The sequence below is a fragment of the Ranitomeya imitator genome, chromosome 2 (assembly GCF_032444005.1).
Source record: "Ranitomeya imitator isolate aRanImi1 chromosome 2, aRanImi1.pri, whole genome shotgun sequence".
NCBI lineage: Eukaryota > Metazoa > Chordata > Amphibia > Anura > Dendrobatidae > Ranitomeya > Ranitomeya imitator.
The window spans coordinates 527,047,531-527,191,709 of record NC_091283.1 but is presented as its reverse complement, the minus strand read 5'-3'; the positions used below and the strand labels follow the sequence as shown (position 1 = coordinate 527,191,709).

General features: G+C 44.4%; 1 protein-coding gene and 1 long non-coding RNA gene across 10 annotated transcripts; one reads left to right on the top strand and one right to left on the bottom strand.

The window, feature by feature from the left end:
- Nucleotides 1-40,273: 40,273 nt before the first annotated feature.
- LOC138667559 (uncharacterized) lies at nt 40,274-66,873 on the bottom strand. Its single transcript, XR_011318820.1, has 3 exons — nt 66,634-66,873; nt 43,339-43,438; nt 40,274-40,643 (listed from the first exon to the last, which is right to left on the bottom strand). It is a non-coding gene; the product is annotated as an uncharacterized lncRNA (long non-coding RNA).
- Nucleotides 66,874-67,009: 136 nt separating this feature from the next.
- LOC138664846 (protein NDRG3-like) lies at nt 67,010-127,824 on the top strand. Of its 9 annotated transcripts, none has more exons than XM_069751846.1 (18): nt 67,034-67,170; nt 91,149-91,221; nt 97,844-97,879; nt 101,956-102,071; nt 103,733-103,838; nt 109,830-109,950; nt 110,117-110,179; nt 110,605-110,665; nt 111,768-111,854; nt 112,150-112,206; nt 112,350-112,453; nt 114,799-114,861; nt 115,949-116,000; nt 116,178-116,225; nt 117,414-117,449; nt 123,491-123,542; nt 124,053-124,091; nt 124,801-127,824. In XM_069751846.1, the coding sequence occupies exons 5-18, from the start codon at nt 103,775-103,777 to the stop codon at nt 124,980-124,982; spliced, it is 1,029 nt and encodes a 342-aa protein (XP_069607947.1). In that variant the 5' UTR covers nt 67,034-67,170; nt 91,149-91,221; nt 97,844-97,879; nt 101,956-102,071; nt 103,733-103,774; the 3' UTR covers nt 124,983-127,824. The 9 variants fall into 9 exon arrangements, with proteins under 9 accessions (XP_069607943.1, XP_069607947.1, XP_069607948.1 ...); XM_069751845.1 differs by having other exon boundaries at nt 67,059-67,170; nt 91,128-91,221; XM_069751842.1 differs by lacking the exon at nt 101,956-102,071 and having other exon boundaries at nt 67,010-67,170.
- The last annotated feature ends 16,355 nt before the right edge of the window (nt 127,825-144,179 follow it).

Here is a 144,179-nt window from a genome sequence, read left to right as displayed (position 1 = left end):
GCTGCATATCTGCATATCACTGCACGGCCACCTCTATTCCTAGCATTGCCGGACACCAGTACAGCACCACCACTATGCCGAGTGCTGTAGGACAGCCCACCGCCACCACCATGACAACCGCTGCTCCTGTTTGGACCTCGTCCACTGACACCACGATGCAGCAGCAGGACCCTTGCATGGCCTTCCGCACCGCCTCCACCACGATGCAGCAGGACCCTGGCATGGCCTTCCGCTCTACAAGCGCTATGGACTCTGGCATGGCTGCACGCTCTACGAGCACTATGGACTCTGGCATGGCTGCACGCTCTACGAGCACTATGGGCTCCGGCACAGTGCAGCCAGACCCTGACAGGTCATCAACCACGACCATGCCACGACATATGAGCCCACCGAGGCTTACCAGAACCCAGCGATCCCAGAAAGGGAGAAAAAATAAAAAACAGCGTACTCTTAGTATTCCTCCCCCCTCACCTCCCAGTGTGTCTGTTATGTCAGGTTTGTCTCACCCTTCCAGTGCGTCTCAGGCCTCTCATGTGTCAAGCCCTATCCCCGAAATACCAGACCCCACAAGTTTCATTGCCCCTTCTCCTGCCACCCCTGCGTCGTCCACACTTAGCCAGACCTCACAGCTTCACACCCCCGTTTCCATCACTCTACCCCAAGCAGGCGCAGTTAAAGAAATATTTTTGTTGTTCAAAAATAAATACAAGTTTTTTGCCCCCAATTATGTTTGGTTAATTATGTCTTTCACCGCCGGCAACACACACCGTGCGCCAAATAAAACACTGCGCCGCACACTTTATTTTTTGGCCACATCATAGCTCCAGGAGTTAGCAAGTACAAGACTTTGTGTGTCTTTAAGAGAACCAGAGAATAACACACGGGAACCAAAGGAAAACAAGGGAACCCTTGCTGTTTACATTATGTCTGTAATGATTAATTGTCTCTAAACATTGCATTTGATTGTTCTATGAATAAAAATGTGCATTTATACTTTTTCAAAATGGAACTTATACTCCGTGTGCTATTCTCTGGTTCTCTTAATGCGTTGTTGGAGTGTCCTTGATAGTGATATGTGATCTCTTGTATGGTAATCTTTCTAACACAATACTACTAGTATGTGTGAGAGATCAAGAGTATTTTTGTCCATTGTGGGATGTTTTTAATATTTTTGTGTGTCTTTAGTATAGAGCTATGAGGTGGACCAAAAAATTTATACTTGTATTTTCTCCATAATCTCTTCATTCTGCTTAGTCTGTGACTAGTGTTAGAGACTGAAGAGAAAATGGTGGCAATACAATGCAAAACTATACTCTACAGGTCAGGTGTCCAAAAACTCATTAGTTGGGACGCATGACCTGTTGAGTAGAGAAGTGCATGGTATACAGTGGCGTAGGAAGAGGGGTGCGGGGGGGGCGGTCCGCCCCGGGCGGCACAATGCTGGGGGCGGCCGGCGCTGCAGGAAAAGAAGATAAAAAAAAATAAAAAAAAGACGCCCCTTTAAATCTTCGGGCGGCGCCGTCCGCCGCCACGACCAGGGCCAGCTCCCCCCACCCCCGGGTCCCGCCCCCGCCCCCGCCCCCGCCCCCCGCTCTAATACTCACCTCTCCTGGTTCCTGCGGCTTCAGCGTCCTCTGACTCTGCGACGTCTCAGAGCAGAGGGCGCGATGACGTCACTACTGTGCGCGCCGCTCTGCCTCTCTGTCCTGAGCGTCGCAGAGCCGGAGAGACGCTGACTGCACCGGACCTGCGCTGGGAACGGGAGAGGTGAGGATTTTACTTTTTTTTTTTTTTTCTTTATGTCTGACTGTCTGGGGCTGGGGCAATGCTGGAGACCATGGGGCAGATTGCTGGACACACTGGGGCAGTACTGGAGACCATGGGGCAGAATGCTGGACACACTGGGGCAATACAGGAGACCATGGGGCAGATTGCTGGACACACTGGGGCAATACAGGAGACTATGGGGCAGATTGCTGGACACACTGGGGCAATACAGGAGACCATGGGGCAGATTGCTGGACACACTGGGGCAATACAGGAGACCATGGGGCAGATTGCTGGACACACTGGGGCAATACAGGAGACTATGGGGCAGATTGCTGGACACACTGGGGCAATACTGGAGACCATGGGGCAGAATGCTGGACACACTGGGGCAATACTGGAGACCATGGGGCAGAATGCTGGACACACTGGGGCAATACTGGAGACCATGGGGCAGAATGCTGGACACACTGGGGCAATACTGGAGACCATGGGGCAGAATGCTGGACATACTGGGGCAATACTGGAGACCATGGGGCAGATTGCTGGACACACCGGGGCAATACTGGAGACCATGGGGCAGAATGCTGGACACACTGGGGCAATACAGGAGACCATGGGGCAGATTGCTGGACACACTGGGGCAATACTGGAGACCATGGGGCAGAATGCTGGACACACTGGGGCAGTACAGGAGACTATGGGGCAGAATGCTGGACACACTGAATACTGGAGACCATGGGGCAGATTTCAGGACACATTGAGGCAATGCTGGAGACCCTGGGGCAGACTTCTGGACATACTGGGGCAATACTGGAGACCATGGGGCAGATTGCTGGACACACCGGGGCAATACTGGAGACCCTGGGGCAGATTGCTGGACACACTGGGGCAATACTGGAGACCCTGGGGCAGATTTCTGGACACATTGAGGCAATGCTGGAGACCCTGGGGCAGACTTCTGGACACACTGGGGCAATGCTGGACACTGGGGCAGATTGCTGGACACACTGGGGGTAATATACTGGACACACTGGGGCAATGCTGGACACTGGGGGTAATATGCTGGACACACTGGGGCAGACTGCTGGATACACTGGGGAAAGGCTGGACACTGGGGCAGATTGCTGGACACACTGAGGGCAGATTGCTGGACACACTGGGGGTAATATGCTGGACATACTGGGGCAGATTGCTGGACACACTGGGGGTAATATGCTGGACACACTGGGGCAGATTGCTGGACAACATGGGGGTAATATGCTGGACACACTGGGGCAGATTGCTGGACAACATGGGGGTAATATGCTGGACACACTGGGGGCAGGACTTGAGGCATGGGCAGAATGTAGATACGGGGCATGATTGGAGACACGGGGCAGGATTGGATCATGGGGCAGGACGGATACGATGGAGGCTGGTGGGGCAGGATGGGGAGATCATATGGGGTAGAATGGATACTCATGAGGGCAGGATACGACAACATATGGCTGGAGCCAGGAATGAGATAAACGGGGTCAGGGTGGGGAATATTATTACCATAGGGGATAATTAAGGGATATTGTTACTGCAGTGATGTATTTATTTTATTTTTTGAGTATACTGTTTTAAATGGGGGGGCGGTCCTGTTACTGTGCAGAGTGACACTATCACCTTTTTTTCTTCATGTGGTGTAATGTAGAAGTTGTGAAAAATTAAGTAATGTGTTCTGCAAGCGGAGCTCGAGATAACTGTGTTATTTCCTGCAGAAATGAGTCCTGGCTGGAAGGAATGATGGCGGTCTGTGCTGGATGAAAGATGAAGGACTTCACCTAGAGACGTCACTGGTGAGTCAGTGTTACCTATACACTGACACTATACACTGTATACTATATAGAGGTCCTGTGTATAATGTCACCAGTGATCTCTGTATTACCTCTACACAGACACTGCATACTAAGTACAGATCTCCTGTGAATACTGGCACTTATGGTGATAGTATTGTGGGTTTTTTTTTATTACTGATCAGTATTGTAGTATTCAGTCACTATGTGGTGGTAATATGTGGTCTGGAAATGGTGTTGTGGTATTTGTCCCTTGTATGTAGTATTATTCGGTCACTATGTGGCCTGGTCATGGTGTGGTGGTATTAAGTCACAGGTGTGGCATGTGGGGGTGACACCATTAGGCCCAGTTTAAGTTCTACAAAACAGGAAAACCATTTTTGGTAACCTTTGTGTGTATTGAGCTGGGGGGGGGGGGGCGCCAAACTCGGGATCAGCCCCGGGCGGCAAAAGCTCTAGCTACGCCTCTGATGGTATAGCCTCCTTTTTCTCTTCTGTGTACATAATCTATTTCACAAAAACTGAAGGGACGATGGCGGTCATACACGGCATATCTATGCTCACCTGCACATGTGTCAGAAATAGTAAATTCATGAGGCTGTTATATGTGCATCATGAATTCGTTATTTCTGACACCTGACTTGATGAGTATAGATTTGTTTTGTATGACAGCCATTGTCTCTTCAGTCTGTGTCCAATGGATACTGCATAGCAGAACAGAATCAGGACGCAATAACGTCAACAACCTTATCACTAAAACAACATGGCTGCCGTCACACTAGCAGTATGTGGTCAGTATTTTATATTAGTATTTATAAGCCAAACAAGGAGTGGAAAAATTAGAGGAATATTATAATATTAGCATATCTAGCACCTCCACCTTTATCTCCCACTCCTGGTTTTGGATTACAAATACTGATAATAAATACAGACCAAATACTGCTAGTGTGAGGAAAACCTCGGTTTATAGAGGAAATACATATGAGACACGGTCAAGACTCCAAAAAACGTTTATTAACATGTAAGAAAATAACTGTTACAGATAAAATAACAACAGGACATTTACACAACATTGTCCTGCCATGAGACGTCCAATATCTGAATCAAAAAAGGCAGCAAATTGGTCCTGCATGTGGCCAACTTCAGCTGTTGACCGCAGTGGGTGATGCTGGTAATCTGGCAGTGGGTGTGCAACTGGTTCATCCAGTTCAATGTTGGGCCGCTCCTTAGCCATAATGTAATTGTGCAGAACCACACAGGCTTTGACCACCTCGTCGACTGTCTCCATTTTACGATTAATGGCTGATGCAAGAATGCACCATTTTGAGATTAGAATCCCAAAGGTACACTCTACAGTTCTTCGTGCCCTGGTCAGTCTGTAGTTAAAGATCCTTTTAGTGTGGTTCAAGTCCCGACTGGTATATGGCTTCAGTAGGTGTTCACACATCTGAAAGGCCTCATCCCCAACCATAACAAATGGCATCGGTGGACCTTGAGTGTTGGGGAGAAGTTGTGGCCGTGGAAAATTAAAATTTTTGCCATACACACGGCAGCCCATATCCGAGTTCTTGAAAGTCTGGGAATCGTTACCACGGCCAAAAGCTCCAATGTCCACGGCGATGAAGCGACAGTCCGCATCGGCTATTGCCATGAGCACAACAGAAAAATATTTTTTATAGTTGAAGTACTCTGATCCTGTTCTGGCTGGTTTGATAATGTGGATGTGCTTTCCATCCACCGCTCCCAAACAGTTGGGGAAATCACACACACTCTAGAATTTTTCCGCTATTCCAATCCACATGTCCAAGGTGGGTAGGGGTATAAACTCATCCCGGAGTACATTCCACAAAGCCCGGCAGGTATCCGCAACTATTCCCGACAGGGTGGATATTCCAAGTCGGTATTGGAAATGGAGGGATGATAAACTCTCTCCAGTTGCCAGAAATCTGGAAGAAAATAAATAATAAAGAAAAATTGCAATCAATTCTATTTATGGTGTGGTTATGCTAAAGACATAAAGGAAAAAAACAAACAAAAAAAAAACACATGTCCGAACACCCAAAATTAGCACTGGCATTGGTTTACATTACTTACGTACCTTAATGTAACCAGCAGACGTTCCTCTGGTGGAATCACTCTACAGAGCTGGGTGTCCTGTCTCCGTATGGCTCCTTGGACACGAGCAAGCAAATCCCGGAAAAAGTCTTGCGACATCCTTGTGTATTCCGGGAATTTGTCAGGGTTCTTATTAAGCTCGCCATACAGCGTGTGATAGGCTCCATGTCTCTCACGTAATTCAATAATGGGGTGTCTCCAAAAACGCCTACGCCGTCTCCTTCTCCATCTTTCGTGATTTCTATTTTGCTCCCAAGCAAACGCACAGGCAAGAAACAGCTTGATGCTTAAATCCAGGTTGAAATAAAAGCTCTCCATGCGAAGATCCATCATGACACAGGATACAGTAGCACACTGTTAAGATTTCAGCAGTCCTAGGGTCTATATATAGATATCCCATAATACACGCCCTCTGTAGTCCCATTGGCGGTGTCTGGTTATCTAGATTTTTCTCCTGTAAAATTTGTCACCATGCGCACAAAAAACGCAAATGCAGTTTTTTTAAACGCATGCTTTTGTATGCTTTTCAATGCTTTTTTTCCTCCACTTGCGGATGCGGACTAAACGCTGCGGATTCTAACGCAAATGTGAAACTAGCCTTACACAGCCGTCATCAGCTACCAACAGCAGAAATTGGAGCTTGCAAAGATTGCCGATTTTTAACACCTAAAATACTACTATCAATCTCTGACAGCAGCATATAAGGCACTTGATCCTCCTGGTATGTTAATTCAAGTTTTATAGGAAACTATGAACTTTAATACATAATGCAAAAGTGTAGTATTATTGTAGTATATAGAACAAGCAAAGAATCCAAATAAGTTAAATAAGTAAAATGTGCCCCCCCTTTAAAATCAAAACACTAAAAAATACAGTAAATCTGCATTCATAAAACATACAGTAAACGTAAAGCAAAAAAATACAAAAAAAGGCAAAATTACCAGAATTACTGTATTTCAGTCGGTGCATAGTCTCCCAAAAATACGCAATAAACAGTGACCAAAACATTGGGTATACCATAAATTAGTGTTGATAGAAACATCAGCTTCACATACCTAAAAACAAAACACTCACAAAGCTTCTTTAAAGGAAAAACATAAAAGTTACAGGTCTGACAGAATGGTTGCAAAAAGCAAATTCTGTTTTGTTTACAAATATCTTAAATTTGTTTTACTACCTAAATAAGAAAAACTGTATAAGTCTAGTATTGTCGTAATAATATTGATGTTTCCTTAGGTAGCGTTCACACAGACAATGCAGTTTTGGTCCAAACATGCAGTTTTTATTGCTCTCCACAGGTTATGCCATGTCCAGGAGCTAACGAAACAGAACAAACCCTGGCTACTCATACACGGCTGAGCTAGCCCCAGATCGGTCAAACAAAACAGTGATTATCCACATCAACCACTGATACTTGTGGTTCTCTGCATGGTGTCATTCAAAATGAGAACTTGTCCTGCAAAAAAATCAAGTTCGTATGACTATGTAGAAAAAAAAGTTTTGATTCCTGTGAGAAAGGGAGGAAAAAACTAAAAACATTGACTGGAAGGTCCTTAAAGATGATTTCAGGGAATTAGGCTGCAAGCTGAAAGCAAGGACCTCCAATGTAGTATTTTCCGAAATACTGCCTGTACCATGTGCCACGCTAGGAAGGCAATGGGAGATTAGGGAGGTTAATAAGTGGCTCAAGAATTGGTGTAGGAAGGAGGGGTTTGGGTTCCTGCAGAACTGGGCCGACTTCTCAGTTGGCTACAGGCTCTACGCTAGGGACAGGCTGCACCTCAGTGGGGAAGGTGCAGCTGTATTGGGGGAGAAAATGGCTAGAAGGTTGGAGGAGTGTTTAAACTAGGGATTGGGGGGGGGAAGGTATTCATTTTATAGGAGGGGAAGATAGTGCAGATAGAGACCTGGGCACAAATAAGGAAGATGGGGGTGGCGGTGGCATGGGGGGGTGGGGATAGAACAGTTAATAATTTAAGAAAGAATAGCGGTACAGTGAGATACATAAAGTGCATGTATACTAATGCCAGAAGCCTTGCCAACAAAATGGACAAATTAGAATTAATGTTGTTGGAGCATAATTATGACATGGTGGGGATATCTGAAACATGGCTGGATGAGAGCCATGACTGGGCTGTTAACTTGCAGGGTTATAGTCTGATCAGAAATGATTGAATGGATAGGCGAGGGGGAGGGGTGTGTCTATACGTAAAATCGTCCTTAAAGGGACACTGTCACCTGGATTTGGAGGGAACAATCTTCAGCCATGGAGGCGGGTTTTTGATTCACCCTTTCCTTACCCGCTGGCTGCATGCTGGCTCCAATATTGGATTGAAGTTCATTCTCTGTCCTCCATAGTACATGCAATCTTGCCTTGCTCAGGCGTGTACTATGGAGGACAGAGAATGAACTTCAATCCAATATTGCAGCCAGCATGCAGCCAGCGGGTAAGGAAAGGGTGAATCAAAAAACCCAAAACCCCGCCTCCATGGCTGAAGATTGTTCCCTCCAAATCCAGTTGACAGTGTCCCTTTAAAACCCATCCAGCGTGATAATATAGGTGAATCTAATGAAAATGTAGAGTCCCTGTGGGTGGAGATAAGGGGAGGGGGAAAAATAATAAATTACTGATACGGGTTTGTTATAAATCTCCAAAAATAATGGAAGCAATGGAGAATATCCTCGTAAAGCAAATAGATGAAGCTACGGCTCAAGGAGAAGTCATTATTATGGGGGACTTCAACTACCCTGAAATAGATTGGGGAACGGAAATCTGCAGTTCCAGCAAAGGTAATTGGTTTTTGACAACTATGAGAGACAATTACCTTTCACAACTGGTTCAGGACCCAACAAGAAGGGGGGCACTGCTAGACCTAATATTAACCAACAGGCCAGACCGCATATCAAATATAAGGGTTGGGGGTTACTTGGGAAATAGCGATCACAAAATAATTAGTTTTCATGTATCCTTTAATAAGATGTGTAGTAGAGGGGTTACACGGACACTAAACTTCAGGAAGGCAAATTTCCAACGGATGAGTGAGGATCTTGGTGCAATTAACTGGGACGATATCCTGAGACACAAGAATACACAAAGAAAATGGGAGACGTTTATTAGCATCCTGGATAGGACCTGTGCACAGTATATACCGTATTGGAATAAACATACTAGAAATAGGAGGAAACCAATATGGCTAAATAGAGCTGTAAGGGGCGCAATAAGTGACAAAAAGAAAGCATTTAGAGAATTAAAGGAAGTAGGTAGTGATGAGGCATTAAATAAATACAAAAAATTAAATAAATTCTGTAAAAAGCAAATCAAGGCAGCAAAGATTGAGACAGAGAGACTCATTGCCAGAGAGAGTAAAAATAATCCCAAAATATTCTTTAACAACGTAAATAGTAAGAAACTAAAAAATGATAGCTTTGGCCCCATTAAAAATAGTCTGGGTGAAATGGTGGATGAGGATGAGGAAATAGCCAATATGCTAAATGATTTTTTTTCATCAGTATTTACACAAGAAAATCCCATGGCAGACAAAATGACTAGTGATAAAAATTCCCCATTAAATGTCACCTGCTTATCCCAGCAGGAAGTATGTCGGCGTCTAAAAATCACTAAAATTGACAAATCTCTGGGCCCGGATGGAATACACCCCCGAATTCTGCAGGAATTAAGTACAGTCATTGATAGACCATTATTTTTAATCCTTAAAGACTCCATAATAGCAGGGTCTGTACCACAGGACTGGCGTGTAGCAAATGTGGTGCAAATATTCCAAAAGGGGACAAAAACTGAACTCGGAAATTATCGGCCAGTAAGCTTAACCTCTACTGTGGGTAAAATCCTGGAGGGCATTCTAAGGGATGCTATACTGGAGTATCTGAAGAGGAATAACCTCATGACCCAGTATCAGCACGGGTTTACTAGGGACCGTTCATGTCAGACTAATCTGATCAGCTTCTATGAAGAGGTAAGTTCCGGACTGGACCAAGGGAACCAAGTGGACGCAGTGTATATGGACTTTTCAACAGCTTTTGATACGGTGCCACACAAAAGGTTGATACATTAAATGAGAATAATGGGGATAGGGGAAAATATCTGTAAGTGGGTTAAGAGCTGGCTCAGGGATAGGAAACAAAGGGTGGTTATTAATGGAGCACACTCGGACTGGGTCGCGGTTAGCAGTGGGGTACCACAGGGGTCAGTATTGGGCCCTCTTCTTTTTAACATATTTATTAATGACCTTGTAGGGGGCATTCAGAGCAGAATTTCAATATTTGCAGATTACACTAAACACTGCAGGGTAATCAATACAGAGGAGGACAATTTTATATTACAGGATGATTTATGTAAACTAGAAGCTTGGGCTGATAAATGGCAAATGAGCTTTAATGGGGATAAATGTAAGGTCATGCACTTGGGAAGTAATAAGATGTGTAACTATGCGCTTAATTCTAAAACTCTGGGCAAAACCGTCAATGAAAAAGACCTGGGTGTATGGGTGGATGCCAAACTCACATTTAGTAGCCAGTGTCAGGCAGCTGCTACAAAGTCAAAGAAAATAATGGGATGCATTAAAAGAGGCATAGATGCTCATGAGGAGAATATAATTTTACCTCTATACAAGTCACTAGTTCAACCACACTTAGAATACTGTGCACAGTTCTGGTCTCCAGTGTATAAGAAAGACATAGCTGAACTGGAGCGGGTGCAGAGAAGAGCGACCAAGGTTATTAGAAGACTGGGGGGTCTGCAATACCAAGATAGGTTATTACACTTGGGGCTATTTAGTTTGGAAAAACGAAGACTAAGGGGTGATCTTATTTTAATGTATAAATATATGAGGGGACAGTACAAAGACCTTTCTGATGATCTTTTTAATCATAGACCTGAGATAGGGACAAGGGGGCATCCTCTACGTCTGGAGGAAAGAAGGTTTAGGCATAATAACTGACGGGGGTTCTTTACTGTAAGAGCAGTGAGACTATGGAACTCTCTGCCGTATGATGTTGTAATGAGTGATTCATTACTTAAATTTAAGAGGGGAATGGATGCCTTTCTTGAAAAGTATAATGTTACAGGGTATATATACTAGATTCCTTGTTAGGGTGTTGATCCAGGGAACTAGTCTGATTGCCGTATGTGGATTCGGGAAGGAAATTTTTTCCCCAAAGTGGACCTTACTATTTGCCACATGGTTTTTTTTGCCTTCCTCTGGATCAACATGTTAGGGCATGTTAGGTTAGGCTATGGGTTGAACTAGATGGACTTAAAGTCTTCCTTCAACCTTAATAACTATGTTACTATGTTACTATGTATGTAAGATAATCTCAGGCAGACTCTCCCAGTATCTGTAGAAAGATTTTCAGCACAATAAAGGAGGTCGAGAAAGCAAACAATGATGAAAGTGCATTGTTCGGACCTGGAATGGATGTAGGCTGCAGATTTGTGATGTCGCTTAGGGGTTCACTAAAGGCCATGATAGTCTGCATAGAGATTTCTTAGGCATAAATCCATTGTCCTGTACAGTCAACTCATGACAATGTACGGCATTACCACTAGGTGGCAGGATGGCTACGTACAATTGATCTTTTTCACCAAATATGATTGTATTTTCTTATTTCTTATTTATTATTATAGCATTATTTATTCCATGGCGCTTTACATGTGAAAAGTAGTATGCCTAATAAAAACGAGTTCAGTAATCTTAGGGTATGTGCACACGTCCGGATTTTTAGCGTTTTTTTTGCGGAATTTCGCTATAAAAACGCTATAATTCCGCATCAAAAACGCTAAAAATATGCATCCTATCATTTAGAATGCATTCCGGATTTTTTGTTCAGATGGATGCGTTTTTTACCGCAAAAAAAACGCATTCCGCAAAAAAAATGGACATGCTCATTCTTTTTGCGGATTTTTTGCGGATTTATAAGCCAAAATGACTTTCAAGAAAAAAAAAAAAAACGCAAAAATTCCGCAAAAAATCCGCGCAAAAAACGCGGAAAAAACACGAAAAATCCGCGCAGAAAAAAACGCGATTTTCTGCCAGAATTCTCCGGATTTTGTCAGGAAAAAAACCTGACGTGTGCACATACCCTTAAGCAATAAAAGTCAGGACAGGTACAGGAGGAGAGAGGCCTCACAATCTACAACCCCTGGCAAAATTATGGAATCACCGGCCTTGGAGGATGTTCATTAAGTTGTTTAACTTTGTAGAAAAAAAGCAGATCACAGACTTGGCACAAAACTAAAGCCATTTCAAATGCCAACTTTCTGGCTTTAATAAACACTAAAAGAAATCAAGAACAAAAAATGTGGTACTCAGTAATGGTTAGTTTTTTAACCAAGCATAGGGGAAAAGTTATGGAATCACTCAATTTTGAGGAAAAAATTATGTAATCATGAAAAACAAACAAACAAAAAAACACTCCAACACATCACTTGTAATTTGTTGCACCACCTCTGGCTTTTATTACAGCTTGCAGTCTCTGAGGCATGGACTTAATGAGTGTCTAAGGCTATGTGCACACGTTGCGGATTTTGCTGCAGATCCGCAGCGGACTGGCCACTGTGGATTCGGAGGAGTTTTCCATGCATTGTACAGTACCATGTAAATGTATGGAAAACGAAATCCACAGTGCACGTGCTGCGGAAAAAAACGCTCGGAAACGGTGCGATGTATTTTCCTCAGCATGTCAATTCTTTGTGGATTCCGCTGCGGTTTACACCGCAGGTGTAAAACCACAGGTGGAATCTGCAAAAAAAAACCCGCAGGAAATCCGGGGTAAATCTGCAGGTAATCCGCAGTGCGTTTTACCTGCGGATTTTGCAAAAAATGGTGCGGAAAAATCCGCACACGAATCCGCAACGTGTGCACATAGCCAAACAGTGCTCTTCATCAATCTGGCTCCAACTTTCTCTGATTGCTGTTGCCAGATCAGCTTTGCAGGTTGGAGCCTTGTCATGGACCATTTTCTTCAACTTCCACCAAAGATTTTCAATTGGATTGAGATCCGTACTATTTGCGGGCCATGACATTGACCTTATGTGTCTTTTTTCAAGGAATGTTTTCATAGTTTTTGCTCTATGGCAGGATGCATTATCATCTTGAAAAATGATTTCATCTTCTCCAAACATCCTTTCAATTGATGGAATAAGAAAAGTGTCCAAAATATCAACATAAACGTGTGAATTTATTGAAGATGTAATCTCCCCAATGCCTTTACCTGACATGCAGTCCCATATTATCAATGACTGAGGAAATTTGCATGTTCTCTTCAGGCAGTCATCTTTATAAATCTCATTGGAACGGCACCAAACAAAAGTTCCAGCATCATCACCTTGTCCGATGCAGATTCATGATTCATCACTGAATATGACTTGAATCGAGTCATCCACAATCCACGATTGCTTTCCCTTAGCCCATTGTAACCTTGTTTTTTCTGTTTAGGTGTTAATGATGGCTTTCGTTTATTTTTTCTGTATATAAATCCCATTTCCTTTAGGCGGTTTCTTACATTTCGGTCACAGACGTTGACTCCAGTTTCCACCCATTTGCTCCTCATTTGTTTTGTTGTGTTTTTCCTGTTTTGGAGACATATTGCTTTAAGTTTCTGGTCTTGATGCTTTGATGTCTTCCTTGGTCTACCAGTATGTTTGCCTTTAACAACCTTCCCATGTTGTTTGTGTCCAGATTTTAGACACAGCTGACTGTGAACAACCAACATCTTTTGCAACATTGCGTGATGATTTACCCTCTTTTAGGCCGGTGTCACACTACCGTGTTTTACGGACGTAAGAGAGGTGCTGAAAATACGGACTGCATACGGTACAATGCTTTTCTATGCCCCAGTTCCTATCAGCCGTATTTTACTGATCCGTATTATACGGTCTTCTACGGCCGTAAAAAAAATCACAGCATGCTGCGTTTGTCACCGTATTGCACAAAAAATACGCCAATGAAAGTCTGTGGGGGCCAGAAAAATACGGATTACACACGGACCAGCAGTGTGACTTGCGAGAAATCCGCAGCGGTGTTAGAGAGAAAAGCCGGCAATTCAGTGCGGTGTACAGTAAAATCACACTGACAGCTTACAATAGAATAGGTAGAATAAATGTGGACACATAGAATAGGTATATATATACACAGTGGGGCAAAAAAGTATTTAGTCAGTCAGCAATAGTGCAAGTTCCACCACTTAAAAAGATGAGATGCGTCTGTAATTTACATCATAGGTAGACCTCAACTATGGGAGACAAACTGAGAAAAAAAAATCCAGAAAATCACATTGTCTGTTTTTTTATCATTTTTTTTGCATATTATGGTGGAAAATAAGTATTTGGTCAGAAACAAAATTTCATCTCAATACTTTGTAATATATCCTTTGTTGGCAATGACAGAGGTCAAACGTTTTCTGTAAGTCTTCACAAGGTTGCCACACACTGTTGTTGGTATGTTGGCCCATTCCTCCATGCAGATCTCCTCTAGAGCAGTGATGTTTTTGGCTTTTCGCTTGGCAACATGGACTTTCAACTCCCTCCAAAGGTTTTCTATATCAATGAAAATTGATGTGTAAAATAAAGAATAAAAATAAAAAATATTGATATACTCACCCTCGGATGCGCCCTGGTTGTAACCGCTGCAACCGCCATGCTTCCGTTCCTAAGAATGAGCGCGTGAAGGACCTTCGATGACGTCGCGGCTTGTGATTGGTCGCGTGAGCGGTCACATGAGCGGTCACGCGACCAATCACAAGCATAACATAACATCATATCATGTCGGGTTTAGGAAGGAGATAGCAAAAGCCGGCAATTAAATTACCGGCTTTTAGGCTATCTCACGCTGGATGAAATATTAATATATATATATATGTGTGTCTGACTGACATATATATATATATATATGTATATATATGTATATATATATATATACTAGCTATTGAACCCGTTCTACGCCCGGATGGCGAGCATTTATATTGGTATATGGTCTCCATCCTGGTATGTGCTGCTCCCATCCTGCGTCCCCATCCTGCCATGTGCTGCACCCATCCTGCGCCCCCATCCTGTCATGTGTTGCACCCATCCTGCACCCCCGTTCTGTCATGTGCTGCCCTATTCTGTCATGTGCTGCTCCCATCCTGCGCCACCATTCTTTAATTTGCATCTCCCATCCATATGCCCCGTACACTGCTCCATAAAGGTTTATGGCCCCCATAAGATGCTCCATAGTATATGCCCCCATACACTGCTCCATAAAGGTTTATGGCCCCCATAAGATGCTCCATAGTGTATGCCCCCGTACACTGCTCCATTATGGTTTATGGCCCCATAAGATGCTCCATAGTGTATGCCCCCGTACACTGCTCCATTATGGTTTATGGCCCCATAAGATGCTCCATAGTATATGCCCCCGTACACTGCTCCATTATGGTTGATGGCCCCCATAAGATGCTCCATAGTATATGCCCCCGTACACTGCTCCATTATGGTTGATGGCCCCCATAAGATGCTCCATAGTATATGCCCCCATACACTGCTCCATTATGGTTGATGGCCCCCATAAGATGCTCCACAGTATATGCCCCCGTACAGTGCTCCATAAAGGTTTATGGCCCCCATAAGATGCTCCATAGTGTATGCCCCCGTACACTGCTCCATTATGGTTTATGGCCCCATAAGATGCTCCATAGTGTATGCCCCCATACACTGCTCCATTATGGTTTATGGCCCCCATAAGATGCTCCATAGTGTATGCCCCCAGCACACTGCTCCATTATGGTTGATGGCCCCCATAAGATGCTCCATAGTGTATGCCCCCGTACACTGCTCCATTATGGTTTATGGCCCCCATAAGATGCTCCATAGTGTATGCCCCCGTACACTGCTCCATTATGGTTGATGGCCCCCATAAGATGCTCCATAGTGTATGCCCCCGTACAGTGCTCCATAAAGGTTTATGGCCCCCATATGATGCTCCATAGTGTATGCCCCCGTACACTGCTCCATTATGGTTGATGGCCCCCATAAGATGCTCCATAGTGTATGCCCCCGTACAGTGCTCCATTATGGTTTATGACCCCCATAAGATGCTCCATAGTGTATGACCCCGTACACTGCTCCATTATGGTTTATGGCCCCCATAAGATGCTCCATAGTATATGCCCCCGTACACTGCTCCATTATGGTTTATGGCCCCCATAAGATGCTCCATAGTTTATGTCCCCGTACACTGCTCCATTATGGTTTATGGCCCCCATAAGATGCTCCATAGTGTATGCCCCCGTACACTGCTCCATTATGGTTGATGGCCCCCATAAGATGCTCCATAGTGTATGCCCCCGTACAGTGCTCCATTATGGTTTATGGCCCCCATAAGATGCTCCATAGTGTATGCCCCCGTACACTGCTCCATTATGGTTTATGGCCCCCATAAGATGCTCCATAGTATATGCCCCCGTACACTGTTCCATTATGGTTTATGGCCCCCATAAGATGCTCCATAGTGTATGCCCCCGTACACTGCTCCATTATGGTTTATGGCCCCCATAAGATGCTCCATAGTGTATGCCCCCGTACACTGCTCCATTATGGTTTATGGCCCCCATAAGATGCTCCATAGTGTATGCCCCCGTACACTGCTCCATTATGGTTTATGGCCCCCATAAGATGCTCCATAGTGTATGCCCCCGTACACTGCTCCATTATAGTTTATGGCCCCCATAAGATGCTCCATAGTATATGCCCCCGTACACTGCTCCATTATGGTTGATGGCCCTCATAAGATGCTCCATAGTATATGCCCCCGTACAGTGCTCCATAAAGGTTTATGGCCCCCATAAGATGCTCCATAGTGTATGCCCCCGTACACTGCTCCATTATGGTTTATGGCCCCATAAGATGCTCCATAGTGTATGGCCCCATACACTGCTCCATTATGGTTTATGGCCCCCATAAGATGCTCCATAGTGTATGCCCCCAGCACACTGCTCCTTTATGGTTGATGGCCCCATAAGATGCTCCATAGAGTATGCCCCCGTACACTGCTTCATCATGGTTTATGGCCCCCATAAGATGCTCCATAGTGTATGCCCCCGTACACTGCTCCATTATGGTTGATGGCCCCCATAAGATGTTCCATAGTGTATGCCCCCGTACACTGCTCCATTATGGTTGATGGCCCCCATAAGATGCTCCATAGTGTATGCCCCCGTACAGTGCTCCATTATGGTTTATGGCCCCCATAAGATGCTCCATAGTGTATGCCCCCGTACACTGCTCCATTATGGTTTATGGCCCCCATAAGATGCTCCATAGTATATGCCCCCGTACACTGCTCCATTATGGTTTATGGCCCCCATAAGATGCTCCATAGTGTATGCCCCCGTTCACTGCTCCATTATGGTTTATGGCCCCCATAAGATGCTCCATAGTGTATGCCCCCGTACACTGCTCCATTATGCTTGATGGCCCCCATAAGATGCTCCATAGTGTATGCCCCGTACAGTGCTCCATTATGGTTTATGGCCCCCATAAGATGCTCCATAGTGTATGCCCCCGTACACTGCTCCATTATGGTTTATGGCCCCCATAAGATGCTCCATAGTATATGCCCCCGTACACTGTTCCATTATGGTTTATGGCCCCCATAAGATGCTCCATAGTGTATGCCCCCGTACACTGCTCCATTATGGTTTATGGCCCCCATAAGATGCTCCATAGTGTATGCCCCCGTACACTGCTCCATTATGGTTTATGGCCCCCATAAGATGCTCCATAGTGTATGCCCCCGTACACTGCTCCATTATGGTTTATGGCCCCCATAAGATGCTCCATAGTGTATGCCCCCGTACACTGCTCCATTATGGTTGATGGCCCCCATAAGATGCTCCATAGTGTATGCCCCCGTACAGTGCTCCATTATGGTTTATGGCCCCCATAAGATGCTCCATAGTGTATGCCCCCGTACACTGCTCCATTATGGTTTATGGCCCCCATAAGATGCTCCATAGTATATGCCCCCGTACACTGCTCCATTATGGTTTATGGCCCCCATAAGATGCTCCATAGTGTATGCCCCCGTTCACTGCTCCATTATGGTTTATGGCCCCCATAAGATGCTCCATAGTGTATGCCCCCGTACACTGCTCCATTATGCTTGATGGCCCCCATAAGATGCTCCATAGTGTATGCCCCGTACAGTGCTCCATTATGGTTTATGGCCCCCATAAGATGCTCCATAGTGTATGCCACCGTACACTGCTCCATTATGGTTTATGGCCCCCATAAGATGCTCCATAGTATATGCCCCCGTACACTGTTCCATTATGGTTTATGGCCCCCATAAGATGCTCCATAGTGTATGCCCCCGTACACTGCTCCATTATGGTTTATGGCCCCCATAAGATGCTCCATAGTGTATGCCCCCGTACACTGCTCCATTATGGTTTATGGCCCCCATAAGATGCTCCATAGTGTATGCCCCCGTACACTGCTCCATTATGGTTTATGGCCCCCATAAGATGCTCCATAGTGTATGCCCCCGTACACTGCTCCATTATGGTTGATGGCCCCCATAAGATGCTCCATAGTGTATGCCCCCGTACAGTGCTCCATTATGGTTTATGGCCCCCATAAGATGCTCCATAGTGTATGCCCCCGTACACTGCTCCATTATGGTTTATGGCCCCCATAAGATGCTCCATAGTATATGCCCCCGTACACTGCTCCATTATGGTTTATGGCCCCCATAAGATGCTCCATAGTGTATGCCCCCGTACACTGCTCCATTATGGCTTATGGCCCCCATAAGATGCTCCATAGTGTATGCCCCCGTACACTGCTCCATTATGGTTTATGGCCCCCATAAGATGCTCCATAGTGTATGCCCCCGTATGCTGCTCCATTATGGTTTATGGCCCCATAAGACGCTCCAGTGTGTATGCCCCCATATGCTGCAGCGATATATAAAAAAAAAAAATACCATACTCACCTATCATCGCTGGGCGCCGAGTGCTGGGGGCCTGAGCAGGCGGGGACACCGGCGCGCTGTGGGGGTCAGGTGCCGGTATCGCCGCTAGCTCAGGCCCCCCAGCACTTGCTATATTCACCTGTCCCCCGTTCCAGCGCTGCGTCCGCTCCGTGTTCCGGCTCCTCTGGCTGTGACTGTTCAGTCAGAGGGCGGCCCCGGCGCGCATTAAGCGTGTTATCGCGCCCTCTGAACTGTGAACGTCACAGCAGAGGACCGGGACACGGAGCCGCACGCAGCGCTGGAACGGGGGACAGGTGAATATAATACTCACCCTCCTGGCGCGTCCACGGTCCCTGCCTCTCCGGTTGAGATCGCGGTGTGCTTTCAGTGTTTACGCATACTGCGATCTCCTGGGAGCGTCACTCTGTGGGGTCCAGACTGCGCCGGCGCTTGCGCAGTCTATAAAGGCTTTGGACAGAGTGATGCTCCCAGCGTTATATTATAGATATACTGTATATATATAGATGTATACATAGACAGTACATATGTTTTTATGTTTTTGGGAGCACATAGATCCATTGTATGTCCGTATGTCGGTTTTGCAAGCCTGCGAGAAGATCTCGCAGTACGGATGCCATACGGATTACATACGGAGGATGCCATGCGCAAAATACGCTGACACACCCTGCCTACGGAGGAGATACGGACCACTATTTTGGGGACTTTTCTGCGTATTACGGCCGTAAATTACGGACTGTATTTTTATACGCTGAGTGTGACGCCGGCCTTAAAGTTTGATAATCCTCTCCTTTGTTTCAATTGACATCTCTCCTGTTGGATCCATGATTCATGTCAATCCACTTGGTGCAACAGCTCTCCAAGGTGTGATCACTCCTTTTTAGATGCAGACTAATGAGCAGATCTTATTTGATGTAGGCGTTAGTTTTGGGAATGAAAATTTACAGGGTGGTTCCATAATTTTTTCCCTCATAATTGAGTGACTCCATCATTTTTCTCCTATGCTTGGTTAAAAAAAGTAACCATTACATTTTTTGTTCTTGATTTCTTTTAGGCCATGTTCACACCATCCTTTTTTTCATGCGGAATCGCCGCGATTTTCCCGCTGCGGGTCCGCAGCTGTTTTCCATGCAGGGTACATTACAATGTACCCTATGGAAAACAGGAACTGCTGTGCCCACATTGCGGAAAATCGCGAAAAAAGCCGCGCTGAATAGCCGCGGTAAAAAAGAAGTACCATGGCACTTCTTTTTGCGGAACTGCAGCGGTTCTGCACCCATAGACCTCCATTGTGAGGTCAAACCCGCAGTAAAACCCGCAGATGAAAAAAATATCTGCGGGTTTTCTGCGGTTTGTGGTGCAGAACCGCTGCAGTGTGGCTGCCCCCCCCCGTGCCCCAATCCCACCCCCCCATGCTCCGATGCCACCCCCCGTGCTCCGACGCCCCCCCCCCCCGTGCCCTCATCTCCCCCCCTTATACTTACCCGGCCTCCCGGTGTCCGTCCGGCCGTCTTCTCCCGTGGCGCCGCCATCTTGCAAAATGGCGGGCGCATGCACAGTGCGCCCGCCGAATCTGCCGGCCGGCAGATTCGTTCCAAAGTGCATTTTGATCACTGAGATATAACCTATCTCAGTGATCAAAATAAAAAAAATAGTAAATGACCCCCCCCTTTGTCACCCCCCCCCCCCTTTGTCACCCCCATAGGTAGGGACAATAAAAAAATTAAGAATTTTTTTTTTTCCACTAAGGTTAGAATAGGGTTAGGGTTAGGGTTAGGGGTAGGGTTAGGGTTAGGGGTAGGGTTAGGGGTAGGGTTAGGGTTAGGGGTAGGGTTAGGGGTAGGGTTAGGGTATTTTCAGCCATTTTAACCCTAAAAAACTTCCTAGAAAACACACAGACTCTGCATAGAAAAACGCATCAAAAAACGCATCAAAAAACGCATCAAAAAACGCATCAAAAAACGCACCAAAAAAGCACCAAAAAAAGGACCTGCGTTTTCTGCCAAGAGCTGCGGTTTTTAGTCCTGAAAAAAAAGGAGGGAAATCAGGAACGTGTGAACATAGCCTATGTGCTTCTTAAAGCCAGAAAGTTGCCATTTCTGTGATCTGCTTTTTTTCTACAAAATTAAACAACTGAGTGAACATCCTCCAAGGCCGGTGATTACATAATTTTTGCCAGGGGTTGTACAATATTTCATTACAGTTTTATTATTCACGCATCACAAATACGTTTGTCTTATAAACTTTCCAAATATATTATAAATTTCCCCTTCAGTACTAGTGTTGACAGGCAGCACACCCCATTACTAGAACCAGTGTACCTCCACAAAGAGCCATGTCCACATATTTATGTATGCCAACTGTCCTTAATTTGCCTCCAATGATCATGCAGGAACTGAACAGGAAAGAGCCTCTACTTTTTGTGCATGTTTACCTTGCAGTGTTGCACTTAACATGCACTATGTGTGTAACATGCAGAGTGTGTGGGTGTAATATGCAGCGTGCATGTGTGTAACAGTATTTGTAACATGTAGTGTGTAACATACAGTTTGTGAGCTTGGTCTGAGTGTGTGATAGATAGTATGTGGAACATACAATATGTGTGTAACATACAGTGTGTGTGGCATGGAGTATGCTTGTGTAGAGTGAAGTGTGGGTGTGAAGCTTAAAGTGTGCGTGTAACATACAGTGTGTATGTGTGTGTGTCATGGAGTATGTCTGTGTAGAATGAAGTGTGGGTGTGTAGCTTAAAGTGTGCATGTAACATACAGTGTGTATGTGTGTGTGTGTGGCATGGAGTATGTTTGTGTAGAATGAGGTGTAGGTGTGTAGCTTAAAGTGTGCATGTAACATACAGTGTGTGTGTGTGTGTGTGTGTGTGTGTGTGTGTGTGTGTGTGTGTGTGTGTGTGTGTGTGTGTGTGTGTGTCATGGAGTATGCCTGTGTAGAATGAGGTGTGGGTGTGTAGCTTAAAGAGTGTGTGTCACCCGCCAGGGCAGCGGGGTACTCAGTACCGGGTCTGGTCTTAAAGGGGATGTCACGGTGGCTGTGACCTGGTCCGTGGCCCTGGGCGCCCAATTAAAGGGAAAGATCTTTAAGGGGGGATTAGTGAATAAAGTCTATTGTTCGTGATGCCACCTGTGGTGTTCGGTCAGTGGGGACCGATGCTGCTTAAAGGGGTCCTCTGGGGTGATGGTATGCAGCAAGATGGTGACGCTTCCCACAGGTGAAGTGGGGTCCCCAGGGCTTCCCAAGTGCAGGGCACTGATGGTGTGGTTGATGGTATAGCAAAGAACGAGGACACAGGTTTGCAGTCTTTACCTGGTTTACTGATGGTAGTAGTAGTCCTCAGTCCAGGGTACCAAGTGCAGGGTAGCTGTGGTCCGGCCAGCTTGGAGGCAATAGGAGATCTCTTTCCCAGGGGAGGTCCGTAAGCCTTTCCTACTTGCGCTAATTTTGTTGATGAGGTCTGTTATGGCCGGCAATCAGGCAACACAGCGTGCAGTAATCAGCGCACATACAGAGATCTGGCAATAACCAAAAACAATAGGACGAGCTCTGAGACGTGGAATCTCTGTAGACTGCAGTACCTGATCTATCCTCACACAACTATAAGCAGCAGTGGATTGCGCCTATCACTACCTATGCAACTCGGCACTGCCTGAGGAGCTGACTAGCCTGAAGATAGAAATACAAGCCTGACTTACCTCAGAGAAATACCCCAAAGGAATAGGCAGCCCCCCACATATAATGACTGTTAGCAAGATGAAAAGACAAACGTAGGAATGAAATAGATTCAGCAAAGTGAGGCCCGATATTCTAGACAGAGCGAGGATAGCAAAGAGAACTATGCAGTCTACAAAAAACCCTAAAACGAAAACCACGCAAAGGGGCAAAAAGACCCACCGTGCCGAACTAACAGCACGGCGGTGCACCCCTTTGCTTCTCAGAGCTTCCAGCAAAAGTTAATAGCATGCTGGACAGAAAAAACAGAAAACAAACTAGAAGCACTTATCTAGCAGAGCAGCAGGCCCAAGGAAAGATGCAGTAGCTCAGATCCAACACTGGAACATTGACAAGGAGCAAGGAAGACAGACTCAGGTGGAGCTAAATAGCAAGGCAGCCAACGAGCTCACCAAAACACCTAAGGGAGGAAGCCCAGAGACTGCAATACCACTTGTGACCACAGAAGTGAACTCAGCCACAGAATTCACAACAGTACCCCCCCCTTGAGGAGGGGTCACCGAACCCTCACCAGAACCCCCAGGCCGACCAGGATGAGCCACATGAAAGGCACGAACAAGATCTGGGGCATGGACATCAGAGGCAAAAACCCAGGAATTATCTTCCTGAGCATAACCCTTCCATTTGACCAGATACTGGAGTTTCCGTCTAGAGACACGAGAATCCAAAATCTTCTCCACAATATACTCCAATTCCCCCTCCACCAAAACAGGGGCAGGAGGCTCCACAGATGGAACCATAGGTGCCACGTATCTCCTCAACAACGACCTATGGAATACATTATGTATGGAAAAGGAGTCTGGGAGGGTCAGACGAAAAGACACCGGATTGAGAATCTCAGAAATCCTATACGGACCAATAAAACGAGGTTTAAATTTAGGAGAGGAAACCTTCATAGGAATATGACGAGAAGATAACCAAACCAGATCCCCAACACGAAGTCGGGGTCCCACACGGCGTCTGCGATTAGCGAAAAGCTGAGCCTTCTCCTGGGACAAGGTCAAATTGTCCACTACCTGAGTCCAGATCTGCTGCAACCTGTCCACCACAGAATCCACACCAGGACAGTCCGAAGACTTAACCTGTCCTGAAGAGAAACGAGGATGGAACCCAGAATTGCAGAAAAATGGAGAGACCAAGGTAGCCGAGCTGGCCCGATTATTAAGGGCGAACTCAGCCAACGGCAAAAATGACACCCAATCATCCTGGTCAGCGGAAACAAAACATCTCAGATATGTTTCCAAGGTCTGATTGGTTCGTTCGGTCTGGCCATTAGTCTGAGGATGGAAGGCCGAGGAGAAAGATAGGTCAATGCCCATCCTACCACAAAAGGCTCGCCAGAACCTCGAGACAAACTGGGAACCTCTGTCAGAAACAATATTCTCAGGAATGCCATGTAAACGAACCACATGCTGGAAGAACAAAGGCACCAAATCAGAGGAGGAAGGCAATTTAACCAAGGGCACCAGATGGACCATTTTAGAAAAGCGATCACAGACCACCCAAATGACCGACATTTTTTGAGAAACGGGAAGGTCAGAAATGAAATCCATCGAAATATGTGTCCAAGGCCTCTTCGGGACCGGCAAGGGCAAAAGCAACCCACTGGCACGTGAACAGCAGGGCTTAGCCCTAGCACAAATTCCACAGGACTGCACAAAAGCACGCACATCCCGTGACAGAGATGGCCACCAGAAGGATCTAGCAACCAACTCCCTGGTACCAAAGATTCCTGGATGACCGGCCAGCACCGAACAATGAAGTTCAGAGATAACTTTACTAGTCCACCTATCAGGGACGAACAGTTTCTCGGCCGGACAACGATCAGGTTTATTAGCCTGAAATTTCTGCAACACTCTCCGCAAATCAGGGGAGATGGCAGACACAATGACTCCTTCCTTGAGGATACTCGCCGGCTCAAATAACCCCGGAGAGTCGGGCACAAAACTCCTAGACAGAGCATCCGCCTTCACATTTTTAGAGCCCGGAAGGTATGAAATCACAAAATCAAAACGAGCAAAAAATAACGACCAACGGGCCTGTCTAGGATTCAAGCGCTTGGCAGACTCAAGATAAGTAAGGTTCTTATGATCAGTCAATACCACCACGCGATGCTTAGCACCCTCAAGCCAATGACGCCACTCCTCGAATGCCCACTTCATGGCCAGCAACTCTCGGTTGCCCACATCATAATTACGCTCAGCAGCAGAAAATTTCCTGGAAAAGAAAGCACATGGTTTGAACACTGAGCAACCAGAACCTCTCTGTGACAAAACCGCCCCTGCACCAATCTCAGAAGCATCAACCTCGACCTGGAACGGAAGAGAAACATCAGGTTGACACAACACAGGGGCACAGCAAAAACGACGCTTCAACTCCTGAAAAGCTTCCACGGCAGCAGAAGACCAATTAACCAAATCAGCACCCTTCTTGGTCAAATCGGTCAATGGTCTGGCAATGCTAGAAAAATTACAGATGAAGCGACGATAAAAATTAGCAAAGCCCAGGAATTTCTGCAGACTTTTTAGAGATGTCGGCTGAGTCCAATCCTGGATGGCCTGAACCTTAACCGGATCCATCTCGATAGTAGAAGGGGAAAAGATGAACCCCAAAAATGAAACTTTCTGCACACCGAAGAGACACTTTGATCCCTTCACGAACAAGGAATTAGCACGCAGTACCTGGAAAACCATTCTGACTTGCTTCACATGAGACTCCCAATCATCTGAGAAGATCAAAATGTCATCCAAGTAAACAATCAAGAATTTATCCAGATACTCACGGAAAATGTCATGCATAAAAGACTGAAAAACAGATGGAGCATTGGCAAGTCCGAACGGCATCACCAGATACTCAAAATGACCCTCGGGCGTATTAAATGCCGTTTTCCATTCATCTCCCTGCCTGATTCTCACCAGATTATACGCACCACGAAGATCAATCTTAGTAAACCAACTAGCCCCCTTAATCCGAGCAAACAAGTCAGAAATCAATGGCAAGGGATACTGAAACTTAACAGTGATCTTATTAAGAAGGCGGTAATCAATACACGGTCTTAGCGAACCATCCTTCTTGGCTACAAAAAAGAACCCTGCTCCCAATGGTGACGACGATGGGCGAATATGTCCCTTCTCCAGGGACTCCTTCACATAACTGCGCATAGCGGTGTGTTCAGGTACGGACAAATTAAATAAACGACCCTTAGGGAATTTACTACCAGGAATTAAATCGATAGCACAATCACAATTCCTATGCGGAGGTAGGGCATCAGACTTGGACTCTTCAAATACATCCTGAAAGTCCGACAAGAACTCTGGGATGTCAGAAGGAATGGATGACGAAATAGACAAAAATGGAACATCACCATGTACTCCCTGACAACCCCAGCTGGTTACCGACATAGAGTTCCAATCCAATACTGGATTATGGGTTTGTAGCCATGGCAACCCCAACACGACCACATCATGCAAATTATGCAGTACCAGAAAGCGAATAACTTCCTGATGTGCAGGAGCCATGCACATGGTCAGCTGGGCCCAGTACTGAGGCTTATTCTTGGCCAAAGGTGTAGCATCAATTCCTCTCAACGGAATAGGACACCGCAAAGGCTCCAAGAAAAATCCACAACGTTTAGCATAATCCAAATCCATCAGATTCAGGGCAGCGCCTGAATCCACAAACGCCATGAGAGAATACGATGACAAAGAGCACATTAAGGTAATGGACAAAAGGAATTTGGACTGTACAGTACCAATAACGGCAGAGCTATCAAACCGCCTAGTGCGTTTAGGACAATTAGAAATAGCATGAGTAGAATCACCACAATAGAAACACAGCCTGTTCAGACGTCTGTGTTCTTGCCGTTCTACTTTAGTCATAGTCCTGTCGCACTGCATAGGCTCAGGTTTACTCTCAGACAATACCGCCAGATGGTGCACAGATTTACGCTCGCGCAAGCGACGACCGATCTGAATGACCAAGGACATAGACTCATTCAAACCAGCAGGCATAGGAAATCCCACCATTACATCCTTAAGAGCTTCAGAGAGACCCTTTCTGAACAAAGCCGCTAGTGCAGATTCATTCCACAGAGTGAGTACTGACCACTTCCTAAATTTCTGACAATATACTTCTACATCATCCTGACCCTGGCATAAAGCCAGCAGATTTTTCTCAGCCTGATCCACTGAATTAGGCTCATCGTAAAGCAATCCCAGCGCCTGGAAAAATGCATCAACATTACTCAATGCAGAATCTCCTGGTGCAAGAGAAAACGCCCAGTCCTGTGGGTCGCCGCGCAAAAAAGAAATAATAATCAAAACCTGTTGAATAGGATTACCAGAAGAATGAGGTTTCAAGGCCAAAAATAGCTTACAATTATTTCTGAAGCTCAGGAACTTAGTTCTGTCACCAAAAAACAAATCAGGAATCGGAATTCTTGGTTCTAGCATCGATTTCTGATCAATAGTATCTTGAATCTTTTGTACATTTACAACGAGATTATCCATTGAGGAGCACAGAGCCTGAATATCCATGTCCACAGCTGTGTCCTGAAGCACTCTAATGTCTAGGGGAAAAAAAAGACTGAAGACAGAGCTAAGAAAAAAAAATGATGTCAGGATTTCTTTTTTCCCTCTATTGGGAATCATTGGTGGGCTCCTTGTACTGTTATGGCCGGCAATCAGGCAACACAGCGTGCAGTAATCAGCGCACATACAGAGATCTGGCAATAACCAAAAACAATAGGATGAGCTCTGAGACGTGGAATCTCTGTAGACTGCAGTACCTGATCTATCCTCACACAACTATAAGCAGCAGTGGATTGCGCCTATCACTACCTATGCAACTCGGCACTGCCTGAGGAGCTGACTAGCCTGAAGATAGAAATACAAGCCTGACTTACCTCAGAGAAATACCCCAAAGGAATAGGCAGCCCCCCACATATAATGACTGTTAGCAAGATGAAAAGACAAACGTAGGAATGAAATAGATTCAGCAAAGTGAGGCCCGATATTCTAGACAGAGCGAGGATAGCAAAGAGAACTATGCAGTCTACAAAAAACCCTAAAACGAAAACCACGCAAAGGGGCAAAAAGACCCACCGTGCCGAACTAACAGCACGGCGGTGCACCCCTTTGCTTCTCAGAGCTTCCAGCAAAAGTTAATAGCAAGCTGGACAGAAAAAACAGAAAACAAACTAGAAGCACTTATCTAGCAGAGCAGCAGGCCCAAGGAAAGATGCAGTAGCTCAGATCCAACACTGGAACATTGACAAGGAGCAAGAAAGACAGACTCAGGTGGAGCTAAATAGCAAGGCAGCCAACGAGCTCACCAAAACACCTGAGGGAGGAAGCCCAGAGACTGCAATACCACTTGTGACCACAGAAGTGAACTCAGCCACAGAATTCACAACAGAGGTCCCTGCCTCTTGAAGCTTAGTTGCAAGTCCCCTCTCTCCTGTCCTAAGACAGATGTCTGTAAGATAGGCAGTGTGAGCCTGTTTATAGGGTCTCTATCATGACCCGGGCTCTCAGGTTACTGCTTCACCTCAGACTTGATGCAGGCAATTGACATTGAGTCCTATGCCCTCCGGTTCTGCCGTGCGTCCTGGAGAACAACACGACCTTGGGCTCCCAATACCCAGCTTCTGCGCTCTGGCTCATAGGGTGTCCTTCCGCTGTTCCCCTCCTGAGCCTCTTCCTCCTCTGTGCTTCTTCCCTCTAAACTCCTCCACAATTCAACTCCGCACGATATCTCTCTTTTCAGGGGTCGCAGCTCCCTCGTGGCTGCTCTGCCCCTACATCTGCTCCAGACATCCTTCTACTTTCCTCACTCCTCTCAGACTGACTAAGACTGACTGTCTCCCTCCACTGTCTCTCTCAGACTGGCCGGCTCCTCCTCCAGACCAGGATACATAAAATGTAAGGAAGCTCCCCTGAATCCGGGTCCTGAGCTCCCCCTCCTGGCCTAGATTCAGATGTGTTGAATGTGAGTGCCTTACCTGACAGAAAGAATCTCCCTTGCCTCCAAGCGTGACATCACCCTCCCCGAAAGGAAGGCAACATCACTGCAACAACCGGTTACCTGGGGTGTTGCATGTGCGTGTAACATACAGTGTGTATGTGTGTGTGTGTGTGTGTGGCATGGAGTATGTCTGTTTAGAATGAAGTGTGGGTGTGTAGCTTAAAGTTTGCATGTAACATACAGTGTGTATGTGTATGTGTGGTATGGTATATGTCTGTGTAGAATGAGGTGTGGGTGTGTAGCTTAAAGTGTGCATGTAACATACAGTGTGTATGTGTGTGTGTGTGTGTGGCATGGACTATGTCCGTGTAGAATGAAGTGTGGGTGTGTAGTTTAAAACTTGCATGTAACATACAGTGTGTATGTCTGTGTGGCATGGAGTATGTTTGGGTAGAATGAGGCGTGAGTGTGTAGCTTGAAGTATGCATGTAACATACAGTGTGTGTGTGTGTGTGTGTGTGTGTGTGTGTGTGTGTGTGTGTGTGTGTGTGTGTGTGTGTGTGTGTGTGTGTGTGTGATGGAGTATGTCTGTATGGGTGTGTAACTTAAAGACGGCGTGTAACATACAAGTGTGTGTAGCATAGAGTATGTGTAGCATCCACATTTAAAAATGCTGGCACCGCAGATGGGCATTTGTAAGTATAAACACAATGGCACTGGCAATCACCCAACACATGAGCAAAACGCTGGTTCATCAAGTGATTGGATTGTTTATGCTAACCATCATTCTTGGCAGCACATCACCCAGTGTAATAGGAATATGTGCTGCTGATAACATGACGCACTATAGGGACAGCACCATTATATTAGACAGCCAATCATTCTCCATCAGCCTGTGTAAAGAGGGTGGTAAACAAGCAGCAGAAAACTCTGAATATAGTACATTGGCGCTTGTTTAGTGTCTGAAGTTGGCTCATGTATATGCACTCCAATGTGGTGGTCACGTGATAACCGCTCAAACCAGCTAGTGGAGCCAAATCCTACTAATGTATACTCTACATGCTGTAGGTACACGGCAAGCTGCACTGCCTGACAAAAGTTAACCCTGGGGTGGAAACTCCCTTTAATTTCTACACTTTTTCTGCAGACATCATTCACAGTAAATTTGCTACAGATAGATTCTGCAGCTCTTATGACCAAACAAATCCCCCTCCTCCTTTCTTGCCATTTGCTAGATGTCCTAATTTTAAGCAGATTGCCACAGTGATAAATGCCCTTACACGTTGCCATGTGAACTACAGATGGTGTGATAAGCCTGTCCTACCATGCGAGATGGAGGGAGAAGGGACTGACTACTTTTCCCCCATACCTTTCCTTTTAGTTTTACCTCTAATATTACTGCTTCAATACACAAAAAACATAGTAAAGATTGTCTTGGCCATATACCATGGCAGCAGCGGCACCCTGAGAGTTAATGGATTCCTGGACTGCACACATACACCGGATTATCACTTTTCTCCTGTGACAATGACGTCATGCAATGAATTATGCATGTTGTTGGATCTAAACATGCTCACCTTATATGCGCTCAGTCACTAATCCATGTATACCGCTCAAATGTTCATGCCTGGCACTGTGCCATGCTGCCCCTTGATATTGTAGTCGATGGGCAACTCTTACTAGGGTTATGAATTAACACCTTGCGTAGCATTCATAGTGGGAATTATATAGAACTAGATGGTGGCCCGATTCTAACGCGTCGGGTATTCTAGAATAAGCATGTCCACGTAGTATATTGCCTAACCATGTAGTATATTGCCCAGCCACGTAGTATATTGCCCAGCCACACAGTATATTGCTCAGCCACACAGTATATTGCCCAGCCACATAGTATATTGCCCAGCCACATAGTATATTGCCCAGTGACGTAGTATACAGCACAGAGCCATGTAGTATATTGCCCAGCCACGTAGTACAGTATATTGCCCAGTCACATAGTATATTGCCCAGTGACGTGGTATACAGCACAGAGCCACGTAGTATACAGCACAGACACGTAGTATACAGCACTGACACGTAGTATATTGCCCAGTCACGTAGTATATTGCCCAGCCACGTAGTATATTGCCCAGTCACGTAGTATATTGCCCAGTTACGTAGTATATTGCCCAGTTACGTAGTATATTGCCCAGCCACATAGTATATTGCCCAGTCACGTAGTATACAGCACAGACACGTAGTATATTGCCCAGCTACGTAGTATATTGCCCAGCCACATAGTATATTGCCCAGCCACATAGTATATTGCCCAGCCACGTAGTATATTGCCCAGCCACATAGTATATTGCCCAGCCACGTAGTATATTGCCCAGTGACGTAGTATACAGCACAGAGCCACGTAGTATATTGCCCAGCCACGTAGTACAGTATATTTCCCAGTCACATAGTATATTGCCCAGTGACGTGGTATACAGCACAGAGCCACGTAGTATACAGCACAGACACGTAGTATACAGCACAGTCACGTAGTATATTGCCCAGCCACGTAGTATATTGCCCAGCCACATAGTATATTGCCCAGTCATGTAGTATACAGCACAGAGCCACGTAGTATATTGCCCAGCCACGTAGTATACAGCACTGACACGTAGTATATTGCCCAGTCACGTAGTATATTGCCCAGCCACGTAGTATATTGCCCAGTCACGTAGTATATTGCCCAGTTACGTAGTATATTGCCCAGTTACGTAGTATATTGCCCAGCCACATAGTATATTGCCCAGTCACATAGTATACAGCACAGACACGTAGTATATTGCCCAGCTACGTAGTGTATTGCCCAGCCACATAGTATATTGCCCAGCCACGTAGTATATTGCCCAGCCACATAGTATACAGCACAGAGCCACGTAGTATATTGCACAGACACGTAGTATACTGCCCAGTCACGTAGTATTTGCCCAGTTACATAGTATATTGCCCAGCCACGTAGTATACAGCACAGAGCCACGTAGTATATTGCCCAGCCACGTAGTATATTGCCCAGTCACGTAGTATACAGCACAGACACATAGTATATTGCCCAGTCATGTAGTATATTGCCCAGCCACGTAGTATATTGCCCAGTCACATAGTATACTGCCCAGTTACGTAGTATATTGCCCAGTTACGTAGTATATTGCCCAGCCACATAGTATATTGCCCAGCCACATAGTATATTGCCCAGTGACGTAGTATACAGCACAGAGCCACGTAGTATATTGCCCAGCCACGTAGTACAGTATATTGCCCAGTCACATAGTATATTGCCCAGTGACGTGGTATACAGCACAGAGCCACGTAGTATACAGCACAGACACGTAGTATACAGCACTGACACGTAGTATATTGCCCAGTCACGTAGTATATTGCCCAGCCACGTAGTATATTGCCCAGTCACGTAGTATATTGCCCAGTTACGTAGTATATTGCCCAGTTACGTAGTATATTGCCCAGCCACATAGTATATTGCCCAGTCACGTAGTATACAGCACAGACACGTAGTATATTGCCCAGCTACGTAGTATATTGCCCAGCCACATAGTATATTGCCCAGCCACATAGTATATTGCCCAGCCACGTAGTATATTGCCCAGCCACATAGTATATTGCCCAGCCACGTAGTATATTGCCCAGTGACGTAGTATACAGCACAGAGCCACGTAGTATATTGCCCAGCCACGTAGTACAGTATATTTCCCAGTCACATAGTATATTGCCCAGTGACGTGGTATACAGCACAGAGCCACGTAGTATACAGCACAGACACGTAGTATACAGCACAGTCACGTAGTATATTGCCCAGCCACGTAGTATATTGCCCAGCCACATAGTATATTGCCCAGTCATGTAGTATACAGCACAGAGCCACGTAGTATATTGCCCAGCCACGTAGTATACAGCACTGACACGTAGTATATTGCCCAGTCACGTAGTATATTGCCCAGCCACGTAGTATATTGCCCAGTCACGTAGTATATTGCCCAGTTACGTAGTATATTGCCCAGTTACGTAGTATATTACCCAGCCACATAGTATATTGCCCAGTCACGTAGTATACAGCACAGACACGTAGTATATTGCCCAGCTACGTAGTGTATTGCCCAGCCACATAGTATATTGCCCAGCCACGTAGTATATTGCCCAGCCACATAGTATACAGCACAGAGCCACGTAGTATATTGCACAGACACGTAGTATACTGCCCAGTCACGTAGTATTTGCCCAGTTACATAGTATATTGCCCAGCCACGTAGTATACAGCACAGAGCCACGTAGTATATTGCCCAGCCACGTAGTATATTGCCCAGTCACGTAGTATACAGCACAGACACATAGTATATTGCCCAGTCATGTAGTATATTGCCCAGCCACGTAGTATATTGCCCAGTCACATAGTATACTGCCCAGTTACGTAGTATATTGCCCAGTTACGTAGTATATTGCCCAGCCACATAGTATATTGCCCAGTCACATAGTATACAGCACAGACACTTAGTATATTGCCCAGCTACGTAGTATATTGCCCAGCCACATAGTATATTGCCCAGCCACATAGTATATTGCCCAGCCACATAGTATAGAGCACAGAGCCACATAGTATATTGCACAGACACGTATTATACTGCCCAGTCATGTAGTATATTGCCCAGTCACATAGTATATTGCCCAGCCACGTAGTATTTACACAAGAAAATCCCATGGCAGACAAAATGTCTAGTGATAAAAATTCCCAATTAAATGTCACCTGCTTAACCCAGCAGGAAGTGCGGCGGCGTCTAAAAATCACTAAAATTGACAAATCTCCGGGCCCGGATGGGATACACCCTCGAGTACTGCAGGAATTAAGTACAGTCATTGATAGACCATTATTTTTAATCTTTAAAGACTCCATAATAACAGGGTCTGTGCCACAGGACTGGCGTATAGCAAATGTGGTGCCAATATTCAAAAAGGGAACAAAAACTGAACTCGGAAACTATAGGCCAGTAAGCTTAACCTCTACTGTGGGTAAAATCCTGGAGGGCATTCTAAGGGACGCTATACTGGAGTATCTGAAGAGGAATAACCTCATGACCCAGTATCAGCACGGGTTTACTAGGGACCGTTCATGTCAGACTAATTTGATCAGTTTCTATGAAGAGGTAAGTTCCGGATTGGACCAAGGGAACCCAGTGGATGTAGTGTATATGGACTTTTCAAAAGCTTTTGATACAGTGCCACACAAAAGGTTGATACATAAAATGAGAATAATGGGGATAGGGGAAAATATGTGCAAGTGGGTTGAGAGCTGGCTCAGGGATAGGAAACAAAGGGTGGTTATTAATGGAGCACACTCGGACTGGGTAGCGGTTAGCAGTGGGGTACCACAGGGGTCAGTATTGGGCCCTCTTCTTTTTAACATATTTATTAATGACCTTGTAGGGGGCATTCAGAGTAGAATTTCAATATTTGCAGATGACACTAAACTCTGCAGGGTAATCAATACAGAGGAGGACAATTTTATATTACAGGATGATTTATGTAAACTAGAAGCTTGGGCTGATAAATGGCAAATGAGCTTTAATGGGGATAAATGTAAGGTCATGCACTTGGGTAGAAGTAATAAGATGTATAATTATGTGCTTAATTCTAAAACTCTGGGCAAAACCGTCAATGAAAAAGACCTGGGTGTATGGGTGGATGACAAACTTAAATTCAGTGGCCAGTGTCAGGCAGCTGCTACAAAGGCAAATAAAATAATGGGATGCATTAAAAGAGGCATAGATGCTCATGAGGAGAATATAATTTTACCTCTATACAAGTCACTAGTTCGACCACACTTAGAATACTGTGCACAGTTCTGGTCTCCGGTGTATAAGAAAGACATAGCTGAACTGGAGCGGGTGCAGAGAAGAGCGACCAAGGTTATTAGAGGACTGGGGGGTCTGCAATACCAAGATAGGTTATTACACTTGGGGCTATTTAGTTTGGAAAAACGAAGACTAAGGGGTGATCTCATTTTAATGTATAAATATATGAGGGGACAGTACAAAGACCTTTCTGATGATCTTTTTAATCATAGACCTGAAACAGGGACAAGGGGGCATCCTCTGCGGTTGGAGGAAAAAAGGTTTAAGCATAATAACAGACACGGATTCTTTACTGTAAGAGCAGTGAGACTATGGAACTCTCTGCCGTGTGATGTTGTAATGAGTGATTCATTACTTAAATTTAAGAGGGGACTGGATACCTTTCTGGAAAAGTATGATGTTACAGGGTATATACACTAGATTCCTTGATAGGGCGTTGATCCAGGGAACTAGTCTGATTGCCGTATGTGGAGTCGGGAAGGAATTTTTTTCCCCAATGTGGAGCTTACTCTTTGCACATGGGGTTTTTTTGCCTTCCTCTGGATCAACATGTTAGGGCATGTTAGGTTAGGCTATGGGTTGAACTAGATGGACATATAGTCTTCCTTCAACCTTAATAACTATGTAACTATGTAACTATATTGCCCAGTCACGTAGTATATTGCCCAGTTATGTAGTATATTGCCAAGTTACGTAGTATATTGCCCAGCTACATAGTATATTACCCAGCCACATAGTATATTGCCCAGCCACATAGTATAGAGCACAGAGCCACGTAGTATATTGCACAGACACGTAGTATACTGCCCAGTCACGTAGTATATTGCCCAGCCACATAGTATATTGCCCAGTCACGTAGTATACAGCACAGACACGTAGTATATTGCCCAGTCACGTAGTATATTGCCCAGCCACATAGTATATTGCCCAGCCACATAGTATACAGCACAGAGCCACGTAGTATACAGCACAGACACGTAGTATACAGCACAGAGCCACATAGTATACAGCACAGACACGTAGCATACTGCCCAGTCATGTAGCTACCCTCCGGTCAGCGCTCACACAGGGTTAATGGCAGCGTTGACCGCGGTGTAACGCATTCGGTTAACGCTGCTATTAACCCTGTGTGACCTACTTTTTACTATTCATGCTGCCTATGCAGCATGAATACTAAAAATATCTAATGTTAAAAATAATAAAAAAAAAAAGTTACATACTCACCATCCAGAGCACCCGGATCGAAGTGGCCGGTTACCGATGCTCCTCGCGACGCCCCGGTGACTGCTCCATGCATTGCGGTCTCGCGAGATGATGACGTGCGGTCTCACGAGACCGCTACGTCATCATCTCGCGACACCGCAATGCACTCTTCAGACCGGAGCGTGCGAGGAGCGTCGGTAACCGGCCACTTCGATCCGGAGGCTCCGGATGGTGAGTATGTAACTATTTTTTTTATTTTTTTTAAGTTGGTCACACAGGGTTAATAGCAGCGTTAACCGAGTGCGTTACACCACAGTCAACCGGAGGGGAGTATGCGGACGCCGGGCACTGACTGCGGGGAGTAAGGAGCCGCCATTTTCTTCCGGACTGTGCCCATCGCTGATTGGTCATGGCTGTTTTGCCACGACCAATCAGCGACTTGGACTTCCATTACAGACAGAGGCCGCGACCAATGAATATCCGTGACAGACAGAAGGACAGACAGACGGAAGTGACCCTTAGACAATTATATGGTAGATGTTTGAGCAGGTAGTGAAATCGAGAGTTGGATTTTCTGGGGATCTACAGGGCAAACCTGCCTGTTTATATGTGCTGTGGATATACACTACTTTCTATCAGAATACCCCCAATCATCCTGAATCTGTCATGAAATTCTCCTACTCCTGCACTGATTAAAAGCACTTCATCTTCATATTAAATGGCGTAAGTTTCTTTTAGCAGTGCAGGGGTTAATCTGCTCAGCTGAGAGCTCCTGGAGTGTTAATGCTGTTAGCCACTCCCCTCTCCAATATTATCTGGGTCCTGGCTAGCACTCATTGTCAGAGCAGGCTTATGCTACATGGCTGAAGGCTGTTGGTGGTTGTTATTTGAGAAGGCGTTTGGTAGATTTATCAGTGACTGTTAGGTTTTGAATGTATGATAATTCCCTTTCTTCTCTTACTTTCATTTAACCCCATCCTCCCCTCACCGATGCATTCCTCTGTTGTCTGTGTGAGTATATTTTTGTTTGGTATTTTTCATTATCCCTGTTCGAATTACCAAGATAGTCTGGTTGGTGCATCACAGTACACTACTAGTTCCTCTTCCCTAGGTGGGGAAGGGTACAGACTGAGAGCAGATGAAGGAGCTAAGGCAAGGTACATGGCACCGGCGTCTTCACCATCAAAAGCAATCTGGGGAAAAGGGCTAGCTACGGCGCCCCTAGGAGTAGAGACAGGGAAGGAGAACCTGGACACCCAACAACAGATTTGTGACACTAGCACTCCAATTCATAATGCAAAATTGAAAAAGGTGGATCTTCTTGAGCTAAAATGAAATTTCTTACAGCTGCGAGTGGTGACGTCAATAAGTTTACCGCAGTTCATAGGCCAGCTTGCACAGAACTTAAAGTGAGAACCGCTGCGTGTAACCAGTGGTAACATTAATGATGTCACCACTCGTCATTAAAGCTGCATTCTCGCGCTAAACTGAGTGTGTTCTGGCTAGCGTGGCAAGCGGTCGTATTACTGATGTCACCACTCACCAAACCATCCAGAGGTAGCAGAGTTGGGGATCGTCGTGGGACATCAGCATTACAGATTATAGACAGTGATGATTTCTTAGCTTTTTAATTTTTAGCTTTGGTTAATAAATGGGTAAAAGAGGGATATTTTAAGGGGGTGTTTTTTTTTCAATGAAAGGACTTTTTTTCTGTGTGCGTATTTACTAACTTTGACTATGGGGTTAGTAATGGGGATCTCTTCATTACTAACCCCTAGACTTGATGTCAACTGGCAAAAAACAGCTGACATCAACCCCAAAACTATTACCCCACTTGCCAACGCACCAGGGCAAGTGGGAAAAGCCAAGGCTAAGCACCAGATTTGGCGCATCTAATGGATGCACCATTTATGGGGCGGCTGAGGGCTGATGCTCTTTGTCTGGGAAGGGGTCAATATTCATGGACCCTTCTCAGCCTATTAATATCAGCTGTTTGCTTAGCCTTTTCTGGTTAGTAATATGGGGGGGGGGGCTCTACATCATTTTTTGGGGGGTCCCTCTTTTTACTTACCAGTAAAGGCAAAGCAGACAGTTGTAAGTGGAGCGCTCCCCCCCCCGTGTAGGGCAATGGGGTACTCGGTACCGGGCCCTTCTGTTCTCAGTGGAGATGTCACGGTGGCTGACCCGGTCCGTGGCCCTAGGGGACGTCCGTTGATGAAATTCGGGGAAAGGTCTTTAAAGGGATAATGTTTGTGACGCCACCTGTGGTATTCGGTCAGGGTGACCGATGCTGCTTAGGGGTCCGCTGGGGTGATGTTATGGCAGCTAGATGGTATACCTTCCCACAGGTGAAGTATGTCCCCAGGGCTTCCCAGAGTGTGGATAGTGGATGGTGGCTGATGTAAGGCGCAGTGAATAAAGAGGACACAAGGTTGCAGTCTCTTTACCTTTACTGAAGGCTTCAGCATCCACAGTCCAGGGTCGGGACCACAGGGCAGGCAGAGTCCGGCAGGTCTGAAGGCAAATCCAGAGTCCCCTTATCCAGGTGGAATTCAATAGCCTTCCTCTAGCGCCTGGGCGTTGTAGTACCTCCCTGCTGAGCAACTCGGTAAGGTCCTCACAACTATTGTAGATGTTAAGTCTCTTCTCTCTGTCCCCCTTACAGATAGGACAAGCCTGTATGACTGGTGGCCTGAGGCTTTTTACAGGGACCCTAGTGACGCCCCGGCCCTCACAATTTGCCACCCTACCTCCTGGGTAAATGGTCGAGCAGCTAACGTGGAATTAACTGTCCTGCCAGTCTCTGAAGTAACGGCATAGAGCTCTTTACTCCCTCGGTGTTCTGGCTACCGGTTATGCGCTTCAGAAAGAGACAGCCTGCTTCTAGCTGGTCTCCCTCTGATGTTTCACTTCTGTTGCTATGACTTCGTTGCTCACTCACTGCAACACACTTCCTTTCGTGTCCTTTCCTAGGATGCTGCCGCATGGGATGCAGGCGCAGCTCCATGTACCCTCGTCCTCCTCAGACCGCAGTCTGGATCTGACTGAAGATCACTCCAGCCAGCTCGACCTGGAGACTTTTCCTTGTCGGTCCCCAGCCAGGAACTCTCTAACTTCCTCCCCATCCCACCAGTTTTACCCAAGTGTGAGGAGTGCCCTAATAGATAAAAGCATGGCTCCCGCTGGTGGACTGGAGTCTGAAGTGTGTGTGTAGTGGTTGTGATACCTGGACAGAAGATCTCCTTTATTGCCTTCAGATGTAACATCACTCCCCCTGGTGGAAGAATAACATTACAGCAACGAACCAGGACTCTGGGGCGCTGCATAAGTTGTTAGTAATAGGCTGGGAATATTTATGGCTATTGACACTTTCCCAGAAATAACAGCCCTCGGATGTCAGCTTTCCTTTAGCTGTAGTGATGAGCGAATATACTCACTACTCAGCAAATCCCCACATGTATTCAGGCTGTCTAGCAGCCGCAAATCATGCAGCTTCAGAGACGGAAACAAAATCTCTGAGCACATCCAAATACTCGGAGATAACCTGAGCATGCTCGGGAAATCTTGAGTAACGAGCATACTCGCTCATCACTATTTAGATGGTATGAAACTTTTTTATTTAACGTGAACCTGTCAGCAGAATGGCGCCGTTATACTGATTAAAATGATACCTTGGTTGTTGAAATTCATCTTGTGGTTGTTGTTTAATCTTTATTTGCAGTTTTCAGTTAGAAATTCTTGTGATTTGGGGCAAGTCTGTGGGTGGGGCTTTATGTGGTGCTCTTCTTACAAATTCATCCTTATGGGCTTACGACTGCCCCCTACTTTACATACTACATAGAATATTATTTGAAGAAAAAAAACATTTATCAGGCAGACGCCGGCAGCAGGGCCTGTGCTGCAGCATGATACGATGGATAATGTGTATGGAATCATTTTATTGATTTAGTCATATAAGATCTTTGATCTGCAGTAAACTGACTGAGCTTAACTGCGGTGCTTTTTTCTCACTGTGCTGAGGTCCACGCAATTCAGCCCGGCTGGGAACACAGCCTCGGTGACCGCAGGTAACTCCATAATGTCACCGCTAATCACTGATGCTGTGCTCACAGCAGATCATTCATCAGTGGTTCTCAGCCTGGTTGGTCACTTCTTGGCACCGTCCAAGTTGAAAACTATTAATCCCCAGAGATGGATTACGGCATTGGAGAGAACGTTGGACAGGTGAGGGATATGGTTTTTTTTTATTTTTGTTTTATTAATGGAGACGAGGGCTTCAATGGAATGGGCATTAGGTCTCACGGACGTGGTTTGTGGAACCACTGTGCCAAGGACTGTGGAGAGCCTGGAGGGGTGTGACTGAGTGAACACCTGACTGTTCACTAGAGCCTCTGATGGTGAGGTTAGACTTGGCTCCCGATGAACGCCAGGTGCCACTCCAGGACAGACCAACGGACAAGCAGCAGCTGGACCCAGAGGACAGTCTGGAGGGAGCAGCTGGCAGAGTTTGTATTAGAATGCATCAGACAGCGTTCGCATCAGAGTGCGGCAGGCAGCGTTTGTATCAGATTGCGGCAGGCAGTGTTTGTATCAGAGTGCAGCAGACAGTGTTTGTATCAAAGTGCACCAGGCAGAGTTTGTATCAGAGTGCAGCAGGCAGGGTCTGCAATAGAGTGCAGCAGGGAGGCTCTGCAGTCGAGTGAAGCAGTCAGGATCTGCAGTCGAGTGCAGCAGGCAGGATGTAACGAATGGAAGCGGAGGCATAGATGTTGCTGTGTACATTCGTTTATTGCTATTTTAGAGGAACCATTGGACCATTGTCTGGGGGGCTCCGAAGGGGGCGTGACTATGCGAGCCCCAGACACCTGTAGTAAGACCCCTCGAACAGGATCAGATTGAAATGTCCAAGGGACGCAGGTGCGAACACCAGTTAGACCCCTGGCACATGGAAGCTATCCCAGCAGAACAGGTGGACTGGCAGAGATAGCAGGTGGTGTTGAACTTGACAGACGGCAAACCGCAGAGCGAGACGGATCTGACACAGGCAGTAGTGACGTCGTCCTGGGTGACGGATGGTTGAGCGGGACGGGACTGGCACTGGCAGTACGGGAAACGTTTCGGGAGACCGAGTGACGTACAGCAGGACTCTGAGAAGACAAACAGTATTAGCGGGGTAATGGCAGGTCACTAGCGGTACACAGACAGAATGCAGGTACAATAGTACAGGAACCGGAAACTAGCAACAGGAAACACTTGTTGCTCCAGTGCCCCCTCAATGGCAGAGGGGTCAGAAATAACACTCGCTATCACACCATTGGTTAGGAGCATATTTGAAAAATGCGCGCTGTCTCTTTAAGAGACCGGGTGCGCACGCACATGACTTCAGCGTCAAGCCAGGAGACCTGCTGTCTACGCGCCAGAAAGCAGTAGAGGAACCAGAGACCGAAGCCGGGCAGCAGACTGAGAGTGGGAACCCCAACTGGGACCCTGCAGAGGTACCGATGTTACATAGGACCTGCAGTTGAGTGCAGCAGGCAAAGTCTGTATTAGAGTGCAGCAAGCAGGGTCTGCAGCTGAGTGCAGTGGGGACTGGTATACAACCTTAAACAACGTAGACTGCAAAACAGAGTCATTGGCTGGGGAGGAAATAGCAAGTGCATGCGCTGGCCTGTTGTGAATTCAGCTTTTTGGCTCCCTCCGGTGGTTGTAGAGGGTAATGCAGTTGTGCCTGGACTGCAGGAGTGGACAGGTGTATCTACTAATTGCAAAACTGACTGGGGTATATAGTTTTGCAGGATCCTTTAGTCAGTGCCAGTTGTCCATTGTTCTGGAAGGCTTCACTTCCCTGCTGGTCTCTCCAGTTTACTGTGCTTTTCTACAAAGATAAGTCCTGGCTTTGTTTTTGCTGTCCACCTGCAGTGGACTTTATAGTTCTGTGCATTTTCATGTTTTTGTTTTCTCCAGCTTAGTCTGTGAAGGATTTTTTGCAGCCTAGATATTTCTCTGGAGATGCAGATATACACCCCATGTCTTTAGTCAGATGTGGTGATCCGTATTTTCTGCGGTGGATATTTTCTACTGTTTTTATACTGACCGCATAGTTCTCTGTTCTATTCTTTCTTTTTAGCCAGTATGGCCTCCTATGCTAAAATCTGATTTCATATCTGCGTATGTTATTTCCCTCTCTTCTCACAGTCAATATTTGTGGGGGCTATCTATTCTTTGGGGATTTTCTCTGAGGCAAGATAGGTTTCCTGTTTCTGTCTTTAGGAGTAGTTAGATCTTAGGCTGTGCCGAGGGGTCTAGGGAGAGTTAGGTACCCCCCACGGCTACTTCTAGTTGCGCTGCTAGGTTCAGGGTTTGCGGTCAGTACAGGGACCACCTTCTCCAGAGTCCGTCTCATGCTGCTCCTAGGCCACCAGATCATAACACTGGCCCTTTAAGAGGGCAGGAGGGCATGCACGCGCGCCCTAAGGACATGGCTAGAGGACTGTCTGGAAGCATGCCAAGCATGGGGAAGGAAAGAACTGTCTGCAGCATGGGTGAGTGAAGAGACACGCCGGCGACCCTGCCTGTCAGAGCAGGGATCTGACGTGGTGCTAACATTAGGTGAGTATAACCATGTTTGTTATTATTAAATAAAAATGGAAAAGTATCTTTTCCTTTGATTTCAAATAAAGGGCTTTATACTTGCTATGTCTTTATTTACAATACAACTATAGGATTAGTAATGCATAGGTGTCTTATAGATGCCCCTCTATTACTAAGCTGTGGGCTTGATGTCACCAGACAATACAAAAGTAACATCAATCCCACAAATATGACCCCACTAGCCACCGCTACAGGACAAGTAGAAAGAGAAGGACAAAGCGCCAGAATTGGTTCAACTAATAAAATGTACCTTTTTCGAGGTGGCTATTTTTAGGCTGGCGTAGGTCAATATCCATTGCTCCTTACCAGCCTGAGAATACCAACCCACAGCTGTCTGTTTTGTGAAGGCTGGTTGTCAAAAATGGGGGGACCCCACTCCAGTTTTTTTAAATTATTATTTAAATAATTGAAAAAAATATTTGGGGACCCCTCTATTCTTGATAACCAGCCCTGCTAACGCTGACAGCTGATGGTTGTAGCCCCCAGCTGTCATGTTGGCCTGGCTGGTTATCAGAAATACAGGGGAACCCATGCTGGATTTTTTATTTATTTATAGCGCAGGCAGCAGCTGAAGAATGCACCCATCATCCGCCCCGTGCTTTTACTGTTATTAGCGGCAGCAGATGTAGGCTGATGGCGGTTATAGTTCAATCAGCTGCCGCCTGCTCTCACTGTTATCACTTGAATATAACTCTCATCATTCTCCCCTGATCGCTGGCAGAGCAGGGGAGAATGATGCGAGCCATCTTCAGCACCTAGCGCCGGTGAACAGCGCTAATTGTACCACTGCTTCTCACGTGTGGTAGTGATGTGGCACACGGCTGCCACACGAGTGCCACAAGTATTACACACACGGACATGGATATCTCCGCGACTGTTTTTTCCGATACAGGTAATATCAGGACGTGTGAATCCGGCATAAAGCTGCTAATTTCTAGGCCCTTTTCCATGCCCAATGTGGCAAAATCGAAGACTACACCAAGATACACTCCGGGGAGAACAAGCACCAGCAATTTGGCAAGTCAGCTTTTATTGTACCAATAATATCCGCCAATTTTATTATATTGAGATAATTTCCCCCATCATGCATCGCCAATACTGCTGGACGGCCCCTGAAATTATTACTAGCCATTGCCTGAGGTAACACCTGAATCCATTGCAAATTCTGAATAAAAGCTAAACTGCATCCACCTGATTATGCCTGAAATTTATGCCCTCCGGAAAACATTACGCTCTCTTCTTTATAATATATAACAATGTCCCAAGATCCATATTTGTGGAGTCGGCGAATCTGAAAAGATATAACCAAAAGACACCCCATAAATTTAAATACTACGGTATATAACATTCAAACTTACAAGTCCAGCCTAATATGAGCGAAAACAAGAAAACTTCCTTCTGCCCAACTGCTTAATTGCTTCCTTGCTTACCCCCAAATCGCAAGACTCCATTCCAGCACCAATCAAAAATGAATGTGTCCCAAACTCTGATGCATCCATGCCGACAACACCCAAATATAATTTTATTACAGATTTAAACTGATGGCGCATTAATGAAAAAATGGATTTATGCACAAAAACCGAGGAACAGAAAGGTAAATTAACATAAAAAATCTTTTACATGCTTGAACTAGGCGAAACAGACCCCACAAATTTTTAACCCTTCGCCAAAAACCCTTACCACTTTGATACGATTTTGACTTATACACACAAACTTTTACCCCCTTTAACCCCTTAGTGACAGAGCCAATTTGGTACTTAATGACCGAGCCAATTTTTACAATTCTGACCACTTTATGAGGTTATAACTCTGGAACGCTTTAACGGATCCCGCTGATTCTGAGATTGTTTTTTCGTGACATATTGTACTTCATGTTAGTGGTAACATTTCTTCGATATTACTTGCGATTATTTATGAAAAAAACGGAAATATGGCGAAAATGTTTAAAAGTTTGCAATTTTCAAACTTTGTATTTTTATGCCCTTAAATCAGAGAGATATGTCACAAAAAATAGTTAATAAATAACATTTCCCACATGTCTACTTTACATCAGCACAATTTTGGAAACAAATTTTTTTTTTGTTAGGGAGTTATAAGGGTTAAAAGTTGACCAGCAATTTCTCATTTTTACAACACCATTTTTTTTTAGGGACCACATCACATTTGAAGTAATTTTGAGGGGTCTATATGATAGAAAATAACAAAGTGTGACACCATTCTAAAAACTACACCCCTCAAGGTTCTCAAAACCACATTCAAGAAGTTTATTAACCCTTTACGTGCTTCACAGGAACTGAAACAATGTGGAAGGAAAAAATGAACATTTAACTTTTTTTTGCAAACATCTTAATTCAGAACCATTTTTTTTATTTTCACGTGTAAAAACAGAAATGTAACCATAAATTTTGTTATGCAATTTCTCCTGAATACGCCAATACCCCATATGTGGGGGTAAACCACTGTTTGGGCGCACCACAGAGCTTGGAACTGAAGGAGCGCCGTTTGACTTTTTCAATGCAGAATTGGCTGGAATTGAGATCGGACGCCATGTCACGTTTAGAGAGCCCCTGATGTACCTAAACAGTGGAAACTCCCCACAAGTGACACCATTTTGGAAACTAGACCCCTTAAGGAACTTATCTAGATGTGTGGTGAGCACTTTGAACCCCCAAGTGCTTCACGGAAGTTTATAACGTAGAGCCGTGAAAATAAAAAATCGCTTTTGTTTACACAAAAATGATCTTTTCACCCACAAATTCTTATTTTCACAAGGGTAACAGGAGAAATTAGACCACAAAAGTTGTTGTGCAATTTCTCCTGAATACGTCGATACCCCATATGTGAGGGTAAACCACTGTTTGGGCGCACCGTAGAGCTTGGAAGGGAAGGAGTGCCGTTTTACTTTTTCAATGCAGAATTGGCTGGAATTGAGATTGGACGCCATGTCGCGTTTGCAGAGCCCCTGGTGTGCCTATACAGTGGAAACCCCCCACAAGTGACACCATTTTGGAAACTAGACCCCTTAAGAAACTTATCTAGATGTGTGGTGAGCACTTTGAACCCCCATGTGCTTCACAGAAATTTATAACGTAGAGCCGTGAAAATAAAAAAATCGCATTTTTTCTACAAAAATGATCTTTTTGCCCCCAAATTTTTATTTTCACAAGGGTAACAGGAGAAATTAGACCACAAAAGTTGTTGTGCAATTTCTCCTGAGTACGTCGATACCCAATATGTGGGGGTAAACCACTGTTTGGGCGCACCGCAGAGCTTGGAAGAGAAGGAGTGCCATTTTACTTTTTCAATGTAAAATTGGCTGGAATTGAGATTGGACGCCATGTCGCGTTTGGAGAGCCCCTGATGTGCCTAAACAGTGGAAACCCCCCACAAGTGACACCATTTTGGAAACTAGACCCCTTAAGGAACTTATCTAGATGTGTGGTGAGAACTTTGAATGCCCAAGTGCTTCACAGAAGTTTAGAATGCAGAGTCGTGAAAATAAAAAATATTTTTTTTTCCAGAAAAAAGATTTTTTAGCCCCCAAGTTTTTATTTTTACAAGGGTAACAGGAGAAATTGGACTGCAATAGTTGTTGTCCAATTTATCCCGAGTACGCTGATGCACCATATGTGGGGGTAAACCACTGTTTGGGCACACGGCAGAGCTCGGAAGGGAAGGAGCGCCGTTTTGGAATGCAGACTTTGATAGAATGGACTGTGGGCGTTATGTTGCGATTGCAGAGCCCCTGATGTACCTAAACAGTGGAAACCCCCCACAAGTGACCCCATTTTGGAAACTAGACCCCCCAAGGAACTTATCTAGATGTGTGTTGAGAACTTTGAATGCCCAAGTGCTTCACAGAAGTTTAGAATGCAGAGTCGTGAAAATAAAAAATATTTTTTTTTCCACAAAAAAGATATTGTAGCCCAAGTTTTTATTTTCACAAGGGTAACAGGAGAAATTGGACTACTAAAGTTGTTTTTCAATTTATCCTGAGTACGCTGATGCCCCATATGTGGGGGTAAACCACTGTTTGGGCGCACGGCAGAGCTCGGAAGGGAAGGAGCGCCGTTTTGGAATGCAGACTTAGATAGAATGGCCTGTGGGCGTTATGTTGCATTTGCAGAGCCCCTGATGTACCTAAACAGTAGTAACCCCCCACAAGTGACCCCGTTTTGGAAACTAGACCCCCAAGGAACTTATATAGATGTGTGGTGAGAACTTTGAATGCCCAAGTGTTTCACAGAAGTTTATAATGCAGAGTCATAAAAATAAAAAATATTTTTTCCACAAAAAAGATTTTGTAGCCCCCAAGTTTTTATTTTCACAAGGGTAACAGGAGAAATTGGACCCCAGAAGTTGTTGTCCAATTTATCCCGAGTACGCTGATGCCCCATATGTGGGGGTAACCCACTGTTTGGGCGCACGGCAGAGCTCAGAAGGGAGGAAGCACCATTTGACTTTTTGAGCGCAAAATTGGCTGTCGTGTTTGGAGACCCCCTGATGTACCTAATCAGTGGAAACCCCCCAATTCTAGCTCCAACCCTAACCCCAACACACCCCTAACCCTAATCCCAACCCGATCCATAATCCTAATCACTAACCCTAACGATAATCACAACCCTTACCCCAAAACAACCCTAATGTCAACCCTAACCATAGCCCTAATCAAAACCCTAAATCCAACACACCCCTAATCCTAATCTCAACCCTAACCTCAAACCTAACCCTAATCCCAATACACCCCTAATCACAACCCTAACCTTAACCCTAATCCCAAACCTAACCCTAATCCCAAGCGTAACCCTAATGCCAACCCTAACCCTAATCCAAACCCTAACCCTAATCCCAACTCTAACCCTAACTTTAGCCCCAACCCTAGCCGTAACTTTAGCCCCAACCCTAACCCTAAGGCTACTTTCACACTTGCGTCGTTTGGCATCCGTCGCAATCCGTCGTTTTGGACAAGAAACGGATCCTGCAAATGTACCCGCAGGATGCGTTTTTTGCCCATAGACTTGTATTGCCGACGGATCGTGACGGATGGCCACACGTCGCATCCGTCGTGCACTGGATCAGTGTTTTGGCGGACCGTCAGCACAAAAAAACGTTCAATGTAACTTTTTTTGTATGTCGCATCCGCCATTTCTGACCGCGCATGCGTGGCCGTAACTCCGCCCCCTCCTCCCCAGGACATAGATTGGGCAGCGGATGTGTTGAAAAACTACATCCGCTGCCCACGTTGTGCACAATTTTCACAACGTGCGTTGGTATGTCGGGCCGATGCATTGTGACGGCCCCGTACCGACCTAAGTGTGAAAGAAGCCTAACCCTAAATTTAGCGCCAACCCTAACCCTAAATTTAGCCCCAACCCTAACCCTAAATTTAGCCCCAACCCTAACCCTAAATTTAGCCCTAACCCTAGCCCTAACCCTAATCCTAGCCCTAACCCTAGCCCTAACCCTAGCCCTAACCCTAATTTTAGCCCCAACTGCTCTTCTCCTGCCGGCCGGCAGATGGAGACAGATGGCGGGCGCACTGCGCATGCGCCCGCCATTTTCTTTTCCCCGGCGGCCAAGAGGAGCAGCAGGAGGACCCAGGGACACCGGTGAGTATGATAGGGTCCCCGAATCCCCCTATTTCTCTGTCCTCTGATGTGCGATCACATCAGAGGACAGAGAATTACACTTTGCTTTTTTTTTTTTTTGCGATCGCCGGTAAACAGTTAATTACCGGCGATCGCAAAACAGGGGTCGGTAAAACCGACCCCAAAGATTCTCCCAGGGCCGGCCGGCGGGCGCACTGCGCATGCGCCCGCCATTTTGAAGATGGCGGCGCCCATCGGGAGCCACGAGGAGCATCGGGGGACACAGGTGAGTATCGGGGGGCGATCGGGGACCCCTTTTCTCTGTCCTCTGATGTGCGATCACATCGGAGGACAGAGAAATTAAAAATAAATCGCGTTTTTTTTTTTTTGCGATCGCCGGTAAACGGTTAATTACCGGCGATCGCAAATGCGGGGTCGGTACAAACCCCCCCGAATCATGTTCTCTGGGGTCTCGGCTACCGCCGGCAGCCGAGACCCCGGAGAAAATCTGACTCTGGGAGGCGCTATTCACTTTTTCCACAGCGCCGTTAATTAACGGCGCTGTGGTTTAAGTACCCTTAGCGGCCGCCGTTAAAAGGCGTATCGGCGGTCGCTAAGGGGTTAACTAATAATTTGTTGGTAAACTCTAGACCGCCGACCTGTTTTGCACTAGGTCCAACTAATTCACTGATGCGTAATCAGTGGCGTAGGAAAGGGGGTGCGGGGGGGGCGTTCCGCCCCGGGCGGCACAATGCGGGGGGCGGCCGGCACTGCAGGAGAAGAAGAAGAAGAAAAAAAAAAAGACGCCCCCTTAAATCTTCAGGTGGCGCCGTCCGCCGCCACGACCAGGGCCAGCTCCCCCCACCACCGGGCCCCGCCCCCCGCTCTAATACTCACCTCTCCTGGTTCCTGCGGCTTCAGCGTCCCCTGACTCTGCGACGTCTCAGGGCAGAGGGCGCGATGACGTCACTACTGTGCGCGCCGCTCTGCCTCTCTGTCCTGAGCGTCGCAGAGCCGGAGAGACGCTGGCTGGCTGCACCGGACCTGCGCTAGGAACGGGAGAGGTGAGGATTTTACTTTTTTTTTTTTCTTTATGTCTGACTGTCTGGGGCTGGGACAATGCTGGACACACTGGGGCAATACTGGAGACCATGGGGCAGATTGCTGGACACACTGGGGCAGTACTGGAGACCATGGGGCAGAATGCTGGACACACTGGGGCAGTACAGGAGACTATGGGGCAGATTGCTGGACACACTGGGGCAATACAGGAGACCATGGGGCAGATTGCTGGACACACTGGGGCAATACAGGAGACTATGGGGCAGATTGCTGGACACACTGGGGCAATACTGGAGACCATGGGGCAGAATGCTGGACACACTGGGGCAATACAGGAGACCATGTGGCAGAATTCTGGACACACTGGGGCAATACAGGAGACCATGGGGCAGATTGCTGGACACACTGGGGCAATACAGGAGACCATGGGGCAGATTGCTGGACACACTGGGGCAATACAGGAGACTATGGGGCAGATTGCTGGGCAATACTGGAGACCATGGGGCAGAATGCTGGACACACTGGGGCAATACTGGAGACAATGGGGCAGAATGCTGGACACACTGGGGCAGTATAGGAGACTATGGGGCAGATTGCTGGACACACTGAATACTGGAGACCATGGGGCAGATTTCAGGACACATTGAGGCAATGCTGGAGACCCTGGGGCAGACTTCTGGACATACTGGGGCAATACTGGAGACCATGGGGCAGATTGCTGGACACACCGGGGCAATACTGGAGACCATGGGGCAGATTGCTGGACACACCGGGGCAATACTGGAGACCATGCGGCAGAATGCTGGACACACTGGGGCAATACAGGAGACCATGGGGCAGATTGCTGGACACACTGGGGCAATACTGGAGACCCTGGGGCAGATTTCTGGACACATTGAGGCAATGCTGGAGACCCTGGGGCAGACTTCTGGACACACTGGGGCAATGCTGAACACTGGGGCAGATTGCTGGACACACTGGGGGTAATATGCTGGACACACTGGGGCAAAGCTGGACACACTGGGGAAAGGCTGGACACTGGGGCAGATTGCTGGACACAATGGGGGTAATATGCTGGACACACTGGGGCAGACTGCTGGACACACTGGGGAAAGGCTGGACACTGGGGCAGATTGCTGGACACACTGGGGGCAGTGCTGGACATACTGGGGCAGATTGCTGGACACACTGGGGGTAATATGCTGGACACACTGGGGCAGATTGCTGGACAACATGGGGGTAATATGCTGGACACACTGGGGCAGATTGCTGGACAACATGGGGGTAATATGCTGGACACACTGGGGGCAGGACTTGAGGCATGGGCAGAATGTAGATACGGGGCATGATTGGAGACACGGGGCAGGATTGGATCATGGGGCAGGACGGATACGATGGAGGCTGGTGGGGCAGGATGGGGAGATCATATGGGGTAGAATGGATACTCATGAGGGCAGGATGCGAGAACATATGGCTGGAGCCAGGAATGAGATAAACGGGGCCAGGGTGGGGAATAGTGTTACCATAGGGGATAATTAAGGGACATTATTACTGCAGTGATGTATTTATTTTATTTTTTGAGTATACTGTTTTAAATGGGGGGCAGGCCTGTTACTGTGCAGAGTGACACTATATCACCTTTTTTTCTTCATGTGATGTAATGTAGAAGTTGTGAAAAATTAAGTAATGTGTTCTGCAAGCGGAGCTCGAGATAACTGTGTTATTTCCTGCAGAAACGAGTCCTGGCTGGAAGGAATGATGGCGGTCTGTGCTGGATGAAAGATGAAGGACTTCACCTAGAGACGTCACTGGTGAGTCAGTGTTACCTATACACTGACACTATACACTGTATACTATATAGAGGTCCTGTGTATAATGTCACCAGTGATCTCTGTATTACCTCTACACAGACACTGCATACTAAGTACAGATCTCCTGTGAATACTGGCACTTATGGTGATAGTATTGTGGTTTTTTTTTTATTACTGATCAGTATTGTAGTATTCAGTCACTATGTGGTGGTAATATGTGGTCTGGAAATGGTGCGGTGGTATTTGTCCCTTGTATGTAGTATTATTCGGTCACTATGTGGCCTGGTCATGGTGTGGTGGTATTAAGTCACAGGTGTGGCATGTGGGGGTGACACCATTAGGCCCAGTTTAAGTTCTACAAAACAGGAAAACCATTTTTGGTAACCTTTGTGTGTATTGAGCCGGGGGGGGGGGGGGGGCGCCAAACTCGGGAACAGCCCCGGGCGGCAAAAGCTCTAGCTACGCCTCTGTGCGTAATGCTGCAAAAAAGGAGAAAAACACACACCGAAAAGTCTCAAAGGTGCTCCTAGCTACTCTAGCCATGCATACGCCGTGACAAACTGCTCCCCGCGCGTGCGCACTGAAGTTGTGTGTGGTACCCAGCTTCAGTGACTGTGCAGCCAGAGCCGCTCATCATGCTGCAAGCATGGGGAGCCGCTCGTCACGGTGCATGTGTAGCTCCCCGATCGATACACTGCGCAAGCGTGGGATTTTTCAAAGCATATTTGAGTGATGTCGGCATAACTCCTGGAACAACATTCAAATTGTGTGGGCGGTGACAGCCATGACTGAATGAAATGAAGAACACCCCTATGACTAAATGAGCAGGTATGATCAAACTACAGTGGGGAAAAAAGTATTTAGTCAGCCACCAATTGTGCAAGTTCTCCCACTTAAAAAGATGAGAGAGGCCTGTAATTGACATCATAGGTAGACCACAACTATGAGAGTCAAAATGAGAAAACAAATCCAGAAAATCACCTTGCCTGATTTGGCAAGATTTATTTTGCAAATTATGGTGGAAATAAGTATTCGGACACCTAAAAACATGCAATATTTCTGGCTCTCACACACCTGTAACTTCTTCTTTAAGAGGCTCCTCTGTCCTCCACTCACTACCTGTAGTAATGACACCTGTTTGAACTTATCAGTATAAAAGAAACCTGTCCACAACCTCAAACAGTCACACTCCAAAATTGTAGCCCTGCACCAGGCTGGGAAGACTGGATCTGCAATAGGCAAGCAGCTTGGTGTGATGAAATCAACTGTGGGAGCAATAATAATAACATGGAAGACATACAAGACCACTGATAATCTCCCTCGATCTGAGGGTCTATGCAAGATCTCACCCCATGGGGTCAAAATGATCACAAGAATGGTGAGCAAAAATCCCAGAACCACACGGGGTGACCTAGCGAATGACCTGCATAGAGCTGGGACCACCGTAACAAAGGCTACCATCAGTAACACACTACGCCGCCAGGGACTCAGATCCTGAAGTGCCAGAAGTGTCCCCCTGCTAAAGCCAGTACATGTCCGGGCCTGTCTGAAGTTTGCTAGAGAGCATTTGGATTATCCAGAAGAGTATTAGGAAAATGACATATGGTCTGATGAAACCAAAGTAGAACTGTTTGGTAGAAACAAAACCAGGGTGGATAAAAATCAATGTTTTTTTAAAAAACATCAAAAAAATCAAATTTTTTTTATTTAAATCGGATTTTTTTTATTTAAATCGGATTTTTTTCAATAAACTGCTTTTTGAGGAAAATATTTTACCATCCAAAGGTTCTTCCATCATGAGATAAAGCTGAGTTGTTTAACTCAGTAGAATAAAGGTTGTATATGTGTAACATTCACAATGCCATGCTCCTCCAGAGGTTTCTGTAGGATTAGTTGGCAGTTTCTCTCCTATATTATCACAGACGCTCGCTTTACTTACGCAGTTCTCAAAACTGAATTTGACTCCGCAGAGGTCCCAGCCTCTTCTTCACGGCAAAAATGTTACAACATGAACAGAGTTGAGAAAAAGACCTTAATCCTATTGTTCTACAAACCAATGAATACAGAATCAACCCCTTCAGTGCCAAGTCCAAGAAGTTAGACAATATGTTTCTGATTGTTTGGAGTGGAATAGATCTGCACAACACAAGAAGAATGTGAATCTAAGTGTGAGGAGGAGGAAGGGCAAGCAGACAAGAAAATGAAAGTGAAACTTTGAGCACAATACTGCAGCATAGCCACAGACAGACAAGTCTGGATCTGTTTGTGTGTACGATCTGAGGTTTATTACATTCTTTCCTTATAATGGCAGCAGGCCGTAAAAGAGACCCAGTTTGGGAATATTTTAATGAAGCTCCTTCGCCTATCGGTAAGGCAGGCATGCGTGCAAAATGCAAACGATGCAACAAAGAGATGCAAGGCCTGGTGGCGCGAATGAGGCAACATCATGAGAAGTGCGGTGATGAAGATGACCAAAGAAACACTTCTGAACAGGCAGGATCTTCAGGTTGGTAAACATTTTTATTGAATCCTATTTCTAAAGACTGAACTGTCATGTGTGAGAAAAATTATATTTCTTATTATTACTGCATGTTACTGTCATTTGGTACAGTTATGAAGAAAAACAAATATTCCTTTTGGGGCAGGGGCAGTGATGTGTTGTGTACAATAAGCAGAAATTGTATAAATAATAAAATAACAGCATTGACTTTTTTTGTTTAGGGGAATTCATGGATTCTGGAAACTATCCACCTCCAAGATCACCATCATCCTGTTCTACAGTTTCAGAGTTATCCATCCAGGATAGTGCTTCATTAGCAGCAGCAGCATCATCAGACACCACAGCCACATATCACCATCACCCAAAAGGAAGAAAAAACCTTTACCTCCTGGAACCACCATAGATAGGTTTGTGATAAGAACTAGCAGATTAGAAAAAAAGTTGATTGATGAAAAAATTGCCCAGTTTATTTATGCAACGAACTCTTCTTTCCGTCTGACTGAGAACCCACATTTCATTAATATGGTTCAGTCACTGAGACCAGGATACAGTCCACCCAGCAGTGCAGTGAAACTGCTGGATCAAGTGTATGACAGAGAAATGGAGCAATGTGCAACAGCTCTGGAGGGTAAAATTGTTAACCTAAGTATTGATGGGTGGAGTAATGTCCACAATGATCCTATTGTATGTGCTTGTATAACAACAGAAGAAGGTAAAGTTGCAAAAACAACTGATACGTCAGGAAATGCACACACAGCAGAATACTTACAAGAAGTGGCAGTAAAAGCTATAACAACATGTGAACAAAAATTCAAATGTCTAGTACGCAGTTTGGTCACTGACAATGCTGCAAACGTATCCAAGATGAGAAGAGATTTAGAAGAGCAGGGAGGGAATACAAAGCTGCTAATAACATATGGTTGCAGTGCTCATTTGCTGCACCTCTTAGCCAAAGACTTAAGTGTTCCAGAAATAAAGGCTAATGTTGTTGAAATTGCTAAATACTTCCGTAATAATCATTTTGCTGCAGCAGCTCTGAAAAGGATGGGTGGAAGCAAGCTAACGCTCCCACAAGATGTTAGATGGAACTCTATGGTGGACTGTTTTGAGCAGTATATCAAAAACTGGCCTATTCTGATGACACTTTGTGAAGAAAATCGAGATAAAATAGATGGCACTGTCACGGCCAAAATCCTCAACATTGGGCTTAAGAGAAATGTTGAACATATGCTGAGCTTCCTGAAACCCAAGCTTTAAACAAAATACAGAAAAATAGCTGTTTTATTGCGGATGCTGTTGAAATTTGGAAGGAACTGAGTGAACACTTAAAAACAGAACTACACATGGACAGAATTAAATTACAAGCAGTAAACAAACGAATGGGACAAGCACTGACTCCAGCTCATTTTTTGGCAAATATTGTCAATATCCAATATCAGGGTCAAAACCTAAGTGCTGAGGAAGAGGAGTTAGCTATGACATGGGTATCCAGCAATCATCCATCTTTAATGCCAACTATAATAAACTTCAGAGCTAAGGGGGAACCATTCAAGAAATATATGTTTGCTGAAGTTATTTTAAGGAAGGTCACACCAGTAAACTGGTGGAAGTCACTTAAGCGCTTGGATTTAGAGACTGTTCAAGTAATGATTTCACTTTTAACAGCAGTAGCTTCTTCTGCAGGCGTTGAAAGAATATTCTCTTCCTTTGGACTCATTCATTCTAAATTGAGAAATCGGTTGGGACCCAATAAAGCAGGAAAGCTTGTTTTTCTTTTCCAGATTATGAATAGGAACAAAGAAGAAGATGATGATGAAGATGACGACAAGTGAGCTACAGAGGACAGCAGGGACAGTAGTATTTAAGTTTTTCATGTGTCGGCTGGGCTGACAGTCTAAGTTTCTTAGAATATATATATATTTTGTTTAGCCAAATTAGTTAACAAACATGGATGTTTGTTTAAGCAAATAACTTATGCTGTAATGTTGTTATTGTTTCAGTTGAATAAATCTATTTAAATTGTTATTAAGGTCAGGATTATTTTTCTCCTTCCTAAGTACAACAGAACAGTGGTGTCCAAATATGAATGATTAACCCATTAAACTGGGGAGAAAAAAGTAATATAAAAAGTGATTCTAAAAATCTTCATCTACTTGCATGTTAAAGTAGCAGGAACTAGTTTAGGTAGAAACTTTGATTTAAATCACTGATTTAAATCAAGCCTTACTGACTAGTGATTTAAATCGTGATTTAAATCAGTTAGATTTAAATCAAATCCACCCTGAACAAAACACATCGTGTTTGGAGGAGACAGAATGCTGAGTTGCATCCAAAGAACACCATACCTACTGTGAAGTGGCAACATCATGCTTTGGAGTTGTTTCTCTGCAAACAGACCAGGATGACTGATCCATGTACATGAAAGAATGAATGGGGCCATGTATCGTGAGATTTTGAGTGCAAACCTCCTTCCATCAGTAAGGGGATTGAAAATGAACCATGGATGGGTCTTTCAGCATGATAATGATCCCAAGCACACCGTTAGGGCAACGAAGGAGTGGCTTTGTAAGAAGCATATGAAGGTCCTGGAGTGGCATAGCCAGTCTCCAGATCTCAACCCCACAGAAAACCTTTGGATGGAGTTAAAAGTCCATGCTGCCCAGCGACAGGCCCAAAACTTCACTGCTCTAGAGGAGATCTGCATGGAGGAATGGGCCAACTTACCACCAACAGTGTGTGCCAACCTTGTGTAGACTTACAGGAAATGTTTGACCTCTGTCATTGCCAACAAAGAATATATCACAAAATATTGAGATAAAATTTTGTTAATGACCAAATATATATAGGCTGAACTGGATGGACAAATGTCTTTTTTCGGCCTTACTAACTATGTTACTATGTTACTATGTTACAAATACCGTATATACTCGAGTATAAGCAGACCCGAGTATTAGCCGATGCAAGTAATTTTGCCATGAAATACTGGGGTAAGCTCGAGTATAAGCCGGGTATGCATTGTCCCCTCATCCCCATCCTGGTATGCATGGCTTCCTCATCCTTGTCATTGTATGCATGGCTCCCTTGTCCCTGTCATTGTATGCATGGCTATTTATCCCTTATTCTTGTATGCATAATTCCTGTTAAAAAAAAATCCTATTTATCTGCCTGCGCGCCCTCAGTGGCAATGCATCTCGTTTGTTCCGGCGCCACCAGCTGTCTTCCGGCCGAGCGATCTCGTGGCCCGATCATTAAGGTAATGAATATGCACTCCACACAACTGTCCATTCATGAGGTTATAACTCTGGAAAGCTTCAACAGATCCTGGTGATTCTGGCATTATTTTCTCGTGACATATTGTACTTCATGACTGTGGTAAAATTTCTTTGATATGACTTGCGTTTATTTATGAAAAAAAAACAAATTTGGCAAAAATCTTGAAAATTTCACAATTTTCCAACTTTGAATTTTCATGCCCTTAAATCACACAGACAGGGCCGGACTGGCCATTTGGCAATTCTGGCAAATGCCAGAAGGGCCTGTCTGTTCGTGGGCTGCCTTGTCTGTTACGTTGTTAACAGAATTGGTGTTCTCAAGATACACATGCTGTTAAGAATTGTGACGGAGCTCAAAGTCGCTGACCCCGTCGCTTACCCCAGCAGCCATGGGTATCATTAGAAATATTGGTCTTGTGGAAAAGCTTCCTTTCCTCCTTCCAATGTATTATTAGTACTATATCCCATCTGGTGCTTGGGGACGGGGACAACATGGGCCTGTGTGATTTCCAATGCCAGGACTGAATTTTGGCCCCAGTCTGTACCTGCACACAGATATGTCACACAAAATACTTAATAAGTAACATTTCCCACATGTCTACTTTACATCAGCACAATTTTGGAACCAAAATTTTTTTTGTTTGTAAGTTCTAAGGGTTAAAAGTTGACAAGCGATTTCTCATTTTTACACCACCATTTGTTTTTAGGGACCACATCACATTTGAAGTCACGTTGAGGAGTCTATATGATAGAAACTAAAAACTGCACCCCTCAAGGTGCTCAAAACCACATTCATGAAGTTTAATAACCCTTCAGGTGCTTCACAGTAATTTTTGGAATGTTTTTTTCAAAAAAATAAACATTTAACTTTATTTCACAAAAAATTTAATTCAGATTCATTTTGTTTTACTTTTACCAAGGGCAACAGGAGAAATTGGACCCCAAAAGTTGTTGTACAATTTGTCCTGAGTACGCTGATACCCCATATGTGGGGGTAAACCACTGGTTGGGCGCATGGCAGAGCTCGGAAGGGAAGGAGCGCCGTTTGACTTTTCAATGCAAAATTGGCTGGAATTGAGATGAGGGAGGGGGGGGGGACGTGGTTTGCCGGAGGAAGGGAGCAGACGTGTTCTATAGGAGCTCCTGCTAATTCCCCTAAAAAAGCTTTTAAAAGCGTACTAAAAAGTGGATTTTTGGACTCTCGGGGCATTTTTAACACGCCAGTAACCAAATATGCTCGGAAGGGTCCTGATCCCACAAAGAATGACCCTACATGGAGCCGGAGAGAGGATTAACAGCAAACGGAGGGACTCAGACAAGGTCTGTAGCTACAAAGCCCGGTCCTCCCCGCGCCCAATACAACCCGAAGCTGCAGGGAGCACCGCTGCACCAAGAGACCCTGATCGGCGAGGCGCATGCCCCTGCCGCGGCTTCGGAACAGACCCGCAGCGCCAAGGACAAAGGCCAGTTTGAAGCGGCGACTCAGACTCAGCACATCGGGAGCAGACTGGGAAGCAAGATGGCGCCCGCCCCATCACAGCTGAGGCACAGCGCTCCGGAGTTTGTGCCGAGGCTGCGGGCGGCTGACGAGACACGGCAACAAAACACGGCAGAGAGGTAATGCGCTGCTGCAGCGGGACTGGCCCGGGGAGCTTCACGCCGGTAAGAATGCGGGAGCCAGCTATTGAACTTTCCCGGAGGCAGGAGATTGCAGGGGGAAGGGAAAAATGGCGGCGGCTGCTGGTCATGACACTCTGCAGGGGGATGGGGACGCTCCTGCACATTGGAGAAGCTGTGGAGACCGGAGCAGGATACCCACCCCGGCAAATGCTCAGCACATTAATAAATTAAAGGCCTACAGCATACCCACACCGATGAGGAATAAAAAAGAAGGCTGTGCTACCATCCAGCTCACACCTGATGCGTTGAGTACTACACCACTCCAACACCGCAACGGTATGCAGCAGCCCCATACACTTCAAAAGAGGTGTGCCACCTCTAAATCCCATAATAGAAGCCTGAAATTCACAGGGAACATACAGGAGGACAAGACCTATGGGGATCCACCAGACAAAAGACAATATAACGAAATTTCTGGAGATGACAACTACAATTGTAAAGAGACACAGCCAATTGCAGATATAGGGTCTCCTGCTGAGCCCTATGAAAAGCCTCAAACTTACTCTACAACAGGGGATGATGTCACCTTTACCCCTCCTGATAATTCCCACCGCCCTTAAGAGTTTAACCCCGATGACCTCCTAAAACCTCTATTAGCCTCACACAAGGAATGGATGGAATCTGTCAGGGAAATGTCTAGGAATTTTGTTTGGGATATTAAAAAGGGGTTGGCCCCTACTATGGAAGATGGAAATGCCATGGAGGATCATTCAGAGCTAGTGATTTCGTGCCAGGTCTCACACCCTGGTCCTGACGTCCTCTCCGTCTCTGGCGGGGAGATGGGGAGTGTCTACTCGGAGGATTTCTCAGATGTGACAGAGTCCTCTTCTCTTGGGGGGAGTGAGTTTTCATATGGGGGAGAGTCTTCCAGTTCCTTTTCTTCACACTCTTATTCAGAGGAATCTAACGGTTTCCGAAAATCCAACTCCCAGGGATCCCTCTCACAGCACTCAATCGCAGAGAACCCTAATTCGAGGCAAATTTCTACGGAGTCTGAGATACACCCCAATAACCCATTTATAATGGATAACATCCCCGCTTCTAAAAATTCTCCATCTGTCGGATTTATGATTAAAATATGCAAGGCCTTTCTATCATCAGCGAACATCTCAGGAGGGGGTTTTGGCACTGATTATAATTTGACATCTGACCTCGAAACAACGGCCTCAGAGGCATTTATCAAAAAGTTACTAACAGACACCTTGTCAGCCATTGTGAAAACCCCCAAACCTATTCCTACTAAGGCCCATGAATTTTCTTCACTCCCTTCAAAAACAACTGACAAAACAAACAAAAATTTCATAACCCCACTTCCAAAGGATGCCAAAAACACGTCTTTATCCTCAGACTCCCTGGAGAAGATAAAAAACGATATCCTCTTATTTAGGGAAGACCTAAACAAATATGAAGATTTTAAAAGAAAAAATAACTTAAAAATCAGAGGAATTCCGGAGTCGGTTCAACCCTCCCAATTAAAAAGCTATATCTCCACTATGATATCCGATCTGTTACCCAATTCCAAAGTGGCAAACCTGGTTGAGAGGACATTCAGAATTCCAAGACCACCATCTCTCCCTCCAGATATTGCAAGAGACGTTAGAGTATCCTTTTACCCTGGGTGGGTAAGGAATGATCTTCTGGCCCTGACAAGAAATTCAAAAACCCTCGCGTCTCCATATGACAATATACTGTAACTCTGTTCAAAGATTTGTCTAAAGCCACAATTCAAAAAAGGAAATCATTCCATCGCATTACTAGAGAACTACTACGCGCAGGAATCCCCTATTATTGGTCTCAGACCTCCACCATACAAATTATATACGCGTCCAAACTAACAATCATCACATCTCCGGACGAAGGAATCGTCTTTTTGAGAAAAATCGGAATACTTTCCTCATCGGCTTCTCACAACCACTCATTTTTACCCCCAACATATCCTACTTGACTGAAAAGCCTCTAGGAAAAACTCACTACGTGGACCGGGGTACTACTTAACCATATGTCCCATGTGGTCTTCTCATCTTGGATTACAAACAGAGCAGTCTTTTTCTCTTTTTGAAGCAATAGATAAACCTTACTCCACTTGATAATGTTTTAAATGAACCGAACATTCTGCCCACATAGTCTCAGGGTCACCCAGGGGTGTTCCCGGACACGACAAGCTACCTTATATCATATATTCTGCTTAAAGTCTGAGGGTCATCTGGAGATGACCCGGACATGACAGGTCTTCGTATTCTATTATTTTCTCTACTGGTAACCTCATATAGCTTCAGATGTTTACTTAAGCGAATCTGCATGTAGCATTATTTATGTCAATTTCATAGCCTACTATGATACTTCATGTCAAGCAAATTTACATGCATATCCTACTATGTCACTTCAGGCAGCTTCGGAGAGGAGCTAATCAAGTTTATATGTAGCATTATCTATGCGAAGTCATACCTCTCTTCATTTTGTTCCATTATGTTTATACTAAAGTATTATATGATCGCCTGTCTCCCCTATTGCTATAGCGATAGGGATTTATTTTTCCCACCGTCATATCCCACCCTTTCCCCTCCGTCCCCTCCTTGCCTAACCTTCCCGGTTAAAAGTTAAAATCCCAATAAAAATGTTTGGAAAAAGGAAATGAGATAAGACGTCATGTCGCGTTTGGAGAGCCCCTGATGTGCGTAAACAGTGGAAACCCTCCATTAGTGACACCATTTTGGAAAGTAGACCCCCTAAGGAACTTATCTAGATGTGTGGTGAGCACTTTGAACCCCCAAGTGCTTCACAGAAGTTTATACTGTAGAGCCAAAAAAATAAAAAATCATATTTTTTCCGCAAAAATGATTTTTAGCCCCCAGTTTTGTATTTTCCCAAGGGTAACAGGAGAAATTGTACCCGAAACGTTGTTGTACAATTTGTCCTGAGTATACTGATACCCCATATGTGGGGGGAACCACCGTTTGGGCGCATGGCAGAGCTCAGAAGGGAAGGAGCACCGTTTTGGAATGCAGACTTAGATGGATTGGTCTGTGGGCGTCATGTTGCGTTTGCAGAGCCCCTGATGTGCCTAAACAGTAGAAACTCCCTACAAGTGACCCCATTTTGGAAACTAGACCCCCCAAGGAACTTATCTAGATGAGTTGTGAGAACTTTGAACCTCCAAATGTTTCACTAAAGTTTATAACGCAGAGCCGTGAAAAATAAAAAATATTTTTTTTTCCCACAAAAATGAATTATTAGCCCAATTTTTATTTTCTCAAGGGTAACAGGAGAAATTGGACTGCAATTGTTGTCCAATTTGTCCTGAGTACGCTGATACCCTATACGTGGGGGTAAACCACTGTTTGGGAGCACGGCAGAGCTCGGAAGCGAAGGAGCACCATTTTACTTTTTCAACGCAGGATTGGCTGGAATTAAGATCGGACGCCATGTCACGTTTGGAGAGCCCCTGATGTGCCTAAACAGTGGAAATCCCCCAAATCTAATTCCAACCTTAACCTGAACACGCCCCTAACCCTAATCCCAACCCTAACCATAACCCTAACCACACCCCTAACCCTGACACACCCCTAACCCTAATCTCAACCCTAATCCCAACCGTAAATGTAATCCAAACCCTAACCCCATCTCTAGCCCCAACCCCAACTTTAGCACCAACCCTAACCCTAACTTTAGCTGCAACCCTAACCCTAACTTTAGCCCCAACCCTAACTTTAGCCCCAACCTTAATCCTAACTTTATCCCCAACCCTAACCCTAACTTTGGCCCAAACCCTAACTTTAGCACCAACTCTAACCCTAACTTTAGCACCAACCCTAACCCTAACTTTAGCCCCAACCCTAACTTTAGCCCTAACCCTAAGGCTATGTGCACACGTTCAGTTTTTTTCGCCTTTTTTTCGCGTTTTTTTTGCGCTAAAAACGCTATAAAAACTCATTAAAAACGTATACATTATGCATCCTATCATTTAGAATGCATTCTGCATGTTTTGTGCACATGGATGCGTTTTTTTCCACGAAAAAAACGCATTGCGGTAAAAAAATGAGCATGTTCATTATTTTTGCGGATTTTCTGCATTTTTCCCGCAATTCTATGCATTTGGGAAAAAACGCAGAAAAAACGCACCAAAAACGCGTGAAAAACACGTGAAAAACGTGGTAAAATCGCGGTAAAAACGCATGCGCATTTCTGGCAGAAATGTCCGGTTTTTGTCAGGAAAATTTCTGCAAGAAATCCTGACGTGTGCACATACCCTAATGGGAAAATGTAATGAAATACATTTTTTTTATTTTATTATTTTTCCCTAACTAAGGGGGTGATAAAGGGGGGTTTGATTTACTATTTATGACGAGTTTTTATAGCGGGTTTTTGTTTGGCAGCTGTCACACACTAAAAGACGTTTTTATTGCAAAAAATAGTTTTTGCATCACTACATTTTGAGAGCTATAATTTTTCTATATTCTGGTCCACAGAGTCATGTGAGGTCTTGTTTTTTGCGGGACGAGTTGATGTTTTTATTGGTAACATTTTCGGGCACATGACATTTTTTGATCGCTTTTTATAATGATTTTTGTGAGGCAGAATGAGCAAAAACCAGCAATTCATGAATTTCTTTTGGGTGGGGCATTTATAACATTTCGCTTGTGGTAAAATTGATAAAGCAGTTTTATTCTTCGGGTCAGTACCATTACAGCGATACCTCATTTATATCTTTTTTTATGTTTTGGTGCTTTTATACAATGAAAACTATTTTATATAAAAAATAATTGTTTTTGCATCGCTTTATTCTGAGGGCTTCTTGAAGACGCATATACGCAAAATGCGCGTCAAGGGGTTTCAGCAGGAGGACCTACACTTTATCTAGCTATTATGGGTGAGTTCTAAGCAGCCTAAGGGGTACCTGTGACTTTGGGGGGCTTGCCCTGTGGGACAGAATCTATTTATTAGTAGCCCCTTTTACTTGCACCCACTACTATTGTGATAGTCATATATATTGAGGCCATTGAGGCTTTGTGTTTATACACCCCCTAGCGCTTTGACTACTTTCACTATTTGGTCCACCTGCTGTACCAGCAGGTTTCTACACTTGTCCCTCCTTTCTCTGCTAAAATTATTTTGCTAAACTTTACATGTATGTAATTTTGTTCAATAAATGATTGCTTGGTTTTTATGCTACCTATTGGTGTTCATTGTACTCTATGGTGCTCTGTGTTTTCTTTATTCTGAGGGCTATAACTTTAATTTTTTTTCTGATGACGATGTTTTGTCGTTTTTTTTTTGCGGGACAAGATGACGTTTTCAGTGATACCATGTTTATTTATATCCGTCTTTTTGATCACGTGTTATTCCACTTTTTGTTCGGCGGTGTGATGATAAAGCATTGTTTTTTGCCTCGTTTTTTATTTATTTTTTTACGATGTTCACTGAAGGGGTTAACTAGTGGGACAGTATTTGTTTGGCAGCTGTCACACACTAAAAGACGTTTTTTATTGCAAAAAAATAGTTTTTGCATCACCACATTTTGAGAGCTATTATTTTTCCATATTTTAGCCCACAGAGCCATGTGAGGTCTTGTTTTTTGCGGGACGAGTTGTCGTTTTTATTGGTAACATTTTCGGGCACATGACATTTTTTGATCGCTTTTTATAACGATTTTTGGGAGGCAGAATGAACAAAAACCAGCAATTCATGAATTTCTTTTGGGTGGGGCATTTATAACATTCCGCTTGTGGTAAAATTGATAAAGCAGTTTTATTCTTCGGGTCAGTACGATTACAGCGATACCTCATTTATATCATTTTTTTATGTTTTGGTGCTTTTATACAATAAAAACTATTTTATATAAAAAATATTTGTTTTTGCATCGCTTTATTCTGAGGGTTTCTTGAAGACACATATACCCGAAACGCGCGTCAAGGGGTTTCAGCAGGACCTACACTTTATCCAGCTATTATGAATGAGTTCTATGCAGCCTTAAGGGTACCTGTGACTTTGAGGGGCTTGCCCTGTGGGACAGACTCTATTTATTAGTAGCCCCTTTAACTTGTACCCACTACTATTGTGATAGTCATATATATTGAGGCTATGTGTTTATACACCCCCTAGCGCTTTGACTACTTTCACTATTTGGTCCACCTGCTGTACCAGCAGGTTTCTACACTTGTCCCTCTTTTCTCTGCTCAAATTATTTGGCTAAACTTTATATGATCTTTTTGATCATGTGTTATTCCACTTTTTGTTCGGCGGTATGATGATAAAGCATTGTTTTTTGCCTCGTTTTTTTTTTTTACGGTGTTCACTGAAGGGGTTAACTAGAGGGACAGTTTTGTAGGTTGGGTCGTTATGGACGCGGTGATACTAAATATGTGTACTTTTATTTTTTTTTTTACTTACATAAAGAAATGTACTTTTTTGGAAAAATATTTTTCTTTATTTAGAAATTCTTAAAAAAATATTTTTACACGTTAATAATTTTTAAAAAAACTTTTTTACATTGTCCCAGGGTGGGACATCACTGTATAAAGTCAGATCGCTGATCTGACACTTTGCACAGCACTGTGTCATATCAGTGATCTGACAGGCAGTGTAGGAGGCTTTTCAGCGCCTGCTCTCAGCAGGCACTGACAAGCCACCTCCCTGCAAGACCCGGAAGGACCCCGCGGCCATCTTGGATCCGGGGGCCTGCAGGGAGGAGACCCTCAGAACAACACAATCACATCGCGTTGTTCTGAGGGTCTCAGGGAAACAAGCAGGGAGCCCCCTCCCTGCGCGATGCTTCCCTATACCACCAGAACGCTGCAATCTTGTTTGATCACAGTGTTCCGGGGGTTAAAGTGCCGGAAGTGGTCTGTGACGGCTCCTGGCACATAGTGTCGAGTGTAGCCAATAAGGGGGAGATTTTTATTTTGTAGTTTGGTTCGGATACTGCAGAAAACAAAAAAAGACAGTATTTCTGCAATGTGTGAACACTTACAGGCACAAAAAAGCCAGATGTTGTATAATGAAGCTACTTAAAGATGAGAAAGTTCTGGCGGCTCCGACTTTGAATGAATGAACAAAAACTAAATCCATAGGTCTGAATTAGAGATGAACAGGACGCACAGTTGATGTCACACTGCCCGGACTAATCAAAAGCCATGCCGGGGATGCTTACATGGGCCCCAAATTCCCTTGGCCTGGCTGCGTCCCTGTCCCTTGCCAAGCTGTGTGCCTGTCTCTTGGCCAGGCTGCTTTTCTCTGTCTCTTGGCCTGGGTGTCCCCCCTGTCTCTTGTCAAGGCTGTTGCCCCCATCCCTTGGCCAGGCGGCCCGCTCCTGTCACTTGGCCTGGCTTCCCTCCCCTGTCCCTTGGCCAGGCTGCCTGCCTCTGTCTCTTGGCCTGGATGTCAACCCTGTCTCTTGTCTCGGCTGGTCCCCCTATGCCTTGGCTCGGCCGCCCGCTGCTGTCACTTGGCCTGGCTGCCCTCCCCTGTCCCTTGGCCAGGCCGCTTGCCTGTCTCTTGGCCTGGCTGGCCCCCCGCTCTTGTCACTTGGCCTGGCTGCCCTCCTCTGTCCCTTGGCCTTGCTGCGTCCCTGTCCCTTGGCCTGGCTGTCCCCTGTCTCTTGGCCTGGCTGCCCACTCCTGTCACTTGGCCTCCCTGTACCCTGTCTTTTGTCCAGGCTGTCCCCCCTGTCTCTTGTCCTGGCTGGCCCCCCTATCCCTTGGCCCGGCTGCCCGCTCCTGTCACTTGGTCTGGCTGCCCGCTGCTGTCACTTGGCCTGGCTGCCCGCTCCTGTAACTTGGCCTCTCTGCCCTCCGCTGTCCCTTGGCCTGGCTGTCCCCCGTCTCTTGTCCAGGCTGTCTGCCCTGTCTCTTGTCCTGGCTGGCCCCCCTATCCCTTGGCCCGGCTGCCGACTCCTGTCTGTTAGCCTCCCTGCCCTCCGCTGTCTCTGGTCCAGGCTGTCTGCCCTGTCACTTGGCCTGGCTGCCCGCTCCTGTAACTTGGCCTCTCTGCCCTCCGCTGTCCCTTGGCCTGGCTGTCCCGTCTCTTGTCCAGGCTGTCGGCCCTGTCTCTTGTCCTGGCTGGCCCCCCTATCCCTTGGCCCGGCTGCCGACTCCTGTCAGTTAGCCTCCCTGCCCTCCGCTGTCTCTGGTCCAGGCTGTCTGCCCTGTCACTTGGCCTGGCTGCCCGCTGCTGTCACTTGGTCTGGCTGCCCGCTCCTGTAACTTGGCCTCTCTGCCCTCCGCTGTCCCTTGGCCTGGCTGTCCCCCGTCTCTTGTCCAGGCTGTCTGCCCTGTCTCTTGTCCTGGCTGGCCCCCCTATCCCTTGGCCCGGCTGCTGGTTCCTGTCAGTTAGCCTCCCTGCCCTCCGCTGTCTCTTGTCCAGGCTGTCCGCCCTGTCACTTGGCCTGGGTGCCCGCTGCTGTCACTTGGCCTGGCTGCCCCTGTCCCTTGCCTGTTAGGCAATCCCTGCATGTTTTGCGGTGGTCAAACAGCCGCAACACATGCAACAGCGGCGACTAGAGCATTTTATTCGAGCACGTGGAAGTCACTATTAGCACCCGAGCATGCTCGCTCATAACTACCTAAAATAGCCCTCACCTCAGACATCTCCTGCTGGGGGAGAAAGAAAAGGTAAATGGGTGTGGATTGCGGTGTAGCCAGAATTTGCAGAGGCCTGCCACAACATCTGTCCCTCTCACTGGTCTTCAGGAGTTGGGATGTCTGCCTCCCCTCGGGGTGCCAGAGATGCCTCTGCTATTACTGTATCTGCACATGGCGGGCTCGTCTGCAGCGAGTGACGAGGCAGAGGACATGACAGCAGTCCCTGGTGACAGAGGGGATGAGGTGCCACTGTGACCACTGACCAGCCCCTCCCCCACCCTATCATACAGAGGACTCTGTGCGGGAACACATGGAAATGACTACAGCGTCCTGCCCACCAATCACCGCCGCGCTCTCAGAGCCCAGAGAGGCTGTCACAGGCGGCCAATAGGAGGCCACGTACCATGAGGGTTTAAAGCCGCGCACAGGGCGGCGCTGTGTTCTGTCAGTCCCGGGGTCACAGCTGGCGGTCCGGCGGCGAGGAGAAGCAGCGAGGGCGGAGAGCTCGTATATCGGCGGTGTCTGCAGGAGCTGGTGAGCGGCATTGCTGGGCGGCGGTGGGGAGGGAACAGGTGTGCGCCGCTCTGGGGCTGCCGGCGACATGAGCACAACAGGTAGGTCCTGTACCCGGTGCTGCAGGCAGGGCACCATGTATGTGATGGCTGGCTCATGTATCGCCATTATTAACCCTTCCTCCTAGATGTGCAGATAAGGCACTGCCCATATAACCGGGCTGTGGCCCCTCATCTGATGATGAGCACTGCTGCTCTGGGATTATTCCTCCCATCATCCTCCTTGTCTGCGATCAGTTGACCATAAACCAATCCTTTCTTTAGATCTGATCCTTATAGGCTGTTCTCTGCATCCCTGGCAATCCATGGGGACACCTATAGCATGACCTCTCCCTGCGGACTCCAGGGTAATCTGCAGAGCATGGCGCCTCGTCACATGTGGGCACAGCTGGAGGCTGATGTCTGCTGCCACCTGTCACATAGGTGGCTCTTCTCCCTCCTTTCTAGATGGAGACAGTCGTGTACTCTGCTTAGTAGTAAGGTGAAGTATAGACTAGACCGCATGGCTCCAAGGTCAGTGTGGTGATGGGCGTTGTAGGTCTGGAGGTGTATATCTGACTTACAACCTGTGCCCTCGGCTCCATGCCCATGCGATCACGGCCTGCTTGATAGCTGAACTCCGGCTCGCAGCCGGGAGCTTTGCCTGCACTGCCCTGGGCTGTTTTTCCCCCTAAATCATAGGTGGGGAACCCCAGGGCCATTTACGGCCCTCGATGACCTTTTATCAGGCCCCCCGAGCAGATTCTCAGGGTCCGCATTCTTGGGCAGGGAGGTGTATTTTGATTACAACCAGCTCATTCATTTCCTCTTGCTCTGTTAGCACACACGCAGTGTTCACTACTGAACACTGAAGGGCATGCAATGAAAGATTATTACGTCCTGACACCAGTGCCAGCATCAAGGTGCACTTTGTGTGCAGAGTTTGTACGGCCCCCGCAGGATGGTATAAATATCCAAATGGCCACCCCTGCCCTAAATAATGGGATAAATATCGATGGTAAAATTTAGGAGGCTGGTCGGTGCCCCTGCAAAGTGTTTGCGAGGGCCCGATTGTCATCATGATGACCCCTTGGTGTGCCAGCTACTGCAAGCCTGTTAGACCTTGCTGAGTATAGTGTAAGAGGCTACTGTCGGTGCAGCACTGACTGATATAAAGCAATGCATTATACCAGCGATCGGTGTGAGATCTTCGTCTCATAGAAGAACTAAACGAGAAAATAAAAATATTATATAAAAATAAAACCAAAAACCCCAAAATGATAAAGAAATATTGTACCCATAAATATGTATTTCTATGTAAAAAATAAAGTACACATTTGGTATCACCACATCTGCAATGACCTGTCATTCTAGTTAACCCCTTCAGTCAATGCTGAAAAAATATACGTTTTCATTATCCCACTGTGGATTTAATGCAAAATTACTATGGTTTTTGTGCAGCTTCCACCTGCTGTTTTACACCTGCGGATTTCTATTGTGGAGCAGGTGTAAATCGATGCGGAATCCGCACAAAGAATTGACATGCTGCGGAATAAACACAGCACTTCTGCACGTTTTTTTTCCGCAGCATGTGCACTGCAGATTTTGTTTTCTATAGGTTTACATGCTACTGTAAACTCATGGAAAAGTGCTACGAATCCGCAGTGGATTCATCTGAATCACGTCACTTGGAAATTTAGATGTAAACCCTGATAAAAGTACTCGCTGACAGCGTAGAATAAGGCTATGTGCACACATTGTGGATTTGACTGTGGAATTTTCTGTGCAGATTCTGCATGTCTTGGCAGAAAACACAGGTCAGAATCTGCGGTTTGTTTTTGTGGATTTTGTACGGATTTCTTCCTTTTTTACCCCTGCAGATTTCTATTATGGATTGGGTGCAGAAAAGCAGGAGATCCGCAAAAAAAAATTCACATGATGCTTTTTTTAATCTGCGTTTTCCATGCGTATTTTTCCACACCATTAGCACAGCTTTATTTTGCCATTGATTTACATTGTACTGAAAATCACCTGCGATCTGCAGCGTTTCTGCGCTGAAAAAACGCTGCGGGATCCGCAGGAAATCTGCAACGTGTGCACATAGCCTTAATGTGTGCCAATCCTCACTGCGATATTTGGGAGACAGAATTAACAAATCAACAGCAGGTCACAAATTTTTTTTTTTTTTGGGGTGGGGGGGGGGGGGGAGGGATAAATGTGATCCAAAATGTTCTCAATAAAGACTTAGATTACTGGTAACACAAGTGAAATTGCTCCTCGACTCTATGGAAACCTTGGAAGAGAAAATAAAATATATATTGGATATGCAGGATCAGCACCCTTAAGCCCTGTGGACTCGATGAAATTACTGAGATTTTATTAGTTTTTTTTTTTTTCTATTTATGTTCTCTGTACAGTCGCTCCATATGGTCACAAATCAACTTTCGTATGTATTTTAATACCCTTCTGATTGTCATTTTAATTTACACTTTAATTATCCCCATTTTTAATTCTATATATCACAATGTGTCATATCCCAAATAATGACGCTGCACATGGTCTATCATTCAAATTATCTTTTTCCCTTCCCCCATGACGTCACACCTGAGAGGGGATCCGCCCAGCCAGGACAGGAAACCCCACTGAAAATAAAAGGGCGGTACCTCTCCCTCGCTTCAGTTGGGTTTCCTGTCCTGACAGGGACCCTCTTACTGAACACGGCGGTTCACTTACCCAGGTCCCGTCCCGGCGTGGAAGAACAGGCAGCGCCTGTGCGTCGGGTTCGGGGGTCTGGAAGCGCCGTCCGCAGGTCCTCCGGGTCTCTGCGTCCGAGCGGGCGTTGAGCAGCGTGGTCAGAGGGCTGGTTTCCCTTCCATGGCTGCCATGCCGCCCTCCCCTCTCTGTCGGCGTCCAGGTGCGGTGGCCGCTTCCGGGTCGCTCGTCTGACGTCACGCGCAAGGCACGCTGGAAATGGGCGTGCCCGCGTGACGTCGGGGGCGGGCGCCGGATCCAAGATGGCGGCGCCCATGATGAGAACGCCGGCCGGTGAAAGGGAACTCCGGCGGCACGGCAGAGAGTGGGAGGGGGTTAATTTGGGCACCGAAGGAGGCGGGGAGTGCAGTGGTCCCCCCATAAAAGGGGGTTAGACCACAGAAGACGCGCTCATGTCCATAAACTTCACCATGGAAGTAGGACAGCAGGAGCAGCAGCAGCCGCCTTCACAGCAGCAGCAAATGGAGCTCTCACCAGATGCCTTGCCGAGGCACCAGCATACCAGGAGCAGCCGCTCAAGTGGTAGGAACAGCAGTCGTTCTGTCCGGCAGGATTCGTCGGTGTCCAGGAGGGACGCTTCACGTGCATCTGTCCAGCCTCAAAAATCGGTACCCTTGATTGTCGGTAGTGGTGAGTGATCTATGTGAATGTCACCCTTATGGTAACAGCGTCCATTTTTGTCTGTTTTGATCACTAGGGGTCCAGGAAAGCGGTTGGTAAAACAAAGAACCGAGAGTGTGCCCTTTGTAGAAACCCGCTTGCAGTTCAGTGGCAGAAGGATCTCTGTGCTGACTGCATTACTAAAACCATACAAGAAGAGACCCCTAATTTTGCCACTAGCCTAAAAGCCATAATACAGGCTGAAATAAAGGACTCCTTGAAATTGGCCCTTAGCGAACCAAGAAGGAGAAGCCGTAAGGCGTCCACAGACTCAGATGCCTCTCAGAGACAGGGGAGTCATAAAATATCCCGGTCTCCCTCTACCTCCTCGGCCTCTGTCCAGTCTTCAGATTCCTCCTCGGACAGTGATTCAGGAGGTCGTCCATGTTTCCCAACTGAGGACGTAGATAAATTGGTTAAAGCAGTTAGATCTGCAATGGGGCTTAAAGAGGAGAAGACACCTAGGTCTCTAGAAGATGTCATGTTTGGTGGCCTAGAAGAGAAAAGGAAACGCACATTTCCGGTTAATGCAAAAATAAAAGCATTAATTGACAAAGAGTGGAAAAAGCTCGAAAAAATGGGTTCCTTGCCCTCTTCATCCAAAAGGAGATATCCTTTTGAGGATAAAGACTCCGAGTCCTGGGAGAAAATCCCTAAGATTGACGGGGCAGTAGCCAAATGTTTAAAAAGATCATCCCTTCCGTTAGAGGACTCTGGTGTTCTCAAAGACCCGCTTGATAAAAAAGCAGATAGTTTCCTGAGACACATCTGGGAAGCCTCAGCGGGGGGCCTTAAGCCAGCGATTGCGGGAACATGTACGGCCCGTGCCCTAATGGTCTGGCTACAACAGATAGAAGATCAGCTGAAAAACAAAGTACCCAGAACTGACATCCTTGCAAATATTTCTTTGCTACAAGGAGCAGCAGCTTTTTTGGCAGACTCTTCTGCGGATTCCGCAAGACTAACCGCAAGAGCCGCAGGTTTGTCCAACGTGGCAAGAAGAGCCCTTTGGCTCAAAGGCTGCCCGGGGGATTTGCCATCTAAACACAAACTGTGTTCTATTCCGTGTGACGGCCAACTTCTCTTCGGGAAAAAACTTGAAGACATCCTGGAACATGCAGGAGATAAAAAGGTTTTTCCCAACATCCCTAAAGATCCTAAAAAACCTTTTTTTCGGAGGAGAAGATATAATAGAGGTCGCCCCCCAGGGGAGAGAAAAAATTGGGACTTTAGAGATAAAAGAGGATAGGGCTATATGTTTAAAGGGCCCTCCACATCGGCAAAAAAATCCCCCCAATGACATTACGCCAGAAGTGGGAGGAAGACTCTCCCTCTTCTTTCTGGCCTGGATAAATATCTCCCCCAGTATCTGGGTCACGAACATCATCAGAGACGGCCTAAAAATAAAATTCGTCTGTCCTCCCAGACAAAACTTCATAATAACTCCCCGACGGAAGCCTCAGCAGGAACAATCTGCCCTAGAAACCGAGATCTTGGGACTTGTCCACAAAAAGGTTCTTCAGGAAGTCCCGGTTCAGGAAGAGGGAGACGGGTTTTACTCCCCCCTCTTCTTGATCCAAAAACCAGATGGTTCTTGGAGAACTATTATAAATCTAAGGAAGCTCAACCAATCCATAGAGAACTACACTTTCAAGATGGAGTCTATAAACACGACCATAAAACTTCTCTTCCAGCACTGCTTCATGGCAGTAATAGACTTAAAGGATGCTTACTACCATATACCAATACATCAGGAATATCGGAAATACTTGAGGGTAGCTCTCTATATTCAAAATCAGGTAAAGCATTTTCAATATACAGCTCTTCCATTCGGCCTGTCTACAGCCCCCAGAGTTTTCACCAAAGTGATGGTGGAAGTGATGTCATACCTCCGGTCCCGGGATGTAGTAATTGTCCCATATCTGGACGATTTCCTGGTAATAGGGAGGTCAGAGTCCCACTGCACTCATCAAAGATCAGTGGTAACATCAACTCTAATGGAGCTGGGTTGGATAATAAACATCCCCAAATCCAGACTACTGCCAGTAAAAATACAGTCCTTCCTGGGGTTAATACTGGACTCCGAGCGTCAGCTCTGCCTCCTTCCACAAAACAAAGTGGACAAGATAATAAACCTGACCAGTACAGCAATACGTCCACCCGCAATGACTCTCAGAAAGGCGATGTCCCTTCTAGGCTCGTTAACATCGTGTATACCGGCAGTAGAATGGGCACAATTCCACCTAAGACATCTACAGTGGGAAGTTCTCTCAGCTCAAAGACTGTTAAGAGGGCATTTAGAAGGAAATCTATGTCTCTCCCTGAGCGTAAGGGATTCCCTAGCTTGGTGGACTGTAGAACACCACCTGACAAAGGGGGTCCGGTGGAAAAATCCGGTCATAGACATCATCACGACCGACGCAAGCGGTACAAGTTGGGGAGCTCATCTGAGATCTCACTCTGTACAAGGTACCTGGTCCATACGAGAAAAAAACTATGGATCAAACAAAAAAGAGCTATGGGCAGTGGAGAAAGCCCTAAGACATTTTCTCCCTTTACTCCAGGGTCGCCATACTCGAATCCTAACAGACAATCGAGCAGTGGTGGCGTATGTCAGTCATCATGGGGGAACAAGGTCCAAAGGCCTCATGAATGCGTCAAAACTCCTCTTCCAACTGGCGGAACAACACCTGTTATCTCTGTCGGCACTACACATCAGGGGCATAGAAAACACTCAAGCAGACTTCCTGAGTCGCAGAGGCTTAAGACAGGGGGAATGGTCCTTAAACCCCCAGATATTTCAGCAAATAGTCCAAGCCTGGGGCTCACCAGAAATAGACTTGTTTGCCAATTCTCACAACAAAAAAGTCAGAAAGTTCTGCTCCTTAAATCCAAAAGAACATCCCTTCGCAGTAGATGCCCTAATAATACCTTGGAAGTTTTCTCTAGCCTATGCATTCCCCCCGATAGTGATGATCCCAGCTGTGATCCGGAAGATCAGAGAGGATCAGGCGAAAATTATCCTCATAGCTCCATTTTGGCCAAGGAGACCATGGTTCTCCCTTCTAAGGCAGATGTCAGTAACAGATCCATGGATTTTGCCAGAAATTCCGGACCTACTAACCCAGGGCCCTGTAACCCACTCTCAGGTGAAGGGCTTCCATCTGGCAGCCTGGAATTTGAGAGGGCGTTACTAAGTCACCATGGATTCTCACCAGGATTAATCTCCACCCTGTTGAAAAGCAGAAAACCCATAACTTCTAGAATCTATGGTAGGACATGGAAAAAATTTCTTGACTTCCTGGGTGAACCATTGGGGGAGGTGGGTCCTATCCTAGAATTTCTGCAAGCAGGATTACATCTTGGGTTAGCAACCAGCACCCTTAAAGTTCAGGTTTCAGCTTTGGGGGCCCTGTATAACTGTAATCTTGCCTCAAATAGATGGGTTTCACGATTCATAAAATCTTGCAGTAGATCTCGGCCGGTCATTATCCCAAAAATCCCTCCTTGGACGCTAAATTTGGTCTTAGAAGCTCTAACTAAACACCCTTTCGAGCCCTTACAGGAGTTATCACCTAAGTTACTTACCCTACGTGCCGATGTTAAGGCTACTAGAAGAACTGTTTTAAGGGTAAGTGATTTGCAAGCCCTGTCAATATCCCCTCCTTATACTCAGGTTTTTGACAGGATCGTTCTAAGACCAGACCCGGCCTATCTCCCCAAGGTGGTTCAAAAGTTCCATAGGAGTCAAGAGATTACCTTACCATCTTTCTGTAGTAATCCTAGAAATCCAGGGGAACAAAAGTTCCACATGCTAATGTGAGAAGATCTATGTTACAATACATATCTATGACTAGTCAGTGGAGGAAAGACCAAACCCTATTCATAGCCTTTCAGGGTAGCAAAAGAGGGTGTGGGGTAGCTAAAAGTACTATTGCTAGATGGATTAGGGAGGCCATTAGCTTATCCTACTCTGCGGGTGGCACTCCGGTTCCTGAAGGCATCAAGGCTCACTCTACCAGAGCCATGGCTACCTCCTGGGTGGAAAAGGCTGAGGTATCAATTGATCAAATTTGCAAGGCTGCTACCTGGTCCTCACCCTCAACTTTTTTCAAGCACTACCGGCTAGACCTTTCCTCCTCTGCTGACCTAACCTTTGGTAGAAGGGTACTCCAAGCGGTGGTCCCTCCCTAAGGTTTCATTCTACAAAAGTCTCTCAGGTGTGCCGTCATGGGGGAAGGGAAAACACCAGGGTTACTTACTGGTAACAGGTTTTTCCGGAACCCATGACGGCACCTGTATATTCCCCCCCCTTTATCACCTTTTCGGTGTGCACTATTGTTTTGGGTGCTTTTTTAGTTAATATGATGTGGTGTTGGATTGCCATGTGTACTAACCAGGGGGGCCTCTCATGCTCTGAAAACCAACTGAAGCGAGGGAGAGGTACCGCCCTTTTATTTTCAGTAGGGTTTCCTGTCCTGGCTGGGCGGAACCCCTCTCTCAGGTGTGCCGTCATGGGTTCCAGAAAAACCTGTTACCAGTAAGTAACCCTGGTGTATCCTCTCAAACTTACCGTAATTTAATTTTCTTGATTTTACACTATTCCTTCAATATTTTTCTTCTCATGATTTCATATTTATGCAACTTTTAATCCCCAATTTGCTGTCCCCCTCTTCAGCCTTTTTTTTTTTTTTTTTTTGCTTTTTCATCTTGTCCTTGTCTACCTAGGTGGCCCCTCTGTTTAACCCCTTAATGACAGCCAATACGTCTTTTAACTGACCTGAGATATAAGAGAATAGCCTCCCAATACAGGTGACAATCCAGCAGCTGTCGGCTCTACACTATAGCTGTCAACTTGCTGTATCAGCCATGGTCAGTGCTTGCATCTTCCAAATCTGTTTAACTCCTTAGATGCTGCTTTCAATAGTGACTACATCATTATAAATGGTTAACAGAGTGTGGGGGCTTCCTCCTAATCCCAATTGGTGCCCTCAGATCATGATTTTGTGGTCCTGATGTTTGCGATTGGCAATCCATGACCAAATAGCGGCCTTAGAGTCTGACGGCTGTTGTAATCTGTTCAGAAGTTAGAGACATTTAGGTGGTAAAAATACATTGTCAATTCTGTCATGTCACTTTGCATTAATTCCTGAAAAGCAACTGAAGGGTTAATAAACTACCTGACTGCAGTTTTCAATATGTCAGGGGGTGCTGTTTTTAAACTGGATTCACTTTAGGGGGTTTCCTAATGAGACCCCTAAAGGCACTTCAAACCTGGATAAGTCCCTAAAAAATAAATTTTGTAAATTTCCTTGAAAAAATGAAAAATTGCTGCTACATTTTTAAATCTCCTAAAATTCTAGCAAAATAAAAGAACATTTTATGAGTGGTGCTGATGTAAAGCCGACATATGGGAAATGTTGTTAATGTTTTGCTGTGGCATGACTTATCTGGATTAAAGGGATAATCATTCAAAGTTTGAAAATTGATAATTTTTTAACATTTTTCCCAAATTTCTGATATTTTTTTTATAAATACACACAAAATATATCGATCTAAATTTACCATTATCATAAAGTATAATGTGTCACGAAAAAACAATATCAAAATCACTGGGATTTATTGAAGCGTTCCAGAGTTACCACATAAAATGACACTGGTCAGATTTAAAAAATTTGGCTCCATCACTAAGGGGTTAAAGGGAAGGTACTGCGTTTGTAGATCATTAATAAATCACTGTAATGTAGCATAACCTGCTGCTATAACCAAGTTTTAAATGCATGTGAAACAGATTACGTGTGTAATGAGTTTAAAGGCACTGGGGGCTGTCATCTTGGTTTCACAGCAGTTCAATTTTACGGCACCCCATGGAGATGGGGTCAGCGCTGGTCTATTATCTCCTATCTCTAACATTGTAGCTGCTTTAGCAGTGAGCTGTAGGTGTGACTGGCCGCCATTTTATAATAGCCCAGTGCTATCTGCTGAGCTCCACTTACTTTCTATCGCAGGAGAGAAGCACTCACTGGAACCGGAGGATGGGGAGTGCGGGTGATTTATCTCCATGCTCCTCTGTACTCCAGGCACTGCACGTCCTGGGCAGACATCCTCTGCTCTCACACGCTGCCCTCGCTCCCTGTGTGCTTCTCCTGCTCTGTCTCCTCACACACAGACCCTGTGATCTCTGGTAAGCTGCATTCACAGCCTGCCTCTCTCTCTGCCATACAATGTATCTCTCCCCTCCCTCCACAATGCCTGGCCATTCTCTGCAGACCTGGATCTCCTCCTTCTTATGTTACTGAGGGAGGGGTCACAGACAGCTCTGCTCAGATAATGCTGCTCCATACATGTCTACACTTTTCCTCCAGTCCACCATGCTGCTGAGCCCACTGTGTTCTGCTTTTTTGTAAACTCTGTAGCTGTGTTTCTGATGCAGTAACTGCTGGTGATAGCAGATCACAGGGCAATCGCACACAAAATGGCTCTGCCCTGTGATGCTGCTCTTCATTCTGCCCAAGGGATATTAGACCACCCAAAAGGGGAGGGAAATGGTGATGTCAGCAGTTACTGCCCCAATTTTCCAGCTAACAGTAAAGCTAGTAAGTCTTACTATAGCTGCTTGAGGTCTAAAACGGAAAATCTTCCCCCTAGTGGTCAATATATATATTTGTAAGGACATATATAATATTTTTCATATAGAAATGTTTGCAAACAGTGCAAACATTGCATTAATACATTTTATTTACTATTTTAAGCTTAATTTCACAAAAAAAACCTACAAATTAAAACTGGTGGCACCTTCCCTTTAAAGTCCTACCACTGGTTCTTATTCACGGGCTCATCCTGGGTTAATAATTTCATTTCTCTTCCACAGCTTTCTCTTCAACACTTTTTATTCATCTAATTATATTATCAGTTATGTTTAGTTCCTTTTTCTGTATTGCCTTACTCTCATCTACCTATGTAACTCGTCCGTTAAATGTTGCTGTTCTGACTTCTATTCACAGGCCCATCCCAGGTTCTAATCCCAATTATTCTTCTCAACAGATTGTCCTTTAAGTGTTATCATTTATATGTATAATTCCCTTCTTTCCTCTTCTTTCCCTTATCTGCCTGGGTGGCGGCTTCTCTGTTAAATGTTCTCTCTGGCTCCTATTCACTGACCCATCCTGGGTTCTTATCCCACTTCTCCTACATCTGTGTCTTTTGACCTCTATTCATCGGTTTACATTTTATCAAAAGGAATTGTGTGGGGGTTTTTTTTTCTTTTTTTTTTTTTAATCAATTGGTAATTGCCAGTTGACCTGACCTCCCCTACCTTTTTTACCTATTGGTTTGTGTTCCTGTGGGTGTTCCCTATGTGATTTTCATCCATTTTGGGCGTATAAAAACCCATCTCTGATCATGTTTTGCACATTTGTTTGTTTTCACTTGAAAGAGCTGTTGAAACACTGACTAAAAAGCCATTTAGGGTATTGGCGCACTCAAGAGAAATTGCTTAACAAATGGAACCATTCACTTTCTCCTATTATCCCTGTGGAAAATTAAACACTTGGGGTCAAACTAACATTTTAGTGTAAAAAACGAATTTTCCATGTGCTCAGCTCAATGTTATGACACTCCTGAGGCTTACAAATGCTCAACATATCCCTGATCAGTTCCTCAAAAGGTATAGTTTCCAAAATGGAGTCCCTTGTGGGGTAATTCCACTATTTAGGTATGTCAGGGGCTCTAGTCCAAAAAGTCAAATGATTCTCCTTCCCCCTCCAAGCCCTGCCGTGCACCCAAACTGTAGTTTTTCAACACATATGGGGTATCTTCATACTTCAGAGGAATTGAACAAATTGTAAGGTCCATTTTCTTACCTTTGTGAAATTGAAAACTTTAGGGTAATATTTGTGGGGGAAAGTGGTTGTTTTTTTTTTTTTTTTTACACGGCTCAATGTTGTAATATTTTAAGTGTCTGTAGGTTAAAGGTGCTCATCACACATCTAGAGAAGTTCCTTAAGTGGTGTAGGTTCCAAAATGGGCTCACTTGTGGGGGTTTCCACTGTGGTTCTGCAAAAAACATGGGGTCCTCTATCGATTCCAGCCAATTTTGTATTACAGAAGTCAATTGGCACTCCTTTCCTAATGAGCTGTGCCAAGTGCCTGAACAGTAGTTTTCCACCACATGTGGAATATCTGCATACTCTGGAGAAACTGCAAAACAGACTGTATTGTCCATTTTTCCCCTGTTACACTTGTGAAAATGCTAAAGTAATTTTTTTTGTGGGGGGGGGTGTGGATGTTTGCGTTTTTTTAATTTCACATTGCTTTAGTTCCTTTTTAGAACCTGAAGGAGTCTTTAACTTCTTGAATGTGGTTGAGGGGTACAGTCTCTAAAATTGTCAATTTGGGGTATTTTATGACACTTGAGCTCCTCAAAGTTACTGTTTTTCACCAATCTAGGGTTTTCTGAAGCCTGAGCTGTCAATCCACGGGTGGGGTGTGGAGTAGATGGGAACAGTCATTATATTCAATGTGACACTTGGTCTAGACAGGCACAGTTAAAGGGACACTGTCACCTGAATTTGGAGGGAACAATCTTCAGCCATGGAGGTGGGGTTTTTGGGTGTTTGATTCACCCTTTCCTTACCCGCTGGCTGCAATATTGGATTGAAGTTCATTCTCTGTCCTCCGTAGTACATGCCTGCACAAGGCAATCTTGCCTTGTGCAGGCGTGTACTATGGAGGACAGAGAATGAACTTCAATCAAAAAAAAAAAAAATGGTGGATCTCTCCAGATGGATTCCCCACATGTTTGATATAGTGACAGATTAGGCTGGAGCTGTAATTGCTACATGCAACCTATGTAAAGGTTGGCACTGTTCTTGCAACTAAGGTCTTGTACAGGATTGACAATAAAGCTTGCCTTAGTTTACCTCTATAACAGAGTAACTTTAAGTTGTTGTCAAACATGTAAAGCTGGGGTGAGGAACCTTATGTCTTCTGCCAAGGGCCATTTGGGATGTTAAAACAATGTTTTGGGGCCTGTACAAATTGTGCGCTCTCTGCCCACAAAGTAAGTCTTGATACTTGCACTGATGTCAGGACGTAATCTTTTGCTGCATGTGCCTCCAGTGTTTAGTACTGAACACTGCATGCTTGGAGCAAGAAGAAATTAAAAAGCAAGTGGCCATCAAAACACATCTGCCCGTGCCCAAGCACTATAGTCCCCAGGATTCTGTCCAGGGGATGGAGAAAAGGCAATCGCAGGCGGTAAATGGCCTTGGGTTCCCTACCCCTTATGTTGGACACACACTAAATTTGCTCACTTATGCCATCACTCTGTAACATGGGAGTAACCCCCTTTTTAATGGTTTATTCAGGGTTTTAATATATTTGGCATCCAAAATAAGTTTCTATTCTTGACATCAAAGATGAGTATAGAAAGGATGTGGGAAAAGTTGAAGTTTGAGCAATTCTGAAGGTCTCTCGGTTCTGGCTATAAAACTGCAAGCAAGGACCATGCCAGGTGCCTTACTATAATCTGCACCAGGAATTGCTGTAAATGCAGCTCTTAGTTGAAATGTGCCCCCTAAATCTTCAGGTTGTTTCACTTTGGCTCTCGTCCATGCAGCGATCAATTGCTCTGGAACGGGAAGGCCTCCCAGTGAGCCAGAAATGTCAGCCCACCGCTCCCAGTCCTTGTGCTCATACTTGGACAGTGTCCGGCCTTTGTTTGTGTAGATTGTACATTCCAGCCTTTTGTGTGATTAGAGCTGACTTATTGGGAGATGTATATTAGGGGATACATTAAACAAGTTCAAAGGACAATTGGAATAGTTGTCTATAAACAATCTGGCTGCTATTTTTTCCTAAAAAGACCTATAAGGAAGAAAGCCTACCTGTTTTCACGAGTCTCCACCATTTGTTTCAACTCTGTCCCACTCCTATTTTTCAAGGGCTTTAAATTTATCATTCCACTGACTTATAAAGGCTCATGGGTTTTTTGCTTAGCAGGCTGACATGGTGGTTATGTATGTGCAATTCTGTCCATTCACTGGCCTTTTTAGCCCAGCACCCTTGGAATAAAAGGCCAGAATTAGCCGCAGTCTTGTAAATGGGAGCAGATGCTCTCATACGTTTCCTTCATGTTCTACAAACAATCATGCAGGGCACTGGAATGCAAATTCTCTTCAGAGGAAGGGTACTAGAACTATTGTGCCATACATTAGAAATCCCCAAATTTAATGTTTACCCTTCTGAATTGTAAGATTGCTACTTCCAGTAGATGGCACTGGGGTTCAAATCCTCTTGGTCTCCATAGAATTAACTGCTGCTCTGGGATCAAATGTCTTCTGAATTGCATCCAGTGAGTGTAAAGCACTGTGAGTCCTTAAGGGAGGATGTAGCCTTGCACAGGATGAAATTTGTTGGGACACTTGCATACATCACCTCCAATGATTCAGTCCTTAGTTCCCTTGGCGAGACCTAATTTACACAATTATTCTTCATCCATAGGATGGGGAATAACTTATTGCTTGAACCCTCAGTGATCCTGAGACCGTGGCTCTGTCAATAGCATATCTAATCAATGGGGGATAGGACCCTGATTCCTGTCTTTGGTTGTTAGACTGTAAGTATCATGGCTCTGTCCTGGAGAGGTCTCCTTAAGGGACGTTTAGGTGTTATGTCTCCTTTATACAGGGAGTAGAGCCCATTGTAACCTATAAGCCTTCATTATTTTCCTTTTGTTTCAGCAGTCTTTTCTTCTTGATTGCTCTTGGATCTCTGCAGTCCTAGCTCTGTGCCTACCTGGTCTTTTGTTCTCGGGTGTATTTATAAAACCTTAATGAAGGCATCTAATCCGAGGTGTAAATATAACCTGAAATCTTGCAAATTACTTAAAAAGACTTTACAGCTGTGCAATCATTTTTCATTATCACTCCAATTAATGGAGCTGCTGGCTGCTTTTCCACATGTAATGTATATTCATGAATGTACTCATCTCTGCCCCTTGTCTGCCATGTAAAACTTGCTAGAATACATCTGTTCAGCTAAATTGCACTGCTCAAAGTTGTACCTGGTAAATTAGAATTAAAGACCTATTCCATTCATACAGATGATGTGGTTAACCTTCTTTAGTCAGTTTTTGGTGTTCACAGAATGTGGCATAGATGTTTAGCTGTTTTGGGTCCCATCTGTAGGACCCAAAACAGTGGTCTGCTTAGGCTACTTTCACACTAGCGTCGGAATCTCCCCGTCGCAATGCGTCGGGCAGAGCGTTTGACCCACTGCACAACGGGTGCAGCGGATGCATTTCTCAGGCGCATCCGCTGCCCCATTGTGAGGTGGGGGCGGAGTTCCGGCTGCACATGCGCGGTCGGAAAAAGCGGTCAGTCAGGAGCAAAAAAACTTTAAATGTAACGTTTTTTGCTCCTGGCGGTCCGCCACAACACGGTGCAACCGTCGCACGACGGTTGCGACGTGTGGCAAAGCGTCGCAATGCGTCGCTAATGTTAATCTATGGGGCAAAAACTCATCCTGCAAATAACTTTGCAGGATGCGTTTTTTTTTGCCATAAACGACACATTGCGATGTCTGGCAAAAAAATGCCAGTGTGAAAGTAGCCGAAGTTGTGTGTTTTTTTTTTTTTTTTCTCTTTTTGTTGTGACTAACCTGGAGGACCTCTGATGCTCTGTAAACCAAACTGATGCAGGGGAGAGGTACCGCCCTTTTATCCTGTAGGTTTCCTGTCCCCGAAGGGTGGATCCCCTCTCTGGTAGTGCTGTCATGGGCTCTGAGAAACACCGTTATCGGTGAGTAACTACGCTTTTCAGCACCACTGGTCTGGTACTGGCTTCAGTGCTCACATGGTTCTGGGATCCCTGCAAGTTGACAAGGGGCTGCAGAGCATGTGCGGGCTTCTCAGGAGGATGTGACATGTAGTGCAGGCAACCAGAAGCACAACTTGTCAACTGATGGGCACGTGCTGATGGGAACAAGCAAAGGAGGAATATTAATCTGGTTTTACGGGCTCCAATATCTCGGTTGATAAACCTTCAGTTATGTAATGTACAGATAAGTCACATCAGGTGCCAGTGTGTGGAGCTGGCTAGGAGCCCACATAACTGGCAGATACTAGCTGTGCTATGTATCAGTCACCTGCTGCTAACAGCAGAGACCTAAGCTGGCTTGGATTGCTGCTGTTTAATCCCTTAGATGTGTCTGATGGAAGCAAAAGTGGCACTCCAATTTGGCACCCATCAGCATTCCTTCCCTCCCATCCTTGATAGATGGCAGCAAGCCACAGTTCAATTTTTTTTTTTTCCGTTATTTTGCTTCTGAATTTGGGCCGCTCCTCCTTTCTCACATTCAGGCTGCCGTCACACTATTAGTATGTGGTCAGTATTTTACATCAGTATTTGTAAGCCAAAGCCAGGAGTGGAACAAATAGAGGAAAAGTGTAATAGAAACATATGCGCCACTTCTGTATTTATCACCCACTCCTGGTTTTGGCTTACAAATACTGATGTAAAATACTGACCAAATACTGCTAGTGTGACGGCAGCCTTAAATTTAAAACTTTTCAATCTTTGTATTGTTGGATCTATAAAACTCATAAACTAACTTATTGTAAGTGTCTTAGAGCACAAAAAATCCACTCCAGAGTTTTTTTTTCTACTACAACTGCAATCATGTGCCCTTAAAATGGTTCAAAAAACCTATAGCTTCGTACAATGTCCTATTGACTGGAAAGTTACAGGCCAAATTAAATGCTGACTTATATATAATATAATATATTCCACCATTTATGAAAGCTACCCTATTTAATAAGATGAGGTCTGTAATTGACATTGTAGGTAGACAACAACTGAGTCAAAATGAGAAACCAAATCCAGAAAATCACCTTGTCTGATTTGGCAAGATTTATTTAGCAAATTATGGTGGAAAATATGTATTTGGTCATTAACAAAAGTTCACCTCAGTATTTTGTTAATTTTTTGGCAATGACAGGTCAAATGTTTTCTGTAAGTCTTCACAAAGTTGGCACGCACTGTTGGTGGTATATTGGCCCATTCCTCCATGCGGATCTCCTCTAGAGCAGTAATATTTTGGGCCTGTTGCTGGGCAACACGGACTTTCACCTCCCTTCAAAGGTTTTCTATAGGGTTGAGATCTGGAGACTGGCTAGGTCACTCCAGGACCTTCATATGCTTCTCACAAAGCCACTCCTTTGTTGCCCTGGCGGTGTGCTTGGGATCATTATAATGCTGAAAGACCCATCCACGTTTCCTCTTCATTGCCGTTGCTGATGGAAGGAGGTTTGAACTCAAAATCTCACGATACATGGCCCCATTTATTCTTTCATGTACACAGATCAGTTGTCCTGGTCGCTTTGCAGAGAAATAGCCCCAAAGTGTGATGTTGCCACCTCCCATGCTTTAAGGTAGGTATGGTGTTCTTTGGATCCAACTCGGCATTCAGTCGTCTCCAAACACGACGAGCTTTGTTTCTACCAAACAGTTCTACTTTGATTTCATCAGACCATAGGACATTCTCCCAATACTCTTCTGGACAATCCAAATGCTCTCTAGCAAACTACAGATTGGCCCGGACATGTACTGGCTTATGAAGGGGAACACATCTGGCACTGCAGTATCTGAGTACCTGGCAGCGTACTGTTACTGATGATGGCCTTTGTTACGGTGGTCCCAGCTCTATTCAGGTCATTTACTAGATTCTCTCTCCACCCCCCCTCCCCCTGTGTGGTTCTTGGATTTTTGCTCCCCGTTCTTGTGATTATTTTGGCCCCACGGGGTGAGATCTTGCATGGAGCCGCAGATTGAGGGAGATTCAGTGGTCTTGTATGTCTTCTATTTTCTTATTATAGTTCCCACAGTTGATTTAATCACACAAAGCTTCCTGCTTATTGCAGATTCAGTCTTCCCAGCCTGGTGCAGGGCTACAATTTTGTTTCTGGTGTCAAGTTCTCTTGCAAAGAAGCCGACTTGGTAAGACTGTCAGCTGAGACAACAAATCTCCTTTTGGAGGAGGAAAAAAAAATTGTCTAAATATTTTGCCTTGCCATGAAGGTGTTAAAGTAATCTTGCCATACTGCTAAGAGGCTGAGCCTCCATGTTAACTTGGCATGGTGGGTATGGAACTACATGTCTTTACTGGAGATGAGTGAATTTGATCAGGTCCCTGCTTATTCTTTACCATACTTCCGTATGTTCAGTAATCTTTTGCTTTTTGAGACTTTCCTATTTAGGCTTTAGTTTGCCGATGCCTAAAGTGTAACAATCGTATGAGCCTTGAGACAATCGCAGTTGATGTGAAGTGCAACATTTCTTCTAGACTTTTTATAAAATAATGTTAATGATTTTAAGGAAGGAACATAATGAATCTTCGCAGATGGAGCACAATTAGCTCCGATTCCCATGGCTAGTTTCCATGGTGAAGGCAAAGGGAAGAAACCTGTGTGGTTTCAGTACTTGTCGCCTTCAATCTCCTAAGCTTTCTTCAGTTCTCAAAGAAATCAGCAATTAGGAACAGCTAAACATTAACATGATGTTGTACTTTTGTTGGAATCTGTTACAATACAGAAGTTGTGCTCCCCACCCCTTGATTTGTGTATGGTGGCTGTTCATGTAAGATTTGATGGATTTATAGTACTGTAATCCTCTGGCTTGTCTGGTACTTGCAGATCATGCTAACATTGGTATTTACCATCTTAAAGTTTCTAGAACGTTTTAAGACTCGGAAAGTGATGTATAATGACCTGACACACTCTGGACACCCCAGGTCCTGGCACAGGTGTCCTTTGCATTGCAGGGTAAATTATAGTGGGGATGTCCACAACTAGATGTAAGGGTAACTTATTTTAAATGGGGTTTTTGGTGGGGGAGCCACAGCACTACACTGGTGCACAACTGTACCCCTCCATGCCTCTGTTTTGTTTATTTTGTCGATTTCATGGACACTGGCATCATATATTGAGTCTAGTGTTTCCAGAGGATCACTCCATTTGTTCACGGCTTTACCATATGTATGCCCTCTTGCAGTGCTTCATTGGAACTTAATAAGCTGTGATGTGACTGATTTACTGCCTGCTTAATACCTGACATTGACTCTGTATGGCTAAACAATCTGTGGCATAGATTACTAGGGCTACATGTGCAACAAGTCTCTGCAGACCCACAGACCTCCTTGGAAGTCAGCCAAGTCTATAGACAACCATGCTGTAGGTGCTACAAGCGCAAAACAGAAGACAGTCAGTTACACTTCTGAATGCATGAGGAACATCCAATACTCTTGTATTTGCTATTTTATTACGTGCTGACACTAAAGATTTACTGAACAAGGTGTAGCATGACCTGCTTCTATCCGCTCATCTCAGTAGATACTAGTATTAAATGCACTTCCAAGATGGATGCCATAAATGGAGACTTGGATCCACATGACTTCTCTACGCCAAAACTGTACAAGATGGCCCTGGCAGGAAGTGTCTGACACTACTTATATTAAGAAGTAATTTAACTAGTGACATTGCAGATAGAATTGGCTGAAAGTAACAAGAAATGATTAAGAAAAAATGTCAGGTATGGTCTCTGGTGTATACTGACTTTCAGATCATAGTGTAGCCGATGACTGGACAGTTGTTATAAAGCAACTTCAGCAGCAGCTATAAAAGGCACCATATAAAAGTGAGGACCGACATCTGGTCTTGGTCTGTATCTGGGGGAAAGTGCTTCCTTCTCCTGTACACCAGGCCAGTCATGGCTGTCGGCAGTGAATCTAGTTCATGTGTAGGGACTTCTGCACAACTATACAATGTCTACTTGTTACATGTCCTCCTGAGGACTCTTGTCATTGTACTATACATACTGTATGTCCTTTCTTTATATAGAAGGTGACATAAATCTTTCATGAGCATGCCCTTTCCTTGCCCAGGGGAGTGTAGGATGCTTGCTCACTAATGGCTGATTCAGGCCCAGTCCTTTGGTCATAGTGCAGTGCTCCTTCCTTCATAAAACGATCTGTGTTCATCCCCCTAAATATGGAGGGCCTATAAACACAAACTATGGTCTTTTACATATGTCCAGATCTATAAATCGGACTGCTTTCGAGCTGAGCACTAACCCAATTATTCAACGAACTGTCTTTGTAAAGAAAATAACAGAGATATATATATATATATATATATATATATATATATATATATATATATATATATATATATATATATATATATACTACTTTTTTCTGACTTTTACATTCTTCAATCTGTACGTGAGAAGAAAAACAGAAGACATACAAGCACAAAATTTTGTTTCCAGTTCATAAACATTCTGTTTTTTTTTTTTTTTTTGTTTTGTATTTTTTGCTGAACTTGTGTCTTGGGTTTCTAAATACTCCTCCTTAAAGGTGTCGGCTATGGCATTACTATTGATGACCTATCCTAAGGTCCTCAATATTTGGTCAGTGGCAGTTGTGATCCAGGACAGTCACTGGTTAGCTTTTATTGCCTCTGGCAGTAGATTTTTGGTGACAACTGCCCAGCTCTGGTGAGTATTTGCAGCTTCACTCCTAGTCAGTAATAAGCTATTGTTCTATTCAACAGAAGTATTGAAAGAAACACTTGCATATAATGGCGCTGCAGGCTTTCCTGTAGTTGAGGAAAAGGGTATAGATACCAGTTATGAAGGAGGCAGAAAGGACGAGTCCTTGGCCTGTATGGATCCTTACAAAGAGTCTGTAGACAAATAATGGAAAGACTTTAATATTTCAAGTAAAAGAAGTCAAGCCAATATGTTTCATGTCTGTGTTCTGTAAAATCTTTTAGGCTATGTGCACACGTTCAGGATTTATTGCAGAAACTTACTGAGAAAATCCTGAGATTTTCTGCAAGAAATCTGCATGCTTTTTTTGCACGTTTTTACTGCCATTTTGGTGCTTTTTTTTTTTTTTTTTTGCGGACTTTTCTGGACATTTCCCAATGCATTATATAGTGGGAAATCCGCGAAAAATCTGCAAAATTAATGAACATGCTGCGTTTTTTACCGCGATGCATTTATTTTGCGGAAAAAAAGCATTGTGTGCACAAAAATTGCGGAATTCATTAAAAATGATGGGATGCATAATGTATGCTGTTTTTTTTGCTTTTTTTAATCGGGAAAAAACGCAAAAAAAACCCCCAAAAAATCAGCAACGTGTGCACACTGCCTTAATCTGAGGCTGGGTGGTACATGAATTGTATCCAGTTAACAATGACACAAGAGTCCTTGGAGACTGCACTAATAAAGTACTATTTTAGGTTTTGCCTCAAGTCGTGGATGACTGCTCAGTATATGTTCCGGAAATCTTTACTTCTCCACCAGTGTAATGTTTCTTAGAAGTGATCTATTAACATTCCAGCATCTACATTCATAATGTAGTCCGTTCATTCCAGCATGTACATGCATAACCTAGTCGGTTAATGATTACTCACAGCGCAAGCCTCCTAGTCCCCCTATTCTTGCTGAGTGCATTAGATTGTCAGTGACTCAAGGAGTTTGACCAGGGCTGACTGCAGTCTCTGCACATGGCTATCAGAAAGCTGAGGGCTGTGGCCATGGAGCTGCTGCAAAACTAAGTTTAAGAAACTTGTATGGCTCTTGGTAACAAAAGATTTTGTTTATCGATTACATCCTGATGATCCTGCTTTCCTACTGCCACCACTAGAGGGTCCCTGAAAGTTTATATATTGAGCTCAATGATCATCTTTACCACGGATTCCCCTAGTGGTAGTATAGGCACCCTAAAGGTGTGTTTTTTTGCTTTGTTTTTTTTGTTTTTTTTTCCTTATAAAGCACCACTTCAGTAGGTTTTGTTTTCAGTGCTTGGGCGGAAGCGCAAATTAATGTTCCCTGCCACTAGTGTTACACTTGCCACTTGCTGTCTTATGCTCCTTCTGGGGTCACTCTAGTCCTGATCCTGAATCTTGTGACTGCACCTTCTGATTAGAGGTTACAGAACCTCATTGTTGCGCTCATAAACTTGGGCTATCTGCACACGGTCAGTAAACTGTGGTTTGGACGCTGTGTACTTGTGCATTGTCCAACCTGCAGCAGCCAGATGTTTCAGCATAGTGAATGGGATTTCAAGAACTCCCATGCTCATTATGCGTCCAGATGTCCGTGGATCACCTGTGGAGATCATCATGCTGTGCGTCTTTCCAGAACGTAGCATGTCTATTTATCTTGTGGAGACACTAGCCTCCAAGATAAATGTCGCCCATAGAATGTATTGGACACAGTGATTCTGCAATGTTCAATGAACACATGTGGATTCACCTGCGTTCAATGGACTGTAGCACTTTGGATGTAGCAGACCTGCTGCTGCTGCTTCTGGATTGTGTGCACCCAGCCTTACACTGACCTCCAGCTCGCCCAGCAAGCACTGGAGATCTGGCAGGTCACAACCTGCAGAAGACTGGATCAGCGCTAATAACTAGTGTTGAGCGATACCTTCCGATTTCCGGAAATATTGGATCGGATCGATACCCCAAAAATATCGTATCGCCGATTCCGATACCGGACACCATTGCAAGTCAATGGGACACAAATATCGGAATCAAAATAAACCCTTTCTTTCCTTGTACATCCAGTTCGGGGGGAGGGAGAGTGGGCAGAGACTGTGCATGTCTGTGTGTTGTGTGTGCAGGTGGGCGGGGTCTGTCTGTGTGCAGGCATCGTCCGATGGGACTGAAAGTCCCATCTGGCAATGCCTGATACAATAACAGTGATTGACACATTAGCCAATGATGGGACAGTAGTAGTCCCATCATCCGGCTGTGTTGAATGTAAAAAACAAAAAAAAACACCATCCATCCATCATACCTACAGACTACCTACCTACATTAATTCTACCTACATTACATACTCACCATCACTTGTCACTTTGATCCCCGAAGCCAGTGTCATCTGTAAAAAATACTAAAATAGCAAACAACCAATATACTTCCTGATCCGCAGAAATCTACGAGTGTCCCACGACGATCTCCCGTGGAGAATGGCAGCATCAGCTGATGCGACCCTTCTCTACGGGCTCCAGGAATACAATGACGGGTGGAAGGTATCCTTCTGCACTGTATTCCTCTGCCGCTGTAAAAAAAATAGTCCCTAGTCTCACTTATGGCATTGCTGTGTGAGAAAGTTCCCACGCAACTTTTGCCATAAAGTGAGATCAGTCAATTATAGTAACCTCTCAGTGATGCACTGCAGGAGCAATTGTCTCCTATCACTGTCACTGAGGGTCCTATAAAGCAATGACATCACCCAATGTCACTGTTCTATAGGAGAGATCGTCGTGGGACACTCGTTATTAATTGGACTACGGCTGACTGGTAGTGTACGGTTTATTTTAAGTTTTCTGCATGCGCTGAAGTATGGTTAAATTAAGAATATTAAAATACTTTTCTGGCTGTGTCTTTTATTTTAACCTTCACTACTGTAGGATTAATAATGGATAGGCGTCTTATTGTTGCCTCTCCATTAACCCAGCTTAATGTCACCTTACAATAGCAAGGTGACATTAACCCCTTATTACCCCATATCCCACCGCTACATAGGAGTGGGAAGAGAGGGTCTAAGTGCCGGAATTGGCACATCTTACAGATGCGCCATTTCTGGGGCAGCTGCAGATTGGTATTTGTAGCTGGGGGGGGGGGGCAATATCCATGGCCCCTCTCTAGGCTATGAATATTAGCCCGCAGCTGTATGTGTAGCCTTGCTGGCTATAAAATATAGGGGGACCCCACGTCACTTTTTGGGGTCCCCCTATTTTAATAGCCAGTAAAGGCTACGCATACAGCTGCGGGCTGATATTCATAGCCTGGGAGGGGCCACGGGTATTACCCCCTTCCCAGGCTACAAATATTGGCCCCGGCCGCCAGCTTTCCCCCTCTGGCACACGCAGTCTCCGCCCACGCACCGCCCACACTCCATTATAGCGCATCATGTGTGACATAATTTCAGCAGCCAATCACAGCCATGCCATTAGTTAACATGCCTAACAGGATGTGCCCACACTTCTTAGGATCCTCAACTGGCTCATTGCACTATAGGAACTTCCGATTCCGGTATCCGATATTGCAAAAGTATCGGAACTCGGTATTGGCCGATATTCGCTGTATCGGAATGCTCAACACTACTAACAGAAGTGTGTTTTGGTGAGTATAATACTAGCGGCAGGGAAATTACATTGGCGATACCACTCCATCGGTATGAAAACAAAGATGAAGTGGTGCTTTAGCTGACTATACAGGTATATGAAGAAATTAATCAGTCTTGTGGGGCAGTTTAATGGGGGCAATAATGGTGGGATTTTCTAATTTCTACTAATGGGCCACTGGTTGGAAAATATGAATTTCCTGGCATCCACTGGTGTATGCTGCTGGTAGACCACATACTGACTACCTGGGATAGAGAAGTCTAGATGTTGAGTGAGCCCTAATCTTGTAATGATTTTTCCTTGTAACAGGAGTCTTCTGCTTGTCTTCAGTTACTGAACTTTAAAAATGGATGAACTGCAAGATGTCCAGCTGACGGAGATAAAGCCTCTCCTTACAGACAAGGTAGGAGAAGCCAGGCCTTTTATCTAGTCTTGTGCCATGTCCACCTTCACAACACTTGTTTTATCCGGTGTCTAAAATGGGTGGACAAGCAGCTTTGTAAGTTGTCTATAATGGTGATCTATTCTGTAGTGCTATTCTTTCCATCTGGAAGATTTAAGGTGCTTGCACCAGAAATCTGGCATAAACACATTAAATTGCAATGTTTTTGGTCAACTTGTCAGTTTTTGCGTAAAAATCAACTTTTGGCATTGCTACGCCAGCATGTACTTGGCATGTATGGGGTGTGGTCACGCCCGCCAGTCAAATAATCCTCATTTATGCCACTAAAGTGAGCCCAACTTCTGGCGATGGTGCCCACTGGGTCTTGGATGTGTTGGTTAATCAGGCTAGTGTACTCCAGGGAGCGTTTCATGAAGACTGGCACGTGCTTTTATTGAATTTGATGGTTGGACGAGACCATGCTATGTCCTGTCCCTGATACACCTATACTGGCTAGGGCTGGTGTGCCAAAATGTTGTGACTTAAGGTGTTTAAAACCAGATTTGTTGTATGCTCCTCAATGAATTGCCCCCAGACTGTTTATTACCTGTTGCCATGTAGAGACTCGGGTCTACATAGGAGCTGTGGACACATGAAGATTTTTATGGAAAGGAGTTCCTTCTCGTACATACTGATTTCTTCCGTACCAAGGACAGTCTTTTTTTTTTTTTTTTTCTCCCTTGTGCAGGTTTGGTCATGGCACGCCGGACTGAACAAGCACAGTTTTGTTCATATTGATCATTGCTCGCTGTACATCAGGGCATCTAGTGTTCTTCTTTGTCCTCTGCTCTGCCTCCTCCCTTCCCTTATAATGTGCTGAGCCTTGCTGTGGCTGTCCGCACATTGGCACTGTCTTCTTCTCTCTGGAGCTCGCAGACTCTGCGCCACCTGCAGACTGATTTCAGCAGCCATCTGAAACTGTGTTTCTTGGGCACTCTGTTCAGTGATCTTCCTGCTGATGAAGAGAAAAATATCCTGTCTTGTCGTGTACATGCAAATAGCGCTTTTTTTGGAGAGGAAGAAGACTAGAACTCTAGAGGCACATATTGGAAGCGGCAATCCGAAGTCCATTTTGATTACTAGTTCCAATAGGTGACATTGACTTTTAGAATTGCCACTTCCAATAGGTCCAGCAAATAGGGTCCTATCTGAGCAACAATATAGAAAGATATGCATGTGGTTTGTCCTGATGAAAGTTACATACTTCAAAATGCGTTAACTAATAAAACTACCTGAAATTGGATTGGCTTCTTTTCCCTTAGCAGTGCAGAATAACACATCGGTTTCTCCGGTTTGATGTTTCCACTAGATTTCTTGCCCTCTTCCTCTCTGAAGAGGCAGTTTGCATATTTAATTTCCCAGAGGAGCATGCACGGCATAGAAGTGTCCTGACTCTGACATGCCCGGCCTGGCTTGTCACTCTGCAGGAGGAGGAACGTTGCCCCTTTGTTGCCCCTTTGTTGCAGTGTATATTCACTTGGCCTTTAGAGACAGGGGCTCTAGTGCCACCTACTGGAGGTAGCAATTCTATGTCAGTATTGACTCTTGACAAGTCTTGCCACATGATGGTAAAATAAAACCCAGAAACATTGTAAATTGAGTTTCTGGTTTGGCTTCTTTTGCCCAAATAGGAGAAAAAAGCAGAAATGGCTGTCTGAGGCCAGTGATAGGATGTCTAAGGGGTTGTCCACTACTAGCACAACCCCTTCTTAATTTAAATGTTCAGCCCTGATAAAATAATAAAGCTTATACTCTCCTCCAGTGTCGGCGCTCTTCCAGGGGCTGTGATGCAGTGTTGTGACATGTGATGCCAACCCCAATCAGCGCTGGAGACCCTTTCTCTGCCTTCAAACAAACTGAACATGAAGAGGAAGCCAGGGATCGGCTCACCCCGGACTTCGCCTTCAGACAAACTGAACATGAAGGGGGAGACTTTCCACCGCATCGCAGCCCCGGGACTGCGAGTGCCAACACAGCTGGAATGGAGCCGCCACAGGAGGGTAGTATAGGCTTTATTATTGGGGCTGACCATATAGTTTAAGAAGGGGTTGTTCAGTAGTGGAAAACGACTTTTTAAAGTTTCTCCTTGTGGACGGCACAAAGTGCTCAAAATCATGTAGTGAAATTCAGGTCTTTAAATGGCTGCTGTTGACTTTAAGATGGCTACCTGCAGTAGGGGACACTGGTGTCCCAGACTTGGCCTCTGTTAAGAATCTATTACATATTAGATTTCCAAGGGAGCATTGCATGGCCTAAAAGGAGCAGTCAGTGGGCTGAAGGATATATTTTCAAGGAACTGAATGAACGCACATGGACAAACCTGCTGTCAGCTCCCTGTTCTGTCAAATGTGAATGGTGTTCTGTAAACTGCCCAAATGACATGTTGTGCTGCAGTGTGTGGCCACTTCCCCGGACAACCCACTATGCTGGTATGTTTCCTTTTAAGCCATTTCTTAATGTCTTAATATGCAGATGGCACATGTCAGCTGATGACCAGTGACGTCTTGTTACCTAGTCATAGATCTGTTCACACTAATCCCGTGATCTATAGCTCATCATGTAACGGTGAAATGGCTGCTTGCACCCACTGTAATGGAAAAGAATATATAGCAGAGCGAATGACAAATGAAATGGACCTTGCACATGGAGAGCACTGTATGTGGATCACAAATGGAGACCTCTAAAGGTGCTTACTGGCCCTGCCGATCACCTCTGATCAAGATCATGGGGTCACCTGTGACAAAAACAAGACTTTTGTGAATCAGATAATGGCTGGTTAAAGATCATGCAGTCCTGATTGAAAACCTATTCTACTAGAATTATATTGTGCGCATTATTTAGATTTTACAATTTGGTGGCCAAAAGGTCTTGTCAGGAATAAAAATTAAATGTCCCTTCCATGACTGCAGAATGCATCCACTACATGCTGGCAGCTGACACTGATCCCATGCACTGTGACTACTATTGTACCACAAATACATGCTGAGTAGTATCCTAGAGGTATAGCCACAGGTCTAGGCAATCTCCTGCTCTATTCCCTGCAGACACATCTTCCTCTGTAGTCTGATGGATGTTTCCTAGACCATCATATTGTAAGGACCTCCAGGTCCTTCATGGTCAAAAAGTGGGAAAAAGCCATGCTCCTGGATGGTAATAAATTCAGGCGCACACACTATGACAAGGTGTTGTTTTTTTTTTTTTGTTTTGTTTTTTTGAAACTCCTAGACGAAAGGGGGGTGGGAGGAACAAAGTCCCATACTGCTTCAGGACAAAACAACTGCAGGTTACAGATATATAGATGTGAGATTTAAAAAAAAAAAAGTGTCAAGGCTTCATCTTGGGCCTTTTGTTACATAAAGATTGCAGAAGAAGAAATTATGATAAAGGTTAATGTAGAACTGTATTTTAATCACAAAATGAAATTCATTAAAATTGGAAAAATAAAAATGTTTGTCAACTGTGGTGGTTTATTTACCTTAAAATTTTTAATGTGACGTCAAGTGGCACAGAAGAGACGGAACCCAAGGGGATAGAGATAGATGAAGAGCCCAAATAAAATTGCAGTGATCAAAATTATTTGGATGTATTCTCACATTAAAATATTAAGGCTATGTGCACACGTTCAGGATTTCTCGCAGAAAATTCCTGAGAAAAACCGGACATTTTCTGCAAGAAAACCGCATGTGTTTTTGCTGCGTTTTTGCCGAGTTTTTTCCCCGGACACTTCCCAATGCATTTTGTAGTGGGGAAATCCGGAAAAAAAAAAACGCAAAATTAATGAACATGATGCGGTTTTTACCACGATGCGTTTTTTTCGCGGGAAAAAAAAAACGCATCATGTGCACAAAACATGCGGAATTCATTCTACATGATGGGATGCTTATTGTATGCTTTTTTTTTTTTTTTGTGGTTTTATAGCGTTTTATCGGGAAAAACCGCAACGTGTGCACACAGCCTAAATGTGAAAATGTAAAAGTGAAAAAAAAACATGGCGTGACATACTAGAAAGCAATCCATTAGAAATTGCTGGGGGGGAAGCTGATATTTTTACACTATTTTAAATTAAATCTACAAACATGCTTAACTTTTTTTTTTAACTTTATTTTTATTATTATTATTATTATTATTATTTATTATAGCGCCAATTATTCCATGGCACTTTACATGTGAGGAGGGGTATACATAATAAAACAAGTACAATAATCTTGAACAATACAAGTCACAACTGGTACAGGAGGAGAGGACCCTGCCCGCGAGGGCTCACAATCTTAATATGCAATGATGCATTTTTTTTTTTCTTTGTTGGCACCATTATTTCTTTAATCTGTTTTGTAATACCAAAATGCCCAAGATGAACTGATACATCATGACTTTCTTTTGGTGACACTTTTTTATTTTAGTCCTGAAGTATTGTACACCGGCGCATGGATGAAACAAGCCGCACTTTATCTTGGGGTGTACCTGGAGTTACCATACAGCAAGAGCATGGATTTTTCCACTTTTTCCTTGCCATAGTTTTGTCCCTGGACCCATTTATGTGCTGAGACTGTGTGATCACAACATTAGATTGGCATAATTTTTTTTTTTTTTTTTTTTTTTATCCACTTGAACCAGATAAGACACTATTGTGTTTTTCTCTTCCTTTGTATTTCTTCATGGTAAGATGTATTGGGCTGTGCTTTCCTTCAAAATGGAAAATTAAACAGTGTGCCTATGCCCTATTCCCCAATGTATTCCAAAAAAACAGATTTGGCAGTGGAGAGCCTAGTCGCAGGTAAGTGAAGACCTCAGGCCAGTCTCACACGTCCAGATAATTCCGGTACCAAAAAAATCGGTACTGGAATTATCCGTGTCCGTGAGCTCACGTAGGCCATTCGTGTGGCACACGTGCAGCAGCCGTGTGCCGACTGGGTACCACACGGAGCGTGCAGGAGACAACGTTAGAGATAAGCGCTGTCCCCTGCATCTGGTGCTGAATCCGCCATTCATATCTTCTCTCCAGCAGCGTTCGCTAGAGAAAAGATATGAAAAATCCTTTTTTTTTTTTCGTGTTTAAAATAAAGATCCCTGTGACCACCCCCCTCCCACCACCTGTGCACCCGCCCGCTGTTACTAAAGTACTCACCCGGCTCCCTCGAAGCGTCCTCTCCGCACCGCACCTTCTCCTGTATGAGCGGTCACGTGGTGCTGCCCATTAGTCATGAATATGCAGCTCCACCCCTATGGGAGGTGGAGCCGCATATTCATGACTGTAATCGGCAGCACCACGTGACTGCTCATACAGGAGAAGCTGGCGCTGAGAGGACGCTGCGAGGGAGCCGGGTGAGTATTTTATGAACAACGGGTGGGCGCACAAAGGGTGGGAGGGGGTGGGGGCAGGGATCTTAATTTTAAACACAAAAAAAAAGGATTTTTCATATCTTCTCTCTAGCGAACGCTGCTGGAGAGAAGATATGAATGGTGGCTTCAGCACCACGCTGGGGGACAGTGCTTACTGTAGCGCTGTCTCCTGCACAGCACACGGACTGCACACGGACAGCGTCCGTGTGCGGTACGTGTTTTACACGGATCCATTGACTTTAATGGGTCCGTGTAATCCGTGCGCTTCCACAAACACTGACATGTCTCCGTGTTTTGCACACGGACACACGGTCCGTGAAAACACGCTGACATGTGCAGAGACACATTGATTTAACCCTGCTGTTCTGTTGGTCAAAAATGACCGACTTTGAACTTCAATATTCTTTAAAATATTCAAGATGCGGCTCTGAAACCCGTGGCCGACCGACCCATCCTCATTTAAGTCAATCAACCACAAGTTTCAGAACCGCATCTTGAACACCCCAAAAAATACCAAAGTTCAAAATAGGTCTCCCCAGACCGAACAGAACAGCAGGGTTAAATGTGTCTACGTGAGTCAGGGTCTCCAGTACATGAGGAAACTGTCACCTCACGTACCGGAGCCACTGACGTGTGAAACCGGCCTTAGGGTATGTGCACACGTCAGGTTTTTTCCTGACAAAATCCTGAGAATTCTGCCAGAAATCCGCGTCTTTTTTCGCACAGATTTCTCGCGGAATTTGCGCGTTTTTTGCGCGGATTTTTTGCGGTTTTGTTTTTCAGGAATGTCCTTTTTGATATGGAATCCGCAAAAAAAATGAGCATGTCCGTTCTTTTTGCGGAATGCGTTTTTGCGGAAAAAAACGCTAACATATGCACAAAAAATGCGGAATGCATTCTAAAAGATAGGATGCATAATGTTAGCGTCTTTTTACTGGATTTATAGCGTTTTATTGCGAAATTCCGCAAAAAAAACGCTAAAAATCCAGACGTGTGCACATACCCTTAGACATAGAGGGTGAACACAGCCATTAAGTAGAGGGTTTTAACCTCTGAATGTGAGCAAGAACTGTTGGCAAGGAGAAAACCTGGCAATGGTGAGAAATCAAACCCAAAGGAAGAGACCCTATTCCTTGATTTTCTAGGTTTACTTTGTGTAAAATATTTTGTTTAAATGTGTGGTTTTGTTTAAATTAACTTTTTTTTTTTTTTTTTTTTTTTTTTCTGGATAATTTTTCCTTAGACAACAGGCCGGAGCTTTGAAGATTTTGATGGACAGGTAGGACATCGTCTTTGCCATTTTTGGAATACTGGGTGATATGTATAGGAAGAGATCTGTTCATCATAGTAGTTGACATCAATATTTGTGGACTGGATGTTGTGATGCCAGCACCTCTAAATTGTTGATTACACTGGAATATACTCTGATTAGTTTTTTGTTTGGGGGGTGTTAATGTCTGAGCACCTGGCTTTCATGAAAAATACAGAAATGTGCTGCTGTCCCCTAAGTACCGTAGATCACGGTCCATTTGCTCATGGTTGTCTGTGACCTGTGCCCACACTTGGATCCCTTTTGTATGCTTCTGAGTATGTCTGCCTAGGGAATCCTGTGATGTCATTGACATCTTGTTACCTAGCAACCGCCTGAATGCAGGAGCAACAGCTTCTGAATTTGGCAACATGGCACTTAATATGAGCGCTGTGTTCAGGGTTTTTCAGTGGCTGATAACGTGAGTTCTGATCCTGCCATTAATACATGGTTAGGAAGCACCTAAATCCTGGCACAAACAAAGCCTTTGGCCTCTCATGTGATGTGGGCAGGATGAGGTTAAGAAAAGCTTCTTAGTTTATTGATGCATCCAGACCAACAAAACCGCTAAACGTTTTCGGTCCACACCGGACCTTCGTCAGAGCGTTTCTTAGACATTGACTGGATGAGGAAGCTAATGAGCGTCAGCCAGAGCACGGGATATAGGAGCTGCAGTCTGCTGCAGGATCACAAAGGAAGGTGAAGCGCCAGAGGAGAGGCACAAAGCCTGGAGGGAGTAACGGCGCTGGATCCTGAGCGCTAGTAGTGCAGAGCAGAGGGGTCGCTCTCCTCTGCTCTGCACTACTAGCGCTCAGGATCCAGCGCCGTTACTCCCTCCAGGCTTTGTGCCTCTCCTCTGGCGCTTCACCTTCCTTTGTGATCCTGCAGCAGACTGCAGCTCCTATATCCCGTGCTCTGGCTGACGCTCATTAGCTTCCTCATCCAGTCAATGTCTAAGAAACGCTCTGACGAAGGTCCGGTGTGGACCGAAAACGTTTAGCGGTTTTGTTGGTCTGGATGCATCAATAAACTAAGAAGCTTTTCTTCTCAAAAATTGAGTGCCAAGTTTCATTCATCTTTAATATACGGGGTGGACACCCTACTTGAGCACCGCCAACCCTCATATCTACTGAGTGCCGTGTTTCCTTACCGTATCCAGGATGAGGTTAAAGCAGAACCAATGAGCATCATGGGTTAATCTGATCTACTTTTTCAGTGGGGGGAAAAATGAGTATTTGAACATTTTTATTTATTTTTTTTTATACACTTTTTCCCACCCACAAAGAATAGAGGTCTAATTTTTATCGTGGGTACATTTCAATTGTAAGACATCTTAAAATAAATAAATTGTATAACATTCAAATTGCATTTTATTGCATGAATTAAGTATTTGATCACCTCCCAACCAGCAAGAACTCTGGTTCACAGACCTGTTTTTGTTTGTTTTTTTTTTCTCTAAGAAGCCCTCCTGGTCTGCATTGATTACCTGTATTAATTGCACCTGTTTGAATTTACCTGTATAAAAGAAATCTGTCCACACAATCGCACCAAACTCCACCATGGTCAAGACCAAATGGCTATGTAAGGACACGAGACAACATTGATGACCTGCACAAGGCTGGGATGGTCAATAGGCAAGCAGCTTGGTGAGAAGGAAGCAACTGTTGGCGCAATTATATAGAAAATGGAAGAAGCCTAAAATGTAAATTTTCCTAGGTCTGGGGCCCCATGTAAGATCTTGCCTCATGGGGTAAGGATGATTCTGAGAGGTCAGGAATCAGCCCAGATCTACATGGGAGGACATGGTCAATGACCTGAAGAGAGATGGGACCACAGTCTCAAACATTACGGTTACACACTACGCCATCATGGATTAAAATCCTGCAGGACACAAGGTCCCCCTGCTCACACCAGCACATGTCCAGATCTGTTTGAAGTTTACCAATGGCCATCTGGATGATCCAGGAGGCATGAGAGAATGTCAGGTGGTCAGATGAGACCAAAATATAACATTTTGCTATCAACTCCACTCTGTGGAGGAAGGATGTATACAACCCCAAGACCTCTGTGAAGCTTGGTGGGGAGGGCAATATCATACTCTGGGGGTGCTTGTCTGCAAAGGGGGCAGGGCGACTGCACTGTATTGAAAGCAGGATGGATGGGATAACCTATTGTGACATTTCCTTCAGTAGTATGAAAGATAGGCCGTGGCTGAGTCTTCCAGCATGACTACCGGGTCTGGTGTTCACAGGGGATGTCACTGTGGCTGCGACCCGGTCCATGGCCCTGGGACGTCCGTATAAAAGGGAAAGATCTTTAAAGGGAATAAAGTTTGTTCGTGACGCCACCTGTGGTATTTGATCAGGGTGACCGATGCTGCTTTAAGGGGTCTGCTGGGGTGTTATGGCAGCTAGATGGTATACCTTCCCACAGGTTAAGTATATCCCCAGGGCTTCCCAGTATTTAGATGGTGAATGGTGCAGTGAAGAACAAGGACACAAGGTTGCAATCTCTTTACCTTTACTAAAGACTTCAGCATCCACAGGCAGGCAAAGTCTGGCCGGTTCAGAGGAAAGTCCAGAGTCCCCTTGTCCTGGTGGAAATCAGTAGTCTTCCCTTGTGCTGTAGTCCCTTACTGCATAAGCTTCAAATAAGGTCCTCACAGATGTGCGCTCACTCGCGCTCTCGCTCTCCTGTATAGGATAGGACAAAACCTGTATGACTGGTGACTTCAGCCTGTTTATAGGGTCTCTTAGATAACAAGAAAAGAAAGTGTTCCAGCTTCTTGATAAAATGTATAAACTTTAATCCAACATATTAAAAATGGAAAGGATAAACTCCTGGGACAGTGCCATAGCACGTGTGAAGTGAGCTACGCGTTTCGGCCTGACTGTCTTTGTCACAGCTGCAGTGCGGGGTCGGAGGTCTTCATGGTCTCCCAGGGCCTTTCCCATTCTAGGCGGCTACACACCTGGCCAGGTGGCGGTGGCGAATCTATGGCCACTAGCAGGGTGGTGTACTTGGCTACCGGGGCAGGGTCAGTGCCTGTCTCCGCTGCTGGCTGAGGCTTCAACGGCTGGCTGCGCTGCTGTTCCTGGACACTGGCGGCTGTGCAGTACCACGAGCTCCGGAGCTGAGGACACAGTTCCTTGACCTCCGCACCAAGAACCTCCGGGTTCATGCAGGGCCCTTGCTCCTCTGATTGGCCGGGTAGCTGCAGGCTTCCTCCCCCTCCGGGTGACCTCCGCTCGCCATCTTGCCAATCAGGTTCTCCTTGGCGTCTTCCTGTTGGTTCTGCTCCTCCTCTTCTGGAGGGCGGTTCCTTCTCCCTCCACCATCCCAGACTAGGAGGCAGATCCCTTTTGTTGATGGGCAGATCTTCTTTGACATAGTAATATTTGAGGGCCGGCTTCCATTTTCGTGCAGTTTTTCCAGGCTACGCCCACGATGACACGCCCCACTCCTCCTGCACTCCACATGGTGCTGTTTTGGCAGCAATTTCGGCAGTCTTTTGCGGTCACACAGTCCCACAATAAAATACAGTTCAGGCACAGTCTTTTAGTAGGCGCACATGACCTAATTTTCATGGTTGGTCCATCCTGTTCGTAACACCAAAATGGGTCGCCCCGGCGACCTGGGGTGCCGCAACTATGGCCCAAACTGCACAGCCTAGGCAACTAAGGAGTGACTCCATTAGATGCATTTCAAGGTCATGTGGAGTGGGCTAGCCAGTCTCCAGACCTGAACCCAATAAGTAATCTTTGGTGGGAGCTGAAACTCCAGATCTTTCAGGACTGTCCCTGGGCAAAATGGAGAAGATCTGTATGTAGGAGTGGGCCAAGATTCCCTGCTGCAGTGTGTGCAAACTTTGCAATTATAGGTCAGACGTCTCCAGTAATTCTTGACAAACACAGGATTCTGTACCAAATAGTACCGTAACTTGTTTCTCAATTAAAACAAATACTTCTTGTGCAATAAAATGTTAATTATGTAATCATACAATGTGTTTTTTTTTTTTTTTTGTTTTTTTTTTCTTCTCAACACAGCTGGTGTATAAAATTAACTCTTCCCCAATGTAGCTCCCAAGCACACCCTTATATCAACAATCTATTGATCCAAAGAGCAGGCTGGTTGGTACCTGTGCAGACGATTAGTAGAGCAGGTCAGTCACAATCCTGAGCTAAATGAGGCTGTACTCCACGTGGTAAGCCTTGTTGGCCGACTGGATCTTATTGTGTTGTACAATTTAGTAAAACAGTGGCTCAAGGCTTTGGCAGACTGGTTCTAGATCTGATGCCATCTTTACTGTCCTCACTCATTTAGGATTAAGTAGAAGGCCAAAAAACAGCCATACTAGCAATACCGTGTCCAGACACAAATGCACAAACCGGATGCAGCAGGTCCCCCAAGATAAACCCACTACATCCTGTCTGTGAATTTGTCTGAGAATGGTATTGCAAGTATGGCTTTTTTTTTTTTTTTTTTTTCTCTCAGTGATATTGTTAATTTTCTTTTCCTGTTTCAGTGAAATTTTTTTGAAGTAGAAATCATCTGCCAGAGAATACTTGGTGTCCACAAGATTACATGCAATCCATTCATCCTAGTTATCAGTCTCCGCTTTAGGCGTTCAAGAGATTTCATGGGTCAACTATAAGGACTAGAAAAACTGTAAAGCTTATTCATCATACTCTTTAAGTGTGGTATATTTTTGTAGTTTGTTTTTACAAGGCTTGCCCTAATCTTACCGCCTTTGCAAGATTTTCAAGCCTTTATTATATCCTCATTGTTTGGGTTGGTGTCAATGTGCTTGTGGTCTTTATCCAAATATTCATGGAGATTTCTCAAAATGACAAATTTGCCAAAGACTGCAAACGTGTATGTCTGTATTTCTCAAAAAAAAAAAAAAATTTTGCCAGGAGCGTTTTGGATAATTAAAGACCATGAGCATATTGACATTTAAACCTTAAATAATGAATATTGAATAAAGGCTTGGAAATCTTGCAAAAGCTGTAAAAAATAAATAAAATGGCATAAAACCACAAACCAAACTACTCTGGAAAAACCCCTAAGAGCATGATGAATAAGGGGGGCCTGTGACTTACTTTAGTTCTAGTCCACACTTGAAATCTCACACCTAAAGCTGTCTTTCTGAAGTACATCTGATAACTAAGATGAAAGGGCTGTATGTCATCTTATGGACAGCAGGTATTGTCTGACAATGTGTATTCTGTGCCAGATGGCTTTTTTTTTTTTATATATATTTACTCCTGAATGACAGGACAGCAGACATGGCATCTGTCCGCTGTGCTGGGAGTTGTAGTTCTGTAAATGGAGATGCGCAGAAGAGACCTGTGTTCTAGTGACTGAAAACATACGGGAGTGTTCTTACCATGCTTACACAGGGTCAATGCCATGAGCTATGGATAATGCCTCATGTTTGTCTCCACTCACCAATCCTCCTTATTACAAGTTGTAATCCACTTAGTCAGCCACTAATCCACTCTGCTCATACATTGCTAATGTGCTTTTGGACATCTTGTTGTTCCTGTCGCTCATCTACTTTACCTATGGCGTACTTGGATATAGACCGCATAGATTTTTCTCTGGTTCCATCGGTAAGCTCAGGATTCGAGATCTTAAATTGTGATGAGGAGGGTTTCCTATGTTAACTAGTTCTTGTAGACACTGACTGTTAATGCTCTTACATTTGCATACATTGAGGAATAGGTGTAATTATACCCCCTGTCATTTATCATTAACCCCTTGTTCTCTGCATATAGTGCACATGTTTCCTGTTTCAACCATGCATTTTCTGGGTTGTAGGAACATGACATTGAGACTGCTTATGGTGTGTTACATGTCACCATGAGGGGCACCCCAAGAGCCAAGAAACCAGTGATTCTTACCTACCATGACATCGGCCTGAACCGTGAGTTTCTGTTTTTATGATCTTATATTGGCTTTCAGAATATTCAGTGTCCTCATGTGACACGACCGCAGAGCAGTGTGCTATATCTTGTGTACAGACTAAGCCACCATAATGTTATCCTGCAGGTGGGCTCTGTTTGCTTGTCATTGTTGAAATAAATATTCCAGGGCCCCATCCAATGAGCATTTGATTGTGGTAACCTAATGGGTTGACATGGAAGCCTGATAGACCCCTATAGGCCTGTGGGTTGACTTTATAGTTCTTTTCAATATATACTGCTCTGCTGTGGTTATTTATTATTTATTTATTTTTATATAGCACATGTAATCAAATAGAAGTCCCGAAGTGTACTCTGAATTGTAAAAAAAAAAAAAATCAATCCTCCCTTTATTACAATTAAAAAGCAAACAAAAAAAGTATCAGGAGGTTTATGGATGTGCAATCATGCTATGACATTATTTGAAACTTGGGGAGAGGGGGGATTTTTGAGGCTCACGACGCCATGTCATCCGATATTGGCGGCTGAAATCTGTCGGGTGCCGCTCCTGCTGGTGGAGCTCAGCCAAGGGTTCAAAGGAAGGAAATGAGCAGCACATACGTCCACAATATGTACAAAATTTTTAGTTCATAATTATTCAAGGTTCATTAAAAACATGGAATCCAAAAAAATGGATAAAAATCTGATGCGTTTGTGGCGTCCAAGCGCCCTTAGTCATTGGATCACATCCTATGACTAAGGGCGCTTGGACGTCAGAAACACATCAGTTGTTAGTGATGAGTGAATATACTCGTTACTCGTGACTTCCTGAGCACGCTCAGGGGTCCTCTGATTTTTTTTATTTTTTTTTTTTTGTGCTCGGAGTATTAATTTTGCTTGCCGCAGCTGAACGATTTACATCTGTTAGCCAGCATAAGTACATGTGGGGATTCCCTAGCAACCAGGCAACCCCCACATGTACTTATGCTGGCTAACAGATGTAAATCATTCAGCTGCGGCCAGAAAAATGTAAAACTCTGAGCACTAAAAAAATACTCTGAGGACCCCCGAGCGTGCTGGAGAAATCTCAAGTAATGAGTATATTCGCTCGCTCTTAACTGGTTTTTTTTTTTTTTTTTTTTTTTTTTTTTTTTTTATTCAACGTTTTTAATGAATCTTGAATAAAGTATGTTATGGAAATTTGGTTAAAATAAATCTATCCCTGTGTGCTGCAGCCTTTCCCAATTAGGGAGTATCTTCAGCACTCAAGGATGACACTACACCGAGGTGACAGAATAACATTCCATCAAAACCTGATGGTTTATTGTACATACTGTACATGTTTTTATAATTGCATATACAAAGGGGTGTGGTTAGTTACCATATTTTCAAGCTCCTCTGTTATTGGTTATCTAAACATATATTGAATATTCTGATTAATGCATATATAAATGCTGATTAAGCAACTAAAGTGTAACTGTCTCCTTTTCTGCAATTACCGTAAGTGAAAAATTGAGACCTACACTCGGCACATCTCGTGGTGTTCCACTTTTCATCTTGGAAAGTCCCAAAGAACTGTCTGGTTTGTGGCGGACATTTTAAGCAATTCATTATATTGAATATATTAGCTGTGTGTAAAATATATATATATATACCGTATATACTCGAGTCGAAGCCAAGATTTTCAGCCCAAATTTTTGGGCTGAAAGTGCCCCTCTCGGCTTATACTCGAGTCACGGTGGGTGGCAGGGTCGGCGGATGAGGGGGAGAGGGCGCTGAGGCATGCTTACCTAGTCCCGGCGATCCTGGCGCTCCCCCTGCCGTCCCACGGTCTTCGGGTGCTGCAGTTCTTCCCCTGTACAGCGGTCACGTGGGACCGCTCATTAGAAAAATGAATATGGACTCCACTCCCATAGGGGTGGAGCCGCATATTTATTTCTCTAATCAGCGGTAACGGTGACCGCTGATAGAGGAAGAGGCTGCGGCACCTAAGACCAGCTGTCCGGGAGAAGGAGCGGGATGCCGGGAGCAGGTAAGTATCTCATATTCACCTATCCCCATTCCACACGCCGGGTGCCGCTCCATCTTCCCGGCGTCTCTCTGCTCTGACTGTACAGGTCAGAGGGCGCGATGACGCATATAGTGTGCGCGCCGCCCTCTGCCTGATCAGTCAGTGTGGGGAGACGCCGGGACCGGACGCTGGGAGCTGCAAGCAAGAGAGGTGAGTATGGCTTTTTTTTTTTTTTTATTGCAGCAGCAATGGCACAGCTTTATATGGAGCATCTATGGGGCAAAAATGACCGGTGCAGAGCACTATATGGCACAGCTATGGGGCAAAAATGACCGGTGCAGAGCACTATATGGCACAGCTATGGGGCAAAAATGACCGGTGCAGAGCACTATATGGCACAGCTATGGGGCAAAAATGACCGGTGCAGAGCACTATATGGCACAGCTATGGGGCAATAATGAACGGTGCAGTGCATTGTATAGGGCACAGCTATGGGGCAATAATGAACGGTGCAGAGCACTATATGGCACAGCTATGGGGCAAAAATGACCGGTGCAGAGCACTATATGGCACAGCTATGGGGCAAAAATGACCGGTGCAGAGCACTATATGGCACAGCTATGGGGCAATAATGAACGGTGCAGTGCATTGTATAGGGCACAGCTATGGGGCAATAATGAACGGTGCAGAGCACTATATGGCACAGCTATGGGACAAAAATGAACGGTGCAGAGCATTGTATATGGGGCACAGCTTTATATGGAGCATCTTATGGGCCCATCATGAACTGTATGGAGCATTATATGGGGCTCCTGATTCAATATGGATATTCAAAAACACTTAACCTACTGATGTCTCAATTAATTTTACTTTTTATTGGTATCTATTTTTATTTTTGACATTAATCGGTAGCTGCTGCATTACTCGAGTCAAGTTTTCCCAGTTTTTTTGTGGCAAAATTAGGGGGTCGGCTTATACTCGGGTCGGCTTATACTCTAGTATATGCGGCATATATTTTCATACTCTCGAGTATAAGCCGAACCCACCCTAATTTTGCAACAAAAGACTGGGAAAACTTATTGACTCGAGTATAAGCCTAGGGTGGAAAATGCAGCAGCTAGTTCAGTAGGTTGTGTTTTTGAATAACCATATTGAATCCGGAGCCCCATATAATGCTCCATGCAGTTCTTTATGGCCCCATATAATGCTTCATGCAGTTATGGCCCCATAGATGATCCATATAGCATTGTGCCACATGTAATGCTGCTGCCCCAAAAAAAGGACATACTCGCCTCTCGTCTCTGCTCGTCAGCGTCCCATCTCTCCGCACTGACTGTTCAGGCAGAGGGTGGCGCGCACACTAACACGTCATCGCGCCCTCTGACCTGAACAGTCACTGCCAAGGACGCAGAAGACGAGGCGGCGGTGGAACGCGGAAAGGTGAATTACATAATCACCTGCTTCTGACGTGGTCCTCGCTTATCCCACATCTCCAGCGGGAGCGGCAGCTTCTTCCTGTAGTGAGCAGTCACGTGGCACCACTCATTACAGTAATGAATATGCGGCTCCACCCCTATGGGAGTGGAGTCCATATTCATAACTTTAATGAGCGGTACCAGTGACAGCTGAACAGGGGAAGAAGCTGCCATGCCGGGAGACCGTGAGACATGCGGGGACTGCGCTGGGAGCAGGTGAGTATTTGACAGGCGTCAAATAGGGGATGGAGCCGCATATTCATTACTGCAATGAGCGGTAACTGTGACCGCTCAGTACAGGAAAAAGCAGCACCAGGGACTCAGCAGGTGAGTATAACTGGGAGCGCAGCGCTGCGCGATATTCACCTGCTCCTTGTTCCGGCGCTGCTCCATCTTCTGCAGTGACGCTCAGGTCAGAGGGCGCCATGGCGTGGTTAATTTTCGCCCTTTGCCTGAACGTCAGTGCAGAAGACTCTGTTGATGGGGCGGCGCTGGAACGAGGAGCATGTGAATATTGAAAGTGCCGGGGGCCTGAGGGACGGAGAGGTGAGTATGTGATTTATTTTATTTTTTATTTTTTTTTATTGCAGCAACAGCAAATGGGGCAAGTGTCTGTATGGAGCATCATATGGGGCCATAACGTTTGTGCAGCACTATATGGGGCAAATATCTTTATGGAGCATCTTATGGGGCCATTATTAACCTTTTATGCAGCATTACATGGGGCATATTTTAATATGCAGCATCTTATGGGGCCCGTCATAAACTTCATGGAGCATTATATGGGGCTCCTGATTAAATATGGATATTCAAAAACTCTTAACCTACTGATGTCTCAATTAATTTCACTTTTATTGGTATCTATTTTTACTTTTGACATTTACCGGTAGCTGCTGCATTTTCCACCCTAGGCTTATACTTGAGTCATTACGTTTTCCCAGTTTTTTTGTGGCAAAATTAGGGGGGTCGGTGTGTATATGTGTGTATATATTATATTATAATTCATAAAGTGGACGGCTGTGCCGCTTATTTCCTTCCTTTGAACCTTTGAAATTATTTGAAGTATACATTAAACTTTGAAAATAAAACTAACACAAGTCTCTGAATTACCTACAAAAAATCCACTGTATGTATAGAACAAAATTTGAAAAATAAAAGTATGTTAATCTGAGTGTAATAAAACGAGCATTAATTTTCTACATTGTAGAAAACAAAGATACAGGGCTCAATCAGTTAAATGTAAAAAAACCTTGTTTGGCATCGGCAATACCCATTATGACCTGAAGAATCATGTTGCCAGGCCCTTTGTTAAATGATGAAGGCTGTAGAGACAAAACCCAAGAAACGATGGAGTAATTGTATGGATTTCCCTTACAATCTGTTCTTTAGTACACTGCATGGTGCACGGAGCGTTGTCAATGGGTATGAATCTTGAGAGAAGTGGTAAAAAAAAAATTAAAGCTTTTAAAAAAAAAAAAAAAAAAAAAATTCCCAGTCATTCAGGGTTTAAAACTTATGCTCTTGGCATGTTATGGATGGGCTTAAAAGGAACCGGTCACCCCCAAAATCGAAGATGAGCTAAGCCCGCCGGCATCAGGGGCTTATCTACAGCATTCTGTAATGCTGTAGATAAGCCCCCGATGTAACCGGAAAGAGGCGGTCCAGTCCAATGGGCATCGCAGTCCAGGGCCTACTATCTTACGATGTCTTCTTCTTGTCTTCACCCTGTGGCTCCGGCACAGGCGTACTTTGTCTGCCCTGTTGAGGGCAGAGCAAAGTACTGCAGTGCCGGGAAAGGTCAGAGGCCCTCAACAGGGCAGACCAATTATCCCTGTGCCAGAGCCGCAGCGTGAAGACAAGAGGACGTCATCCTATGAAGATGGGAGGCCCTGGACCGCGACGCCCACAGGATCGGACCGCCCCTCTCCAGGTGAGTATAATCTAACCTTTTTCTCATCTTACATCGGGGGTTTATCTACAGCATTACAGAATGCTGTAGATAAGCCCTTGATGCTGGTCAGCTTAGCTTATCTTCGATTTTGGGGGTGACAAGTTCCCTTTAAATACATGCAATTGGAGCAAATGGTCACTTTTGCAGTTAGGTTTCTGTAAAAACTTTGGACCATATGGCTTCTATAGCCTGAAGGTTTCTAGTCCATGAAGCAGAACATGCCAATATATAGTGGTGCATTGGTCAGAACACTACAGAACATACTGCTGTATCACTTCCAGCCAGGACAAGAATCTGCTTTTTAGAGCGCTCTCCTGGGAAGAGAACTGCCAAATGCCTTCTTTTGGCTATATAGTGAAGATGCCTACTCTACCCAATGCATCATCAGATTATTTCATGGAGCAGTGGAAGGCTACAGGCAGTATAGGGTATGGCTGATATTATTGGGCCTCCTAACATCTTATTGTAAATGTACAGTCAGACCAATAACACGAGTCCAATATCACTAACAACGTGGATCTTTTCTCTGGCTGTCCATGTGCTGTGAGCTGCAGCTAACGGTAACTTTGTGTTCTAGACAAATCCTGCTTCAGCACATTCTTTAACTATGAAGACATGCATGAAATTACCCAGTATTTTGCGGTTTGCCATGTGGATGCTCCAGGTCAGCAGGTGGGAGCACCCCCGTTCCCCACTGGGTAAGTTCAGTCATCAGTGTGGTGTTTTTTTTGTTTTTGTTTTTTTAGGAGTGGGGGGGGGGGTAAATCTACAAATGATTTAAGTATCTGTGCCATGCAGAGTGGGCTCCTCAGCTTTGCTATTGATATGAACAGTAAGATATTTTGTGCTTTTTGCCTCTTACAGGTATCAGTACCCGACATTGGACGAACTGGCTGAGATGTTGTCTGCGGTCCTTACCCACCTAAAGTAAATAACTTTTATTACATTTCCAGAGGGAATAATAACAATTTATAAGTGGGAAGAATGGTAAACTTGTATATTTAAAAATAAATAAATAAAAATTATTGCATTGAAAAGTGTACACCAAAAAGAATTTCCCCTTAAATATACGTTTGTTAAATATCAAATGGGTGAATCCATCCATATTGGTATTTGATTGAAATAAGTATACAGAGAATGTCAAAACTATATAGCTATGGTTTTTCTGTGGCACAGACTTCATAACACACTCAACCGAATAAATGTCAACTTATATATATATATATATATATATATATATATATATATATATAATATAATATAATATAATATAATATAATATAATATAATATAATATAATATAATATAATATAATATAATATAATATAATTTTTTTTTTTTTTTTTTTAAAGCCTGACCTCAATCATCGGAATTGGCGTTGGAGCTGGTGCCTATGTCTTATCAAAGTTTACGGTGAGTACCCTACAAGCCTCCCACCCTAGCTTGGAAGTAAACCTAAAATTGTATAGAGGGGAAACCTCTGACAATTAATATGCTTTACATTTTAGTCCTGTACAATCAATTTGATCGTCTTATTCCTATGATTTATCAAAATATTACTTTGATAAAGCAGATAAGCAGTGTTACATTTTATTTCTGGCCTTTAAATGCAATATAAACCTAATGTGAAGCTTCATTGGCCCTAGGTCTAACCTATATTTTACACATTACAGGAATGGTCCACATGTGGCAGAATGCTAAAGTATTTAGGTAGCAGAGCTGATTCTTCTTGAGATGGCATTTACCTGCATGTTTTTTAAATGTTTTACTGAAAACTACTTGAATCCCATGCTGTCCCATCTGTATGCTTCTTTTGCTTCCTTCCCTGCCCAGGAGATGTGGTATGATTATACGTTGTTTCTGTACAGTCACTACACAAGTACATTGTAGGGGCAAATTTATAGGATTCTCAGCACAGGGACTTTTTTTTTTTTTTTTTTTTTTTTTTTTTAAAGCCTCCTATTCTGGAATTTATAATTCAAAGATCTACTGATTTTTAAAATGAATGTTCGTGGGAAAACTCCTTTTAAACAAATTTAAATAAAATAAGCTCTGGAGGCAGACTCTAGGGGACATCTGTCCCGCCCAGAAATCTTTGCAAAAAATATGGAAACTCACGTTCAGGTGGGCTGCGCTGTGGGAATGAAGAGATTTCGTATTACAAAATTATTTTTATTACCCTTGTGTATTTGTCGGATTGGCGCCTTTTTTATTAAGGTATAAAAATCAAGTGTGCAGGGTGACTGGGTGGAAGTCTACGGAGGGGGTTGAGAATATGAGCGTTGTATGGTTGCCTAGGTCTGATCGGAGTCTCCCAGTTTGTATATGCTTGGCGACAAAACTTTTTCTTTATAAATTTTAGTTTGCAAGTCTTGGATTACAAAAAGCATCCTTTTTGTGTACACTGCTCCTATGCAGACTATTGCAAACTTTAGGTTTACTTTGTAGACATGATGTTTTATGCCATTATGGGGTCTGATCTCTCTCGGACGTAAAGGATCTTTACTCTCTACAGCTCGATCACCCTAACTTGGTGGAAGGCCTTATCCTAATAAACATTGACCCATGTGCAAAAGGCTGGATTGATTGGGCCGCTTCCAAGGTAAGATCATACATGCATACCCTATGTATTCTGTATACATGTCTAGTGGAATGTTAACAAGCCCCCTGTGCTTTTATACCGACCATTGTGAAGATGGCAAACCTTCCCATGTATGTTACATGTCGCAATGTGTAAGTGCAGACACAACTATGGGCGGTGCGGAGAGATGTTCACTGTTAGAATGAATTTGGACTTAACATTGCTCAGCAATAAGGATATAAAAAAAATATATATTTATAATTTTTTTTTTTTTTTTTATTTATGATGAAGCTGACGTGAATTCTTATCTTTGTAGTTCTCTGGCTGGACATCGAACATAGTGGACATTGTGCTGGCTCACCTCTTTGGTGATGTAAGTAGTGCTTGGTCTGCATCCTGCAGCTTTACAAGGCTTGGATTGATGTATTGGTTTCACTAACTGACCTCTTGGTACTTAGGATTTCTACCTACAGCACAATTATCATGTTTTTAGAAGTTCTCGTTTTGTTTACACAGGAAGAACTGGAGTCAAATCTGGACCTGGTTCAGACCTACAGATTACATATTGCCCAGGATATAAATCAAGAAAACCTTCAACTCTTTGTCAATTCCTATAACGGGTAATTTGCTGATCTGTAGTCAAAATATTTGGTTTTTAGCTCCTTAACGACCGTTGTAAAGTGGCCACTGGCCTTATTCCCTCATTGCTCTTTTAAAATGGCAGTCGCAAGTAAGTCTATAGTGCCCCCTCCCAAAAGTCTGAAAATCCCTGGAGTCTCAGCTGCTGGGGGGTAGCTCAGAAACTGGAGAACTTATCAGGGCTGGTTTTTACGAACTTTTAATCGCTGTTCTTCATTGAGGCTGGGGTCACACTAGCTATGAATACGGACGAGTGCTATGAGATAAAACATCGTATAGCATTCGGACCAGTGTTCATCTATGGGGCAGCTCACAGCAGCGTTTTTCTTTTTCTCGTCAATTTTCAACATGCAAGTGAAATCGCAGCATGCTACTATTGTCACCAACACTCAGCTGAGTCTCGGCTCACTTGCACCCATATAAGCCTATAGGTGCGAGTGACCATGCACGTCACTTGGATATCATCCGAGTGCTGTGCGATATACGCTGACCCTGGCAATGGAGAAATTTCTCCGCCTCCTCCGCAGCTGTGCAAGAGGCTCTGAGCACAGACACATGACACCCAGCTCCCACTCGCAGCAGAGCAGGAGCCGAGGGTCATTAGCATATCACATCCGATGCTCTCACATTTGAATGCCATACACTCGTCTCACCCCGGCCTAACAGTGATCACATAAGTGTCCACAAAAAAAAAAATTCTCTTCTGACATATACTGTTGGAGGGAAATTATGTCCCAAGCCCCTGCCAGTACCTTCTGCCATCGCCTGGCCCTCCGCTTCCTGTTGATTTTAAGAAACCTTTTTGTGAAAAATTTCAATATGACAACCTAGTGTTATCAAATTCTGTTATACCTGTGGGTTCCAAATTTTTAGTATACTCCTGGATAAAATCTGAGATGTGTAGTTTCCAAAATAGTCACTAGTGGAGGTTTTATCACCGTTCAGGGTGTTCTCCAAACATTCTCACCCCCCACCCCCTTCAAGTCACTTAAAATGCTATGTAGTTTCCCCCCCCCCCCCGCCCCTAAAAAAAAAAAAGCAAACAATCACTGGTCAAGCTTTTAACCCTTATAACTTACTAACAAAAAGAATAAAAAATGATGCTGATGTAAAGTAGACATTAACTATTTTGTGTATCATAACTTCCTGGCTTAACGGCATAAGAATTAAGTTTGCAAAATTTTCAAAATTAGAAAATTTCCAGTATTTTCACAAATGCAAGTCATATCGAACAAATGTTACCCCCGTTTTTTGTGACATACTGCACTTCATAACACTCTCAATCTGTGTGATTCGTTAAAGCATTACCCAGTTATTACCACATAAAGTGACAGTGGTCAGATTTAAAAAAAAAAAAAATTGCCTTGTCATTAAAGTACAATGTTTGAAAACAGTCTCTGGAATGCTTTAACATATCCAACCGGTTCGGAGGGTTTTTTCATCACACATTGTACTTCACTATAGTGGTAAAATTTGTTTGGTATGACTTGGGTGGGGTTGAATGGGAAATTAAATGAAAGACACAATTTCCAAACTTTCAGTCTTGTACCCTTAACCCCTTAGAAACCGAGTAAATTTTCACCTCAATGACCAGGCCAAATTTTAAAACTCAAGTGTGACACTGGCCTATGTGCCAATAAATCTGGAACACTTTAAAGGGACACTGTCACCTGAATTTGGAGGGAACCATCTTCAGCCATGGAGGCGGGGTTTTGGGGTTTTTGATTCACCCTTTCCTTACCCGCTGGCTGCATGCTGGCTGCAATATTGGATTGAATTTCATTCTGTCCTCCATAGTACACGCCTGCACAAGGCAAGATTGCACCTTGTGCAGGCATGTAGTACGGAGGACAGAGAATGAACTTCAATCCAATATTGCAGCCAGCGGGTAAGGAAAGGGTGAATCAAAAACCCCAAAACCCCGCCTCCATGGCTGAAGATTGTTCCCTCCAAATTCAGGTGACAGTGTCCCTTTAATATATCGCACTGATTCTGAGTTATTGGCACAAAGTTAAACATTAATCAGCAGTATGGGCAAAAAATAAATATAGGTGCATTCAAAGTCTGTGTATGATCAGAAGTGTGCCTGCGAAACTATCCTAACCCTAAATCGGGTGGTCAATGTGCTGGGCAGTGAAAGTACCCCCTGGAGACTGGTAGGTTCACCTGTGATGATACATACCATGAGTTCAGGGACCTAATCCTTGGTGTTTTAAGAAGCTGTGCCAATCAAGGTTTGTTGTGTGTATCTTTCTTACTGATGCTATGGAGTTGTTCACTAAATGTTAACTGTAATTACACAAATCCTCTTTTATTCCTTTACTAGTCGCAAAGATCTTGAAATTGAAAGACCAGCGCTTCCATGCGACTCTTCTGAAGGCACGCTCGGGTAAGTGGGGTCAAAGAGAACCTGTCAGTGCAATTTTGTAAAGATATTCTGTCATTCTGATTAAATTGATACCTTTGCAAAAATGTGTATTGCTCTTATATCCACATTTGACGTTCTCTGCTAATTAGATGTTGGTGCACAGAGGCTGTAGATGGGTCTCCTCCTCCCAAGTGTTTTTTTTGTTGTTGTCCCCCCCCCCCCCCCCCCCAGCCCCTTACCGCTGAGATTTCAACCAGACAGGGTATAATAGAACAAGGTGTTCCTTCAAAATATCAACTTAATATTACAGCAGTGGTTTTATATTACAAAATTGTGCTACAAGGTGTTTTTTGTTTTTTGTTACATGGGTTCTGTCATGCATAACATCATGCCTTATGAATTATTCTTCCTCAGGAGAAAGGATGTCCTACTCAAATACACAATAGACCAAGCCTAAAAACTTAAAACAGTCGCTGGCTAACCTTTATTTATGACAGTGGTGAAGGGAATCTGCCTAGGGTAGGGAGAACCTCTGCTCTGGAGAAGTTGGGGTTGTGGGGAAGGCAGTAAACAGGGGAATGGAAAGTGTGTGGTAATCCAATGGAAGGAAAAATAAGGGAAGTAGAACATCAGAAGCACAAACGGCACTGAAATCGGTCAAGATGATGGGGGTGAACAAAGAGTAAGATGTAAAAATACATGACCAAATAAAGCAATTAAAATAAATCCTGGCATGAGCCCATCAGCTCAATAACATATCTGTGCCCAGAATGTTGAGATGGAGGGCAGTAACCAGGGAGTGTGCCAGACGGGGAAACAGGATTTGTAGTATCAGTGGTGCATGCGCTGTCTATTGACGGGTAGTAGACATTTGGGTTTTTTTTTTTTTTTTTTGTCAGGCCAAATATAATGTCTCGGGCCAGATTTACAGTTTGACATCTATGCTCTTGAGTATTTCTTCAGTGGTACTGTACGACCACACGTGGAGTCCCTGTGAATGTGTATTATAATGGTGTACGGCTTTACGTAGATCATACACACTACTTCACGGATTCTGTTGTCTGTCACAAAGCCTCTCATGCCATGAAGTATCCGGTTTCTTTTCTAGGTGTCCTGCCTTGTTGGTGGTTGGTGACAACTCTCCTGCAGTCGATGTTGTGGCAAGTATTTTTCTTATCACTGTTACCAGACATACAAAGAGGCTGTCAGCCTGTTGGATCTGCTGAAAATCAGAAATTGAAGACCTTTCCTAGATTAACAGCAAGCTGTAGAAAAGCTTGTAGAAACTTATGAATACAGCTAACTTTTTTTTTTTTTTTTCCCTTTTTGATTTGTAGGTAGAATGCAACTCAAGGTTAGATCCAACAAGAACAACCCTACTAAAGGTGAGCTATAACCAGTAACTAGCTTTAGAAAACGAACCTATTGTACCAGAATGGCAATGTGCTGTGACTAAAGATGCAGCCTGACAGATGGGCCCCACACTTCACCACTTGGCTGCCTCTGCTTTCTATAGAAACCACTAATTATGGGGGCAGTTGGATAGTAATGGTGCCAGTCAAATTGAGGCATTTCATTCAGTCTTCATCATGGCTTCTGAATTTTAAAACATTCATGACAAATTTGCATGTTTCCACACTTAGTGGCGGCCTGTGTAGCATGCCAAGCAATCGCTTGTAACTGTCTGGCATGTTTTGGCTAGATAACTTAATCACAAATGTAGGATTCTGTTTGCATTTTTAATATTGGCTAATGAAACTGAAGCTAGGCTCGTCTTCATACAGTGCTCTACACTGAGCATTCTTAGGCGACGTTCTCACTGGGCGTTTCTATGTTTTTTGTTTTTATGCCAATTTTCAGCTGAAGTTTACAGTACCAGCTACTGTATATACTCAAGCATTAGCCAACCTGAGTATAAGCCAAGGTACCCAATTTTACCACAAAAAACTGGGAAAACTTATTGACTAGATTAGCCTGGTATGCACAGGCCCCATCATCCCTATCCTGATATGTATGGTCCCCACCAGAAACCTTAAACCTAAACCGTCCTACTTGCCTTCCCTTTGCTCCCTCGCAGCGTCTTGTTTTGATGCCAGCAGCTTCTTTATGCTTTTTGAGCAGCACATGACTGCTTAGAAGCAGAGGACAGCTGCCAGAATACTCACTGCTCCCCACGCCGGGACTGTGGAGAGCAGTGAAAATTTCTTGTTCTTTAATAGTGGGCACGATCACTAGATGCAATGACTTCTTTGTGTTGCCTGATATAGGCAGTAGCTGAAGATGGACCATGAATTTGTGATCACTTAATCTCTGATCCTCTGCACACCCCTCACTGCATCCTAACAGAGCTGCCACTGAACATTGCTGTTGAGTATTGTGATTCAATCATTTTGTACGGTTTGTGTGGTCTCTCGGATGCCCCCTTCATTAATCCTATATAGACTGTTATAAGGGTAACCTGACACGTGTAAATGCCCAAACCGATTTCACTCATCTTATAGCTCTGAACAAAATGCATTGCTGTTATCCCTTCCTAAAATGTTCTTAATTTCTTTTACTTTTTGCTTTTATAGATGTCAGATTGTGGAGGATTACCACAAGCTGTGCAGGTTAGTGGTTTTCTTATCAATTTATATCATATTTGTGTTTGACGGTGGGTTTACTCTGACCTTCAGCAATTAAATGGCTGCTGATGAGATCTATGCAAGCTAATGGGGGTGGGAACATGATTAAAACTAACTTCACAACGAATTAACCGTTTTTTACTAGTTTGTCAGGCGATTCTTGGTAGTTGATTTATACGGACTGGCTATCTGGGACCTGTGAAGGCAACCTCGAAATTTTGTATTACTCATGCTTAGACTACAACTACTGTTACATCTAGTTGGCTTCTGATGTGTAAATGGCTCTGTGTAGTGACAAATAACATCCAGTTTTCCTATCATGCAGCTGCTACTTGAGCATATCACTTGAGTAGCCGTGATACTGTGTATATCCAAGTACCCTATGCAAACTCGAGTAGTGAGCTCCTGTGTTCAACCCGAATGACAGTCAATATGACTCCCTAATGTTATCAAATTCTGCATAGTACCTTTTGGGTTCAAAACCCTCACTATACCCCTGTATAAAATCCTTCAGGGGTGTAGCTTCCAAAATGGGGTCACTTGTGTGAGAGTCTGTGCTGTTTAGGCACCGTCTGGGCTTTGCAAATGCAACATGGTGTCCACCAGCCTTCAGCCAAATCTGTGTTTTAAAAAATTTAGCAATTGCTCAGAGCCCTGCCGCTACTCCAAACAGAACTTCTTGACCATGAGCAAGGCACTGGTCCACAAGCCCACATGTAAAGTGGGTAAACAATTGTTGGTCCACTTCTTTTTTTTTTTTTCTTTTTTTTTTTTTTTTGTTACAGCTTGCAAAAGTGAGAAATTTGGGGCTAAAGTAAGACTTTAGAAATAAAAAAAAATAGCTTGGACATTTATTCCTGTGTAACAACTGAAGTTACCTTTTCAGACAAGTTTAAGTATTTGAGGGGTGCATTTTTTAAAAATATCACTTTTGGTGAGTTTCAAATATATAGGCCCCTCAAAGTCCTCTCAGTGGGTCATTTCACCCGCAAACCTAAACGGTAACATCTGCACTATAATATGGTTCTCCTTTCCTTGTGTTTTGCACTGTCCCAAAAGTAGTTCCTGACTACTGTATTGAGTATTGATGTACTCAAAAAATAAAAAAATAAAATTGCACAACAAACGGAGGTCCATTTTTTTGCTATTGGTTCTTTACATTTTTACTGCTAAAATGTTTTAGCCCAAATTTTTAATTTTGTAATCATTTCTTCACCACCCGATGGTCAAAATTTTTGTGAGGCACACGTGATGTCAACATGCTCACTGCACTCCTAGATGAGTTCATTGAGAGGTGTAGTTTGCTGTTCTGGCACCTCAGGGGCTCTGCTAATGTGACATTGCACCCTCAAACCATTCCAGCCAAATCTGAACTCAAATGTGGCACTGCTTCCCTTCTGAGCTTTTCACTGTGCCTCAAAAGTAGTATTCCCCCACATATGGGGAATCTGTATACTCAAATTGCAGAGCAATTGCACCATAAATTGTATAGGTTTGATAGTAAAATTGTCAAACCAACTTTTTTCCTGGGGGGAAAAAAAAACTTTTTCATATTCACAGCTCTACATTATAAACTTCTGTGAAGCTTCTGGGTGTTTAATGCACTTGCCACACCTCCTAGATAAATTGACTTAAAGTCCATACATTTGTTCAGTGGGTTTAGTTTTCAAAATGGGGTCACTTGTGGGGGGGTTTCCACTGTTTAGGCACATCAGGGGCTCGCCAAATGGAACATGACGCACTCTCTCTCCATGCCAGCCATATTTGTGTTCAAAGAGTCAAGCTTGTGCTCCTTCCCTTCCAAGCCCTGCTGAGTGCTGAAATGGTAGTGATGTCAAAGGGTGCCAGGGCTGTAGTCGTGGCCGAGCACTCCGATGCATCTGTGCCCTGGCCACCTCTTGCATGAAAACTGCATTCATTAACCAGCATACCGGTCTTCTTCCACCATGCCATCAGGGATACCACTGGTGCTGAGGCCTTTCTGCAGTTGGCTTCACAAGAATTGAGACAGTCCGGTTCAAATGCAACATGTGAAACTTTACTTGAACAACTTGGCAGCACATTCTTGTCAGTAACATCAACAACAAGTCCCATGCAGTTCTCATTCTGTTCTTTCCCTGCACTCTGTTCCATGTCCTCAGTACTTTAAGGGGTGATATCGCCTTAAACGATATCGGAGTGTTCTCTCTGTTCGGACTTACTGTGCCTAGGAAATCTCTAGTCCGTTTCGCCCCGGTTCGCCCATGCAATAATATGTCACATGTTGAACCATCTGCGTCCTGTACTATTCCGGGACACTTCCTTTCTCCTGCTATGTACTGCTGCAATCCTGCTGCTTGATACCATACTTCTGTCCTATAGACTCCGAATGGCTAAGCTTCCCTTCTTAGAACGTTGCGTGGCTGCTGTGGTGTCCTGGGCCTTGAGCCCATGTGGACTATTCGGGTGCCTGGGCCCTTCTACTCCTACCAGGAAACGTTCCTAACCTTATCACACAGCAGCCCCTCCTGTGTTGACAATTTCCTACACTACACACTAGATCAGGGGTGGGGAGTCTTTTTTTTTTTCCTTTTTTTCTTTTCTTTTCTTTTCTTTTTTTTTTCTTTCTCTTCCCTGCAGAGGGCCACTTGGATATTTATACCATCCTTCGGGGGCCGTACAAACTCCGCCCACAAAGTACTTCCTTACTCTGGCACTGGTTTCAGGACTTAATCTTTCATTACATGCCCTTCACTGTTCAGTAGTGAACACTGCATGTGTGCTAACAGAGCAAGAAGAAATTTAATGAGCTGGTTGTAATCAAAATACAGCTCCCTGCCCAAGAATGCGGTCCATGAGAATCTGCTCAGGGGCCTGATAAGGTAATCGAGAGCCGTAAATGGCCCTGGGGCCTGAGGTTCCCCACCCCTGCAGTAGATGAAAGCTGTGTACACTATAATGCCCCATCTAGTGGCCAGCCCATTAATTGCACTTACCCTATAAACTATACATATCAGCACAAATATACAATAAACATTGAGCAAGAATGGTAATACACATAATAGTGTAGCAGTACCAATAAAATACACATCTTTAGAAGAATGGTAATACACATAGAAAAATGGTTTTGGAAAATGAGATTGCTGATCAACTTTGAACCATTCTAACTACCTAACAAAAATGGTTTAAAAAAATTATGCAGATGTAAAGTGTACATGTGGGATATTTATTAACTACGTTTTCATAAATACACCCAAATTATATCAACCAAAATTTACCATGAACATAAAGTACAATGTCTCACACAAACACTCAGAGATGCGTAGTTTGTATTGGAGACCAGACTGCCAATTTTCCAACAAATTTTATTGATTTTATAAATTTAATAGTTAAACGGTAAGGGAAAAAGGGTGAAAAAAGATAGATAGAAAATGTGTGGACTACAAGAGCCACAGCCAGCTCACCGACAACCACCAGAGCATGGAACTTCTTCCTGACCTAGACGTTTTCAACAGAAGATGAGGAAGAATGTGTTCCAGCTCATTAAAATCGATTAGTCTTTATTCATGCATAATAAATTAAAATCTGTAGAAAAATCCTTGCAGACATCGGATGCAAAACATGTGGAAAGGACAGCTTAACCCCTCAACGACCGCCGATACGCCTTTTGACGGCGACAGTTAAGGGTACCTAAACCACAGCGCCGTTAATTAACGGCGCTGTGGAAAAAGTGAATAGCGCCCCCCAGAGTAGGATTTTCTCTGGGGTCTCGGTTGCCGAGGGTAGCAGAGACCCCAGAGAACATGATTTGGGTTTTTTTTTACCAACCCCCAGGTTGTCATCGCCGGTAACTAACCATTTACCGGCTAACGCAAAAAAGAGAAAAAAAAAAGCTGCTTGTTCGTCTGTCCTCTGTGATCACACATCAGAGGACAGAGAAATAGGGGTATTTGGGGACTCTATCATACTTACCGATGTCCCTGGGTCCTCATGTGTCCCCTCCTGGTCGCTCGCTTCTTCCTCCGGGAAGAAAATGGCGGGCGCATGTGCAGTGTGCCCGCCGTGATGTGCCGGCAGAGGAAGATTCTTCCTCTTGTTTTATTTTGGTCACTGTTTTATTTTGGTCACTGTGAGATCCTATCACAGTGATCAAAATAAAAAAATAATAAATAACCCCCTTAGTTAAAAAAAAATATATTAAAAAAAAGTATGTATTTCTATTTTCGGGTTGGGGCTAAAGTTAGGGTTGGGGCTGAAATTATGATTAGGGGTGTATTGGGCTTGGGGATTTGGTTAGGGTTGGGATTAGCGGTGTTTTGGCGTTGGGGTTTTGATTAGGGTTATGGATTGGGATTAGCGTTAGGGGTGTGTTGGGGTTAGGGTTGGAGTTAGAATTGGAGTTGGTAGAATTGGAGTTGGAGTTAGTTTCTACTGTTTAGGTACATCAGGGGGTCTCCAAACGCGACAGCAAATTTTGCATTCAAAAAGTCAAATGGTGCTCCCTTCCTTCTGAGCTATGCCGTGCGCCCAAACAGTGATTTACCCCCACATATGGGGTATCTGCGTACTCAGGAGTGATTTGGACAACAATTTTGGGGTCCAGTTTATCCTGTTACCCTTGCGAAAATAAACAAATTGGGGGCTAAAAAATCATTTTTGTGTGGGGGGGGGGGGAAGACATGGTGTCCGATCTCAATTCCAGCCAATTCTGAATTGAAAGTCAAATGGCGCTCCTTCTCTTCCAAGCCCTGCCATGCGCCCAAACAGTGGTTTATCCCCACATTGCACAACAAATTTTGTGGTTGATTTTCTTTTAACCTTTGTGAAAATAAAAAAAAAAAAAAAAAATTGGTTCTGAAGTAAAATGTTTGCAAAAAAAGTAAATGTTCATATTTTTTTTTTTTTCCTTCCACATTTTCAGTTGCTGTGAAGCATGTAAAGGGTTAATAAACTTATTGAATGTGGTTTTGAGCACCTTGAGGGGTGTAGTTATTAGAATGGTGTCAAGTTTGGGTATTTTCTGTCCAGTACACCCCTCAAAGTGACTTTAAATGTGAGATTGTCCCTAAATAAAAAATGGTTTTGTAAACTTTGTTGTAAAAATAAGAAATCGCTGGTCAACTTTTAAGGCTACTTTCACACTTGCATCGTTTGGCCTCCGTCGCAATGCGTCGTTTTGGAGAAAATGCATCCTGCAAAGTTGCCCGCAGGATGCGTTTTTTTTTTTTTTCTCCATAGACTTGTATTACCGATGCATCGCGACATATGGACACACGTTCCATACGTCGTGTACTGGATGCGTCGGTATTTGGCGGACCGTCATAGTGAAAAAATGTTCAAGGGAACGTTTTTTTTCGTACGTCTGGTCCTGCATTTTGACTTGCGCAGGCCTAGCCGGAACTCCACCCCCTCCTCCCTGGGACTTCACAATGGGCAGCAGACGCGTTGAAACACTGCGTCCGCTGCCTACGTTGTGCAAAAAATCACCACTGTCCGTCGGTACGTTGCGCCGACGCTTTGACTGCCCCGTACCGACGGAAGTGTGAAAGAAGCCTAACCCTTATAACTTCCTAACAAAAAAAAAAAAATTGTTTCCAAAATTGTGATGTACTGTAGATATGTGGGAAATGTTGTTTAGTAACTATTTTGTGTGACATCTCGGTGATTTAAGGGCATAAAAATGAAGTTTGAAAATGGCAAAATTTTAAAAATTTTCACCATATTTCCATTTTTTTCATAAATAATCGCAAGTAATATCGAAGAAATGTTACCATTAACATGAAGTACAACATGTCACGAAAAAACAATCCCCGAATCAGCGTTCCTGAGTTATAACCTCATAAAATGACAGTGGTCAGAATTGTAAAAATTGGCCCGGTCATTAAGTTCCAAATTGGCTCTGTCACTAAGGGGTTAAGCCTGTTACTAAAATGTTGTTTTTTAGTTTAGGGATATTTTAAACACTGCATGTCCGTCTTTCTTTCCTCATTTGGTTTACTATAACAGTATGTCTGAGACAAACTGTATTTTGTCACTATTTTATATAGCCTGGAAAACTGGCAGAGGCCATGAAATATTTCATACAAGGACTGGGATACAGTAAGTAACTTTAATATTTTTAGTTCCCAGTAATGGAGTCTGCTCTATTGCAGGAGTATTGTAATTGCCTTTTGGTATTATGGACACAGCACCCCCTGGTGTTCATCTATGGAAGCTTGGTTGATGGGTTGGGGTTCTTCAGTGTCTCTTGTTTTTTTGGTTTTTTTTGTTTGTTTTTTTTTCTCCTGAACAGCGGGGGAAAAAAAGTGCACTGGCTACAATTGGTCCATGTGTGATTGTCACACAGGGATGGTAAACGCTCATCTAAATGAACCCTAAGACATATTCCGTTAGAACTCCATGATCCTCCTGAATATCAGCATTTGTCACCTGCTGGATATTGCAGACTATGGAAAGTCCTAGTGTATAGCACCAAGCAGATTTTCAATACTGAGGAATTGATACAAGGTGTACTGGAAAATGTCTGAATACATAGCGTGGATCTAGTCCATTTCTTGTGCTCCTAACGGTTTGCTGTGTGCCCTTTTCTCCTGTTGTGTGTCCCTGCAGTTCCATACGTTCAGCTCAGTCACTTGAGCGGTGAATCAGGTATCTGTAGTGCAGCCAGAAGGCGTTCAGCACGTCTTGGGATGTTGCTGCTGTCAGTAGCCTGTGACTTGTGCTTTGTTGGTGGATGTAAATGTGATGTGTTATGTAACTGCACCGTACAGTGGCTTGTCGGCATGTTTGTGCATGATGCATGTCTGAGTTTTTATATCGGAGTCTAAGGCTAAAGGATTTTCCCTAATTTTTGTATAATCCAATGGTGGTTCAAGAGTGAGAACAGCACCGCACCGCTCTACAGGCTCTGTGTGGTATTGCAGTTTTGCTCAAGTGACCTAAGTGGAGCTGAACTAATCAAGCCAAGCAGAGCACAACCTGTTAACAGGTGTGCATCTGTTAAAAAAAAAAAAGTAGCTTCTATACACAATGCGCATTCATACGTTTGTGGTCACAATGTAACGCCTTCACTGCAGATGTTGCGGAGCATATATATGGTTCCAGTGTAGCGCTGGCTACAGCCACTGCCCCAAGATCTGACCCTGGAGGAGGTTGGGCACATATTGTCAGTTTATACAAAAATTAGGATCCCTTTAACATGGCAGCTCTGACTAAATGGTGATGTTGCTTAGGCATTGAATGTACAGTAACCCTCAACATCCAGTCAGTTCTGTTTATTGCTCCATATAACAGTGTCTGGCTGAGTTGTAGCCATTCGGCCTTGGTGAGTCTAATGTAGATTTCCATTTCTTTCCAGTGGCAACTTGCAGTATGACCAGGCTCGCACGTGCTCGTACCCAGTCTGCCTCCAGCAGTGGCTCAACTGAGGTGCCCCGAAGCCGCTCCCAGACCAGCAGTGCCACAGTAGACACCACGCCAGGCTCTGCAACGACACAGGACATCGAAGAGGCTCCGCAGACAATAGAGCTATCATGCTAGATCGTATCCTCCGCCTGTCTGCTGTACTATGGACCCGTGCACACCTGCAACCTGAGTGACCCTGGAAATGTCCTTCCCATTTCTTCCCATGAAACCATCGACATGTATAATGTGCATGAACTATTCTGTATCCTTCTCAGATTAGTATTTGATGGATTTTCTTTCTAACTGCGTAATTCTTTCCTTTGTATCATTCCTGGAGTTTTCTTGTGGTTGGACTGTTCTGTGACATGCACTGAATCTCACGTATTTTGTTTATAGCTGACATGGGTTCACTTTCTTTCTTTTTTTTTCCCCTCCCCCCTTTCCCAGTCTTTACACCCAGTGTTAACCAGAGAATTATTTCCTTGCAGGAGAAAAATGTATTGGTGGTCTCTAGATTTCCTGTGGTGTAATGAACGTTATTGCACTTGATGTAGAACTTTCTTCATACAGCTATATGGTTTAGGAACACACTGCCGATATCTCATGTGAGCAAATCTGAGCCTTTACCAGAGACACAAAGGGATCTTCTCATGATTTTAACTTCTGAAATGTAGAAGACCAAAGGAACCGTCAGGAAGTCTCTTGGTGGTTACCCATTATCCAGTTGTCATAGCTGTTCTTCGTACTTTTGTATGTTTTTGTTTTTTTTTGCCTTTGTCACTTCACTCTGTTGATCAAAAATTTATGAATATCCTATTAAAATGCAGAAAGCTGATAATAGTGATCCTTTGCATTAGACTGTGTGATGTTAAAAAAAAAAAAAAAAAAAAAAATGATCTGCTCTCCTGCCAGAACTTGCACCACTCTGGTCCAACATTTGGTAGTGTAGCTCAGCACCTGAAGGAGGTCTCCCAGCACAAAGACCAATCAAGTACACGTGCAAGGTGCTCCCTGTGGTGGGTAAAAAGTTTATTGCACCTTCTGATCTAATGGTGGTCAGTCTCCAGCTACCATCCTTTTATATATGGCCGTTCCAGCTTTACAGGTGCCAGAGATGGATGGAGAAGTAGAGAAGATGCACTAAACTTGTCTTGGCCACCTAAGGGTACACGGAGCACTTGTTTGGTTTAAATGGTCACTTTGTGCTGACACTGCCATTGAGTTATTAACTCTTCCCATTAACAAGTAATGTTGTTTTTTGTTTTTTTTGTCTTATTTTAACTGAAGTAAATCCTGTATTCTAACTTTTTTTTAAATTCCTCTTTTGAACATCTGCTCAAATGCCTCCTGGAAATGTGAATGAATTGGTAGTTCAGTCAATATCCAGTGTCCCTACACTCTCCAGTCAATACTGACAGCCTTTTACAGCTGGGCCTTGCCATTTCCCATGTCAATGGTTGTGTGGTTCTGTACAAATTCTGTATTTCCAGGAGGTATTAAAGAACTGCTAAATTGTAGATGCTTCAGTGTTTTAAAGGGGTTTTCAATAACCTATTCATGAGCCATGTGTAGAATAGGTCTTCAATACTGATGAGCAAATATGCTTGGATAAGGTGGTGTTCAAGCATTCCCAGGTGCTAGCAAAGTGTGTTTGGCATGCTCCAAAAAAACGTTTGAGTGTCTGCACCTGCTGTTCAGTCGCAACGCATCAGGCAATCCTGCATGTGGTGTTGCTGTCAAAATGAGCATATATTTCGAGCACACCAAAGCCATTTAGTTGGCATCCAAGCATGCTCGGATAACTGATTATCTGAGCATGTTTGCGCATCACTAGTCCTCAACATGAGATCGATGCTGTACAGCACCACCACTGATCATACATTGCCTAGATCTGGCCAGAGTAGTGGAGTGAATCGCTGTATTTCATTCAGTGGCTGCTGCCAAATACTGTAAACTGTAGCCTATGGTCTATTCAAGTGAAGAGATCAACAGCAGTAGTGATCAGCGGCCATAAAGCAATGTACATGGTTTCCTCTTCAGACATCAGCTGATATGGTCTACATCCAGCCGCAGCAGATCAGTGCCAATTGATCTGATGTTGATGACCTATTTATCACTAGGCCATTGTTATGTTATTCCTATGCATTCTGTTAATGGAAAGACTAGTAATTAGAAAAAATAAATTAAAAAGGGCATGTCTTTAGAGTAAAAATATTGTAAAATAAAGGATCAGTCCTGGTACAAAAATATATTAGAGGATGCCAGAGCTCCATGGGTAAAGTGTTGTCTGACCTTCTCATGCTTTGGGTTATTCATTTCAGAGTTGGTGCACACTGACAGAGATCAGGGTCTCCATACCACACCCTTTCCCCAGAGCTACTTTGCGAGACCTATATTAATGACCCTGTCCTACCATGACTGGTCCTTAGAAACTGCACTGATTCAGAAAACAATATGTGTATATTGGTTGGCCTTAAATATAGAATGAAGAAAATAAGGCAGAAGCAATTGTTTTGGCTAAATTGGTTTTGGGGTCTAGTTGGATCTATACATGTGTATAGTGGAAATGAAGAGTCACTTGTTCAAATACCAAAAAATTAGTGAAATGCTGCCAGTTCTGGGCTTCTCAAGCCGCAGCTACTGACTTCTCATACACCTCGTACCAGGTCCACTACTGTAGAATGTAGACATTGTTGTCATGTTTTGTTTTTTTTTGTTATATCCTAGAGCTGTGCCCCCTCCTTAGCACCTTTTGAGCGCCCCCTGTGGGTTACAGATGGACATGACTGTTTTGTGCCTAGTCACCTTTTTAGCCAGCAGTAGTAATAGACCGATTAAAATGTAAAGGGATTTACTACTTTCTATCTTATTAGCAAGCCTATATTATATATTTTCCTGTAGTTGAACAAGAATGTAGACTCGAGTATAACCGTTCTAATAGTTTTCTGCTGTTTAAATAAAAGCATTGTCATTCTAATGGACTCTGTTCTTATTAATAATGAAAACTGCTGTGTCCTGTCCTGCAGCTGTAGAAGTCTAAAGGGTTATTCACAAAATCACATTGTATCTACACTGACTGATTCCAATTCATTAGTGTTTTGTCACATTTCTGGCGTTTAAACACTTGGCTGTGCAAAAGTTTTACGACTTTGATGGAGTTGGTTAGTAGGGTTGAGCGACCTTTACTTTTATAGGGTCGGGTTTCACGAAACCCGACTTTTTCAAAAGTCGGGTCGAGTGAAATCGGCCGATCCTATAAAAAAGTTGGTGTCGGCCGAAACTCGAAACCCAATGCAGTGCATTGGGTTTCCAATGGTTCCCAGGGTCTGAAGGAGCGGAAACTCTCCTTCAGGCCCTGGGATCCATATTTAAGTGTAAAATAAAGAATTAAAATAAAAAATATCGCTATACCTACCCTCTGACACGCCCTGGTATATTCCTATTAGGTATATACTCACCCTCGGATGCGCCCTGCTTCTTTCCGGCAGCCTTCCTTCCTAAGAATCAGCGCTTGCAGGACCTTGCGTGACGTCGCGGCTTGTGATTGGTCGCGCGAGCGGTCACTTGGGCGGCCGCGCGACCAATCACAAGCCGCGACGTCACCGCAAGGTCCTGGAAGCGCTGATTCGAAGGAAGGTTCCCGGTTAGTACCAGGGCGCGTCAGAATTAAAATAAAAAATATCGCTATACTTACCCTCTATTTTACATTAAATATGGATTCCAATACCGATTTCCGATATTGCAAACATATTGGAAATCGGGATCGGAATTCCGATACCACATTCAGAAGATCGCCGACTTCATGGCCGACCCCACACAGGGGTCAGGTTTCATGAAACCCGACTTTGCCAAAAGTCTGTGACTTCTGAAAGTGGCCGACCCGTTTCGCTCAACCTTATTGGTTAGTACTCATGTGAAAATGCAAAGTCAACGGAGCCAATGCCTGCCTGACAGATTTCTCAAGACTTGGAGCAGAAAAGTGCTCTGATATAATGCAGCGCCCCAGAGTCCTGGTTCGTTGCAGTAATGTTATTCTTCCACCAGGGGGAGTGATGTTACGTCTGAAGGCAATGAAGGAGATCTTCTGTCCAGGTACTACGAACCACACAACACACTTCACACCAGCCACCAGGGGGAGCAAAGGGTCTATTTACTAGGCCACTCATCACAGTTAGGTAAAACTGGTAGTTGGAGGGAAAGTTAGAGTTCCTGGCTGGGGACCGAGATGGAAAGGTCTCCAGGTCGAGCTGGCTAGAGTGATCTCCAGTCAGATCCAGACTGCGGTCTGAGGAGGACGAGTGTCCACGGAGCTGCGCCTGCCCCACGTGCGGCAGCATCCAAAGAAAGAGATATAGAAGAGAATTGTAGTGAGTGAGAAACAAAGGTGTAGCAACAAATGAATACCAGAGGAGAGTGGCCGAGAGAAGCTGCATCCTTCTGGTGTGCAATCCGGTAGCCGGAATACCGAGGGAGTAAGTGCTCTACGCCTTGCTTCAGAGACCGGCAGGGCAGGTGATTCCAAGTTGCCTGTCCACCCTTTAGCACACCCCAGCCTCTCTAAGGTTGCCACCTTGCCTCCTGTGTATAGAGTCCCTAACCAAAGTCTCAGGTCAACGGTCATATGTGTTTTGTTCTATCCGACCACGGGGAACAGTGAGAGGAGTAACAGTGAGGACCTTATTGGAGCTTATGCAAGTAAGGACCTACTGTTACTGTGCGCATAGGAAGGCTATTGAATTCCACCTGGATAAGGGGAATCTGGATTTGCCTTCAGACCGGCCGGACTCTGCCTACCCTGTGGTCCCTACCCTGGACTGTGGATGCTGAAGCCTTCAGTAAATGTAGAGACTGCAACCTTGTGTCCTCGTTATTCACTGTGCCTTACGTCATCCACTATCCATACTTTGGGAAGCCCTGGGGACAAACTTCACCTGTGGAAAGGTATACCATCTAGCTGCCATAACATCACGCCAGCGGACCCCTAAGCAGCGTCGGTTACCCTGACTGAATACCACAGGTGGCGTCACGAACATTATCCCTTTAAAGACCTTTCCCCCCCATTTCATCAACTGACCTCCCGAGGGCCACGGACCGGGTCCGCCACCATGACATCCTCCACTCTGAGAACCGAAGGGGCCCGGCTCCGAGTACCCCACAGCTGTTGGGGGGGGCGCTCCAATAACAATTCTGGCAAGGCACACTTTGGTGATTCCCAGTGGTTAGATGCACTTGTTTCAGTAAGTATTAAGGCCCCGTCACACATAGCGACGCTTAAGCGATCCCGACAACGATACGACCTGTCAGGGATCGTTGCTGCGTCGCTATGTGGTCGCTGGTGAGATGTCAAACAGTGAGATCTCCACAACGACGCAGCAGCAATGCGGCGACCTGTAGAACGATGCTATTTCATGACGATTCAATGGGACGTCCTGTCAACAAGGTCGTTGGTAGGGTGTCAAATACAGCGATGTGTGCTACCCAGCGGGACCTCAACGATCAAAAATCGGTCCAGGCCATTCCGACACGACCAGCGATCTCACAGCAGGGGCCTGGTCGCTGCTACGTGTCACACATAGCGAGATCGCTACTGAGGTCGCTGTTGCGTGACTCAGCAGCGATCTCGCTATGTGTGACGGGGGCTTTATGCTCCTCTTTTTGGCCTCATCTTGCTCTACCACATGCTTTCATTTAAGACTGACATGTACAACGCCAGTGTTTAAAATATACTCCATGCGCCTGATTCACAGTCTTGAATGCTCCTGCTTCTGTACAGTCCTGTACACAAGTGTCACTTTTTTGTCTTGTGTAACTAGTCATTAACCCCTTCATGGCCTTGGGATTTTCTGTGTTCGTTTTTCGCTCCCCTCCTTCCCAGAGCCATAACTTTTTTTTTTTTCTATCAATATGGCCATGCGAAGGCTTATGTTTGGCGAAACGAGTTGTACTTTTGAATGACATCATTGGTTTTACCATGTCTTGTACTAGAAAACGGGAAAAAAATTCCAAGTGCGGTGAAATTGCAAAAAAAAAGTGCAATCCCACATTTGTTTTTTGTTTGGCTTTTTTACTTGGTTCACTAAATGCTAAAACTGACCTGTCATTATGATTCTCCAGGTCATTGCGAGTTCATAGATAAAAGAACCTAGACATGTTTGGTGTCTAAGTGGTGAAAAAAAAATTCCAAACTTTGCTTAAAAAAAAAAAATCGCGCCATTTTCCAATACCCGTAGCGTCTCCATTTTTCGTGATCTGGGGTCGGTTGAGGGCTTATTTCTCCAGTCACCTTCCACGACAGCAGTATCGGAGGATGTCTCCCCACCCTAAGGGTATGTGCACACGTTCAGGATTGCATCAGGATTTGGTCAGGATTTTTCATCAGGATTTGTAGCCAAAACCAGGAGTGGGTGATAAATGCAGAAGTGGTGCATAGGTTTCTATTATACTTTTCCTCTAATTGTTCCACTCCTGGTTTTGGCTTACAAATCCTGATGAAAAATCCTGACGTGTGCACATACCCTAATAGGGGACAGGAAGTGGAGGTTAAATACCCTCCCCTTCCTGCAACCACCAGTGTTTTTCCTGACCCCTATGGGGCATGAAGAGGTTCTCAGTGCGGCCGTGGCCGGCGCTCGGAGCACTGTTACCTTAATGGCCGGGCAGTCGAGGTCAGGGGCTCCGCTCTCCGGTGACTTCTCCCATCTCCACATACTCTGCGTGACTTGGGACCCTCTATCCCGCCCTTCCTGCGCCTCGTGGGGCAAAGCAGGGCGGTGAAGCTCTCCAGGGTCCTCCTGTAGCTCCCTGGCTCTCTGTCCTCGCTGCCGCTGGAGGCCGCGCGATGCACCCAGAAGAGACGCGTCCGAACTTCTGGTTTGGCCTCCATGCTCCGGAGCCTGTGCGCGCACCTGCAGCAGCCATGACAGGCGGTCGATTGCATCACCCCCTACGGACCCTGGGAGGAGGAGGAGCACGAAATTAGCTGGCGACCTCGATGTGCATATATTCCTGGTCGGGGGAAGCCTCTAGGTAAGGCCTCTGTCTGTGTCCCTTCTGACTGGTGACTGACCCCTGCACTCGGCTTCTGCAGAGCCCAGCATTCACCCTCCTACTGTAAGTAGAGGATGAGGTCCCTTGCTGTACAGTTTTTGTTATTAAGTGACTTAGTCCGCCTTCCTCTCTCTTTCTAGGGAAACAAGGTCCCTGCCCCTAAGAAAGATTAGATGCCCAGCCGCAAGTGTGGTACATGTGCGACCAAGCTTCCCTCAGCTTATAAGAAAAATCTCTGCCAACCATGCACGGATGAAGTGCTGCTTAGTTAGTCTTATTATCGCTCCATCTATTCCTTGTCTAAATCAAGATGTGACGAAAGTCCTGGATATCCTGAAATCACTGGGATGGATTCCGAACTTGGAGAAGTTGGACCTCCATCATCTCCAAGGAAAAAATTTCTAGGAGTTCTTCTGGACTCAAGGGAAAGAATGTCCTTCTTACCCAGGGACCGTCAGGACGATCTCGTCCACAGGACTTCCAGGTCCAGGAGCCAGAAATCTCCGACCCTAAGGGACTCTGTCAATCCTGGGTTCGTTGACGTCCTGCATTCAGGCAGTCTCCTGGGCTCAGGCCCACACGATTCCTTCAGACCCACATCCTGATGCATTCAAAAGGATGCCAGAATGCTTTAACTGGAGGATTTCCCTCCCCCAATCACGTGAAATCCTCCCTCTCATGGTGGCTGAACTCCCAGAACCTTCAAAGAGGAGTTAGCTGGAATCAAATGCCTCTGAAGGTGCTCACAACAGATGCGAGCCAAAGAGGTTGGGGCGCAATAATAGAAGGTTCCCCACTTCCAGGGGTTGTGGCCCCCAAGCATCAGATCCTCGAATCTGAGAGAACTGAAAGCGGTGGTGGAGGCTCTAAAAGCCGCATCTGTCCTCATCCAGGGTCACCATGTACGGATAATGTCCGACAACACAACTACGGTGGCCTACCTCCGACACCAGGGAGGCACGAAATACACCAGCATAAAATCAACCGCTGCAAGGATTTTTTTTCCTGGGGAGAAAGACATCTCCTGTCCACCTCGGCAGTACACATAAAGGGGTCACACAATGCCCAGGCGGACTTCCTAAGCAGGAGAGATTTCCATCCTGGAGAATGGTCCTTGAACCAAGAGGTGTTCCTATCCCTAGTCCAGAGATGGCAAACAGATCCACATTGGGACTTCCCCAACAGTCAGAACACAAAGTCGAACACTTTCTTCTCCCTCAACCTCTCAGGCGGGGCTCAGGGACTGGACGCCTTCTCCCATCCTTGGAAGTTTGCTCTGGCATACGCCTTATGCCAATTCCTATGTTACCAAGAATGTTACAAAAGATCCGGGCGGACCGAGTAACAACGATTCTGGTAGCACCGATGTTGCCAGGAAGATGCTGTTATGGCGTACTAGCAGACATGTCTCTGGAAGGCCCAATACTTCTACCTCAGATAGTGGACCTTCTTCAGTAGAGACCACTGCTACACCCAGACCTACACAGGCTGAAACTAGCAGCCTAGTTAATGAGGCTGAGATTCTGAGAGCTAGAGGTCTCTCAGATGACGTCATTCAAACCCTACAAAAAAGTAGGAAACCTATAACTAACGCCTTCTATGGCAAGGTTTGGAAAACCTGGTGTGCCCCAAACAAACCTGATCAATTCCATCCCAACATCGCTCAAATATTAGAATTTCTTCAAAAGGGACTGGAGTTAGGGCTCTCACATAGCACCTTAAAAGTTCAGATGTCGGCACTAGGTTCCTTTTTTTTATCAGGATTTAGCAAGCCACCGTTGTGTTAAACGTTTCATGACCACTGCGGCTAGGAATTGTCCTAGGCTCCAGATCCGGACCCCTCCTTGGTCAGACTTTAGTACAAGGTTCAAATCCCAAGGACCCCTTTGAGCCATTATCAGCTATCAGCTTAAAAATCCTGACCCTCAAGACTGTCTTCCTAGAAGCAATCACTACCGCTAGGCGTATAGGAGAGTTACAGGCTTTATCAGTACAGGAGCCATACCTAACCATAACCATGGATAGCATAACCCTTAAGCTAGACCCTGTCTTTATGCCTAAAGTAGTCTCAGACTTCCACAGAAGTCAAGATATTTTCTTACCCTCATTCTGTCCAAACCCCCTAATCCGAAGGAAGAAACCTTTCACACCCTGGGTATCCGCAGGGTGGTCCTCTTCTACCTCCAACAAACGAAGGGTTGGAGGATAGACCAAAACCTTTTCGTCCAGTGGTCAGGATGGAATAAAGGCAAGAAAGCGGCTAGAAGTACGATCACTAACTGGATCAAACAGGCCATTTGTCTTGCATACTCATCCCGTAAGATTGCACCCCCGGCATCGCTAAAAGCTCACTCCACCCGTTCAGTCTCAACGTCCTGGGCAGAGAGAGGGAACGCATCGTCTGAGCAGATATGCAGAGCTGCAACCTGGTCATCAATCCATACATTCACCAGGCATTACAGGCTAAATTTCAATAAGGACCTATCGTTAGGCAGATATGTTCTGCTGGCAGTTGTCCCTCCCTAAAGAAATTAGCTGTTGGTATCACTCCGATACTGCTGTCGTGGAAGGTGACTGGAGAAAATTTAATTAGACTTACCGGTAATTCGGTTTCTAGGAACCTTCCACATCAGCACTAATTTCCCTCCCGATCTGATATTCTTATTGGATGATTCCTGCACTTAAGTGGTAACTATACATGCTACTGTGTCCAGACAAAACACTGGTGGTTGCAGGAAGGGGAGGGTATTTAACCTCTCTGTTTCCTGTCCCCTATTAGGGAGGGGAGACATCCTCCGATACTGCTGTTGTGGAAGGTTCCTAGAAACCGAATTACCGGTAAGTCTAATTCTATTTTTTTTGCGTTACAAGCTGACGTTTTTATTGATACCACTTATGTGCACATATGTTCTTTTGATCGCCCGTTATTGCATTTTAATGCAATTTCGAGGCGACCAAAAAACGTAATTCTGGCGTTTAGATTTTTTTTTCTCGCTATGCCATTTAGCGATCAGGTTAATCCATTTTTTTATTGATCGGGCGATTGTGAATGCGGCGATACTAAAATGTGTAGGTTTGTTTGTTTTTTTTTTTGTTTGTTTTGAAAGGGGTAAAAGGGGGGTGATTTAAACTTTTTCACATTTTTTACTTTTTTTTTAACTTTTGCCATGCTTCAATAACCTCCAGCATCAGCTAGAAGCTGGCACAACTCGATCGGCTCTGCTACACAGGAGCGATCATGAGATCGCTCCTATGTAGCTGAATTCCTGCATTGCAATGAGCGCCGACCACAGGGTGGCGCTCATAGCAATCTGGCATCAGTAACCATAGAGGGCTCAAGGACCTCTATGGCTACTATCCTGATGCATCGCTGACCCCCGATCATGTGACTGGGGTCGACGATGCGCTCATTTCCGTATTAAAACTGTGCACATGATGCATCGAAGTGCAATAATTGGCTTACAAGATAACTCTGTCCCTTCAAGGTTGAGGATGCATAAATCGTGAATTTCAGTTAAAGGCTCTTGACCAGACGTCAGGGTAGACCTCACATTGGTTTTAGTATGTGCCATATTATTCATAGTATGTGCACTGGTGCCAAAACTGTATGCTCCAACCTGAAGCGTGCCTTCAAAAGTTTTTATGATAGAAAAGCTTGTTAGGGTATGTGCCCATGATCAGGAACTGCTGAGGTGACAGCATAGTGGATGGGATTTCTAGAAATCCATGTCCACTAAGCATCCACACGCCCGCAAATCGCCTGTGGAGACTGACACGCGGAGCGTCTATAAAGACCGCAGCATGTTTATTTCTGTTGCAGAGACGCTAGTCTCTGCAGAAGAAATTACGTAGAAATTACACCAATAGAATGTATTGAACGTGGTGAATCCGCACGGTTCAGTGATGACGTGGGGATTCACCTGCATTCGATAGAATGCAGCGCTTTGGACACAGTGAACATGCGCTGCATCCAAAGTGCTGCTAATTCCGGAACGTAGGCACCCGGCTAGTGACTTGCCCTTCTAAGTTCAAGGTCTCGATCATCTATATTTTTTTCCCTCCCCGATAATACTTCTGTCCCTCAGCTTCGATCTTTAGGATAAAAAAAAGAGCATAGATCAATATGACCCAGAAGGATGGATAACCAGAGTTGTCACAAGAAATGGGATGGTGCTGACTATATAAGGCCGGTTTCACACGTCAGTGGCTCTGGTACGTGAGGTGACCATTTCCTCACGTACCGGAGACACTGACACACGTAGAAACATTAAAATCAATGCATCTGTGCAGATGTCATTGATTTTTTGCGGACCGTGTCTCCGTGTGCCAAACACGGAGACATGTCAGTGTTCGTGGGAGTGCACGTATTTCACGGACCCATTAAAGTCAATGGGTCCATGTAAAACATGTACCGCACACGTTTGCTGCAGAGAAGATATGAATAATCCTTTTTTTTTTAAGTTTATCGTGTATAAAATAAAGGTCCATGTCCCCACCCCCTGTGCGCCCCCCCGCTGTTCTGAAAATACTCACCCAGCTCCCTCGTTGGCTGTCGCTGCTTCCTGTCCTGGCCGCACCTTCTACTGTATGCGGTCACGAGGGGCCGCTCATTTACAGTCATGAATATGCGGCTCCACCCCTATGGGAGGTGGAGCCGCATATTCATGACTGTAATCGGCGGTCACACGTGACCGCATACAGTAGAAGGTGCGGCACAGGGGGTATTTTATACACGATAAACTTTAAAAAAAAAAAAAGATTATTCATATCTTCTCTGCAGCAAATGCTGCTGCACAGAAGATATGAATCGCGGTTTCAGCACGATGCAGGGGACAGCGCTAAACTTTAGCGCTGTCTCCTGCACGCTCCGTGTGGTACCCAGTGGGCACACGTGTGCCACACTGATGTGCCACAGAAACGCAGGGGCACACGGACATGGATAATTCCGGTACCGGAAAAAAATCTGGACGTGTGGGACTGCCCTAAGCGAGCGTTGGTTAAAGTGTAGCAGCATTTACCCACTTCATGACTGGCTGCATGATGATGTGGTTCTAAACATGGCATTGACTCAAAGATGGTTGTTTCTTGTGTGTTATACTTGGAACACTACTACTATAGGCTCTTCTTGGATATCTTCATTGATTTTTTTTTTTTGCAGCTATATTTCACGTGGACAGATGAAAATTGTGATCTGTTTGTTGTTGTTTTTTTTGTTTTTGTTTTTTTTTTGGGGGGGGGAGGGGGGAGCATCAGCATTTTCACAATGTTTTTTTTGTTTTGTTTATGGGGTGCTTTTGTGTTCACTTCAGATTTAATAAAGTTAGTTTTACTCACCAAAAGCACCATTAGGTTTTTTTTGCTTCGGATTTTTCACTTTCTCATTGCTTTCTATAGATGAAAAATGCTGAAAGAATTGACATGCTGCTGTTCTCTAATTAATTCAGTCTGAGGGAGAAAAGTGTGTGCATGAGATTTCTAGTGTCAACTTTTGCTGACATTGTAAACCAATTTTTAATTTGCTTAAAAAATGCATATGAATTTAGCTTTGGGATTCTTTCTGGCGTAACAGAAGACAAAAGTTGATTCCACGTGGCTGTTAATGTCTGCTTTAAGGGCTGCACAATACTGCATTGATACACTGGGGAACACAATTTTTTAGGAGTTAGGTCAGACAACTGTTCTTAATTAATTTTTGGATGCTGAATCCAGAAATGATCTCAGTTTTTCTCTATCACGTCAAGTTTTTGAACTGTAGGATTTTTGTCTTCTCAAAACTATGTAAACTACTGTACCTAAAAAGTGTTGTTGTTTTTTTTTAAATAGTACAAATATGAACAAAAAATGAAATATATAAGAAATAGGCATGACAAAGTTGTGACTACTCTTACAAGTTGCTATATGAGTCGAATTGTAATCAGATAACAAGTCTTATTACAGATATCAGTGCAATTGTGCTTCTCTGGCAGGTAAGTTGTGTAGGAAAAACTTGACGTGCTAGAAAAAAACTGACTACATTTTTGGAATCAGCATGCCAATTTTAGTATAAATCAGCTCAAAAACCTAACTCAACAGAATTTTTTTTTTCAAATTGTTCCCCTGTGAATTCACTCTCTGCATCTGCTACTCATCTTTCTCTAACAACCACTTTGCCTTTCACAGCTTTCTAAGGCCGGCTTCACACTCAGCGTATGAAAATACGGTCCGTATATTGCGGCCGTAATACGCTGAAATGTCCCGAAAATAGTGGTCCGTAGCTCCTCCGTAGGCAGGGTGTGTCAGCGTTTTTTGCGCATGGCATCCTCCGTATGTAATCCGTATGGCATCCGTACTGCGTGGTTTTCTCGCAGGCTTGCAAAACCAACATACCGCTATAGAAGTGATCCATGTGTCCCAAAAAGAAAAAAAAATATATATATACTGTCTATATATATATATATATATATATATATATGTATGTCAGTAGACACATATATGTATATATATTAATATTTTTTCCAGCGCTATACAGCTTGAAAGCCGGTAATTCAATTACCGGCTTTTTCCTTCTCCTTCCTAAAACCCGACATGATTTGAGACATGGTTTACATACAGTAAACCATGTCTTCTCTCCATTTTTTTTGCAGATTCCACACTACTAATGTCAGTAGAGTGTATCTGCAAAATTTGGCCGTTCTAGCTCTTAAAATAAAGGGTTAAATGGCGGAAAAAATTGGCGTGGGCTCCCGCGCAATTTTCTCCGCCAGAGTAGTAAAGCCAGTGACTGAGGGCAGATATTAATAGCCTGGAGAGGGTCCATGGTTATTGGCCCCCCCCTGGCTAAAAATATCTGCCCCCAGCCACCCCAGAAAAGGCACATCTGGAAGATGCGCCTATTCTGGCACTTGGCCACTCTCTTCCCATTCCCGTGTAGCGGTGGGATATGGGGTAATGAAGGGTTAATGCCACCTTGCTATTGTAAGGTGACATTAAGCCTAATTAATAATGGAGAGGCGTCAATTATGACACCTATCCATTATTAATCCAATTGTAGTAAAGGGTTAAATAAAACACAAACACATTATTTAAAATTATTTTAATGAAATAAAAACAATGGTTGTTAGAGTATTTTATTCTACGCCCAATCCAGTCACTGAAGACCCTCGTTCTGTGAAAGAAATAACATAATAAACCAACAATATACTTACCCTCCGCAGATCTGTAACGTCCAACGATGTAAATCCTTCTGAAGGGGTTAAAACATTTTGCAGCAAGGAGCTTTGCTAATGCAATGCTACTCCTCGCTGCAAAACCCCGGGGAATGAGTCTAAATATAGATCAATGAGCTATATTTAGCTTCATTTGCGGTGAGGCGCCCTCTGCTGGCTGTTTATAGATCGTGGGAACTTTCCTAGAAACCCCGGGAGCTTTCTAGGTAATTTCCCACGATCTATGAACAGCCAGCAGAGGGCGCCTCACCGCAAATGAAGCTAAATATAGCTCATTGATCTATATTTAGACTCATTCCCCGGGGTTTTGCAGCGAGGAGTAGCATTGCATTAGCAAAGCTCCTTGCTGCAAAATGTTTTAACCCCTTCAGAAGGATTTACATCGTTGGACGTTACAGATCTGCGGAGGGTAAGTATATTGTTGGTTTATTATGTTATTTCTTTCACAGAACGAGGGTCTTCAGTGACTGGATTGGGCGTAGAATAAAATACTCTAACAACCATTGTTTTTATTTCATTAAAATAATTTTAAATAATGTGTTTGTGTTTTATTTAACCCTTTACTACAATTGGATTAATAATGGATAGGTGTCATAATTGACGCCTCTCCATTATTAATTAGGCTTAATGTCACCTTACAATAGCAAGGTGGCATTAACCCTTCATTACCCCATATCCCACCGCTACACGGGAATGGGAAGAGAGTGGCCAAGTGCCAGAATAGGCGCATCTTCCAGATGTGCCTTTTCTGGGGTGGCTGGGGGCAGATATTTTTAGCCAGGGGGGGGCCAATAACCATGGACCCTCTCCAGGCTATTAATATCTGCCCTCAGTCACTGGCTTTACTACTCTGGCGGAGAAAATTGCGCGGGAGCCCACGCCAATTTTTTCCGCCATTTAACCCTTTATTTTAAGAGCTAGAACGGCCAAATTTTGCAGATACACTCTACTGACATTAGTAGTGTGGAATCTGCAAAAAAAATGGAGAGAAGACATGGTTTACTGTATGTAAACCATGTCTCAAATCATGTCGGGTTTTAGGAAGGAGAAAGAAAAAGCCGGTAATTGAATTACCGGCTTTCAAGCTGTATAGCGCTGGAAAAAATATTAATATATATACATATATGTGTCTCACTAACATATATATATATATACCTATTCGATGTGTAGACATTTATTCTACCTATTCTACTGTAAGCTGTCAGTGTGATTTTACTGTACACCGCACTGAATTGCCGGGTTTTCTCTCTAACAGCGCTGCGTATTTCTCGCAAGTCACACTGCTTGTCCGTGTGTAATCCGTATTTTTCACGCTTCCATAGACTTTCATTGGCGTATTTCTTGCGCAGTACGGTGACAAACGCAGCATGCTGCGATTTTGTACGGCCGTAGAAAGCCGTATAATACTGATCAGTAAAATACGGCAGATAGGAGCAGAGGCATAGAGAATAATTGTGCCGTATTTTTTGCGAGTTTTACGGACGTAGTTTCTGCGCTCTTACGTCCGTAAAACTCGCAAGTGTGAAGCCGGCCTCAGGGTATGTGCACACGATGTGGAAAACGCGGCGGATCCGCTGCGTTTCCGCTGCGTTTCCGCTGCGTTTCCGCAGCTGCGGGTCCGCAGCTGTTTCCCATGAGTTTACATTACAATGTAAACCTATGGGAAACATAAAACACTGTGCACATGCTGCTGAAAAAACTGCGCGGAAACGCAGCGGTTTACATTCCGTAGCATGTCACTTTCTGCGGAATTCCAAGCGGTTTTACAACTGCTCCTTTAGTTAATCCAATAAATATCCACTTGTATGCAAGGTATATGTCATGCACTACTAGACATAAATCATCCCAAATAAAATGTGCAACACAAAAACATCGTATTTAAAAGTAATTTTATTAATAATAATTAAAGTAAAAAAATAATATACAAAAAATAAAGCTGATAAATATTGGACACACTATAATGGTATGATAGAACACCTCAAAAAATGCAAAATAAATAAATGATACCTATAGTCATATGGCACAAATGTTGCACACAAAAAAAATATAAGATAAATAAATATATAGTCATATATACCCAGATAAAAATAAGTGTAAAGAAATATATATAAAAAATTATATGATTTATTTATGAAAAAATGCAAAAAAATAGTGCAAAATATGAACACACAAATACCAAATCAATATAAAGCAGTGTATGTGAAAAAAACTAATAAACCAAAAAAAGGGTTGAATTAAATACTGCTAAGTATATCCAATATATTGCACAACCCAACTAAATATATATATGTGCAAATAGTGCTAAATAAAGATCTGGGTGCTAGAAAGTGCAAAAATGGTGTATGCAATATTGCAATACCTGCATATGATATAAAGTGTGCTGCTATAAAGTGCAAACGTGCTAATGCTATTAGACAATACTGGGTCCCTATATTGCACAAAATATGTGCAAATAGTGCTAAATAAAGATCTAGGCGCTAGAAAGTGCAAAATAGTGCATATAATATAAAGTATGCTGCTTGAAAGTGCAGACGTGCTGATGACCAATACTGGGTCCCTATATTGCACAATACCGCGCTAAGATCACAATAAAGAGTAGTGCAACAATGATAAAATAGGGTAATATAATCAAGATACTAAAGTGCAAACAGTGCCTAAATGAAACCGCCGCTATTGTACACTAGCAGCAGCATAGGCAGCATAAGTAAAAGTGCTAAGAGGCTCCACATACCTATAAGTGCCCAGTCCCTATGTACGTTTCGGCTGAATGCCTTCTTCCGGGGGCGTATACAAGAGCTAATGGGGGTCGGTTTATATAGCGTGCTGATTGCCCCTGAGTTGCTAAAGCTGAGTGGCATATGCGGCGCGTGCGCAGCCGCCCGGCCCACGGCCCCATCCACCCGGCGTCACCCCGGTAACGCGCACACCACCAAACCCCGCCCACGTAGATCACGTGATAGGGGAAGGCGGGGAACACGTCACCGAGGAGAGAGACGCCGCGCTGAATGAAACCAAGGACAAGGAAAGCCGCGCACGCGCACAACCGCCCAGCTGCAACTCAGAGATAAAAAAGTGCCGCCGAGAATGAAATTAAACTGGTTCAGATTGCGCTGTGCACATAACGTATAAATATGTAAGCAATCAACATAATTCCACTCATAAACAGGAGAGACATGAAGAAATAAATAATAATAAACGTATACAGAATAAAATGTGCATTATAACTATACAAGACAGAATGAATATATCGCAATATTCCAAGACTGATATATCTTCCAATAACATTCCAGATCTTCATTCAAGAGGTTTGGTATTATTTTCACATAAGTTAAATAGTCCAATGTAATATCTTATGAATATATCGCGATATTCCAAGACTGATATATCTTCCAATAACATTCCAGATCTTCACTCAAGAGGTTTGGTATTATTTTCGCATAAAGTAAATAGTCCAATATAGTATCTTAGAGACCAAAACTGTCAAAATATTCAAAAATAAAAGATATTAATGAAGAGCACATAACAACCATTTATACAATAATTTTAATATAATAAATGTGATAAAAGGAAAATTATGAAGAGATAAAAATGTTAAAAAGAGAATTAAAAAAAGGGGATGATCAGAGAAATGACGAGTAGCTTAGAGCCTCATTGAGACCCAGAGGTTGAAGAGTACGGAGAGTCCATATCCATCTACTCTCTTTTTGAGCAAGCCTACGACTAACATTACCTTCGCGTAAATCCGTAATAATCCTGTCTATACCGATCACGCGGAGACCAGTTGGATCACATCCATGATGGATCTTAAAATGCCGTGGTAGCGTTTTTAGATGTTCCACAGTTTCTTCCTTCTCAGCTGCTCTAATGTCTCTTACGTGTTCACGCACACGTAATTTCAATGGTCTAGTAGTAAGCCCAACATAAATTTTTGAACACGGGCATGTTGCGTGATAAATTACTGCTTTGGTATTGCACGTGATTGTCTGCGTAATTTTATATAGCTTATTGTCAGATCCAACAAAACTGGTAGCACAATCTATATTAGAACATGCAATACAATTGCCACATGGGGCACAACCCCATTTTTCAATTGGTTTTGAGACAAGAGAGGGAAAAAGTAATGACTGATCATTAACAGGATAGAAACTTTTGGTGAGATGGTCTTTTAAATTACGTGCACGACGTGCCGTAACACACAGTCGTTCAGGTATATATTGCTTTAAAATAGGATCGCTCGTAAGTATAGACCAATGTTTGGATAAAATCTCACGCATCAGCTCCCAATGGGAGTGATATTCTGTAATGAGTCTCGTTTTAACTTCTTTCTGAGGCTTGCTTGTAGAAAAAATTAAATTGTCCCGTTCTGTTTTTAAAGCCCGGAAATAGGCTTTCTTCACACATCTGTGGCTATACCCACGATCCAAAAATCTTTTTTTCATTTCCTCTGCTCTCATTTTAGAATCCTCAAAAGATGAGCACATCCGTCTAAGCCTTAAAAATTGCCAAATAGGTATAGCATTAATAACATGTTTTGGGTGTGAAGAGGAAGCATGCAGAACTGAATTTACTGCCGTTTTCTTGCGAAATAAATCAGTCTGCAGCATTCCAAAATTATCACGCTTAATGGTTATGTCCAAAAAATCAACAGAATTAGTATCAAAGTGGCATGTCAGTTTTATATTGAGCTGGTTTGTATTTAAAAACTTAATAAAATCTAAAAGTTCAACCGAAGTACCACGCCAGATAAAAAAATATATCATCAATAAAACGGGTCCAAAAAACCACCCGATCCACGGCATCGGTAGAAAAAAGCTCCCTCTCCCACAGCCCCAGGAACAGATTTGCGTAAGAGGGTGCACAAGCCTCACCCATAGCTGTTCCCTGGAGCTGCAGGAAGAAGGAGCCATTAAAAGTAAAAAAATTATGAGTTAAAACAAATAATATCTATTATAAAATCTATTTCCTCAACTTTTTAAAATTCAACATGCTTAAAAAATATCTAGACGCCTTGAGACCATCCTCGTGTTTTATACTTGTGTATAGTGCCTCAACATCACAAGTAACTAGTAGCATATCATCG

Bases quoted from the DNA above. Each gene is read 5' to 3' on its own strand.
- LOC138664846 (XM_069751842.1), top strand. From the start codon at position 91,165: ATGGATGAACTGCAAGATGTCCAGCTGACGGAGATAAAGCCTCTCCTT. The intron at 103,839-109,829 runs GTGAGTTTCTGT...TTTGTGTTCTAG, and splicing joins CCATGACATCGGCCTGAACC to ACAAATCCTGCTTCAGCACA. The intron at 111,855-112,149 runs GTAAGATCATAC...TTATCTTTGTAG, and splicing joins TTGATTGGGCCGCTTCCAAG to TTCTCTGGCTGGACATCGAA.